Source organism: Anguilla rostrata, chromosome 6 (assembly GCF_018555375.3).
Source record: "Anguilla rostrata isolate EN2019 chromosome 6, ASM1855537v3, whole genome shotgun sequence".
NCBI classification, from domain to species: Eukaryota; Metazoa; Chordata; class Actinopteri; order Anguilliformes; family Anguillidae; genus Anguilla; species Anguilla rostrata.
In genome coordinates, this window is record NC_057938.1 from 21,902,291 (window position 1) to 22,041,882 (window position 139,592).

The following is a 139,592-nucleotide window of genomic DNA, read 5'->3' on the forward strand; positions in this document are numbered from 1 at the left end:
TTGGAGTGACAAGAAAGGAAAAATGTTTTATAAATTTAAAAAAAAAAAGGCCCTTTGGCGGACGAGGCCCCAAGCAATTGCCTACCTATGACGTATGGTAAAACCTCCTATGGCCATACTGATATCTGTGAACAAAACTATTACATTTCAGTCGAACTAATGAAGCCGTATTTATGCGGTATCAATATGCAGATATCTGACAGTCGTAGAGTGTCGATATTGTTGTTGTGACTATTGTTGTTAAGCTGTTGTCCCATTTATGACGGACGGAGTGTAGCACAATGGGTAAGGAACTGGGCTTGTAACCGAAAGGCCGCAGGTTCGATTCCCGGGTAAGGACACTGCCGTTGTACCCTTGAGCAACCGAAATTTCTTCAGCATATATCCAGCTGTATAAATGGATACTATGTAAAAGTTGTGTACGTCGCTCTGGATAAGAGCGTCTGCTAAATGCCTGTAATGTAATGTAATGTTATGACCATAAATATGATTAGGGTCCAAGGTTCTGCTGAAACTTGTATGAAATGCATAGTGGCCATTTTGGCCCATTGAGTTGTGGTCATAATATAAAGCATTGCTTTCTCAAAAAGTGTGAAGGTGGAATATGACATTGACATTGATGAAGAATACATACGTATCAGCTAACAAAGACAAACTCAGACCTGCCAACTTGCACGCATTTTGTGTACCAACCACGCAATTCTCGGTCATAATACGCAGGTACGAAATGCCAGCTGAAACTACGCAAAAAAATGTTTTATTATTGTAATTTAATTACAGAAAACAATCAATTAATACAAAACAATACCGTACATTTATTAACTACATCCCTCGGATTGGACCAGATGCAACCTTGTGCTTGTGGTTCTGTAACCCCTCCCCGACCCACTCAACATCCACTGATACGCAGCGGTACTTTATTATCCACCGAGGCATAACGCTGCATAGCTGAGGTAAAATGGGAAGTGGGGAGTAATAATCAAGCACAAAAATGTGACCGTACTGTTAACATATAAAACGTTAAAACATGTTCGGTAACATTACGAAATGATGCATTTCAAGGGGTATATCCTAATGAGATAAATTTGTGTATAGTTAGCCGTAGTAATAGCTCGCATACGATTTAGCCTCGTTACGAGACGTGTGAATAACTGATGGAGTAATTTAGCTGCAGTAACTGGAACGCTACGGAGACTCCCTGTTCAAACTTTGAATTGCGCACGCTCTGTTGGAGCAAAGTGACCATTGCAAAGGTGTTTGACTATAGACTGCTAACATAGCAAATAATTCCTATTATTGCAGCCAGTCACCCGACCAGCCTTGCAGTTAGAAAATAATCATGATGTCAGATGACGAGGATACTAACAAGAGAGAGAGCAGCAGACCTACTAAAAAGAACCGAGTCCATGCCCCCCAGAAGTTCCTCGAAAAATATCAGTAGCAATGGCTGTGCCTCCGCCCCTCAAAACTTCCGCACCATGCATTTTGCACATTGTGCAATTATGATTTCGACATTAGCCACCAAGGAGCTTCAGGTAATAATTTAGCTAAACCTCTAGTTACAAAAGCCTACATTCCTAGATAATTTTTCAATTGAATACTTTTTTTTTCATTAGGCCTTTATGATGTGTGCCTATATAAGTTGATTCAATTATTTAATTATTAAATAAAAATGGAAATCATGAACAGAAACTTGGTTTTATTAATAATTGACAGTGTTTTACATCGCAACATAAGTTTTTTTTTTTTTTAACATTACAACATAGGTTTCTGTAAATACTTGAAAATGAAAACATGTTATACAAAAAATTTCCATTTATTAAATAATTGAATGTAATTCACTTATGGTTATCAGTTTGTATAAGCACACATATCATATAATTAAATATTAATCATGAAAAAAATTGTTTTAAGCAGGTGTACTCAAACTTTTGACTTTCAAGTATATCATAATGTAGCCCACTGCATGTGATATTTTAGAATCAGGTCAAATTATACAATTTTGCCTGATCACTTCAACAGTCAAAGCTAGAATTATGATGAAAGGTTTGTGTGCATGTGTGCATGTGTGCGTGCAAAGTGGTGCGAAAGCATGCAAACTAAGCGTTACACTGACTATTGTGGTACTCAAAATATTTTCCTAAGGTTGGCAGGTCTGCAAATTGTTTTGATGGAATTTAGCAAAACAATGGGGGAGAGGCGAATCATTTTTTTGCATTCTAGGATTAGCATTGATACTTATGGCTCTGTGGCTTTTGCCTTGCCCCCTATTTGTCACCATTATTTTTCTAACAATAAAATGAACCAATAATGTTTTTTTTATAACAGATACATAGTAATTCATTTCTCTGTTCTGCCAGCATATAATGTGCATGTTCAACACATAGCTTTTTAAATATCTATGATATTTGTGAATGTAATACCAAAGTCTGAAAGGTCTCAAAATGTTTACAATTCATTTCAATCAACAAATGTGACAGCTTAACGAGTTTATCTTCACCATTAACATGAAATTCATTTTGCCTCACACAGTACGGTTCTCTATGTTCAAGTCATATAAATCATTTTTAACTAGCCTAAATTGTGTAAAATCAATGTAATCACAACAAAGACTATACTTTCTGACTTTACATTACAGAACATGATGAACCACAACTGGAGCTGAAAACTTATGCAAATGTTGCTCATTTTCGTCTTATTTCCGCATCGTAAATACCAAAATGAAAATGCCACTTGTAACGCCTATGCTTAAGTGTGCACCCGGGGCTGCTGTTTTTCAGAATTTAGTCAATTTGTCGATTTGGGTGATAGAGATATTGATGTGAACCCCCTTTAAATGTTGTATACTTCTGTTTTATAATTGACGTCACCTATGTCTTATAGAACGGAATTAACGTTCACACTTTCCTTCTGTGTGTGTGGGTGGGGACAAGCTAACTGAATGCAACTCAGTATGGACTAAGCATTTCAGAGTTCAACAGATGCATATCTCGAGTGAGGATCTCTATGCGCATCTCTGATTAGCATAAATCTCCCAAGTCAGAATTTGGCCCTTGTTATTTAATTACTCACGTTATGTGAGACACTGTGAAATAAAGATACCAGAAAAGTCAAATATCCATGTTAGATACAGTTGTGAGGAAATTTCTTGTGAGCATGTTTTCTAAAACCAATTTTTTATTTTTTTTGGAAAACCCAGAAAACTGACACGGTACAGTTTGGTGCGTGGTTCGACAAATGGCATTCGGAGATGTTTTATTGGAAATGGTAACACCTAAGTGGTTTATTTACATAGCTCGCCTCAGAAAGTAAGCGGGTGTTTCGCTAAGAGAGTTTCGTTATGAGACAGCATACAGCGGAAAAAACTTTCTGAAGCCGTGACATATCCCACAACTCAAAACAACTGCCCGCATATCAGCCCCTGTCCAATGTACAGTAGCTCAACTCTTGCAGTGTACACGGTTATACCTTGCAAGTGGAAAATTCTACATGGATTTTTAATCACCCAAAAAGTTTTCATGAACTTGCCTGACTAATTATTTGACATGAAAATCTTATGTGCTCTGTGCCCCGTATACAGACATATGGCTAACTGCCATCTTAAATATAAATGCATATAAAGATATGTTTCCAAACCCATATCCCCTAATGGAATTGGCAGAATTAGAAATTGTGGGAGAAAAGTGATAAAAGTAAATATCAACAGAGCTGGGGAAAGAAGTGATCAAATGGAAACACCATCTAGTGTTCAAAATCTATGGCCTTGGTCTAATCTGAGGTCGCCATAACATTTATTCCATAAATAATTAGCGAGAAATTTGTTCCTTATCCAAAGTTACATAATTAAAGACTTATTTTCGATTCACACACAGCAAAATGTTCTGCATTAAAAAAACTCACAGTACATTTTGATAAGCGTAAAAGTGATCCCTGTTGTCACATGCATTCTGTTAGAGCTGAATTAACACTGAACATTTTACTATGCATGCATACTAAGCACAAGTGTAAATCCCATTGTACATGGGAACAACAAAGGACTTCCAGAATTTGAGTTGTCCATCTTGCGTCTATGCATACTTTTCATTATTATTATTATTATTATTATTATTATTATTATTATTATTATTATTACTACTACTACTACTACTACTACTACTTTATTATTACACTGCTGCAGATTCAAAATTCAAATTTTTTTTTCATGTGTTTGTATTACTTTCCCTTTCGATTCCGCGGCAATTTGAGTTGCTGGCACTGCAAATCATGGTTGCAAATACCCCAGTTACAACTATAGGTTGCTATAGGCCTCCCTCTGCCATCAGTGAAACACTTTCAAGCTTAACTGAAGTTCTATCCAATTTATGTAAATCTGAAACTATCCTAATAGGTGATCTTAACTGGGACTGACTTGGTGCTAAATCAGAGAGTTTTAGGTTGGTTTGTGACTCTTTAAATTTGGTTCAACTCATTAGCAGTTCAACTAGAATCAACCCATCTAAGCTAGACAGTGATACTCTAGACTTAATTCTGACTAATATGGCACACAATTATGTAGCAGTTGGTGTTTTTGCAAATGGCATAAGTGACCACTGTACCATTGCATGTGTAAGAAACACTAAATTACCTAAATCAAATGGGTTGATAGTTTTAAGGCGTTGTTTTTCAGACCAGACCTTTTTACATGACTTATCTAGATTAAATGGGATAGACTTAAACTGATTCCCACTGTTGATGATGCTGTTGAATTTTTTCCAACATCACTTTTTAGCCGTTGCTAACAGACGTGCCCTGATTAGAAAAATCAGATGTAAGAATAGAGATAATCCCTGGTACACCAAAGAGCTGACAGAGCTTATCTATGCTAGAAATAAGCAGTGGGCCCTAGCCAGGAAATCCAAAAGTGAGGTAGACTGGCAGCTCTTTAGAAACGTGAGGAATAGGTGTACATCTGCAATCAAATCATCTAAGTCCAGCTACTACCTGGCACAAACACCTGACAATCACAAAATTTTGGTAAACTATTAAATCATTACAAAACAAGAAAGTCTCTGGGCTCCCTCAACAGTTAAACACTGGTAACATCTCCATTACTGACAAAACTGACATGCTAAATGCTTTTAACCATCACTTTCAGAGAGCAGGACATATTTTTGAAGAGCAATACATAGACCTTCCACTTAATGACTCAAGAGGAAACTGGGATGTGCCACATAGGCCCCTCTCCTCATTTCCCTGCTTTGAATTAGAGTCTTTTCATGTTCTAGAAGTGGTGAATGCTCTACAATCAATTGACCCCAAAAAACCTGCCGGTCCTGATGGACTAGATCGATTTTTATTAAAAACTGCAGCATTGGTCATAGCTGAGCCTATCACTTACATTTTTAATTTGTCAATTGCACTAAATGTGGTACCAGTTGCTTGGAAGAAAGCTTATGTCACACCGTTGCTAAAAGCTGATGATCCATCTGACATGAATAATTACAGACCAATCTCAAATCTTACAGTTTTAGCCAAAATCATGGAGTCTTTATTTGTATCTTAATTGAAACATCATTTGGCTTCATACAACATACTATCTGATATGCAATTTGGTTTCAGAGCTAAGCACAGTACAGTAATTGCAACTCTCAAGGTTTTGGATGATATAAAGACCGCCATTGACCGTAAATCCACCTGTGTAGCTCTGTTTATTGATCTCAGTAAGGCTTTTGATACTGTTGACTGTTGACTCATTACTCATTGGCACATTACTTAAGGCTGGTGTTGGTGGTGGTGCAGTGGTGTGGTTCCGGAGTTATCTTTCTGATCGAAACTGTAAAACACAGCAATATCATATCAGATTCAGTCAGCTTAGACATAGGTGTTCCACAAGGATCAATTCTTGGTCCGTTGCCTTTTCTCATTTATATAAATAAGATTTGTGACCAGATTGAACATTGTAATTATCATTTGTATGCCGACGATACAGTCCTCTACTCATGTGCTCCTTCTGATGAGATGGCTTTCACTAACCTACAGTCAGATTTTAACTCTTTGCAACATGCACTAGCAAATCTCAAACTATTGTTGAACGCTAACAAAACGAAGGCCATGGTCTTCTCCTCTGGAGGCGCAAAGGCCCAGTCCTTTTCCATTAGTACTCTAAACGGCATTTACATTGAATTCGTCGACAGCTATGAATATTCAGGAATCTGGTTGGACAAAAAACTAAATTTTAAACATCACATTGAAAGTCTAGCTAAGAAACTGAAATTCACACTCAGCTTCTTGTACAGGTTGAAGTCTTGTTTCTAGATGTCTTCAAGGAAAACTTTAGTTGCCGGACTTTTCCTGCCACAACTTGACGATGGTGGTACTGTTTATAGATTTGCCTGTCCCTCTACTTTGGCTAAGCTCGACCCCCTGTAACATTCAGCCTTGAGATACATTACAAATTCTAATTATAGGACCCATCACTGTGTCTTGTACAACCTAGTTGGCTGACCATCCCTTGCAATGCGTAGGATGCAGCACTGGTATATTTTTATCTATAAAGCTATCCTTTGTAAACTGCCCAGGTACATAAACTCCAAGTTTTTATTCCTGTAAGGTAGTCACAACATAAGATCTCAAAAGTGGTTGCACTGTATGGTACCTGCTGTCCGAACTGAGGTGGGCAAGATGAGCTTGTTCTATCAAGGCCCATGATCCTGGAACGAGTTGCAGGCTAAACTCAAACTTGATTATCTCATCTCGTTACCAGATTTTAAAAAACAGATAATTGATATCTTGTCTGTGACCTGTTCTTGTTTTAAACCCTGAAGTTATTTAACACTGTTTTAGTTTATGTATTTTATCATGTTGGTTGTTTTATTCTGTGTGCTACTGTTGTCATTGTTGTTGTTTTGTATGCTGTTGTATGCTAGGTCTCACTTGTAAAAGAGGTTTTAATCTCAATGTGACTTCATAGTCAAATAAAGGTTTATATATAAAAAAAAGCATTCATAATTCACTGGAGCAGTGTGTGATATGTAGTCCTGCATACTTGGGTGAAAAAAACTGCCATCATAACCTTAACTCTGGCCCCATTGGGGACATTATATCCAGACGATAACTACCTCAATGTCCTTTGGATGGTATGGGCAATAGAGGGTACACTTTCAGAGTATGTTCAGACAAACCTTTTTTTTCCATAGTCATAAACCCACAGTATACTGTATGTCTGTGAATAAATCATTTAATCCACCATATAATGTCTTGTAGACATTTTATGTAGAAAAGGAACATTTCATCACTACTGTTCATGTTTGCAAAGACTGACAGATTTGAGTGAGTATTCTACACAATCACAACAGCAAGAAGCCAAGTGCACTGTGGAGTCTCATGGCATTTGTGTGTGGTTGTCCTGGACATAACAATTTCATAAGCAACTGGGCAATGAATCATGCAAAATTTCATTATTTTATTGTGAAAGCTGATGATTTGCCTGAAGATATAATATGAAAATGTTGAACTGAAACCTCTGTTCATTCTCAAACACATTTCCTCCTTCACTGGTCAAAGTCATGTACATGTACATAGTGTGCGATTAGTGGAAAAAACTGGGGGGGGGGGGGCAGACATTTCAGATAACGTTTTTTTCCAGCGAAACTGCTCACGCCTTCACACTGCAAAACAGTTTATTAGACTTTTACTAATGAAGAAGATTTGGCTTAATATAAACTGAATTTATTCAGATAATGTTATGAAGCAGTGTGTCAAATGTACCTCGTTTTTATATTTATCAAGGAAATAGGAGTAACAGACAATTTTAAACTGTATTTCAAATGAGTGCTAGGGCATGCGTCCTTACAATGCTGAAATTTTTGAACCCCTTTCCTTGTGATACATAAGTCACACTCCTAAACTATAAATATACTGTAGATGAATGGTCCATTGCAAACAAAAAATATTTTGTATAATTATTTTAAAAACGTAAATTTAGCAGGGCATGGTGTACTTTGGCTACCTTAATAAAGATAAAAGCCAGGAATTAGTATTCGTGCTATGATGCCGTTGTCTCAATATTAAGTTTAGATTTGATTTGGGTAGATTGAATGTGTTCTGTAAATAAAAATGTAGGACATATTGTAAACAATATATGAGTTCATTTCCAATTTCAGATGGAATCTCACGATTGTGTATATCTGTACAGTGACAGTTCTGTGATCTGGTATCAATTGTTATCATCTTCCCTGTCTTAGAAAGCCCACCACAATGAAACAAAACAGATTTTTGTGGTCTGACTGTGGGTAGGCTGTGAACTGGCTTCAGGGGGAACAAGACGGTGGTCGGTCGCTTCAAACCACTGCTGGATCTCACAGCCCCTATACAGATCTGCTCTGTTTCATTGTGGTGGGCTTTCTAAGATTTGTGCTGTACTCACTGCTCCCACACACCCCTCTGACAAGACCCCCAGTGCTGAATAAGAGCAGTTTCACTCTTTGAGTGCCTTAGATTGTGTTAAAGATTAGCTGGTGACTACAAGGGTCAAACAATTAATGGAAAGTGGTTTGTGAAGTGCAAGGAGGGGTGTGCCCGATCTTTACATCATCAGCAAAAGCACCAAACAGCCAAAAAAGTGATATCCTCAGGCCAAGTTTGACAAGTATAATTGCGGTTGTGTTGATTTTTTCATATCAAGACCTGAAAATTGCAGGGTTTTATCTGCCATTTCTACACTTCTGAGATAATGAGTTTTAAAGTTCTTGTCAGTTCATTGATTTTATCTCTTAGAACTTCCTAAAAAATGGAATTGCGTCCAGCTTTTAAACTTCTTCCATTTTTAACAACCCACACATGTGAACAATGATAAATACCGCATGCATTTGTATATAACTCATTTTCGACAAAAATGTTACTTAGAACCCTGTCATTCACAATATGGTTTTTCAAACATTTACTAACAATTTATATAACGGTCCAATTAACCATTCAATGAAATAAATCAAACAGGTATTGATTAATTACTGTATATTTGTGCCTGCTTTAATACTTAAATTAATAGCTCATATAGAGGCAAAATCTCACATTTAACTCTAATTGAACTCATTTTTGAAAGAAGAGCAAATTCATTCTTAAAATCAAGATTTAGGCCAATCGATCTAACTGCTAGTAGCATGGCTCCCTGAACATCTGTAACGTGTGTGCATATGACAGCGGTTGTGAGGAACAACGTGGCAGTTGAGCAACAAGTTCCTGTGTCAGCCACCCGCCCCCCCCCTCCCCAACCCTCCCACATGCACCGATACACCCTACCAGATTGCTTGATAATGTAGAATCCACCGAGAGTACGACAGAGAGAGACTGTATAGCAATATAGAAAAGGGCTCGAAAACACCAACAGCCATCAAAGTTCCAGTCCTCTGGGATCATGGGCCGTTCTGTCAAGCTGTCCATGCTACTGTCACTCTTGTTCTTTTTTACAGGTAAGTCACAGATCATTCTCTTTGTCTCAATGGTAGTACAACCAAGATATCTGGACTAGAACATAAATGGTGTTTCAAATGGTGACTTCATTGATGTTGTTTCAAATGCTGACTGAATCACCCCGAACACCTGAACGATCATTTGAAATGACAAATCTGGGAGGTATTTCATGACGTTAGCTGGCTAGCTTTCATAAATATTTGTAAATGTAAATTAAGTGTTTTGTTCAATAAGATTTAATGTTGAAAATTGTTCTTCAAGTTAGCTAGTTAAATTCTCAGTTGCACTTTGTTAAATAGCCCCCAGGTGACATACACCTTAAACTTCTGTATTTATTGTTTCTTAGAGAATATTAATCTTATACTAGCTGTACTTAAACATCTGCATTTACAGGCTGTTTGTCTCAAAACGATCTCCTGACACACTTTGTCTGTCTCTTACTCGTTCCTCTTTCCTCAGTTTAGTCCCTTGTATCAGTGTGCTTGGATTAAAGCCATGAGCCCAGCTAAACAAGATATTTTAAGCCTTCGTAAATGTCGCACTATAAAGTCAGAAACATATTGTTAACATATCAACATTTCAAGACGTTGCAGTGAATTCTCCCTGCATTTTACCAATGGAAAAGAGCATATTATGAAATACACTATTATGTAGCTGTGTGGGCTGGGGAGGGAAAATTGCATAAACCCACAGATTTACATTGTCATGTTGTGCTCTTGTGCTTTACTTGTGGAAAATGTGACACAGAAATATTTTAGGGGATTTTTTTTCCCCTTGCTAGTCATGAATATTCATAGACTTTTTCTGTGTATAAGGTTCCTTATTTACTGCCATTTGGCAAACACATTTATCCAGAGCAATTTACCGTGCAAACACAAGTGCAAAGACCAGATCAATGTGCCAAAATTCCCTAGTGGGGGGGCGGGAGGGAGGAGCGGGGTATAGTGCCAAGTGTGACAGCAAGTGCAATAAGTGCACTAATTTATACAAACAAGAACATAAGTACCCTAATGAGCACTAATCCATATTAAACAGACAGCAACCACCAAAAGGTTGCAAAAAAGACATAGGCGCATCTACTATAGCTATGTAAGCAACAGTGAAACACTCCCAAATCAGCAAGTGTAAGTATAACAAATAGACCACTATAATAAACCACTACAGGTACGCTAACCTTTACCATCCTAGAACCAAAATATCTTAATACACTATCCACATGGTAATACACCCGCAATGGATTCCAAAAATAGACTCCCATGCCTTAGTCCTACTGAGTTTTGACTCTCACATATAGACTCCCTTGTCTTAGTCCAGCTGAGTCAAAATACAGTATATTGGAGCATTATATTAGAGAAGTATATTTACTTTAAGTAGCATGTGTCGTGCACCACCTTTACTGAGTCACAGATACTTTACAGAAGTGCAATTTGCCATGCCATGTGGACAAATAGACTCAGTTAAACTCAGTCAAACCTAGGATGAGCTAAAAACACCCAAAATGTTGTATATTCAGTGAAATCCAGAGAGGGTCCAATACCAAAGAATACATTTCAGTTTAAATTACAACCAATTCAACCTATGTCTACTGAGCTCAGCTACGAAGAGGAATGTTGAATCTTAACTAATGTTTAGTCTCGGAAAACAGTGCCTTTTCAAACCCCTTGTTGATTTTTTAAAAATGTTTAGTTTTTATTGTGAAACCTACAGAAGATAAGAGGTGGGAGAAGGAGTTTCCAGGTTTTTTTGATTGACTTTGCTGATGCAAGATGTGTTAGTCATAGAGTAATTGAGTAGTAGGGAATCACAGATTTTATGTTTATGCTACATTTATGCTGTTGTGCAATTTAAGAACCATTAGCCGCTTTATTATTATTTTTTGAGATATTAACTCTTATTTTATGTGGTAGTGGTCTTACTGAGCACCTCGGCAATGTAAGTTTTTGGGTGCCGACAGAGTCCATTGAAGGGTGATGTTTGAAACTATTTAGCCAGATATCTTTTCATATTTACTTATTTACAAATTATACATATTGCTAGAGTGCATACACACACAAATTATTTTTTTAACAGCCAATGAGCTTAATTTTTTGTGACTCCAACAAAGTGTGAGTCTAGCTCTTTAAAACAAGTAATTAATTACATTATGTATTATTCTCCAAATTCTACCTTATTTCTGCAACTTGCGTATACCTATGGCTTTGTATATTTTTTAACAATGCACAGCCAATCATGGTTAATGCACACCTGTGCATTTACACACATGTACAGCACCCACACACACACACACACACATTCAATGTTACTTTGCAGCGTTCCCTCAAAATTTCTATTTTCTGGACAGTGTCATTAAAAATTGAAATGTGAATTTTTTTCACAACACGCACCCACTAAATAATGTGATACTTATTTAGCCACATGATTGCAAGAATATGAAATCTGTTTTAACTGTTTAGTTTATTTTTTCAGGACATGGAAAATGGAAAGCAAACTGTTTACGGAGAATCTTGCTTGTATAGCCATTTCCAAACCTAAATGGAGCAATAACTAATATTAACAGTCATTTTTTCCACATCAGCACATGCTATCATTTACCACGGTGAGAAACACCACATCCGCCCATATACAGGTAGTTCCATGTTTGGAACAAATAAAAATATTTTTTCTTTATTAATCTCTGTAGGCCAACATTTTAGATTTGTAATCAAACAATTCACTTGAAGTGCACCTTCTCAGCTTTTATTTAAGGTTATTTTTAAGCATGTGAAGATTACAGAACTTTTTATACATCATCCCCATTTCAGGGCACCATACTGTTTTTGTGACATATTTAATGTATGAACCACATTCTGTTGGATTACCTCCGGGTACTCCAGTTTCCTCCCACAGGTTGATTGGAGAGTTTAAACTGTCCCTAGGTATGAGTGTGTGAGTGAATGGTGTGTGTGTGTGTCCTGCAATGAACTGGCAGCCTGTCCAGAGTACATTTCTGCCTCTCGCCCAAAGCAATTTTTTTGGATCTTGGGCAGTTCCTTTTGGCCAACATACTTTTCTGTTGCCATATCTCCAGTACAAGTGAATATTCATCTCATCTGCCCACAAAACCTTTTTTCAGAACTCTGGAAAAGGTGCTTAGAAAACTTTAACCTGGTCATCCTTTTTTTGTGGCTAACTAGTGGTTTTCATCTTGCAGTATAGCCTCTGTAGTTCTGTTAGTAAAGATTTTTTTGGACAGCAGTCACTGACACATCTAAGTCTGCCCCTGAAGAGTATTTCTGATCTGCCGGACAGTTGTTTGAGTGTTTTTCTTCATTATGGTGAGAATTCTTTGGTCATCAATTGTGTCTTCCTTAGCCTACCAGGCCCTTTGCGATTACTGAGTTCAGCGGTGCCCTCTTTCTTCTTAATGATGTTCCAAACAGATTTTGGTAAGCCTAAGGCTTGGCTTATGTCTCAGACTTTTTGTATCTTTTTTCAGCCTCATAGAGGCTTTCTTAATTTTCATTGGCCTAACTCTGGTCCTCATGTTAATGCCAGTAACAGACTGCAGAGGCAATCAAAAGCCTATAAATCCAGACTAGATACCGAAAGCTCTCTTATACCTGAACAAAGAAAACAATTTAACACAACTGACTAATTAGAAGGCCATTTGTCCCAGAAATTATGTTGTCTCTGATATGGGGGGGGGGGTTAGGGTTTATTAAAAGCTGAGAATCTGAACCTTTACCGCACATCAATTGTTTGATTACAAATCTAAAATAGTGGAGTACAGAGCCAAATCAAGAAAATTTAAAATAAAAAGTCTTTGTCCCAAACCTTATGGAGCTAACGGTATGTTCATTGCGGGAATCGAAGAACAGTACCTGGAAATGTTCCAGTCTATCTCTAGTGTTTGTCTACAATGAGGGGAAAAGCTGTGTGATGTCAGACTAACCACAGGTGTGATGTCAGTTCTGTACAGGAACCATGTGACAGGAAGCATTGTGAGATGGGGTTAAAATTCACAGAGCACTGCAGTGCATCCAGACATTAGTTACCATCCGCATTTTGGAATGCCTTGTTGTGTTGTAAGCTCAGCTTGTTGCTGCGTCCCCTCTGCCAGGAAGAATGCTTACAAGAATATGCTTTAGCTCAAAAGGTGACATTAGGCCCTCATTCTTGTCACTGTGCATTTCCCCATTTAGGCCCACACAGACAAGTGGGAGGAGGAAACGTTGGGTCTTAATTTCACGGGCAAGGCGCAATTATCACACTCACGGTGATGGCGAACAAAGGCACATCCAATTCAATTTCTATAATTTTGTGAATAAAAACAGCAGTGAGACTGAGGCACAGTTATAAAAATGGTTGGTTTAAGAGGAGTAAATTATCTGTAGGTGTGGTGGGGCATTTGGTTTCTTGATGTGGGCAATCAAAACAGCTGCTTTATTTTCCACTTAGAATAAAGACCATAGAGAACTACCAAGTCAAGTAAGCTTCTCCAGCCAAATGATGGGGTCAAGATAACCTACCAAATGAAGAAAGGCATGTCATGCTTTAGCATGAGTTGCTAACATATAAACCTAAAATATTGCTTTATTATTTTTGTATTTTTCTTTATTTTAAAAATTTGTATTATTATCATTATTATAAAATAATTATTTTAATAATTTGTCATACAAATATTTATTTATCTAGTATTTCTGATATGATAATATACAACCATGTGACATTGATGATTTTGCAATGCTCCACAGCCAACGGGTTCACAGCATTCAACCGAACCCACGAGAAACATGAAGTAGCACCAGCGATTATGTCTTATCAATATCAAGCTCTAACTTAAATGAAATCCAGCGTTAAATGAAATCCAGTGACTTTGAGAAATGTAAATACTATCCTCATTAGTCAAAGGGGTATGTCTCAGTACTATTGCTAAAGAATGCAATTTGGAAAGGTTGATATAAAGTGTCTGATATAAAGGATGTTCCAAATGGTGAGCTATAGTGACATATAAGATGCACTCAAAAAACCTATATGCAAAGGAAGAAAAATATATGAGCACTTATTATTGAAAAAAATTGTATATTAGTATAGTAGCACCCACCTAGCACTGTTACACAGTAGATGTGATCATTTGCACACTATTGAAAAAAACTACAGAAATGAATAACTAGATGTCAATGAACACAAAACAGGGTAAAGGAAACATTTACCATTTGCAGGTGAGTCATTTTGCCTGACAAAGATCTGCCGAAGAATGCTTTGCTGCTACTCTGTTTTATATTTTTATACTAATTTTGGACATTTTGCACATTCAGAAATGTCACTGGATAATCCTGTTAGGTACTTTAAGGCTGGGCTCTACTAATAAACTGCACATCTTTCTGATATAAAGAAAACCAGAATAAGGCCAAACAGTTCCCAAGCAAAACCAAACAAATTCCATTAATGACCATGTAAGTGGTCTCAGAATCACCACAATGTAATACAGTAATATCAATTTGTTATAATGTCCAAATAATCCCATGTCACATTTATTTATAAATTCTTGTCCATTGTAATACCATGAAGCAGACATATGTTACGTGAGTTCCACTTAAGGGCAGGGTAGTGGGTAATGTTTTTTGGCACAACTATTTCAATTAGAACTGCCGTTGCTTTCCATACAGTTCATGACATAAAATCTACCTGCATGATGCTAACATACAGTCTGTTGAAGCTTTAATACAAAATGCATTCTTTCCTTCTGGATAGATTACCTCCAGGCTGAAGAAATCGAAGGGACAGAGGGCAAGAATATCACTATCCGGTTCACATTTAAAGGAAATCTCAACAACAATTTTACTTTCACGTATGCCAATCTGCATAAGAATTGGGCAAAGATAGAAGAGTCTAACAAAATGCCAGAGGACAACAGGCGTAACTTCAGCCTCATTTCCCGTGAACCCATTCTCTATGGCCTGAGGATCTCCAACCTGAGTACTACTGATGCAGGAGAGTACTATGTCTCTCTGTTCTACAAAGAACCAGCTGTGAAGCTTATTGAAAGCAAGAAAACAATTCTTAGGGTCCACGTTGAAGAGCACATCACAGGTATTGCATCTGCAACCCGCTTCACTAGCAGACTTAGGTTAATTTATTCGTCAGGTAGATTCACCGATATCTCAGACACATTCTTAAATACAGAATGAAAACCTATCTATTAAAAATAGATGGCCAAGGATAGAGATGTGTTCTTACAAGGAAGTTTTGTATGTAAAGGGATAGACTACCAATGTCTTGGCACAATGTGACAAAGATCCAGATCTCTCACGTTTACTTATTCTTCCTTCCAGTGACTCCTCCCACTTCTAATCACACAGAGAGTGCCCCTTCCGAACGCACTTCATCTGGATCCCTTGTATACATCATCACTGGGATTGTGGTCATCATGATGATTCTGTCCTCTGTGTTGCTAGGGTGGCAATATTTGATGCATAATAAAAGCACAGGTGAGTATGGTTTGTTGCAAGGGTGGGGATTGGTGGGAGGGGTTTGAGTACGAGGATAAAAGGAGGTTCAGTTCTCACTGTCAACTTTTCAAACCGGGGTCAAATTATTATTTGAAATAGTTTTAACTTTCTTGATTCAGTAAAATATCTGTGGATTACTGGCGATTTTAAAATGAACTACTTTTCAGTAATATTCAGTACAAAATTATTCTTTCATAATGTAAATTTTGGTTTGTAACATGTTTAATTGAAAATTCTTAGGGTTCTGTGGAGCATTTTAAAATCTTGCATTGAAAGATTTCAATTTCAAATAATTATTTAACATTGGTGTGCAGTGTTGATAATGTCTCATCAATCATCCAAATAAATGTAGCTAGAATCTGCCACTGCCTACTGAACCAAATGATGGAGAAAATGTGTCATGGACAACAGCAGTTTTCAGGCCATATGACAGTTCATATATCACACCAATATCATATTTAGTACACATTAGCATTGCAGGTTATTCTATTTAGAGGTCCATTGAAATTTCAGTGCAGGTGTTTATGGCAAAGGGTTCAGTGATTGCAAAAGTTCCGGTTTCCCATTCTCATAAGTTCTATCACGAGTCGAACATCGAAGTGGAACTTTGAGACCTTATTTCCGATGACTCTCAGCACCCAGGGTTATAGCACTCTTGATAGAATGGTTAAGCATGCTGCTTCTTTTTTATCACCAAATGTGGCATGGAAATATTTACAACTAATTTCCGACCACTTCTCCTGTACATGCATTCACAGCAAGGGCACAACCTAGAAGGGAAGTGCAACAATAAATGTAGCTTTCAATTTATTTTTGCTTGATCAAGAAACATGTCCATTATGAGAATGATTTGATGGGAAGTATCACAAAGTTTGTTCTTAACTGTCTCCTGCTGTAGCATTTTCTTTCTTCTGAAGTGAGGGGATATAGTAAGCTACAAGGAATGGAATGTCAGTTTGAACATTGGTTTCACAAGTATTGGTTTCACTTCATCATGGCCAAAAACTTGAGGACTGTCTTAGAATATGCACGAAGCTAGCAAACAGATGCAGTTGCGTGTTTGTGATATGCAGAAATGATTCATTTGAATCATCAAAATACCTTGATTTGGACATGAATAACACAAATTAATTTATTTGTTCAAAAAAAGATCTGTGGAGTAAAGTAAATGTTGCACTGTGTGTGGTATTAAGAAAGCTGCTATTGTATAGCTTAGCACAACATCACCAGTAAATTAGAAGATGAAAGAAAGCTTCATTGGCAGCAAGTTAGAAACACACTATGATCGTTCGGTAATATATAAAAGTATGCCTGATCTCTCATTCCCTACCTTTGGACATAGCGTTGAAAATTCTCATCAAATGTGCAACAGAGGTTTCTTTATTGACTATAAGATGTTTTTCAGAATGTGTCATAGCTAGATCCCACATAAGTTTTTTGTTTGTTCATTAACCTTTTCAATGTGTAAATAAATGTTTCATATTAATTTAATTACTAGAAATTCATTTTTATTGAGAGTCGAGATAAGCAGATTAGTTATACGGTGGCTCTGAATCTGCACCTCAGGGCCGAAAGTTTTTGTTTTTGCGTTTTCTTTTTGTTTTTGTGTTTTGCACTTCAGAGCCACCATATAGTTAAGATCAATTAATAGATGCAATTTGTCTAAACACTCTTGAAATTACTTCTTGAGGGAAGGGAATGAGGACGTTTCAATTTCAGTCACTTTAAATAGACCCCTCATCCTCCCTTCACTGACCCAAATACACAGGGTGCTCCAGTGTCTGGGCTAACAGTGAATATGCTTACGCAAATCCTTCATGATCTTTAAGTATGCAGTCACCAACAAATTTTGATCAACACACAGCCGTTACTTGGGGGAGTACAAAGGAAGAACAGAATGGTAAGAAACCACTACAGCCCCCCATTTTGGCAGACTTGACAAAAACAGTCACGGAAGGATGTCACAAATAGCAGACTGACCCAAAATGCATATCATCTGTGCTGAGGCTGAGAAAAAAACTGTTCCAGGAAGAGCCACACGAAACAGACCTCAAACCAACAACGCATGTTCTTTCACAGTGGTTTAAAGCAGGGTTGGGTTAATTCTGTTTCTGAACATGAAGTGAAAATGGTTATAATGCTTCTTTTTTTTTTTTTTTTAATTTGAAGATTTTCAATATCTCTGTCCATAGTTTGAGGCAAATAATCATATTCTGGTGCCACTAAAACAAGCTCTTTGAGACTGAGCAAAACACTCTTTTGCCATAGAGAATCGCATTATCTGCTTTATCAATAGGGATTTGTAATAGTTAGCTGTAGTTATTTTGCTATTTCCACTCTTAATGCCTCTCCCAATCTTATCCCTCTCCCAGTCTCCCTCATTTTCCAACCTGCTCTTTCTCCCGCCTTCTACATCCCTTTGTGGAGGTGCTACTTAGCTGGCTGGTTAACTATGCTAGTTGTATTACCTCTAGAGCTAGATTTTTTGTTATGATTATTTCCCTTCATTTCATTATAAAGCCTCCATTTGTATTGCAAGCATGCTGAATTTGCCCCCTTGATGTACAAACACAGAGGACAAGGTTGAGGGTAACATTATGGTTTCATTTTTTTCTAAGAATGATGCAAACTTTCAGAATTATAGCTAACCAGAGTCTTCTTGGCTTGTCCAAATTCCTTAAATTTGTTGCTGGGTCTCTTTCCTCTTTACCCCCTGTCTGGGATCGTCCTCTTGATTCCCTAACAACATTAGTGGTCATAGTCAAGCAGTATGAGCAGGGGAGTCGTAGTGAGGGGAAAAGTGGGACTGACTACCCACGGCCCGAATGGGGGGAGGGCCCTTGAGAAGCCTGGAATGATGTGTGAGAGACATGGATCAAGAGAGGAAGGGGGCCCACAGAGACTGCTTATGTATAGGGCCCAGAATTTTGTGCTACACCCCTGAGTATGAGCCTACTGAAACATGCAAGTTATTCAGCTAACAAACCAGAAGCTGGCTATAGCCTGGACTGCTATTTTACTGAATCTGGTAGGCCTGTATTTTTTGTTAAATATCTTTTCAACAAGTAATAGATTAGACTGATGGTGTAATACAGTAGAATTCGCTTAATTGCATTTGTCAGCAAATTTTATGTGATTATCTGGCTAAGGGGAGTCGAGGGGAATCAAATCCCAGCAGTGCCTGTGCTGTGGCTGGTAGCCCCGCATAATTGGCAATAGCATCAGCCGGGTGTTCGGGAGGATTCATTTGGGTGCGATCCGTGTCTCATCGCTCTGCGGTAAATGCTAGTCGATCAGGCTGCGCAAGTGTCTTCCCGTGACTCAGACAGTGGTTTAGGGTTTCATTTGGCGCAGCCGCCTCGCAAGATGTTCCCGGCAAAGTCAAATTAGCATATATTTGTTTTTTCACAGAAACTACTTGTTCACAAAAACCACTACCAAGTGGCAAATGTGAGCGCTCAGATCCACAGCTGACTGTTAACACTTTGACCACAAGACTCATAACCAGGAACAGTGGCTTCCAGGCAAAAACATTATAGTGATGGCTGTAAATGGGGACAGGCTTTTCATGTTAGCCATAACATTTTGGTGTGTATTTGATTCAAATTTACATATATCAATGGTTATTTATTGACCTCTGTGGTCGTCAGACCGTTACCATAGTTTCTTCTAGGTGTGTTCAAATATAATACTGGAAAATTGTTCATTATTTTGAATTTATTAGTCGTGTCATGTCTCTCCTGCAAAAATCAGCAGCCACTGGCAACATCACGTGCTCCGGAGGAGTGCGTGTGCTGGTGTACACTCCCGCATCAGCATGGGGGATCACAGCACGTGCCCGGATGTAGCCTACGTGATTGGCCGTTTTAAATTTGCGAAGACAATGCGAGAAAGTGTAAAAATGGAGTTCTAACTACAAGTATCATTATTTCCTTTCACAGCTAATTTTCACGTGGAGCCAAACTCACAAGCTGTTTGACTGGCTTGGGCAATGGGTCTTAATAGTAATAATGCAGATATTGAAAAGCCAAGTAACATAATACACCTACATCTGCTCTTGCACAGCGCACCCACCCATCTGTCTGTGGGATGTTACACATTCAAATGCAATGGAGGTCATGCTGCTGAGAGGATCACTGAGTCTAAATCGCTAACTAGTGTCACTCTCTCCAGATTGTCAGCTTCCACACCAAGAGCAATGTACGCAGGGCACCGGTGCCAAGTGTCAGGTGAGAGCTAGTCTTAATTTCCTTCTTCCAGGAAGTCTTCCTCGTTTACAGGCTTTACTGAGAATCACAGCATCATGAGCAAGAGTGATCCCACATCACAAGCACACAAATGAGGAAGTGCATAAATTTCATTTTTAGAGAACATAAAATCATGAAAAATAACAGGTGGTGCCTTTCATTTTGGAAAATATATGGCAAATACACAGTAATTATATTGCAAATGTATTATATGTATTGGTGTTGTATGAGATTATGACATATGCTTACTATTATACATTAAGCACTTATATACAATATATTTCCTAAAAAAACTGTAAATGCGTTCTGTTATAAGAAATAAGTTCTTATGATGGAACTATAATTACATTTATGGGATAAAACACCTCTGCACCAGACTTCTGAGCAGCTTGTTTGAATGGCGTATTATTGTACAGCATATTATTGAATGGCTTAATATAGTAATTATGACTGGGGTGGCCACAGAGTATTTTATTCATTATTACATTGTTATTACAAAGGAGACTCGCTTCATACACCAGCTACCCTGCAGCTCTTTGGGACAAGGGTTGGCCACCCCTGAATGGTCTTGCTAATCATGTTGATGAAGACTGTTATAATAATAATAATTATTATTATTATTATTATATGAAACGACTGTATGTCAGGTTAGGTAGACTCCTGCCATTGCCCTAGACCAAGGCACTGGCCTCAGAACTGGAGTTGCACTGCACTGTGCCTGCTCACTGCTCCTAAGTAGCTAGGTTTGGGCCAAATGCAGATGAATAATTACCCCACAGGGTCAGTATGTAGTATGACTTACCTTAATTTCACTCTGGCAGGTAGAGCAGGAGGGATCCAGCTCTGTAGAATACAATGTTCTGGATTTTCACAGAAGGCCTGGGGGGAAGGAAGGAGACAGGAGGAGCTCTCCACCACCACAGCCCCAGGACAGCGTGGAGTACTCCACCATCACCTTCTTCCAGGGGCCACACAGAACAGGGCCCGCAGCGCACCCAGCAAGGGGGCAGTAGCGCAGGCCACCAACATCGGAAACTGCCATAGAATGACGTCCGCAGAGCCGGGCCGAATGGCGAGGAACCCGAACACCGTGGAGCTGAACACTAACACCAAGCTCAGTGCGGCCAGTGCAGTGCACTTCACCCCATCGGGGTTCCCTGCACGGCTGTCACCCTCATTTATCTCCATATAAGGGTCACCTGTGCACGCTCAGGCTCAACACTATCCATCATCAGAGAAACAGAGTTATAAAATTGACACTGTACAGCTGGCCCAATGGTTCTTTCAAGATGATCCAGCTCCTTTTCTGGACAAATTTTACAAGAAAAAAAAAAGGCTTCCTTGGCTCAGAGAAGCTTTGTGCACTCAGACCCTTGCTTTTTAAAGTCTCCCTTCATTTTTCTCCCCCACTCAATTTTTGACACATTGCTGAAGAAACATTGCACATTGTGTAACTGAACACTGGCAGGGTGGACAAGGAGGCACCCTAATTTACACCCTCAGCATGCTGGCAGATGTTGGCAAAAGGGTGCAATGCTTTGATTAGGAGTGCTCACATGAATGTACAGCCACTGAGAGCAGCACACACATTGAGTTCAACCTTACAGTAAAACGCTCAGGCCAATGTTACAACCAAATACAGCTAAAACATGCCACAAGTAAATCTCTTTCTTCATAGTTACAGTGCCCTCTTGAGTAGAGAGAATGTATTACTACGTTGACTAAAAGGTCCAGAAAGCTGAAATCCGAATTCTTTGTTAATGTGTTGTTTTAATGTTTTTTTTTTCTTTCACAAATGACCGAGAAATTTTTGTTTTAAAATGATTAATGAAAAAAAATGTAGAAAAGCCAGGCCTGAAATTGGCTTGTTTTCCCTCTTGGCTAAACATCAAGTGTTCAATAGCCGGATTTAACCGGATACAATGTATGTCACTAAAACGTGTGAAATCCTTTCTAACATCCTTTCTTCCTTGTAACATGTCAATGATGCTCTTACCACTCTTACCACCGCAGGCAAGCTAAGTTGAAAATGCCTAAGCATCGTGCCTTCACTGGACACAGGAAAACCAATATGCTTTTTTCTCTTCCAAAAAATGAAGTTAATAATTGTACTGCAAATTTTCCTGAGGAGGACTTCACCAACTATCTACAAAAAATGTAGCTTTGCTAAAAAGCTAGTGCATGGTGCAGTGCCTTCTCTCCCTCCCTCCCTGTTGTTGCTAGTGTGACATTCATCTCCTAGTGGTCGCAGAACAGACACGTGATGGATCGGTAAGTAGGCCTACCATTAGCTAGCAATAATGAAATAGCTTTCAAGCTTAGATATATGGAATTAAAGCCTTTCTTTATTCGGGTGTAATGCCCGGAGTTTGAGACTGCTTTCAAAACTAATGTTAGTGTACACTAACATTAGTTTTGAAAGCAGTCTCAAACTCCGTATTACAGCGCTATTACATACTGAATGACCTGCAGGTTTAAATATACGATGGTGAAGCCTAGCTTATGTTGATTTCTTTCGTGTTGTCGGGTAGTCTGTTACAGCACTGCTCAACCTGCTCAATGCAGTAATAAATTAGCTGGGTATTATGCAATGTATCACTGCCTTAAATGACGATAAGTATTACTGTAACACGTTGTTTTATTATATTTATTCATAAAAACGAGTACAAATAAATATTGTATCCTTCTTCAATGCATGACGTTTGCTTATTTACCAGGGAGGGGGAGTTCAAGAAAGGCTGAGTCATCAGATAGCAGGCATTTCCATGACAGATTTCCACTTCTAGTTCTAACTTTTTTCTACAAAGGGGAAAATAACGCACAAACGAGTGATAAACGTTCAACTAATGGGTAGCTTGACACGAAAAAACTTTCTCCTGCGGTGAGAGACTTTGGTTTCTTGTGGTTCCTCTCAGGTCTCACCACGCAAAGCAGATGCTCTAAGCCGATGCTCTCGGCTTGACAAAAATGGAAAAAACTAAAGCGCGGAAGGAGAATAACGGCTGGCTATGGCATGAAGCACCGGAAACATTTCGCTCATCTAGCTTCACTGCCCCATCCAGATTTTCTCAGAAGTATCCTCAGCATGGTTTTGCATTTAGTTTGTTAAATTTAGTTCTCAATGTGAAATTGCTTCAAAAATCTTTTTAATGAAAGAGGTCTACCATGATAAAAACCGAGCGCACTGCAGATGTTTTTATGCCATGGGATCTGTAGTGCATTACAGAAACAGCTGGTATTGAGAATTGAATTATCATCTAGACTTACATTATAAAGACCTATTATTATTGCACAGAGCGGCAGTGTCGCAATGAGGCCACTAATTAACATTAAGAGTTGACACTAGTTTACATTGCAATTTTTTTGGGTGTGGGTGGGGGGTTGCTCAGTCTTTATTTTGAGCATCAGTCTGCCCCAAAGGTCTGTCACAGCCTAGAAAAAATTAGCTCAGCTATACTCCTTTGAGTCAGTTCACGTTTTCTCGAGCTGGAAGTGACCTCATTTCATTAGTACATACCACTGTAGCTATACGTATTATTGGCAGTTTGACCTTTTTAAAACTGAAACAAAACAGGAAATGGAAAAGACACAGCAGTGGACCAATCAAACGAGCATCACGGCGCAGCACCGCAGTGACGCAGGTAGCTCCGAGATTATCTGAATGTGGACAGACGGCTGTAGCGATTCTCCACCGACACGGTCACAGCCTTTTAGGACAGTACTGCTTCTCAAACTGTGCCACGTCAAACTTGCGAGTGCAGCCGGCGTAGTTCATGTAGCGCACCTTCCCAAATATTGGCCTCTCCTTCCAGCCCTGGTCATGGATTCCACAAATGGACCACATGCATCCTGCACACAGTGAGAAGGAGAAACAAAGGGAGAATTTAGACAGAATCTAGAAGGCCATTTTCCTTCCGGAACATACTTATCTCCTCCATGTTCTCACACCAAGCAATTTCCCAAATTCAATTAAATTTCGCAATAAAACATTTCATAATTAAAAGTCCTGTTTAATTACAGCCCATCAAAGAAAATAAGGTGTGCGCTTTAAACATGACAATGGAACCACCAAAATAATGCAAAATAATGAAGCTCTAAGCAATAAAGTTGAAACCAGTCAACAAAGTGTCCCAACAAACATGCATTTCCTGGAGTTACTAGTAGTATTTCGAACCAACAACACAAAACTTTTAACGGCAGAACAAAGGACAAAATGCGATGGCTATACCTATACTTGAAACGCAAGAAGTAAACAACCGTTCTGGGTTTTCCACATCAGTATGATAATTTCCAAGTAATGGAAAGTTGCACAACCAATCGATGGGACTGTATAAGGATCCACCACCACTTTGCTTGGATCAATTTTTCAAATGTGGAATCTGATTAGGGCCAAAGCTGTACTATTTTGCCCGACTGAGCCCGCCCTCTTTCTTGTAGCTGTGTGGCTATTAGATCGACCTTATCTTTTTGCGTGGAAGGGTTGACCTCCTCTAAACTTTCAATCTGGCTAGAAGGAATTCGTTTAGAATGTTTCATTGCTTCAACACCATCACCATTCTTGCATGGGATATAATGGCGTTTTTATTGTGCTATTAAGACACAGTTGTGCACAATGTCATGGTCAAGTCATACCTTTCTAGGAGCATTTGATCTGCAGGTGTAAAATTCTCTAAAATTGGTTTGGTTGTATAGCCCCCTGCCACCCATAACTCACCTCCTTTTTTTTCACCCTTGCTTACCTACGTATCCATTGGGGTCCCGCCCATCCAGCTCATAGCGATCATTCAGGTAGATGGCAATGGACAGCGCCTCCTCTGGTGAGGAGGTCCACTCCAGTATTTTCTTGGCCCAGTACATCCGCATGAACCCATGCATCTTGCCCTCTGTAACCATCTGGTACTGAGACAGGAGAGAAACAGCTGAAAGCGTGCAGTTTCTTCTAGTTCTTGTCCAAAGACTTGTAGGAAAGACATGAACTAAGGGGGGGGCAATTACTTTTTCACACAGGTGATCTGGCTGTTTGATAACTTTTTGCATTAAAAAAATGAAATAATTTAAAAAATGTGTTTTGTGTTTTTACTCAGGTTCCCTTTGTTTAATGTCACATTTTGTCTAAATCTGAATCTGAAACCATTCAGTGTGACAGGTATGCAATAATAGAGGAAATCAGGCACTGTATTTGCTCAAACCATGCAGTACACCACCTAATATCAGTAATTATTTTATCTCCTTGGTTCAGGAAGTAAGCTCATAGGACCCAGAAATGAGAGCCCTAGTACAGACTATGAGTAAGGCTTCTGAGATGTCAAGGGTGTGTGTGTGTGCATGTGTGTATGTGTGTGTGTGTGCGTGTGTGTGAGTATGTATGTGTGTGCGCGAGCGAGAGAGAGCTTGGGCTAGCATGCTATTTATATGCATCTTGTTTCAGACTTTTAAAAGCTATTGACTTGGTGTCTTTCTGGTGATTTCAGACAGACACTTTCCCGGGGAGTAATTTTCAGAGTGTTTAATTATATTTTTAATTATATAAAACCTACTGAATTTATTTTCCCCGTAAGCACACGCTTATAAGCGTACGTAGGCGTGTGTATATGTGTAAGTCTGTGCATGGTAGTTGAACCTAAGAAGCATAAGTCCATTAGTTCCAGATGCCTATACCTGGGCAGCGTTCCAGAGATTGTCATTAGTCTGGGCTTTCTCCAGCTCCTCGCGGGTGTAAACATATGGGCGGGGGTCCCCGGCGTGATCCTGCAGTGTCTTCCGTGCCCAATCATACGCACCTGCGCAGACAAAACGACCAATCATCTTCATTTCAGAACGTTCTCAAATGCAACTATAAATCAGTCCTTTTTTATAGCATTTATAAACACAACTCTTCACAATGTACATTTTTCAAGAGTCAATATTAAGCTGAATTTCTAGGAAACGACAGGATGCAGGTCCATAAACAAAAATACTGAAAAACATAGGCCAGTGCTATTAAGGGTGACAGCCAAATCTAGTCCTAAGATGGAAACATTATTTTTAAAAATTATGAAAATTGCTATTCAGGGATGTAATAAGAATACAGTTAAGTTAGTAAGGCCAACACTCATTTTAGGACATTAAATACACTCTGGAATACATTCAATACTTGTAACAAATTCTGCATAAATTTACTAAACTATTTCCAACACAGAGTTCCAGGAGGATTATATCATAACACTGTATTAAGGCAGCTGTCCTTCACTAACCATAGATGGATAAACTGTGTTAAGTTGTTGACAAATACATGATTTATGATAAAATGTGCCCAATATAGTTAAGGTCTCTTGTATTCATTTAATTTCTATATTATTTTCTCTATTATACTACCATTTCATCTCCACGAGTTTAGTATTGCACTCTCTGGTTTGTTTGGGGGATTTACATCATTTTAGCTTTGGAAATCCATGACCTTTATTTTTATATTACTTAGTTTAAATTTTATCTTCAGTTTCACTTATTAGTTTCAGTTTCCAGGGGAAAATGTATGTTTTTTTTTTTTTAATTTAGACACTTGGAAATTTGGTTTTACAGCATTTGTAAACAACACTGGGCTTGGTTTCATATCTACCAATGTCTGATCACGTTTTTTCAAAAGGGTTAGAGTGATGATAAGCACAAGGCAGCAAAGCAACACAGGTACCAATTACTGGCTGCAACTACCCAGAAGCCTGAAAAGCAGGTCGCTTGCCTTTTATCCTCTTTTGCATGTTTAATTTTAAACCGAAATGATTTTTTTTTTTTAATGACAAATGTTTTTATTGGCTAGTTTTTGTTTTACTTTCAGTGCTCTTTTTCAAAAATAACCTTAGTCCCCATCACATGCCTCTAATACTGGATGCCCATCTTGAGCGTCCAAAGTGAGACCTTACTGTGGTCCTCCATGAATGGTCCCCTAAGACTATAGTCCAATCGTGACGACTCTCCCATTCACTCACCCTCCACCTGGTCGTACTTCTTGTTGTAGTAGCAAAAGTTGTCGGCGAGCTCCCTGCGCACCACCATCTCCTCCACGAAGGCCGGCACCGACTGCGCCCTGCTTGCCCCGCTACGCTGCACCTGCAGGACCACCCGCTGGGCTGAGAGGTGGCCTAAAAAATGGAACACGGTTCTGGAATCAATGCAAGCAAAATGGCCCCCAACAGCCGCTAAATGTCATGACGCAATGTATCAAAAGCTGCCAGTCATTCAGGGAAATGAAAATCAAATGCACGTGTCGGTGTGTCATCACAAACCAACAGCAACCGCATCTTTTCCAGGACCAAACATACTCTACACAGGATGAACAAACAGGTATTTAATGCAATGTTTCCACGGCAAGTGTAGGTAAATATACATCAATAACAATAACCCCTTTGTTGCATGAGATTAATTTTAAGAATCAGCGAAATGTAATTGTGTTCGATTCAGATTTTAAGTAAAAAGATCAGCCATTGGTTCAGTAGTGATATGACACAACAAAAAGACTTGACAGAACTGATAAGGATGACTGATGGACTCCATTTTCTTGTGTCAGAAAAAAAATTGTTTTGGAATCAATTATATTTTTCTCTGTAAAGACAGTTGTCGCAAAATTAATTACTAGCCTGTGCAGACTAAATGTTTGACTTTGAAATACAGTGGATTGCGAAAGTCCTCACCTCTGAATTTTTTTTAATTTACTGTGCCATGGAAAGATTTCAAAATGCATTTTTTGAAATTAGTTTTTATTTAAGATGTATTTTAAAAATCCTCTATTCTATCGCAGCTAGAACTCGGATTGATTAAACGACATTAAATCATTTAAGTTATTTTATAATACGTATGTAACCAGAAAATGTAAATTGCAAAAAGTATTTACCCCCATGACTCTGAAGGGAGAGGACCACAGTTTGACAGTATGCTTGACTTTTTATCCAACCTGTGCCAAAACTCCAATTGAAGTATATTGAAAGGACCTGATATCAGCTTTGTTAATAAATATGCAACATTCGCCCACAAATACTGCTCCACATCCATTGCATCAGCCTCAACATGAGATCTGGTCATTATATGTTAAAAAAAATGTGGAAATGAGCCTCAGCGTTGCTCACGCTGTAAAGATGCTCCGTCTGAAAGCACAGCGTGAGCCTGCGATGTTCCAGCTGTCTCACTGCGAGGTTTGGATGGGTGGGACAACAACTGGGCCCAGCCTCACCGGGAAATGATAGGTTGCAAGCCAGGGAAGTTTTGTTGATCTCTAGCGGCCACTCCTGGTCAGGCCAGGCACCTGCAGATGCGCAAACCCAGAAAATGCAGACCTCGCAATTCTCCTCTAAAGTATGTGATTGGTGGTGGGTCTGTAGTGTGAAAGGAAGCAAGATTGGTCGTCTTGTGAATAGGAGTCACGTGCCTATGGCTCTATCCTCCTGAAGCTAGCAGAAGGGTCGCCAGGAGATCAACAAGTTCAGCTGAGGTCGGGTTAGAATAAAAAGTTAACCCTTTTTTGCCCCTGAAGTAGTCTATCCCTTTCGAAACAAGGGAGGTGAATACTTTTGCCCTTCACATTTTCTGGCTATGTTATCTTATTTATTTATTCTACACCTTAAATAAAAATAAATCCCTAATAAATGCATTCTGAAAATGCATTCAAAAATTATTTTTGTGGCATAGTAAAATGTAACACTTTTTCAATGCACTGTAGCTGCTTCTGTTTTGAAATTCCAAAGACCACTCAAAGAAGTACAAGTGGGATTCTGCAGACACCCTTATACAAACTATAAATACAGAAACGCACTTAGACAAAAAATGAAAACACACAGAACCAGAAATAAAAACAGGAGTTAGCCTCAGACTTCACTACACTACGGTCACCGTGGAGACAGCCAAAACGACCTTCCCATTGGCCAACGCGCGCAAAGGCGGGTGAACTGACCGAAGTGGACCCAGGGGGAGAGCTGGCTGAGGGCCTCGGAGTTGGGGTTGTTGCGCAGGGGGGCGTAGAGGCGCAGGCGCTCGTCGATGAAGGACTCCAGCATGGCCGTCCCGGCGGCCGTCCCGGGCCGCGCCCACTCCACCTCCCCAACGCTGCGGTCCAGCTCCAGGCTGGACAGGGTCTGCGCCCAGTCCACCGGCTGGAGGGGTGGGGGGAGGAGGAGAGGAGATCAGGCCAAGCGACTCTTAAAAACACTGCAATTGCACTGGAGCTTCTAATATTGCTCAAGTCCCAACAAAAAAATAATATTCAGCTTAACCCTCTGTTATGTGCGTCAAATTTACCTTTAAGTTGAAAATCTAGGAAATACTTAAAATTATTTTCAGTATGAACTTCTCATGCAATAGTGTAATCAACATTTATGAAAATGGTTCATCCAGATTTCAAACCCTGATATTGGAACTTTTTGCTGTACCTAAATGAACAACGAGTTAGTTACTAGCACCAAGCACCATATCAGAAAAGTTTATTTCCTGAATACTCATTGTTTAACTGCACCAAGAATGGAATATTCCAGATACAGCAATAGGAATTATATAAAGATGTTCTTCTGACAGAATATTGAAATTCAGCATATTTAGGGAGAGTGTGAAAGGTTACCTCAAGAGGATTGCTTGACTGGTCACATACTCACATGCATGTGTGTGTGTGTGTGTGTGTGTGTACACGAGTGCGCATTTGCACAAGTGCGTACACTGGCAAACACATATATGTGCATGTACACATACACACAAATCCTCGCTATCATACTACCCAGGGACTGCAACTTATACAGCTGGGTCTCTGGCAGACATCTGGGCCTACAGTGCCCGACAGGGATCTGCTGCTTTGATTTTTTGCAATAAAATAATCATTAAAAAGTTATGAAACACATTACAAATACGCACACCTATGCAAAACTCCACCAACCCACATACAGCTACATACATACACATATATGTACCCATAGGCACAACCACCCCCCCTCTCCCCACCCCCAAAAGAAGAGAAAGGAAGATGGGGGGTGGGGGTGAAGGGCTGGAAATTATAGCAAAATACCTCAACAGATTTTAAAACCCAGAGACAGGGGCTTTAGAGGACAGTAACGTACCACAAGTACAGTATGTACACGATCAATACATGTATAAACCACTTCATTTTATCACATTGGCTGACACCCAGCAAACAATGCCTTCGCTCGCTAGGTGTCCCAAACCCCCAGAGGAAGTAAGTCAGGGTGTGAACACCATTTAATCAAACACACATCAGTCTCAACAAGAAATCATCCTTGTATAAGGCATGTTCAGGCAGAAATGCCAGTCATAGCAAATGTTACACTGTCCTTAATTCCATTCCATCAACTTTACTTCATAGCAGGCACACAATAGGGCATAGTGGGAAATTTACACCTAATATTTTATGTAAAATATCTGCTGTGTCACCCCAGAATCTTCTTACCACTGGGCAATGCAATGAGGGTACCGCTCCACCACAAACACGCCAACAGAGGTCTGAAACATTGTGGCTCATTTTCTCGAAACAACATGAATACACAATCTAAACAAAGCCTTCAACGGTATAACTTCATATCTCACACAATTTGAAAGATTGTTTTAGTATAGTATAGCGTCTTAGTATAGCCTCCCACTGGTCTGTGCCCATATCCCTCTCCCGCTTAACAGTTTAATATGCTGTTTTTAGAAATGGCCGGTAATCCCCGTTGAATCCCTACCTTTGCAAGCCTTGCGGCGCAATGTGGGTGCTTGTCCACCAGAGGGAACTGTGTGAGGAACTCGGGCAGCAGCTTCGTGATCTTGCCCCGGATGGTCCTGGCAGCGTATTCTTGCTTGTCTGAGGCAACCCAGCAGGGCACAACATTGTGGGCATCCACCTGGCAGCGGAGTCACAGAGTGAATAAAATTTTTTTTTTTTTAAATAATACTAAAACTTTGTCCCTAGTTAGTGCTGGAAACAGTTTTGTTTTCCATTTTGTACAATTTAAGTTACAGCTAAAGGTAAGTTCAGTGTGTTGTCAGTCTGTTATGTTAATGGTTCTATAAAGTTTCTCTGTCTTCACCAGTGCAGGTTCTATAAAGTATCTCTGTCTTCACCAGTGTAGTACTACATCGGTTACCTATTGTTTATTCATTTAAGTTTTTGCTTTGCACTATTCCTGGCTGTCGTCCTCCAGTTTTGGAAACTTTGACCTTGTGTCTGTTAACGTCATTTCAGATCAATGATTCGCAACGAGACAAAACGGTTTTAGAATATTGCAGAGAAAATTGCAGCGGTGTGAACTGGTTAGATGCAGAGCGTCTGAAGCCGTTTCCTTGGGGTCTCAAAAGGCCCACCTTGTCAAATCGCCAAGTGCAGTTCTAGAACGTTTACAATCAGACCTCTTGGAATTTTGCAAGTTGCATCCCGTCTCGTTGCAAATCATTGATCTGAACTGGCCTTTAGGAACAAGCCCAGCAAAGGGAGAATATAAGGACAAAACAGAATGCCGGGGTATACAGAAAGGCCTGACTAGAGAGGTCCAGCGCGGACAGACCTGTACAAAGGGGACATCAGGCGGGAGTCCCTCCTTCACGTCCTCCGCCCACTGCAGAGGGGTCCTGAGGGGGGAGAAGTCGGTCACCACGGCCCCCAGGCCCCATTCCTTGACGAAGCTGGGCAGCATCACCCCAGCCGAGCCGCGCAGCAGGTGGAACTGCACCCCGAGGGCACCGCACTCCTGAGGAAGAGGGGCCAGTCAGCGGCAGCACAATGTAAAGAAGTGACCGCAATGCTGTGGGCTCAGACCAGCAGCTAGGTGCCACCGCTTCCCACTCGCTTCTCACCATTTGCCAGGACGATTCAGCAAATAGCCTGAATTATTAAGACGATGGTGAAAAAAATGAAGCTCTTTCGATGAGGACATCATCTATGTAAGCATATAATGCTCAAAACCAATCTCCCTGTGCCCTGGCGGACGCTTAAACAAGTTTGCTCTTGGTTTGTCTATATGCACACCAGCATTCATTCTGTGTAAAAAATGCATATCTGTCTTTACAAATATGCTTTCAATCAGAAATGACAAAGTTTCATCACTCTTTAAAGTAGGAGTGTCAGACACTAGTGCTGGACGGCCTCATTGGCTGCTGCTTTCTTGGCCCGTTTCAGAACTCAACCTGATGTTTCAATTACGACATCGATTCGCTAAACAATCCACACACCTTCAGTCTAAATGGGCTGCTGAGTGAAACTGTGGACACCCTGGCCCCCCATGGCAGGAGTTTGACACCCCTGCTGCAGGCAGTCGATTGCACATGGAGTGAAACGGCGTAATGAGGAACCGATCGGCTCTACCTCGGCGACCTCCTCGAGTCCCTTCAGCAGGAAGCTGTATTCGCGGAGAGTGGCGCCTGGGCCCTCTAGCTCCAGGAAGAAACACACGTGCAGGGGCAGCTGTGCCTCCAGGGCGAGGTTCTGGGCGTAGATCAGGGCCCAGTTATCTGCAGGAGGTGGACAGAGTCTTCAGACAAGGGCCTGGTCCTCAGACAGAGATTCAGGTTCTCAGAGAATTGCAGGCATATACAGGACATTATGAGGTACAACATTTAGAACTCCGGACAGGGTCTGAGAGTTGGTGGCTTGAATCACACGTGGGACAATGCAAGTGTGTTCTTTAGAAGATACTTCACCTCAGCCACACCAGAGATAGTCCATACGCCAACCAAGTTTGCCACTTTTGAGAGTTTCCAACAGAAATAACTAGGATCACAGACTCTTTGTCCTCACTAATATTAAGCTTTGTGTCTACTTATGTAAACACACAGTATGCAATTTCCGATAAACAAGTCCCAACCCTGGGTTAGTTCGTAGAAATGTATATGCAATAAAAGTAGAAAGAGAAACAAATGCATTTCATACAATTAGCATAACTGAGCAGCTGAAGCTTACATTGTTAAGTGTGTGCTGTACATTTCTCTGAAGGAAAGCATTACTTTAAACTACACAGGTCAGTGTGTCCCATGATATGAAATTTAACTTTCTTTTGCATTCAGACCAGAGCAGTGAAGTGGGTAAAGAAAATGGGTAAGCACGCAGTACTTCCAGACACACATGGCACTCTACGCGTTTGTAATTCGACATATATTACCTTGCACCCTTTGGTCCCGGTACATCCAGTACAGCACCCCCTCCGCCCCCTCATTGATCTTCTGGGCCTGGGACAAAAAGCGAACGCGCCTCTCGTTGAACTTGACGCAGCGAGCCGACCTCCGTTCCTCTGCGATCTTCTCCGCCAACCAGCCCTCCTTCTGAGGCATGGCTTTCGCGCGCTTTCCGCCGTCCCCTTCCACGGGTTCTCCTCTGCGCTTGCCGGACACCTTCCGGCCCTCGCTGTTTTCGGGCTCCGCCACCGCGGACCCCGTCTCCGCCTTCTTACCGGCCTGCATGCTGGAACAGCTGAAACTCACCCTTAGCTGAATCAGAGAGCAGAGGCTCCTAGGGGCTCGATTTGGTCGGGTTGGTGAGACACGCTGCGGGAGGCCTCCACACACTGGATACAATAAGGACCTGGGCAAACACATCAGAGAGTAGCAGGGTTTGCAGATCCATTTGAATACTAAAACAGAAACTTTATTTTAAAAATTCTTGTTTTATTACAAGAAATTACAAGGGAGTAAACTATTGAAGAGCTAAACTGAAGGGGTTAAATTATTAACTGCCAGCGATGTGCAGTTATTGCGCAGATTTGCTAAATGCTGGCTGACTGGCAACTACCACGGCCGACAGCCTAGCGTAGTGTTTCTCAAATGAGGGTTACGTGTACCCCTAGTGGTACTTTGGGCTACTTCTCAAAAAATGTTCTTGTTTTTTTTTTGGATATGAACAACTCTAAAATAATCCCATGTAATTAAAATCAGTTAAACCTGGATACCAACATACAACTTTGATAAATATTTTCTATGCTACATATTTTCAGTATATCCTTTATTATTTCAAAAAGCAATGAGCATATCACTTTCACGCCAATGTAAACCGCCAGTGAAAAACAAGGAGACTTCGGTCCATCTTTTTTTCACCCTGAGAGTCTCTGTACCATTCCGAAAGCCAAACAAAAGAAAATGGATAATTGGTTGAAGAGTAAAACTGAAAACAAGGAGAAAGAAGAATAATCTGCGAAAATGAAAGCAAAGACCAACCCTCATTGTAATTTTTTTTGCGAGGAGAAATTAGCCAGCAGTCACATGAACCAAGCCCACCTCCAAAGAAATCTTGGCACAAAACATCAGTGTAATGCCGGTAAGCCACCAGAGTTTTTTTTTTAAGAGAAGACTTTCAGACATCAGAATGATCATACCAAAAAGTGATGCGAAAGGCCTCCACAACATCCGTCAAAGCGCTTGAGTGTTTTTGTCAAATGACAGCCGCACAATAGATATGACGGGCACAGACATTGTTGGTCAAGTAGAGGGAAAACTCGGCAAATCATTTTCACTCCAGCTTGATGAGTCAACTGATGTCACTGGACAGGCAGTGCTTATTGCTTTTGTAAGATAGGGCAATACTGATGACATTTGTGAACATATGCTTTCTGCAAGAGTTTGGAGGGAAAAACAACTGGAGAGGATATTGTAAATATTGTTAATGCATTCTTCCGTGACAACAGTCTGAACTGGAAATCCTGCCACAGCGATGACAGGTCATGTCAAAGGGCTGGTAGTGCCAGTTAGAGAGAAGAACTCTGATGTGCAGTGGAATCACTGCATCACACACAAGGAAGCACTGGCATCCAACAAAATCAGTCCTGTGTTAAATTAAGTTTCGAATGACGCTGTCAAGGTAATTAACATAATTAAGTCAAGGCCATTTAATGCGCAGCTGTGTTCATAGCCTTTGAGAAAACACAGGAGCTCAGGACACACAACTGTTAGTACACACAGAATTGCACTGGCTTTCCCGAGGGCAAACTCTCAGCAGGCTGTTTTTAATTACATCCTGAAGTGCACACCTTTCTGTCAGACCTTGAATCTTCCCTTGTCATCGTGTTTCAGGACGTGTACTGGCTAGCAGAGCTAACCTATCTTGCAGATATAGGCCCTGTTCAGCAGACTAAACGCACTGAATGTGTCTCTGCACGGCAAGGACACAAACATTCTGAACCTATATGACAAGGTGGGTGGTTTTCTCAATAAAGTAGGGCTGCAAAATGGGCATGTGCAGAAGGATATTTCCCCTGCTTTCCTAAGGTCGGTTTCCTCTCCAATGAGGACATGGAGAGGGCTCTAGTGAAGTCAATAATAGAGGCACAATCGGCCAACTTGACTTGTGGTTTTAATTTTTACTGCCCTGATACTGAAGAGAAATCTGCAGCACAGCTGGACTGGGAGAGAAACCCAAATCTCTTGTCTGAAAGCAAGACAAGCAAGCTTCTTGTCAGTCTTCAGTAAAAACTCTTGGATGTGTCATGACCTACAGACGTTTGAGAGATCCACTCTGGTACAGTTTCTGATGTGTGTGAAGAAGGAAGACGGTGAGCTGGGAATGAAAGCTTTGGAACAGCTACTACCCTTCAGATCCATTAATTTGCGTGAAACCAAAGAAACAAACTATGGCAGGAAAAGAGCCTGATCGCTGCAGTTGCCTCCCTTACACCCAGAATGACAAAAATCACAAGTGAAGCACAAGCATGTTTCTCACTAAATTGTAAGTATTTGCACCACTCTTTTACTCTTCATGTTTATACTGCCAAATAACATGCTCATACATTATTAGTGTGGTCTTACATACTTATTATTCTCATTCTTATTTTTATTAGGGGGCCAAGCACCACAGGTGCTCGAACCCTATTGCTTTTGTTCAGGTTTTTAGGGGTACAAGCACAAAGTGTTGGAACCCTATTGTTTTTGTTCAGATTTCTAAAAATATTATTTCTGCCTTAAAAGTGTTTGCACAGCAAAAGGTAGGTTCCCATTCCCGCCCGCCAAGATTGGTGATGGTGGCACTATAGGAAGAAGATTGTTTTCAGCTATGAATTTTGAACCGTTTAGCCTATTGTCAAAATTCTTTTCCCCACAGATTCCCTGGCTCACTGCAAACAAATATACCTCAAGGACCCATAAAGTATGACACATTGGATTTTTTTTTAATCCTTAAAATGCTTCTTCTACTAGAAAAGGTGATTTAAATTCACAAAAAAATTGGTGTGCAGCCTCCTAGATTACAATAAATACACATGCGCATAATACGGGGCTATTTTAAAATGAAGGAGTGCGTGCATAATTTCTCACCCATAAATTTTCCCCGGGAAAGTATCTCCCCTCTCATATACAGTAGTCCCCATCTCATATATAGTACTAATAATAACTTCGCGTGGGACAACGTTTCAGCCATGAGATAATTTTTTCCCTTTCCCAGGGAGTCAAAACTAAAAATTATGCGCGTTCACGATTAGGTGTGTGGAAAAGCAGGAAGGGAGCGTGTCTGTGTGCTAGGTGTTACGATTTTCAAAATGCTTTCACAACATTGCTACCGTTGCCAACTGCAAACTTCTTTTCTTTCTGCCTAGGTTTTTGCATAGTACTCCTAGCCTACAGCTTTTAAGATAGACATGCCATTCCAGATGTATAATATTAATCTCGGTTTAGAGTAAATTGCTTATTGTATGGCTTTATTTTGAGTGGTCTGCCATTTATGTACACATCAGTGGCTGAAAATATTCAACACTTAATTTGGGTGTTTTTTCCGCATGTTTAGAAGTGGTAACAACGGAAAATTTGTGACAAAGTGCTACAAAAATTTTGATACAAAACCCCATTAGGTTGTAATGGTCATAAGGATACAATGGTAAAGTTTTAAGATGCTACGGCTCTCTAATCTTTTCATCGGATAATACCTATAAACAATTGAAGCAAAATATAATAGGCTACCAGTTATTTATTCTACCTCGCTGGCTAGTTAAAATTACACAGATAGACACAAAGAAACGGTCAGAATCTGCAAGAAAGAAAGTATGCAATCTTACCTGCAATAATGAATATAATGCCGTCCACAATTTAACTTCATAAAGACAATCGACTGTTAGTTTGGAGTTAGTCAATCCACACACGAATGTGTTGTGTAAAACCGGAACAGCGCCCACGTTACGAAACGGTATAATATCGAGACACAATTCTGCGCAAAACTCGCGCAGTGTCACTGATATTTAAAATCACACGCGAGCCATTCAGTTTAATTTACTTACATTATTTAAGTGAAAATTAATCTGTGAAAAATGTTAATTATGACACCATAAAATGTTACCGTCTGTCTGGGTTCGAAGTTTGTCGCTGATACTCGCCACAGGAAATGTTTAAACCTGCGCAGAATTGATCCATGATTTCGCATTCATAATTTCTCATGGCTTTGACATTTGCTCGCGGTTGCCATTACGCCGTGTACGTCTATAGACCCTTTCATCGGACGCACGCGCGCTGCCAAGGTTATGCGCTTGGCCCTAAATTAACTTCCGGTCTGTGTTTGTTTATTATTGGGTTTGTGTTTACTGGCTAATATGGCACCGATTACAAACGGAGTGAAAGTTAAACTGATGAGCAGACTGACGTTGGGCTCAGGTTGTTGTGCTGTGGGGTGCAACTTAGAACAAATGCCATTTCGAAAATTCGTAAAATACATTATTTCACTTTGTAACCCCACTAGTGAAACGAATTGCTTGAATCCCTGCGATTATTATAGCCGGTGCTTGCCCATTGTTACTTCGTATTTTTGAGAAATAACTGCACACAAACTGTATAAATAAATAAACCAACATCTCTACACCAATTTATTTTCTCTCTACTATTTTTGAGCAGTGTGTGTTGGTGTTATTGTCTGTTGCAGTGATTTATAATGGGTAGTATGGTATGACTAGTGTGTGTTGATGTTATTGTGTGTTGCAGTGATTAACAGGTTGTATGGTATGAGCAGTGGGTGTTGGTGTTATTGTGTGTTGCAGTGATTAATGGGCTCTATGGTATGAGCAATGTGTTTGTGTTATTGTCTGTTCCAGTGATGGGTAATGACACAAATCCACAGAAAAAATGGCAAATCTACATGGCAGCGCAATTCTTTATTGTCAATATTATTATTACAATTCAAAGAAATAATTTACAGAAATATTCAGGATGGTTCCTCGGTAGTGCACTTCATTTCAACACAAAAAGGCAGCTTAGTATATAAAGACAAATTTGAATTCACACAAGGCTGAGGGGAAATTCAGCAGGACAGAACAGAGAACTGATAGCCACTGATTTAAACAGTACGTACAGTATTTCTTAAGCAGCTATAGCATGGGGCGAAACCCACTCCTAAATAACAGAGTTGAACAGATTGGTTTAGCCCGCCTCTGTCCCTTTAAAGAAATCAGTGCTTTATGGTCGTTAAGGATTTGACGAGCACCTGCGCTCGACTCAATCAGCCTGTACTCGGATACGAGCAGGAAAGGGCTGTTTGGAGTCTTTGCATAAACCACCGAGCAGAGGTGCTACATCAAAACAATAATTCTACACACAAATAGAATAAAATGCGCAACACTTGCGGTAAAATGTTTACTTCATTGCTGACCCATGACATTTCAACCAAACGATGACCAATGCCTCCAAAACACGCCTTTAATCATGGAGTAAACATACTGTCCTAAAAGCAAGTGTCACTCCTTGTAGTCTACCTATATGAAGCGCAGAGCATGATGGGAAAGGTTAAAGGTCGCAGGAAAATTCCTTCCCACTGTATCCTCACCCTATGGGACAAAGAAGGTATCATACATGCACACGCACGCAGACACACACACACACACACACACACACACCACCACAGCATCTTTTGCCATTCTCACGCCAGCTCCCCTTGCTCTCTCCACAAACCAAACAGTCATGACCCATCAAAAGAATCTCATTCACTGTACAAGGATAACAGTTTGGTATTTTCCTATGCATATAAAGTACTCCATTAAAATGGCCAACAGAGACTTTAATATTGGTGCTTCACTGCTAGCAAGGAATGAGATCATCATGTGAAAGCACACACTTATATATCCTGGTAATATCCCTGTCAATGACAGTCAGTCAAGAGGCTGAAATTAGTATAAAACAGGCTATATAATAGGAATGATTTTAATACATCAGACAAATATATGCTTCATGAAACAAAGAGGTGGCGATCGGTGAAAGAATGTCTCGTAGTTGGGCAAATGCCCACCTCTATTGGAACCAACAAGTTAGAACAATCAAGCACTGTTAATGTATCCCCACCACCACCGAAACAAAATAGATCATCGGTCGCCCACAGAACCGTTAAAGGGATAGTTCATCATTAAAATGAATGCTACCCATTCATTTTCTTACCTCAAGAAATGCATTCTGACTAGACAATGACAGCTTTCTGCAGTGTCTGTTTTTGTTGTTGCAGATCTTACAGTCCGCCAAAATGGTTCCATGTGGTTTCACATAAAAATGAATAGAAGTCTAGTGGTAAGAAAGGCCCAGCGAAAGCAATTATTTAAAAGATCTATGAAATAACCAAATAGATTTTTAAAAAGCAATAATTTGCAAAAAAAAAAGGATGCAAATGGGATGCAAACACATGGAGGATGATATGAACAGTTACAGCCTTATGCATTGCATATATAACCTCTCAAATGATCTTATTTCATCAGTCTTGCTAACAACCTAAGTGACTAACCAGCTGCGTACGCTACATTATTTGATCCTGGGGAAAGAATTCTTTTAAATTGTAGTACAACTGCAGATTATGTATTTGCATATTAGCGAGGCAAGATTTACTGTTAAAGGTACTACAAACAGTCACTGATTACATAGAAAGCTGGAAACTATTTTATTTGAAGGCTGAAGGCTGCTAGGTAATCAGTCACTATGTGGTACTTTTCAGTGTATTGCCTGATTTGTGCAGAAGAACACAATCTATGGAACAGTTGTACTATGGTATTCAAAAGTAAAATGTAGAATGTGCATCTGTTCAGTTTTTACTATTTTTTGCATCTCAAAGCAGATCTTTGACTAGATCCTCCTTGTTAATAGACTTCCGTTCATATGAGGCTTTGGGGAACCTTTCTGACTGACTCCAAAAAAGTCCACTGCAGATGGCTGTTACTGTTGGGTCAATGAGAAAAGTGAGGAAAAGGAGAATGAGCAGAATTCATTTTTTGGGTGAGCTATCCCCTTAACGTCTACGTCTGCACAAGCAATGCGGCGTTTCTGACCCCTCGTAGTCTCAGCCAGTGCAATGGAAATAAATAAAATGCAGCAACACAGCATTTTTCAAAAAAAAAAAAAAAAAAAAGAAGAAACTCCGAAAGAATCAAAAGTGCACCTGCACGCCGAACATTCAAGCATCGATGCGGTCTGGCCAGGACGGACGCAGACGCAAACAGGAAGAGAATCTCCAGGAATCTCCGTAAGTGCACTTCTCTCTCTTTCTCTCTCTCTCTCTCTCTTGCATACTCGCCCTCTCCCTCCCTCCCTTTTTACACGCACACTCCACCGGTCTTTCTAGGTTAGCCGCATAGCAATCCCGTAGTGCAGTGCAGCCTTTTGCCTTCTTTGCCACTCCTATGAGCTGCACAGCAACAGGGCGGAGGAGCGGGACAAGCATTAGGGAGCTTAAAAGGGCTTATGTAGGCTTGGGGTTGAAATATTACGTCTTTAGTCTTTAGCATCTACGAAAAAGAACTAGTTGTCTCCGTGATTCAGCAGGCCAAATGTAGTGTTACTATGCAGCAGATTTATTTTATGCGCATTTTTTTTTTGTTTGTTATTTTTTCTTGCCGTGATAAAAAGAAAGTGAATCCATTTTCATACTAACAACCTAATTATAAAAAAGAACAGTTCACACCCCACCAGATCAGCAACAAAAACACAAATCTAAATAGGCAGGTCTAATTACAACCTTTGAGATTCGGGATACTAAAGCGTAGCGACCATACCTCACATAAAGCATGTAATATTTCTACCGCAGCCGACCTTAAGCCCTTGAAGCCGGCGAATCCGATGCGTGTCCACTAGGGGGCGCACTTCCCAGTGTCCGGGGTCGGGAGGGAAACGAGGAGAGCGGCGGAGGGCTGAGGAGAGGGCCTGACTGTGCTGCCCTCCCCCCCCCGTCCTCCGTCTCTCCTTCCCTACGAGCTCCCCCCGCCCTCGTCCTCCGCGTCGTCCTCCTGCTCGTCCATGATCTTCCGCGCCAGCCTCTCCCGCCGCTCCGCCAGCCGCTGGCAGCGCGGGCACTCCTTGCCGCTTTTGAAGCAGCCTCTGTGGTAGCACGCCTTGCAGTCTGAAAGACGCCCAGAGAAGGAGCTCAATGTCGCTTAGCGTCAAGTGCTCTAATTCATAAACACATGGTGTTTGAATGTACTTGGTAACACTATTAGAAATGCATTTTAGGTATCTGAAATGTTAGAAATGTGCCATTTGCATGTATTTCATTTCCTGGAGGCATTTGCAAATACTCTAATGTGCTGAGTGCCTTTATTTGGAATTTCAACCAACGCAACATTGATTGTTCTTAGTTCTTGTTTGTATTGCATCAGGTGCACCTGGTAGTGAATAAACCCTAAATTGTGCCCATTTCTGAACAATGTTTCACCTCAGCTTTTATTGTACATTGGCAAATAAGCAGACATTTATCCAACTGATATCTTCTCATTTATATCTTCTAAAATAAATCTAAAAATGTAATCTTTCAAAGGTAGATGGGTCACACCTTAAATATAACTTACAGTATGTTAAAATGCTAATTGAATTATAAATATTTAAGTGCTGGTGGTATTATTTGCTGCACATAGGACACAACAACAACAGCAGGGTGTATGTGCTACCCCGGCCTCCAGTCAGTAGAGGGAGCTCACCTTCACAACGCTGGCATTTGTTAAGCTCAAAGGGGAAGATGATGTCCTTGTCATTGCTACAGAACTCACAAACAAATCCCTTTGCTTGGCAGAGCTGTTGAAGACATATAGTGCAGAAGGTAAGGTGCGTGTGCATGCATGCATGTGTGTGTGTGAGTGTGTGTGTAGTATCTTGCCTGTATTGGTATGCATGCATGTCTATGTCTACGTGTCTATGTACGAGTGTATGTGGTATCTTGAGCGCAATGGTGTCTGTGTGTCTGTTTGTGGTGTGTGGGATGTGTGTGGTGCGTGGTGTGTGTGTGTGTGGGGCGTGTGGTATCTTGTGTGCGACAGCATGCGCGTGCTTTGAGTCTCCTCACCACACAGCCATCAACGTGCACGGAACCCAAATTCAGCAGCTGTCGCAGCCGGGGGGCGAGCTCGCCGCGGCGCACAGCACCGAGGTCGTTAAGGGAGCAGAGGTGCAGGTCTTCAGTCAGGTGACCTGGAATACTGTCAAACTCGTCGAGCACCCTGACAGCAAAGCAGAGGAAAGGGTCAGAGAGGGGAGGCTACCCCAATAGCACACCATTCAGAGAGAGTGCAATGAAGTCCTTACTCTTTAGCCAGACGACAAGTCTTGAACAGGTTCTTCATGTGATATAGCTGCACCCTCAGGAGCTGAGACAGAGAGAGAGGGTTCAGTTGAACGAAATAATGAATCCTGCATTTGAAATGGACATTGCATTTAAATTTTAAAATGATCACATAAAGTGTGTGCATCAACTTGAAAATGAAATGGCAGAGTGGGCTTTTCCATTATCATTTGAATTATGGTTTTCACGCACATCGAATGAAAATGAAATGCAATTTGCCGATTTTCATTTGCTGGGGTAAGGGCTTCCAAAGTCTGAACTGTGAATGCAGGGTGGCAACCAGTCTGGAGAGCACAGGGTCTGCTGGCTTTTGTTTTACTGCACTTAATGATCAATTAAAGCAGTGATTACACAGTTACTCACCCACTCGTTATTGTCTAAGTGGTTGTTGTATTTAAGGTGAAAACAAAAACCCGCAGACCCTGCGGCTCCCCAGCACCGGGGTTGGCCACTCCTGGTGTAATGCAATGGCGGCGTTAGCCATACCCGCACAGTCTCCAGCGCCTTGACCTTCTTGTAGAGGGCGTTGTTGATATCACTGAGGTTGAAGAGGGGATCTCCGGCGATCTTGCCCAGCAGGTCTCGGGCGAAGTTGCTGACGGGGTACTTGCTGAAGTCCCACTTCCTGAGTACCCGGCCGGGCACCACGGCCTGGGCGTTCTCGTGGCAGCACTGGCAGAAGTACCGGCCCAGGTACTCGCAGTAGCGCAGTCTCTTTATGTAGTCTGTATGTGGGGGGGATATAAAGATGGGATATGTATGCGATTCAAATAGAGACGCATACAAACTTTCCCACACGTACACACGCGTACAAACCATAGAGCGTACACAGGAACTGGAGAGGGTTGGAGGGGCCAGGCGGTAAGCCTAGGAAGTAACGTGAAACAACCTCTACTGCGCATGTTTGAGGTCAAAAGACCTAGCTGCCAACTGAATTCAATGTCGAAATCCACGGTGATTTAACAACCAAAGAAAACATAATCGGTCCATTTTTTGTGATTATAAATTTCATTATGTGCAGCAGTTTCTGAAACAATGGTTGTTTTGGTCCAGAAGTCTTGGGAAAATATTTATTAAAATGTGCATATTTTATTACATAATGCATATTTTTCAATTTGCTTTTCATATGAAACGTAACGTAAATGCGAGTTTCAAAAACCATTCAGAACATTTCATTTTGCCTAAAAAGTCTAATGTTTCCAATGTTTCACCCTCAACACACGTAGTACAGGCCTACTTTCAGGATTTCACGAGCTTAGACACGCCAGTCTAGTTAAATATGCACGTCTATGGTACAAACATCCCCCCCCCCTCACCTGGGTCGACCCGGATCCCGCAGCCAGCGCACCGGTAGTTCTGCTTGGCCACAATCACCTTTCTCCTAAAGTGGGAGAGAGAAGGAGCAGGCCAGAGGGAGTGAGACACCAAATATCAGCCACCAATCAAGTATGAGGGGCGTAAGGGCTGCTGGGTGGCACATTCTGTTCAGGCGCTGTTCTACTGTATGAATGGGCTCCACGGTCCAGGATCATGTGTGTGTGTGTGCGTGCGTGCGTGTGTGTGTGCGCGTGTGTGTGTATGTGTGTGTAGTACTGTGCAAAGGTCAGTGACCACACTTCAGTTTATTCAATTTCCAGTAAAAGCAAATCATTTTTTCCAGTTAAACAATAATGCAGGAAACATATTAATCCCAACAAAAGTTGTTACCAAAAGTGTCAATTACATTATGTCAAAACCAAGTCAACACTAACATTCAAACAACTATCCAAAAACACCTTAGCTGCCTTGCAAATTTCTTTGTCATGTGCAACTAAAATGGCTAAAGGAGATGTTTGTGACAATACTGGATTTTAGATAATTCAACTGCATAAGGAAAGTGAAAGTCAAAAGAAAAAACAGGAGTTTCCAAAAGTAGAAAAGGAGTTTCCAAACTCCAAAAGAAGTTCCCTAACAACAGTGTCAAGAACTGGTAGACCACCGAAACTATCACCATCACAAAGACAGTACTTGAAGATTTTATCATTGGGGGGGGGGGGGGGGAAATCCAGATGCTTCAGATCTGAAGAAATCCACTGGTGTTTCTGTTGAGCCGCTATGAAAAGACAGCTCAATGCTATGGGTCTGAAAGGATGTGTAGCTGTCAAAAAGCCACTACTGAGAAAAATAAATAAATTGCAGCAGGAAATTTGTACTAGTAAACTGAAACTGGACCCCCGAGATGTGGAGTAAGGTTTTATGGACACAATGAGTCTAAATTTGAGATTTCTGGAAGTAAGAGAAGGTAATATGTATGCCGCCAAACCATGTCCACAACCATCAGTCAAGCATAATGGAGAAAGAGAGCAAGTTTGGGGTTGCAAAACAACATCTGGAGGTGGTGATTTGGTTTTGATTGAAGGCCTCATGAATGCTGCTAAACACAAATAAATCATAGAATACCATGCAATGCCCTCTGGAAAATGCTTACTTGGGAGCAATGTCATTCTACAGGAAGATAATGACCCTAAGCACACTGCTAGGAAGATCAAGCTGCTGGCGTTCTCAGAACAATGTCCTGGCCACCCCAAGGGCCAGACCTCAGCTTCACTGAATGCGTTTGGGATTACGTTGATCGAGAGAAGCAGAAAATGTAACCAACCTCTAAGGACTTGAATTTTGGAGATGTTTACAAGAAGCATGGAAATATATCCCAGCAAATTTCTTTGAAAAACAAGCTTCCAGAAAAGACTAGAAGCTGTAATATAGACAAAAAGGGGATGGACTAAATTCTGAAAGATTTGATATCGTTAGGTTTTTGTCATTTTGTGTTAAATATACGTCTTCTGCATTATTTTCTGACGCTGAACAATAAATAACCCGTACTTCGCCGCTGTTTTCACTGGAAAGTAAACAAAAAAAGGTGGTCTCTGACTTTTGCACAGTACTCTATGTACAGTATGTCCCATAACGATTTAGGACAAAGTCTTTTTTTCTTTTCTTTTCTTGATTTGGCTCTGTACTCCACAATTTTAGACTTATTTATTAAAGGGTTTTTATACATACAAATTTTTCTATACGTTTCGGTTTCACCGTGTACAAATCTGTCCCAAACTTTATGGAGCTCACTGTATGCATGTATGCATATACACAGAAATTTGGGAGTGAGAATGAAAGATCCCCAAACTGACCGCCCCTCCCCTCACCTCCCCTCCCATGACTCACTTGGGGGCCGGGTGGATGTTGAAGATGATCTGAGGTCGGGGTGGGGCCCACTCCAGGTTTCCTCGAACCCGGATCCGCAGCTTGTAGATATCAGCGTGCTCACCATCGTCAGGGGAGATGGGTAGCGAGTCTGGGATTGGAAGGAGCTGTAGGTGGGTGGAATAAACAGACCTACCATTAGCTGCATTATATGTCTTTGTGTGCAAAGAACAGTCGCAAGGTGAGTATTTTATTCTAATGACCTTGGGTGCTAGTTCTCAATTGTTTTGTTGTTTGAGTGGGAGGGCATTCTGCTTATAAAATACAATATTACTTGCAATAAATGCATCCCTCCAGTTTAATTTTGAGCCAGGAGAGTACAAACATTTCGAAACAGCGTACAAGCAGATCCACAATTACAAAATACATTCAATATACACATACAACATTCACATTCAGTATGCAACTACGGCCTATCTCTTTGAGCACGGCCTATACACACCTACGATTGGATTAAACAACAAACATCATATGTCTGAGTCACTCATAATCAACCAATCATTCACATGCGAGAAAAGTGACAAGCTCTTCTCTGGCAACAGCGCCCCCCCTACCTTCTGGGGAGCATCCTGCTCCGGGACCAGCCAGTCCAGCTCGGAGGCGGCCGGCAGCTGCATGCCCTCGAACTGCCGCAGCAGCCCCATGGCCACCGACTCGGCCGAGTTGGACTGCAGGAAGGAGTGGGAGCTGCAGGAGGGAGGAGAGCGGTCACGCCCGTCAGAGGGGGAGGGGAACTCTCCCAAACTCAGAATGTACCACTTTCGGTCAATAACATGGGAACTACCTAACACACCGGGGTCAAGTACATATCCCTGAGGATTGTCAATGAAACATCTTACCAACCAAAATCTACGTGTATATGAAAATAATTTTGTTCATAATACTGTCGAAAATAAATTCCTATTTTAGAGCAGTAATCTGTAGGAATTCCACCAGTGTACCTCAGCCTGCTACCCAGTAAGCGCTGTTTCCGGACTGTAACAAGAGGCCTAAGTTTCTAAGTCTCCTTGCTGTTGAGGCCGACCTCCCACTTTTAGTGGATTCTCACTAAACTCTGAGGTGCGAGACCTGGAACAGCGTAGCGGCTACAGACACTGTTTACTGCAGTACAGCGCCGCAGACCCCCGCGGTGAAGAAAAAGGAGACGACAGAAGAAAAGGAGCAGGGGAGTGTCTCGCGAGCCGAGAACCCGCGGGAGAGGCGCCGACGGACTCACACGGACTCCGAGCTCAGGAACGACCTGCTGGTGCTGGCGCACGTCACGCTGCGCTTGATGTCGGCGTCTGGGAGGAGGCAGAGAGAGAGAGAGAGAGAGAGAGAGAAAGAACGGGGAGATGTGGTGGAAAAGGGTGAAACAAACGGTGGAAAGGTCAAATTCTGAGGGTCGTGGGTGACGTCGCTTTGCGCGAGACGCGCTAGCATGTCGCTTCAGCGGCGCAGCGTGTTTGAGCGGCGAGGCCAGCGGCGTGACTGATTTATCGGAGTGGGGAAAAAAAGCGTTAGGACGCCAAGCGGAGGCTGATGCGGAATTAAGAAAAGAGTGAAAGGGTTAGTTTGTGAGTGGAAGACTGAATGAAACCCAAAGTTACACACTGCTGGGACTACCCGACTGCAAACTCTGCACAGGCATTCAAGCACACACACACACACACATGCAAACCCCCTCCCGCCCAGAGGTGGAAAGTCCAGGTTCAGAAAATAAAAGTTCTCCCCAGTATTTCGTTCCAGTCACCTACTTAGCACAATTCTTCAGCGCGGGGGAGAAGACTATTTAGTGAAATCAGCTGCCTGAATTCATGGGTGGAAGAAACACATGGCAGGACTTTTACTTTCCAACCCCCTGGACGTTCCACCTCTGAAATCCACACACAAACAAAACGTTCTACGGAGCACCACATCCCCTACACCCCTTGCTCTTTGTACCGCAACCTCTAACACGCCCGCTCAGAAAAGCCGTTAACATGAGCACATTGTCAGGGACAGACCAACCAACACTCTAGGAGCTAGAACACGGCACGAGCCCAAACACCAACCCCCCAAACCCTTCCCACGACTCTTCCTTAGATACCTGAGAAAAGGGAGGCGAGTGACAGAGACAGCCCGTTCCGAGACATCACCATCAGGGACCCACCCTCACTGTCATCTGAAGGACAAAGACACTGCTAAGGACACACAGCAGGCCACGCCCGCGCCCCAGCTTATTGGACAGGTGCCGAGGACAGGCTCACCAGCCACACCCGCGCCCAGCCTTCTTGGGCAGGTGCTGAGACAACGTTGACATGCCCACACCCGACCCCATTGGGCAGAGTGCACACTACACTGGAAGGTTAGATTAACATTTGAACAGAAGGCCTGGAGTCAACTTGCTGCTCACGCCCAGCAACTCCAATTTGGACACATATACACAGACAGCAAAAAATCTCATCTCAACCACTGGTACAACCTAGTGAAATTAACCTATATCATGGCAGCTCCAGACCTGGCATACTTGACCACCTTTACACAGACATCGCCAGGTACCAGACACAAAACGGGCTCCCATTTCCAGAGTATGCTATTATAAGGTTCTATCAACAGAATTTTTGAGTCCCATTGGAAAGCATTGATTTGTATTGCATCCACGTTAGTTTTAAGTTTTAGTCTTCTGGGTAAAACATTTTGCATGTTTAATCAGTTTTAAAGCAAAAAGCCAAAGCATGGAGCATTCCCTTGATAATTAAGTCCAAGAAAGCCTTATAATTAGAGGCTCTTGATTTTTATAAAACTACAATTGGAACTTCTTTGGAACGAGAGTATATATTATTAGTCCATTTGCTAGTATTTATAGAGTGCAGCACCTGAGATTTCTGACCACCAATCTATGCTCACTCAACATCTCACTTCCCAAAATGAACCACAACCTCTCAGCTGTTGATGAAAATAATTACTGCAGATACACTTTCACCCTCTCCCTCCCCCTCTTCCCAAGCCCTATGGAGAGAATGAACGGGCAAAAGGTCAACAGTCCATTTAACACATCTCACAGGGATCATGGCATGGATTTGCGAATAATGCATGCGATGGACAGACTGCTGTACACAAACGCACTGAACAATATGGAGGACATGGTTTTAAATTGTCAACCGCAGGTAGTGCCCCTCCCCCTCGTGAATTCCCCTGGCGAGCCCTGCCCTTTAGATACCTTTCAGCTCACACTCTTCCACTTCCTCGGCCGAGCCGGAGTCCGACAGGTGCAGGGAATTCTGGGAGCTCCGGCCAGACTCGCCGCTGTCGGTGGAGTGGAAAACTGAAAAGAGAAAGAAATTGCACTCCTGACATTGTCGTCAAGAAAACAGCCAGATAAAAGGCAGAGAAAGCATTGTGTGGGGAGGTCATGGAAGGGGTTGAGGCCAAAAATTACTAAAAATAAATGTATTGCTACATATCTCACATATTCCACTGACATTCACTCCAGTCAAATCATACAATGTTACACACACTGTAATGGTTACAGTGTATATGCAGTAGAACTATCCAATGTTGTAAATATTATCACAATGGAATTAGCCATGAAAACTGTGACTTTTCTGTTACTTTAGAGTCTTTTTTGTGTGTCGAGTCTCTTTGCATACGGCTGCGCAACAGTTCACACGTCCTTGAGGTACACCATGCCTGTTGAGCAAGGACACCAGGAAGAGCCAAGCTGAGAGCAACAGCGACTTTGAGCAAAGCGTAGCCACACGACAGATTAAAAAACAACTGGATGCACCTCTCCCTCTGAAACCGCACGTTGGGGCCATTTAAAACCAGTGAGTTGGGAGCAACGTTCAGACGGTGCGGCATAATCAAACAAAAATCGCGATACCTTACAGCGTACAATAAAACACGACCTTTAATGCCTTTTCTCCACATATCGACAGATGAATTTATTCATTAACAGCGCTAGAACCAGTCTGTGCAAGTCAGAAGCAGCCTGGGCCTTCACACCCATGCTGCCTTTTCAATGTTTCCTCACTGATGCAATGTTATTTATGAAACTGCCAGAACGGTCTCTAAGCTTGCTTTCAACTTGCAGCTCACCCCTTGTGTGTGTTTCTGCACTGTTCCTGGTCAACAGCTTTCAGTTCCTCTATAGCTGACACACTTTGGCACTTTTATGACCTGTACTTGCAGCCTGCAATGTTTCCCTTTTTAAGAATGCAACGAAAGCAGAATTTTCTGCAAGCAGTTGTCAACTACAGACATCGTACAGCTATTTCTGCTGAATTATTAATGCTGCAGCTTATCATGCTGCTTCTTTTAGAAAGAAGAATGTTGAAAAATCTCATTTCTCTTTTTTTTTTTTGCTTAAAGTTTGTTTTATTATTGGTTAACTGTAGAGAATTCTATAGCTACAATGTGAGGAGGTCCAAATTACTCACATTCCTGAAGCGTTCCTATCTTGGGTTCAATTGTATTTGTACAGCTATTGATTTAATCAATGAATGCTGGCTTGTTGGTTCCATTTAAGATAATAAATAATTCAAGCCATTAGTGAACTCTTGATTCCTTCTGGCTTTATTTGTCATGTCTTATACTGAGTCCAAAGCTGAAAGTCCTCCTCAAGTTTTACCTACAGAATTACGCAATGTATACTCGGATAATTATTCTTCCGTACCAAAATTTACAATTTATCGCTTTAACAATTTTAGGCCATAGCACTCAATCATGGAGTCGGCCTACGTCGTTTTAAAATGCATACAAAATACGCCCTTTTATAAATTAATAGATTTAATGCTACAATTTAACAAAGGGTGGGTCACAGAGAATGTATTAGTTCCCTTAGGGGGGTAATGGGGCTCCGAAAGTTTGGCAGCCCATGGTGCTGGCAGAGCCGAACGGCGTGCGGGTGAGGGGAGGGGGAGGGGGGGGGGGGTTTGGGGAAGGAGCCGCTCGCTCACCGCGCTGCGGAAGCCCTCCGGGCTGCAGCCGCACGTTGCGGATCTGCTGCCTGCGCAGCCGGATCTTCTGCTTCAGCTGCTGGATCTCGCAGTCGCTGTCGTCGTCCTCCTCCTCCTCCCGTCGGCGCAGGTTGCACTTCATCAGCTCGATGGCGGCGATGAGCGACTCGGATATGCTGAAGTGGGCGTTCTCCTGCCGGGGGGGGGGGAGCTGTGAGTCTTGGATTTCGGCAGACCTATCATTTAACGATTAAAGCTTGAACGCTAAAGCAGGGATACTCAAATCTGGCCTTCAAGGTCAGTAGTACTACTAATGTTCTCTTCTGCCTGGTAGGCCCATAGTCCAATAATGCCACCGATTGGCCTAAGATCACACACACCTGGTGCATCAGGTATAAATCAGTCCTTGATTAGAGGGGAGGAATGAAAACCAGCAGTACTACTGGCCCCGGCGGCCAGATTGAAGTTACCCGTAGTAGAGGCAGAAACTCTGGGGATTTTAAAGACTAGGCTTGACACAGTGTTAGATACTATCTAGTCTGTAGGTAATCAGAGCACTAATTTAGTTAGGAAAATGGCGAACATTCACTCGTCAGTATATTATGTTATCGTAACCCGCCGTTAAAGGGGAAGTGTAGCATAATGGGTAATGAACTGGAATTGTGCCCTGCCGTTGTACCCTTGAGCAAGGTACTTAACCCGCATTGCTTCAGTATGTATCCAGCTGCATAAATGGATGCAATGCAAATGCCTTGCAGAATGCTGTGCAAGTCACTCTGGATGAGAGCGTCCGCTGAAAGCCTGTAATGCAATTTAAAGGCCCGAGGTCGCCCCGCGAGCCGATCCCGGCGCACGCGCTCGCGCACGCCCACCTTCTCCAGGTCCGCACAGCTGCCGAAGTCCTGCTCCGAGAGGTAGCTGATGAGGCTCTGCCCCTTCGACGGCCTTCGGAACAAGCCGTCGGACATGCTGCCCTGGCAGCCATCTGGGGGAGAGACACACACACACACACACACACACACACACACACACACACACACACACACAAAACACACACACACACACACACACACACACACACACACACACACACACACACACACACACACACACACACACACACACACACACACACACACACACACACACACACACACACACACACACACACACACACACACGAGGGAACAATTACTGAGGGTAATATGATACAAGATCAGGGTCTCACTTAACAAAGCGCTCATTGGATCTAAATGACAGAAACGGCCCATCTCCTAATGAAGTGGAGCAGGATAAGGGACATAGAGAAGAATGGCATGCTTCAGTGGGCTGAAGGCGAGTCCTCACCTGACTCCATGTACAGAGAACTGGCTGTGCTGCTGTCGCTGCTCAGCGGAGAGAAAGCCCCGTATTCCTTCACCCTACAAACTTCACCAGCCGACTCTGAGACACACACACACACAATTTGGGTCAATTACTGATGTTGAGTAAATGCTGTCTTAACACACAACGAGGAAAAATCCTTGTATGAAGTATGCTCATGTTAAAGGAATGGCCCCTAACATGTTTTGTAATCAGATGTCTTGGGTGAACACCTAAACAACAAAATGCGACACCACCATTACTGGATGAGGAATACGTCAAGGGAGAAAAACATCAAAAATTAAATAAATAAAGTCATTCACAAATGAACAAAACTATGGATCTGGAGGGAATGACAAACTTGCTCGGCCAAGGAGCGTGCCTTCACTTGCTGAAGTCCCCTCCCCCTTCTCTGTAAGTCGCCGACTCCCCACCCAGGCCCCAAAGCCAATCAACTTAAAGCTAAAAACGTAACCATGACAACAACATTCCAATGCATTATCTGAGAGTGAACACGTAGGGATTAAAAAAAGCTGATGGAGGGAAGTCATGCAGGGTATGGAGGGAGAGGAGTAAATGCAGGGCACCAGGGCACTGCCAACCTGCTACAGGATCCTCTATTATTACGCTGATTTTCCTGTGATTCCCTCCTTCATAAACGAGAGAGGCGGAGAGGGAGAAGGAGAGAGAGAAATAGAGAGAGAGGTTACAGACAGAGGTTGGGGTTAGAGGTCAAGGTGTTTAAGGAAGAGAGAAGGGTAGCAGTACTAGCAAAAGGAAGAGTCCATTGTAGCAGACACAAGCTAGCTAGCTCAATTACTCACTCAATCTCTCACTCAATCAATCATTCACACAGACTCACTCACTCACTCACTTACTCACTCACACACTTGCTCGCTCCCTCACACACTCACTTACTCATTCACCCGCACACTCGCTCACTCACTCACTCGATCAGATTCACTCGTTCCCTCACTCACTCACACAGGCTTATCACAGAGTCGTTTGCTCACTCACCTTGGTTGTGCTTGTTGTGGGTGACGCCCGTGACGTCCGTGTCAGACAGTGACCGTGCGTGACCCCTGCAGCCCCGGCCGGGTCCCCCCTGGCCTTCGGAGAAGGAGGAGCTGCGAGGTGTTGTGGGCGGAGCCATTAATCCCTGCCTTGCCGCAGGCCCCTCCCCCGGTTCACTGGAGGTGGAGCTGGAGGAGACGCGGCGACTCCGCTGTCCCAGGTTCCCGATGGCCAGGTACTCCGGCCCGTCGTCGAAATCCCCGTCCCCCCCCGGCTCCCCCCCGGACACCGGCTCCGCCTGTGGGCTCGCCTGGACCCCCTGAGAGGCGCTGGAGTCCGTCGGCCCCGAATCTCCGACCACACACACCCAGGGGAGCCCAAGAGAACTTCCTGAGAGAGGGGCACCTGAGGAGGTCGGGATTAGCCAATCAGAACTCATCCAACACAACAGTCTCACTACAGACTCTTTCAGGACAGTTGACTGCATGTGGTCTAGCACATCACATCACATCAGGGCTCTACGCTAACATTCCTTTCCAAGGAGCACACGTTCCTCAGCTGAAAAACCCAGGAGCACACTAATGTGTCCTAGTAAGTAGACGTGCCCCCAAATTCTTTTTCTAGTCAGCACACATCAATTTTCAGGAGCAAATGGTCCTAAAATGGGAGCACCGTAGAGCCCTAGAGATTAAGTTTATGAAAGAGAACCCAATCATTTGTGTTTCTCATTACATCTGAACGAGCACACTCACACAGCGAGCACACTTACTGCTCAGTCGCAGCACTGCAGGGGAGAGAGGGGAACAACAGTACGAGAGCTCGAAATCATGATTCCATCTGACACGTTTATTATGGGAACGCTCTTTGTCGCATTCTTTCTCTATAAAATGCATCAAAGCCCTGAAATGACTATTTAAGATACCTGGAAGACCATCTCTAAGGGAGGCCTGGGATGAGGTGAGCCGGCAGTGCAGGTTGCTATGGGCCCCCGGCAGCACATTCAAGCTCTGGCTCTTCAGCAGGCCAAAAGGAGGCTCCTTCAGGTGGGACAACTGGGGTGGGGAGGAAAGAAGGATCTGTCGTCACGGCGACGGGAGCCACCAAGGAGCAGGGCATTATGACATCAGCATTCCCACTGCTGGTGTCAAAATGCCTTGCTTGCTGATGAGCCACTAACGGGCAAGGCATTATAACATTAGCAGTGAGAATGATTGACAGAAGGAAAGGCCAGAAGAATAAAGAAGAAGAAAAGGGCCACAGAAAAAACATGGAGGCAGAACACGCAAAAGAGATGAATGGCAGGCACAGTCAGGAAGAGCGGCAGATAGAAAAAGGGATATTGAGACTGACCCTGCACGTGTCAATGAGGGCCAGCAGACGTGGGTTATTCTGCTCCACAGCCTCCAGACACTGGAACATGGCCGAAACGTGGGGTTCGCTCAGAATAAAGGCCTCATCTGAGAGAGAGAGAGAGAAAGAGAGAGAGAGAGAAGGAGAGAGTCAGACTAAACACACCCTCCACACATGGCAGGGACACAAAGGCTATTGAGAGGCACCGCCTATTAATGGGTGAAGGAAGTGTTGAGCATTCTCATTAAATCCTGCAGAACTTGTAGGGCAAAAAAAAGGAGCAACCAACACACTAAATCCTGTAAGGAAAGGAACACCCACTAATTTACCCAAGTAAGAGCAAATGTAGTATTTTTCCTCAAAATATTCCCAAATTTTGTGCCACGTCAAACAAGCAACCGGCACACAGGGCATCAAAGTGCCACAAATACTGGTATCCTCCCTCTCAATTATCAACACAGCAGCGCCTACATCACTCTGACTTCGTGGAATCCACCAGTGTCCCTGTTATAAACAGTGTCTTTATTGTTATATTGAAGTGTCTTTATTGTTATATACACAGGACGTCTCCATGCAAAGCCTCTTACCGTTGTAGTGCTTGCGCACGAGAGCCTGATGTTCCAGCAGGGGTCTGAGCTGGACGGACAGACAGTGGATCTGCAGACTGTGCAGCAGCCAGCGCTCTGCCTTGTACCCCTCCCCCGCACTCTGCACCCTACCGGTGACCACTGGCTCCAGCTTGTTGAACTGTGGTCCGAACAAACACACACACACAGCCAAGTCATTAGCCGCTGAGCTACATTAGCTCTTAAATGACTCGGTTTAGCGGTCGTGCTATGTGAAACTAACAGGTCGCGCATGGTTAAGGTTAACAGGGAAAAAGTCCCTTTTAATAGAATTGATAAGCGTTTGTTGTACAGTACCTGCTCGACATGCGGCGCCAGATGGGGGCTGACGTGGCGCACGCACCACACGAAGGGCCAGTAGTCCTTCTGTTTGCAGAACACCTGAAACGGAGAAGAGCTCTGTCACATGCCGCAATGCTAAATAACACAGCTACCCGCTATAGCATTGCAGGCTACAGTCAAATACAACAACACTGCAGGCTAGTCGCATACTGCTGCGCTAAAGGTCACCGTTGCACACTGCAGCACTGCAGGTACTCGACACGCCGCGACGCTACAGGTTGAAAGTGGAGCGGCCCCAGCCGTGGGCTCTCCGGCACCCTCTGTACCTGCTCGTGCCTCAGACCGTGGCTCAGGATGTTGTTCATGTCTTTGTGGAGCCGCTGCAGGCCCCCGTAGCGCGACCACACGTTGGGGTTGTTGGTGGAAAGAAGCCCCTCCACCGTGGTCTTCAGGCTTGAGAGCAGCTTCCAGTGCTCCCGCCTGGGAAAGAGAGAGGGAGGGCTCAGGGGTCAGAGGTCGCAAGTCACATGCAGCAGCCTTCCATGTTTCCCCGTCACTAAAAAATGCAGGGCCTGGTAGTTTGGCTTTCCATGTAAAACGAAGGAACATTTTTTTTCCTGCCATTTAAACAATTGCATCTTTCAGTCACGAAGGACACCACAGTTACCAGTGGCATCACAATCCTGGAACTAAAGCCAGTATTCAGCATAGAGGACAAACATCTGTTTGTCTCACTGCAGAAACTAAATCTTTTAATGTGTTGACAATATTGCATTCATGAGGTCAGTACACTCTTTCAGTCTGCTAAAATGCCTGCGCCACTTGCTTTGCTGTCATGAGTTCCCATTCAGTTCAAATCAAATCACAGTCAGAGCGAACACAGGGCTTAAACATGACAAAAACACATCATCTTTATGGGCACATTCTGGAGGAGCAGAGTGGCCATCAATCTGGGAACAAAAAATACACTCTCCTGAAATCAGCGGTGCAAGGTACCGCTTGAGATGAACAAGCTCCAGGTATCTAGTCTAGATACTGAAATCTGGCCATGAAATCTAAATACGACCCGGGTTTTCTTTTCTCCAAGATAATTAACTGAACAATTAATGCTGCTGATTGGCCAGACTGTCTGTGACATCTACCATGATTTGAGTAACGGAGCTCAATTAACGCTGGATAAACAAATATACCAAGTGCTGCCCTGTGCCTGCTGACATTTGTTATGCTTATGACAGATCATCAAAAAGAGGCCCAGGGGTGTAATGCATGCATGTTATACTGATGCAGCACAACTGCTTTTGCATTTAGCTTCCCCCAAGAATGACCTAACATTAGCATTATATTCCACTTGAGAACCTGGCAGACTAGAAACCGCGACTGGTAAACAAGAACCCGTTTGTCAAAAAGCAGATATGGATCTAACTCTGTAACAAGTAAAGTTAGCTGAAAAACTAATCTGGTTAGGTTACTTGTGGTAGCAAGCTAGAAAACAACTTTAACTAACAAGCAGATGTTAGCTAGACCAGGGTTTTCAAATTTCGATGCTGATGACTCACTGTGTGCTGGTTTTCATTCCTACCATAATTGCAACGGTAATGAGCTGTTACTTGCTCTTAATAAGATAAATCGTTTTTACAGAAGGATCACTACCCACCCCCAGAAGTCACATTATGTCTGAAATAGCTATACTTGTTGCTTTAGTTTTTTGTAACATGCTTTATCTCTATGAATATATACATACATACATACATACATATCTACATATATATATGTGTGTGTGTGTGTGTGTGCGTGCGTGCGTGTGTGTGTGTGTGTGAACGGTTCTATGACAGAGCATAGGGAAATGAGCAAAACCTGCATTACGTTGAAATAAGTGAAAGAAACTAGAAAATTGTTAGAACGTAGAACTAAATACATATTTTCAACACCCGTAATTGATCAAGATATTCGGTGCAACAAAAACCAGCATAGCCAAAGAGTTTGACGACCACTGAGCTAACTGCTACAAAGCTAGTCATCAGGATAGCACTTCGGTAATAATGCTAGAACAACATAAATTAGCAAAATAATCTAACGTTAGAAATGTTATTATATAATGCAAACATTCTTAGCTGGCTAGCTAACGTCACATATCCTCACACACAAAAAACTGGCTAACGACGTTAATCAGATAACGGTAGTGTTACTAAAATGCACTTTGATATTAGATAACGTTAGCTTGCTAACTAACAACCGGTCCATAAATCATCGTTGGTTGAGGACCACACCTTCTATCTAATTTAGCTAGATAACGTTAGATCGTTTAACCACTGCACAAATGAGGTTGAGTGTTCTACTGTTGTATTGTATACCTATTTAACCTATTTGGTTAACACAGCTAGCTGAAATAACAGTAGTAACGCCACAGAATAGTTGCCGGCGTTAGTAGGTAAGTTCGTCTAGAGAATTTAGCTAGCCAATTTAGCTAACTAGTAGTTAGCCATTTCTGTCATCACGTGAATTAAAACATGCATTAGTTAAAATTAAGAGAAATTCGATCTATAGTCAGCTAGCTGACGAAACCACCCCACTAGAGTAAGCTTCTTAACATTAACAGGCTTGAAAAAAGGCGTAAACCGACGCTGATCGAGTCACCTGCGCTCCCCGGCCTCTGTCTCGGTAATCTCCATGACTGGCGATCTCCCGATAGCGCAACAAATTAAAGTGGAAACCGAATTTCAGCTCCCCCTTCACAACAGAGTCCAGTCACCGTAGCACAGCTGCCAGCATTGTTAAGTCAGCTGAGCTAACTATCTAACAGTAATCTACTTCACCCCTTCGATTGCGTCTGTCTCTAGCTTTCGTATAGTGACCAGTTTCCTTGCCGTTTTCCTATCGAGCTGTCACAGAGTGCACCACCGCCAACCACAACATCACAAATACCCACTCCTTCCTTCTTCCGCTTCTTTGATAAGACTACATAACCCATATCTCATAACGCTAGCTGAAGCAACCGGAAGCAGTGAAAGAAACGTTTGCGTTCGCGCCAGCCAAGCACGTGATCTGCACACCAGGAATGGAAATCATGTGATCTCAATTACTTAGGAAACGAGTTCGTTTTTTAAAGAGAAGGAAGTAGCGGCTAACTGCTTTGTTTGGCTCGTGTGTGTGTGTTTTTTTTAAATAAACGACTGTTAAAACGTAAAAATTATATTAGTAAGATGTTGCCACTTGTACGCCTGTCATTTATGATTGTATAATGGTGGATAATTATTTACTCCCTACGTTGATGAAGCATGATAGCAATGCCGGCGTTATGGGTTTTAATGTATTACTATTATTTTTCAGTTGCATTCAAGCTTATTGAATGTACCCCCACTTGTTGTCTAAAAGGAGATAACACTGCAGGCCACAGGCCATTTTCTCCATTCAAAATTCGAGTCAACTGTGGACACATCCCAGATATAGTTGTACATGACAAAATTTGCATGGGCTTAATAAAGTGAGGCAAAAACCATTTCATTATTCTTTATTCAAGCGTCCAAAAAATAGATAATCAAAAAAATTGTTTGATTTTATAATAAGCTTTTAATGGTAAACACGTGATTCCTCTGGCCATTTATATAAATGCAGTCCAATGGCAAATTCTGCCTGATATTGGCTGACACTCCTTCCTTTCCAGGGTCCTGATGATTACCTTTAAAACAGCAAAGACAAGTCACTGGTCACGTTTACATATCTAGTATTGTTTATCATGTAACCATTACCAATTAAAAATAACTCAAAAATAGCGTTCACGTCTTACCTCTTTAAGTATCACATCAAAGAGGTAGTCCATGTTCAACTCACTTCTGTCAATTTGTGTTGCACATCTGTAGCAGGCTATGACTATCATGAGCTTGACAGTCTTTTGGGAATCAGTGATAAAGATCTGGCAGATGTACATATTTAAACTATTCATGAGAACTTGTTTTGGATTGCACTTTCCAAAAACACAGTTACAAAGTGCTTCACATTTAGATATAACAAGATTAAAGAGACTGTTGAAAGTTTAGCTTAATAAGAACAGAGTGAAACAAATCTGATTAATTAACCTTGTTCGCATTAACATGAAGCATATTTGTTTTAGATTTAATGGTGCTGTGGGTTTCTCCCACAGATACATCCTGCTGGACCTTGTGCTCCCACTTTTTAATCCCTTGTGCAAGTTCTGGGATCAAAGTGAAAATTACATTTATATCAATCACAATCAAAACACAATATAACAATGATAAAGGAACTTCCTTTGGCGTGACAATTAATGACAATACAGGTGGTACAGTGTATTCTGCACACATAGTACATATAGTGCAGGGCACACCAGGCATATATTGGACAGAGACTAAACACAGACTTGACAGTACAGAAAGAAATCATCAAAAATTGGTAGCATGGTCTATGTCTATGACACGGTTGTCAGGTAGCCAGGATCAGATAGCATATTAGTCCATTGTTCCAGGGGTAATTATGAGGTTACCAGGTAAAATGCAAAGGCAGTGTAGTGAAATTATACAATGCAGTGTGTGTGTGTGTGTGTGTCTAGAAGAAAAGACCGACGGGTCAAGCAAGATTGGGAAAATGCAGATGCACTTCCCTTTAGACCAGCAGATCATAGTTGCCATTTCACTGTATTCAGGGAAACTGGTTTCTTTCTAGTGGCATTGAGTTCTTCCTGTGGTTTTGGTACAGTTTTGTGATAGAGTCTTTTGCTTGAGAACACAGGATACTTGCCTTCTGCCTCTTGCTCTTCCCAGTCTTCTTCTGTTAACATTACTCCCCATCAGCGAGACCCTTCTGAGAGTGTACTGAACACTGCAGCTGGAAATATCAAGCCTCTTTGCAATTTTACACAGAGAATAACCTTGCCACAATATGTTTACTTACCTCCACACATCTAAGCCAATCTCCTTCTTTGCCATATTTCATGCAACGTTAGTGCCTATTTTCCTTACAGTACAGCCCAATGATGTTAGGCTACCAGTGGTTTTTAAAAAACTTAAGATAGATAAGATTTCAGTCAACTATCCCTTCACCTCGCTCCTACCCCTCCACCTCCAATAATTTGTTTAATTGTAATGAAAGCCAAAGGAGGCTATTTTGAGGACAGTTGTGTCTAAGATTATTTTTAAGTAAAACTCAATTTTTGTGTTATTGTTATATAGAAATTTAAAAAGTTTGTTCTCTAGTTTGTTATTCAATAAATGCACATAAATTAACTGAATTGTTCTCTACCAGGTAGCCAAAATGTTCATCTGTACTGTATGTTCACCTGTCACAGGTGTTTTTAACTTCATCCCCACAACAGAATGTTGCATCCCTCAGGTGAGGAAGAAAAGGTCCAGCACTGTGAAAAGCCTCCCCTTGCCTTTGCAGCATTGCACCCATTCAAAAGTGCACATCTGTATACAGCAGCTGTATCACAGTTTCAATTCCCAGGTTGGACACTGCCATTGTACCGTTGAGCAAAGTACTTAACCTGCATTTCTTCAGTATATATCCAGCTGTATAAATGCATGCAATGTACATGCTATAGTGTAAATGCTATATAAAAAATTAAGTAAGGCACTCTCGATATGAGTGTCTGCTAAATGTAATGTAATGTAAAAACACAAAAACTCATTACATTTACATGCATACTATCAGTATAAGGAAAGTAAAAAATGAAGACTTTGTACCTGGTGATCAATATAAGCTCATTTTTTACATTGGCAGTAGGCCATAAAGACATTGGTGAGGAGATGGGCAGAGACAGTGGTGAAGGAGAGGGCAGGGGAAGATGGATGGGGTGCAGTTGTGGTGGGGCCCATAGGGTTTTTTATTTTTTCTGGGAGTGGGGGAGGTATCTATTCTGACAAGAGTATTGTCAATAGCCAGTACCTCTTGGCATTAATTTATTCTATGATAATTTTGTGTTTATACAAGATCCTGTCACAAGAACCAATCACCAGTTCAGAACCAGCATCCATTGTCAACTTCATAGACACATTGCCTCAGATTTAACTGAAAATGATTGCCTTACTTCCAACAAAAATGAAATGAAAGCAAAGGAAGAGTAGGAAGCAAAATATGAAGATAAAGATTAATAAAAAACAGATTTAATAAACAGTTTAACCTTCCAAATATAAATCAAAATTATTTATCCACCCAGATATAACTTTTGATTAACAATGTTGTACATTTTAGGCTTTCTCCTTGGTGTCATTTGAAATGGACATGTGGATTTAACAGATGCATACCTTTCAAATGCAGTGCATTTTTCACATGAGCATCCACATGCCTCTGAATATTGGCCCTCTTCACTGGTTTGGAGGTGGGACACAGTGGAATAATAATAATAATAATAATAATAGAGGTGGGACACCAGTGGAAGAATTGTGAGAGAAAAATATAAAATGTACTTTGTATTTGTGTTTAATCAAACTTTGTATTCTGTCAATATGTTTTTGCAAGGTGTTTTTGTGCTTGCTGGCAGAAAGTGGTTGCTCAAGGTAGCTTGAGGTGAGAGGGGGAGGAAGCATCTATCTAACTGAAGTCTTCTGACTCTTCATTTACAAGAAGGACTTCGGCCTTAAGAGAAAGGAAATAATGTACTCCCCACTCCCTCATCCTGTGTGTGTGAGAAAAGAGCTGTAAGAAAAAAGGATGGAAAAGTACAACAGATCGCCTCAGATTATATCTTCATAAGCAAAGGTTGTTTGCCCAAAGTATACAAGCCAGCTGAATCTCAGCCTAGCTGAGATAACTTCAAAGGATCCTGTGAGAATGTTTTGAACTGTTATCTGCTATTTGATAAAATATATTAAAGAAGTTATTCCGTGTGATTAACATGAAGATATAGTCTCTCTTCCTTTTTGACTTTACATGTGATTTCCACGACACAAATACCGTAGGCTATGTAATATTCGGCCATTTAAACTAATAAAATTAAAAGAAATAAAACTTTGAGTTGTGGTTTGTTTACTTTAGAGAACTTGTTTCCTAGTAGTTTGGGTTGTGTGAGTTTTGTTCCATGTGATGGAGGTCACATGCTTCCAGCCCCAGTGTGTAGGTCCTCCTGTTGTTCCCCAGCGTGCTGTAGCCAGACCCTTCTCAACAAGGGATGATGTATGGCCTCTTCCACGTTAGTTTTACAATTGCTGTACTGTAATATTCTTTTGGAAAGATTTTAGTTTTTATGTATCTTGCTCCTTGAAATATGATATATTGCTTATAATAAGAGATATCCATATGTTACTTTGTTAACAGTGATAAAACTATAAACGTTTTTTATTATTATTTCATTCATAAACAGATGCACCTGCACTATCCCCCAAATTCCATGTTTTTAAAACAGAGCTGATCTTTCTCTTAAATGAAATGAAGTTAACTGATAATAATAATAATAATAATAATAATAATAATAATAATAATAATAATAATAATAATAATAATGTCTATAAACGTTTGAACAATAAAATAATATGAAACTAAACATTATATGAAAATCTTTGAATAAAACTACGCATCCCACAATCCACTCAATTGGAGTCACAGCGCACGCGTGCGTATAACATTGGTAGTATATGGTGGTTAACCAGTGAATGGAGTGAACGCTGCGCTAGGATTATTTTGCCTCTGAAATTCACCAACAAGACTAACATAGAAAACATGAGCAATATCGACTTCAAATCTGGTGGTGGACCAGGATTAAGGAAAGACCTTGGTGGGGGGGAAAGCGCTGAGGGACTCGATAAAATCGACATGTCCTTAGGTAAGGCCGCACGGTGCACGGAGTGTTCTGTTGGGTTGCTCTGTGTAATAATAGCACCTCGCAGTTCGCACTGTGTAAAACACAGCTTCAGAGGACTACGGGTAACTAACATCGTTAGATAACCATTGTCTCCTCTATAGGTAGGTAGCCAGCTATAAGTATTATAATACTGATTAATGCAGTTGCTAGCTCGTGTCTTGATGCAAGCAGCTCCACATATGTTTGCGTTCATTTACGTCCACATATACCCTGTTGGCTAACTGGCGAAGTTTGGGTGTAACTTCGCTTGGGTACGCAGACATCAGCCAAATTGTGTTTTTTTCCCGAAAGGTAACCGCTAAAATCACACCGCAAATTCAACAAGCTAATGTAGTCCTGACAGCCGCGCCTGCCTTTACGCTGCATTGCAATTTTTTTCAGATGACATAATACGTTTGAACAGAAGAGAGCAGCATACACAGAGGTCTGGCACGGGAAATCGCAGGACACTCGTGAATGGCCGTTTCTCACAGGGAAGGAGGGTTGGATCGTGGGCTAGTGGCCCGTCACAAAGAGGTATTGGCAAATTGTGCAATACTCTTATGTGGAAAAAGAGCATGATGTACACGAAAACCTCACGTCAAATAATTACTCTTTGCTCAGAAAATTGCGTGGAGTCTTTTGAAATATGCTTCTGGGAGAGGATACCTACCTGCACCTTTAATGCAAGAGCTAAAACGCGTACATGCATTTTGTTCTGTTAGGTAGACCGCTTATACCTTGGCCTCATTTTTAGGTGGGGGTGTAGCGAGACTGGGTGGCCGTGGCCGAAGGATGCTGCCTGTAGTGGGTCGTCGACGGGGTCAGGGGGTCATTACAGGTCTGGCAGCCCGTCGGTCAGCCGCTCTATGGAAGGGAATCAGCCCATTGAACCGGCCCACTGTAACTCAGGTACAGAGGCAATGAAAATACATGAAATAACATATTTCACCTTGTTATGATCTTTAGCATATAGGCTACATTCAGACCATCAGATGAGTTAGTTCATTGACAAATTAGCTGTGCTTGTCTCCATTTTTAAAAATACTTACACTATGAGAAATGTATGGGAAGCTGTTACTTTATATATTTACTAGTATGATACCCTCACTTGTCAGCTTGAAAACCTTGTGGCACTATGTGTATGACCTGTTTGACAAAGATGTGAGATCAGTCTTTCACTTCTTCCTCATTCATATAGTCACCTGTCATTTTATTTTTGATTATTTAAAAAGGAAATCCACTGTGCAGTGATGGCTATTTCTAAATGTGCTTTTTTCTATGAATGTTTGTATGTGAATATGTGAGACTCTGTACATGCAAAACAAGCTCCTGTAGGAGGCAAAATAAATTCACTCATTCATTCATTTCTGATGTCTTCCTCACTCCCACCATTCTCCCTTTTCCTTGCCGTCCCCCTCTCTTTCTTACTCTGTCGCTTCTTGCCCCCTCTTCCAGAAACCACGGCCTCTTATGCAGAGGAGGCCGGCGCAGCCCACACAGACAGACATACAGCGACGGCAGCACAGACTAGCAGGAGCACAGAGGGGCCAGGACGCAGCCGCGCACAGACCCGTCCAGCTGCACAGACAGTGAGTGACGGCCACACGCTGCCCTCTGCTGGCGGGCTCGCACACATGCTGCCAACACTGCTCTGATTGCTGTGACTGATTTCTAAATGCAGGGCAAAAGCTGTTGTGCCCACACCGATGACTCCTTTTTGTGTTTAAGTAGGCCTGGGCGATAGGACAGTGCAGTCGAGTATTCTAGATAGTGGACGTACATCGCCACTTTGAATTCTTGGCCAGCGATCATTGTCCTAGAATGCGAGGAAAGTACTTGACGCGAAGCCAGTTCATCTCTGCGATATATAGGCTAGCTGCCATAATGGCACTTGGGTCCCATTGGGCAAGCTATTGGGAAAGCTCAAAGGTGCTGCTTCATAGGCTACTGACACCAGACTTTTCACACAAAACAAAACAAAACAGTGGCACTTTTTATGACTGATCAATGCACATTTCCCAGCCCTGGTATTCAAGCTCTTTACTGTTCTACCAAGTGTCTAACAAAAAACAGATCCAAGGAAAATACATGGCCTGTGCAACAAGATGATTTTGTCAATGTATTGTGTTCGATGTTTCCTATATGTGCCTTTGTTCCTCATAAATAAGCCGTTAATTGAATGTGAAAGTAGGTTATTTCTGACCGTTTGTGAGTTTGAACAATATTACTGCCACCGGTGGCACGGTGTGCAGTCCTCAACTGGTGAACAGCTGAACTATGAATTAGAAAGTCATTTACCTGATTTGCCCTGATGGTGAATTATCCGGCACATGAGACAACCGGCTTTATGTAGAATAAAATGGGTCCCCCTAAGCCTACAAAATAATTTAAATCTTCATCTCAGGTGAGTGTAACCTTCATGTTCCAAACCATAGTAAAGAAAATTAATCATTTTTAAGTGTCTACTTATATTTGTTCTAAAATATTTCTTAGTGCACCTTAAATTTTTGTACCAAAGGATGTAGTTCAGTGTTGGGGGGGTATTTAGTGCTAGCATCATATCATTTTTAGAGATATCGCCCAGCCCTATGTTTAAGTAACCTCGTTTGTACAAAGTATTGCTATTGCGAGGAGGCAGTGGTTACTTTTTTTTTTCCTCAATGTTATTTCTGTGTTTTTGGCCTATTAGCTCTGAGGAAAGAGATTTCTTCTCATTTTCAGCACTTTGTTTTTCACCCCTTTCCATTCCCTAAAAACCGATTGACATTTCTGACATCTACGACGTGTAAATGGAAGCAATGCAAATGTTATGTAAAAGTTGTGTAAGTCGCTGTGGTTAACAGCGCCTGCTGAAATGCCTGTAATACATCTGTTGTTTGTCACATTTTCCTGGTTTCCATGAAGAGGCAGGGAGGGGGGAGCACTGTGCATGTGTAGCACATGGTGATTGGTTATTTGATTTTCAAATGCGTAGAGCCATAAGAGCCCTCAGAATGTCTTGAAACTTTCTGGTCTCCAGCTGTTTGTTTTGGCTATAATGGATGGATTACCCCCCACCTCCCCTCTGGTGAGGCTTGCAATGTTCCGGTACCATGAACCTGACTGGGTTGATGGTGATGTGAGATAAGTCTGCCCGATTGCATAGGATGTGCTTTGCCAACAAAGCAGTGGTCAGTTTGTTCTTGTGTGGAGTTATACATCGGGTTGTTGGGGCTTCGGTTGTTGGTGGCGACTCCAGTCAAATTCATGGCTGGCTAGACCTTGCTGGGACCAGTCAGACTGGTTATGCTAAACATCTTGAGCTGTTGCTTCCCTATCCAAATGATGGAGCGTCTCAGGTAGGGTGGGGTACCGAAACCCAGCACCATCACTATAACATCAGTTCCCATGCAACTGGTACCTACAGGACCCAATCACAACTCAGATTTGTATGCCTCATCTCAGTGCCGCGCGCCTAGCTAATGTTACACTTGCTGTCGTATCTGTCAGTGACGGCAGGTACCGTTAGCAAGCTAGCTAACGTTAAAATGCCTAAACCTATTATTAAATTAAACGATTAGATACCATCAGATCGTAGTTGCTGTTTCACTGTAGTCAGAGGAACTGGTTTCTGTCTGGCTGCATTGAGTTCTTCCTGTAGTTGTGGTGCAGTTTTACAACAGTTTTTCTGACTAGGCAGTAGGCAACACAAGATATTCGTCTTCTCCCTCTTGATCTTCCTGGTCTTCTCCTGTTAACATTATTGCCCATCAGCTGGAACCTTCTGGGTGTGTACTGAACCTGGAAATCTTAAGCTTCTTTGCAATTTCTCAGTGGGGATAACCATTGTGTCACTGTGTTTACCTGGCCCCACACTTCTAAGCCTAAGGGCTTTTCCTGTGGCATATTTGTTTGCAACTTTAGTGCCTATTTTACTTTCATTACATGCTAAATGTATTAGTCTACTGGGGTTTTAAAAACTTTATGGTATATAAGATTTCACTCAATTTAATTAGCCTATCCCTCCACCTCCCACTTTGCAAAATGATTGGATAGACTTCCAGTAATTGAATTTTAATTGAAGCCAAAGAAAACTATTTCGAGGAGAGACTATTTTCAAGTAAAAGTTAACTTTTTGTGTTTTTGCAGGTAGAAACTGAAAAAAGAATATTTGTACTCCGGTTTGTTATTCAATAAATGTGCATATATTATCCAAATTCTTCTTTACCTAAAGTTTTTTTTTTTAAACTACAGGTGGCCTAGTACTTCTGACCTGTACCGTATAATGATGAGTTGCATTTATATTCAGTGAAGGCACTTCCATGTCCTGTGAATGCACTTCCATGTCCACTTCCATGTCCACCAAGCGGCCATCTTCTCAATCGGCACCTCTCTCTCCAACCCATGTTTTCTGTGTAGGAATGCGCCCCCCATTCAGCAGATCCAGAAGGAAGCTCGACAAGCAACTTTTCTCTTCCGCAGGGGCCTCAAGGTACAGTCCATCTTTCCTTTCCCCCTTGCACTCTACACCTGGATGTGCGGAGGTCGTAAATTTGAGTAGGTACAGGCTTGAATGCGTCCTACTTCTAGAACATCTAAAAATGGCCCTTTCCCATTCGTCTGTCCACGCCACAGGTCCAGGCCCAAGTGAACAGCCCAGCGCCACCCCCGGCAGCACACCCGTAAGTCTGGCCCTGAACGCGCGGGGGGGTGGCGGCTACCTGGGAGGGGACATTCTCTAATTCGGCTAGCACCCGCCACGGCTAATTCAGCGGTCTCCCATACTGCTCAGCGCAACGGCCTTCTTTGTGTGGGGGCCAACCTTATAGCAAACGTGCGTGGCAGCTGTGTTCCTCTCCTCTCCCCTAGGTGGCGCACTTCGACAACAAGCAGCGGAATCCTGACCGTTTCCATTGACAATCCGACCGCAAGGACACAGCCAGAGTGAGCCCATGCACAATTTATCCATTCAGCAGACGCTTTTAGCCAAAGAGATTTGTATTACATTACATTACATGACATTACAGGCATTTAGCTCTTATCCAGAGCGACTTACACAACTTTTACATATTATTTACATTGCATCCATTTATACAGCTGGATATATGCTGAAGCAATTCAGGTTAAGTACCTTGCTCAAGGGTTCAACAGCAATGTCCTACCCAAGAATTGAACCTGTGACCTTTAGGTTACAAGACCAGCTTCTTTGCCATTATACTACACTGAGTAGCAATGCATTTATAAAAGTGCATTTCGGCATATTAAGCAAACACCAGAAGCACTGGAGATGTGCAGTTTGTCATATAAATGCCACTGCTGAGGTACAGGCATCGAGACCTACGAGATGAAGGGGCCTTGTTTGTTCACACACATGCATGCACACACATTAATGGACCAAAGGAAGACAGCTGTGTAATGTCCAGGTTAAGTACTGTGTCCTTGCTGTTTCAAGTGCAGGCTGCAGTTGTATAACCAGTTGCTCTAGATTCTGAGGGGGAAAACTAAGTGGCAAGGTGCAGGTAGAATTGATGCTCGGCTGGTATGCAGGAAGCCCCCAATGTTGGTGTCCCACCCTCTTGTTCTCTTCAGGCCCCCCCGAGCCTGGACGCTGCACCCGCCCGTTACGCCCCCACTGGCCGTGAAGCAGGAAGAGGAGGAAAGGAAGCCGCCGCCCAAAGGGGTGCCCCTGCAGTTTGACATCAACAGCGTGGGCAAACAGGTGACTCCCCTCTGCTCTAGGACTGTACCATTCTCACTGCCTGTGCGTTCGTGCTCTAGGACTGTACCATTCTCCCTGCCTGTGCGTTCGTGCTCTAGGACTGTACCATTCTCCCTGCCTGTGCGTTCATGCTCTAGGACTGTACCATTCTCACTGCCTGTATGTTCATGCTCTAGGACTGTACCATTCTCACTGCCTGTGCGTTCATGCTCTAGGACTGTACCATTCTCACTGCCTGTGCATTCGTGCTCTAGGACTGTATAATTCTCCCTGCCTGTGCGTTCATGCTCTAGGACTGTACCATTCTCGATTGCCTGTGCGTTCATGCTTAAGGACCTTACTATTCTCGCTGCCTTCGCGTTTGTGATTAAGAATTGTACCATTCTCACTTCTGTGTCCCTGTTCTGGGACTGTGTTCTCATCACTCCGTAGGACTGGATTGAACTATTTCCTCTTACACTTGATGACTTGTCCTTTGGCCTACTGCTTGACTCCTACATTCAAAGCTGGAAATTTGGTTCTTTCTGTGTATCTGTCTGTCTGCTCATGCGTGTGAGAATGTGAATTTGTGTCGACAGCATCGGCACGCCTGCGTTGCAGACACGTACTCACCACAAGTGGGTTTTCCTTTTCTGCTTTAGCAGCAGAGAATACTCTGAAGAGCCTCACCCAGACTCCTCACACTCATTTTTCTAGAATGACTTGTGTGTATTTTATTTTAGAGAATTCTAGAATATTCTAGAATGTATATTACCCTGGGATGTTGAAGGAATGTGCTTTTCTTCTCTCTCTCTCCCTCTCCTCTCCTCTCTCTCTCTCTCTCTCTGCCCCCTATCTCTCTCTATATCTCTTTCTCCTGTCCTCTCTCTCTTTCTCTCTCTCCCTTTCTCCCCCCTCTCCTGCCTCTCCCCCTCCCTCCCTCCCTCTCCAGACCGCCATGACGCTGAACGAGCGGTTCCGCATCCTGAAAGACCGGCGCGTGGCGGCCGCTCAGAGCGGCAAGGCCGGCCGCTTCGTGACCGTGGGCTGACCGCGGCGCGGGTCCGACCGCGTCCCGACCGACGGGAGACCAGGCAGACCCGGGCGTACCGCGGAGGAGAGGGGGGGGGGGGGGCAGCCAAAACAAGCCGGGAACCCAGCACAGTCATTTCCACGCAAGACCCGTCTAATTCTAATTCTCTTGGGGGAACAATAGGAATCCAGCGAGCCCAGAAAGAGACTGCGCTACACAAACTTCAGAGGATTTAGGGGAGCATTAATCTCGGAAGGAGGTCACCTGTCTTTAAAAAAAACAACAAAAAAACAAAAAACATTTTTTCTTATTTTTACTGTTAATAATGACCAGAATTGATTCCGCGTTCAGGCATTGTGTTCAGGAGTGCCTTTTCCAGGGCAAATTCGACTTGTTCCCGATGAGGTCGATGCCAAGCCCAGAACAGAGAGCCAAGTGTTATGTGAACAAGAATGGTTTAAGTTATTTAGGGGTTTTTTTTTTTTTTTTTTTTTTTTTTTTTTTTTAAATAGAAATTAGTTTTTATAAAGAAAAGTTGTGTTTGTTTTATAAAAACGTTTCAAATAAACATTGATGTGGCAGATTGTAATCTTGGTTGTTTACGAATGTTTCTTTTATGTCCTGTACAAGTCGGGAGTTATGAGAGCGGTCGAGTAGAGCCGTTTTATTTGTGTAATTTGAGGAGTGTTCGGATCCTGGCGCGTTCCTGTTAAAACGCTGGCACAAGTGACGCTTTCCACATCAGCCTACAGGGCGAATATAATTGCAGCCGTATGTTTTTACTGGTGCCAAGTATGAAGGAGGCTTGTCAATACTTGATCTTGATACGCGCTGCGAAACGCGCGTCGATTGCGCTGCACACATCTGGTTTCTGGCCCCCTGGGACCCTGGGTAATGTGGGGCGTGTAGACCGGTTGGTAAGAGCGCACACACTGTGGGAGGAAAGTAGGCTTCAGAAGGTCGGGTTTGCGATCAGTAAGCGCAGCCGCTTTGCTTCTGAATGGTCGGCTTTGTCTAACGCCTAAAACTTGTGCAACTACCTGGAGGCTCGCTCGTGGAAATGTTAAGATGACTTAGTGTGGGCTCCTGGCAGCCATCTTTGTTGTGAATTTTGGCAGCGGCAACATAGCCGGCTTGTTTTACGTGTTACATAATGTATAATAGCCCGCCCTGTTGTGCCCGACTTCCAATATCAGAATCTATGCAGATGGGCTCTCTTACACCCGTGGACTTCACCTCCCATAAACCCTGCTGCAGAGCGGCACACGGAGTTCTCTGTTCCGCTTGGCAGCTGTTTCCAGAACGGCCTTCTCTCTCGAGTGTAATACTTCACAGCGGTGCGAACGGGAGGTGAAGTTCAGAGCCCACTGTCGTGGAGTAGTTTAGGACCAACTCTGGACCTCACATCCTTTCGGGCTCTCTGGGGAATGCAGTGTTTTGTCAGGTTGAGTGCACCCCTTTTGTAAAAAAGGCAATGTAATTGAGTATGTTAGACATACCTTTGCTCAAAATACAATGCAACTACATCAGGATTGATGAGTGACCGGGATAATATTTGGCCGGAATGTTCTCTAGTGTCATTTTCTGGTGCCATGAAAGAAAACAATATGTAAATTGTCCACTGGGGGGTGATATATCTTTTTCTGAGCGTTCTCCTTTAAAATGTCAGTTCAATAGGGCTGTTTTTTAGGGATTTCTTGCGATACCGGTTTTCTGAGCGAGTGAAAAGGCAATTGAGTGTTTTGGCTGTCTGACAGCTGGCATGTATTGCTATGCATGACTAAGTCAATTTCCCTATAACAAATCTTTTGCATTGACAATGAACTGGTTTTAACTTGCCCCTGACCATTCATAGTCATGCAAAGTGACACATTATTATGTTTGAACTCTGGCCAAGGAAAATAATCTCTTTATAGTAAAGTTGTTTAGCAATACTCTACTCAAGAAGGTTATTATGTGTTACGTGTATTAATTGAATGGCATGAATATCTGGCTCTTTATAATGGTGTTGGCTTTTAAATATGGTTCCATCTTTCTGAGGTATCTGCCTCGCTAGTTTTCTATTGCAGGGCACCAGTTGATGAATTGGCATTCACCCCCTGTTGATTGGTTCCAAATTTACTGTGTTGCTAAGCCAAATTTGAATATTTTTAAATGGGATTTTTGGCTGGACTGCAACAGCAGGGCCAGCCCTATAAACGCGAATTTCTGTGACTGAGTGATGAAGTTACACCATTGGTCGGCCGAGTTATGAAGTTACACCATTGGTCGGCCGGTCCAGCCATATACTAGGTTTTGACCTGGTCCTGTTTTTTCCTGCTTTTATATAAGTAGCTCTCTAGAATTGAAACTGAAATTATTGCAAAATGCTGTAAATTAATGTCTTTGGAATTATATTACAAATTAAAACCTGAAAATGGTGTAATTGGTATTTACCAGTTTATATTAATCTAAATTTGGCAGGTTTATTGAGAGATCTCATTTTTTTGAGAGATCACCCCAAGTGTGTTAACAAGGTCCACCTCTGCTGAGTTCCTGTGTTTAATTGTATTATTGCAGAATATGACTAACTTTGTGAGGTCTCACTACTGAAATGGCAAATCAGAGCAGTCAGGCTGTCATTAAGACCAAAGAACTGCCCATGAATTTTTGGATGAAGTTCTTAGGAGTCAAAAAACTGTAGAAGGTTAGGAAAACCATTTCAAAGATTTGAGTCTTACTAAGAGCACTGTTAGTCCACAGTAATAAAATGTTTCCATTTTTTAAAAAACTGTTCAGGAGGTACCTAGTTCAGGCCACCCTACCAAACTGAACAATTGGAAGAGAGGGACAGTTTTCAGAGAAGTGACCAAGAATACAGCTATGACACTGACAGTCCCTGAGCTCATTGGCTGACTCTCCAGAGATCAACTATCTCTTCTGCACTTCACAGATGTGGTCTCTGGGAGAGTGTGGCTAGACAGAAGTGGCTAGCATTAAGACTTGCCTGTAGTTTGCCAGAAGCCATGTGATACCCAGGACCTTCTGGAAGTGAGTTTTGTGGTCTGATGAGACCCAATGAGGAGTTGAGTTGAGTTCTTTGGCCTGAAAACAAAACACTATGATACAGACAAAACACCCATCACCCAGGTAACACCATACTTAGCATTAGCATAGATGATCGTTAGTAATTAGTTTCTTTATAAAAAAGAGTTGTGTTTCTTTAATAAAAAAATTCTCAAATAAACGGTGATGTGATGCACTAATCTCGGTTGTTCGCGAATGTTTGTTTAATAACCTTTAAAATGAGAAATTATAAAAAGCATTTTGATTGAGCCAAGTAAACGTGAACCTTTGAGGAGAACCTGTTGCAATCTGAAAAAGAAATGTGTTTAGGGCAAAGATTTATATTCCAGCAGGACAATGACCAAGAAAACATTGCAAAAACTATACAGGAATGGCTTAAAACAAGAAGGTCAGTATTCCAGAATGGCCTAGCCAAAGTCCTGATATAAACCCCATTGAAGGTCTGTGGTGTGACCTGAAAATTGCTGTTCACTGACACTCCATCTATATTGGCAGAGATGGAGTGAATTTGCATGGAGGAATGAGCAAATATTCTAAATTCTAAATGTAATTGCTGGCAAAGGCCTGTCTGTGGAGTACAGACATTTAGTGAAAACATTTATAAATGAAAACTTTTTTAAATGTTTAAAATCTATGTTGTTGGGGTGAACGGATAAAATATTTCAATGCACTAACAGGAAAAAAATATGAAAAAAGTGGATACTTTCTGAATGTATATAAAGCATGAAAGAGTCTTGGGGAAAGCACTGGGCTATTCTTTGGTAAAACTGTTCATTAGTAACTTAGAGCAGGTCTTATCTCAAGGGTTAGGCCTAGTTTCTTCAGGGCCTAGGTTCTGAGATGTCTCAAGAAAGGAACAGGAGGGTAGAAATGTACCTGCTACCATAGCCAGTAATGACTAGCACAATTTGGACAGGAAGTATTGATACCACATACAATTTGTAATGAATCTCATACAACAGTTTGGGTTGTGGTTCCGTCTTTCCAGTTCCTGAAGCGGACTTATATGCCAAGTGTGCTTTACATGATTGTAGAAAATTTAATGTTCCCTTTTTTATAGGATTTCCCAATAAGTTAAATATGAAAATACATTTAACCAAAGGCCTTAAATGAAAATGAGCAAAAGATGGAAGTTGCTCTTTTGAATGTCTAGCTTCAGTCAAATACCCATCAACGAATTACCATTAAAGTAAATATCTGTGCTGTAAATAATGGTGGATTTGGCGCATGCATTGAAGTTCTGGAACTTGGTCACAGTGTGAGGACAAGGGGTTTGTTGAGTTTATTACCTCTCAGGTCTAATACATTTGCCTGAGATCAGATGTTACATAAATGCACAAACAGGCAACTAAAATGACCATTAGAAAATGAGGATTTTCTGCAGACCCATGGACTAAATGGTGCCATCAGCCAATCACCTTGTCCAGTCTTGTCATTTAACATTGGAGCAGGGAAGGTCAGTTAAATCTTAAAGTTTCACTTTATTTACCGAGTGATTGTACTGACATACATTACTTTCGTTTAAGAGACTGTAGTCCGTGAACCAGCCAAGAGGATGGCACGTAAGCCTATCTCAAACTCTGTGTGATACGTGCTGTTTGACATGTATGGAATGCGTTGAATCACCCAGGCTGGTTTTGACATTGCTGCATTTTTATGGGAATTTCTGAGAGCAAAATGAGCTCATCAGACGTGTGTAACGTGATGGTGTCTCATGTTTCTCAAATTTTTTCTTAATAATAATCTTAATAAATAAATCATTGAAATCTCAAATCAGGCGTACTGCGGTGTCATTCAAACAACTCACCTCTTTTACATTACATTACAGGCAGACGCTATTATCCAGAGCAAATAACTTTTTACATGGAAAGTTCTTCCCCACAGCTCAGGCTTTTTCTCAATCTAAGAAAGCAAGGTATGAAATAAGGTGTAGGTATTTTCAGGAACGCCTTACAAGATGAAGATTGTGCTTGTTTATCAAATTTCTAATGGACAGCTCACTGTTTTCCCATGTAATGCTCCTTTGTTGATTTCAAGAGAATCTGTACAGACAAAGAAGATACTTGTTTACTCATGTACTGCTCTGTTGTTGATTTTAAGAGAATCAGTTCAGACAAAGAAGATAATTGTAACATCCATTAAAGAGATAACCAGCTTTTCTCACGATAAAGAACTAATACACAATTCTGAGAAAATAATTTTATCCGATTTGTATGGGATGCATTTGGAATGCATTGCGATTAAAATAACGCATTTAATTCCTCACACTAGCAAGACAACTTTCTGTTCCATTCCATGACAGAAATATTCAATAGACTTGCACTAGCATGTTTCTAGTGCAGTTGTGTTTTTCAGTACTAACCCTAAGGACAGTGTGTTGTGAGACCCTTGTTGCTTAGTCTCAATAGTTAAACACATGTATGACAGCCTTGATTATTATCTGCAATAAGTTTTGTTGGAACTATAGTTTATGTGATATAAAGGCAAGCCATCTGATTAAAAAATTAATTGGTGGTCTTCCATAAGATATTGTACAATTAGTATCAAAGTTGCCAATAAAAAGGTCTTGGTTTATTTGCCACTAACTTTAGCATGTGTAGTGAGTTTGGAGGACCAGCATTGATAAACAAGTGTTTGGCTAATTATTTGAGTTGCTCAGTACACCTTTACTGTATGATACACACACATTATCCACTGTTAATCCAGAGGGAGCTTTGGACAGAGGATTTAAAATTGAATCATTGAATCTTTATTTAAAAAACAGGCAATTTACACCAAATCAGGTGACTCACAATAACCTCACTTCATCTTTCATATTGCTTTTACCAGGAATCCCCCCCCCCTTCCCCTCTCCTGCTATCACCTCCATGACAAGAAACTATCTACCTGCTTACATGGGTCTGAACACGTTTCATCGAAGTGCATTTCACACAAGCACGCACACATGCATCTAAATGTGTGTGCGCGCGCGCATATGTGTTTATTTGTATGGATATTTATTATAAAGTGCTTTTTCTGCTTTTGCTTTTTTTAAAGGATTTTATTTATTTATTTTTGCACCAATAAGAAGCAGTTAACAATAGCCTTGGCATATAGAAGCGTTAGAAACCTGTTCCCATCATTTATAACAGGGGGTTATGGATTGGAACACTAAATGACCAATTCATTATTATTCAATGGCATGATAGCGGTCCTAATTTCAGGAAACATTTTTAGGAAAAGGGTCACTGACTGAGGAAGCTGATGCTTACACAGTAGCATTCACTGGCAAGAGGTTGCTTTAACTTTGACAAAAAAGGAATGCAAAAAATGTTTTGTCAAAACATGTGGTGAGCATCTTCAGGAGTCACAGCACATTGAAGCTTTGTTCAAGGTAAATTCAAATTCAAGGGAAATGTAGAATGCGGGCAGCGGGGGGGGGTTTCAGCACGTTGAAAAAACTAACATTACAACATACTTTCAAGTATACAGTATATCGGCCTCTACAAGAAAATGGGACACAAGAAATGTTCACAACTGGCCATTTCAGCCCTCCACAATGCACAGATTTGGGGGAAACGCTGGTAATTGTGGAGTTTTTTTTTTTTAAAGATAACTTGCAAAACATGATGCTTTATTTACAGTTGACCAGTACATGAATAAATGTTGAAAACAAGCTGCAAGTTATAAGGTACGTGTGTGCGCGTTAAGTGTTTAAAGATACAAACGTTTATGCTGTATTTTTTGGCACGTGCTGCGTAGACTGACTGTGACACTATCCTTCCGAAGGGCTGAAGGTGTGTCATCGCTCAAGGTGAGAGAGAGTGACACATACTGGCATGGAAACTGCACTGTTTTGCTAACAGGCATTTTGCGCATTCTCTCGCATTCACCCTGCACAGAAACTTGCGCTGGTTGGAGCCCCGGTTTGCAGGCTTTTTTAGCCAAGCACAGGAAGGATGAATCTTAGGGATTAGTGTCTCCCCCTCGGCTGTTCTATTGTGGTGAGCTGGTGCATACCTTTGTGGCTGATGCAGGAGCTTCATTTGGATATTGAGCGGTTTACAAGTCTGGAGGTCGCACCTTTTGATGTTCCATCCACCGGAGCACAGGGCTTGCCAAGAGAGTAGTTCATCCGGTTTGGTTTGTGGAGTTAGCCTTGTCCTTACTTTGGTTTGTTTTTTGCACGCACAAATAACACACAGTGCTATTTGGCTCTATCTCTTTGGTAGCTTTGACCATTAGTACACACATCCTGGGGTCTAATGGGACATCCCAAGAACACACACAGAGGGCCACAGAACCGGTGGAAACCAGGCCTCTCCACACAGAGCAGGCTACGGCGAACCGTGCATTTTGCGGGGGAAAAAGGGAAAAAAGCGTGCCAACAAGCGTTTTGTTTTGGAATCTGAACGTTGCATTTATTAAATACATTAAAATTTGCAAAGTAACAAAAACGTTTTTTTTATCTGCATATGAAATTCAAAAACACCATTTTTTAAAGGAACAGAAAGATGGCTCACTTCATTTTCTCTGCCCGCGGCGCGCGTGCGCGGCCCTCGCCGTGCGCACAGGCGCCGGGACTACTTTTCTCCGACTCACGGCCAGCTCTTTGTTCTGCTCATCCTCCCTACGGACATTTTTTCACAGACTACTTTATGATACAATAAGAGGGCTGAAATAAAAAATAAAAAAAAACAAAAAAAACAAAACAAAAAAAAAAAAAACATGAGGTAAGAGAGTGGCTTGAAGATTACAGATCATGCAAAACATGCTAACAGCAAAAAAAAAAAAAAAAAACATTTGTGAAGGAGAGTAACAAAAAAAAAAAAACAAATTAAAATACATATAGAGTGCGCATTACAAAATAATAAATGAATTACACAGCTTTGCATCTTTGGTTACAAAGTAGGTTGAACAAATTCACAGCTTTTTTTTTCCTCCCGCCACCCCCACCCCAACCCACCCCCCCTCAAAAAAATATAAAAATAAGCACAAGATTTTTGTTTTTCTTTCTATTTAAAGTTGGGTGGGGGGGGGGGGAGCAAGTATGGCAATTACCTCTCCGCTCTCAGACAAAGAAACGAGTGACAGAAGCAAACAGTTTTCTTCATCAAAATATCCCACCAAATATTCATTTAAGATTTCATATCACAAGAACTGATGCTTACCTGTACAAACTTTCGATGCTCTTAATACTTTACACTCTATACAACTGTACATTCAAAACTGGAACTGAACTACTGTTTGTAAATAAACAATCCCAAAGTAAAATTGCCATTAGTGTTAGAACTACACCAAAATTTGTCTTTATTATTGCCTACATCGTTAACTAGTTTTTGCAATACTCCACCCCATCCATTGCATGACCAATTACATATTTCAAAGGTTTCAAAAACAATAAGTATTCGCATTAAACTGATTCTGGAACACTGTTCATTTACATTATGAAAATAGCAGCCCTGTAATAAATAAACGCAAACAGTGAAACTGAACTGGTGTGTGACGGATTGGACGCATGTCAAAAGTGCGGTGGCTCTACTGACAGACTGGCACTTCCAACAGCGTGAAACAGCAAGGCCCCAGTCCTCCTCATCCTCCTCCTCCTCCGCAAGATAGTCTCCCCCCACCCCCTCCGCTGTGATTCTTTCCGCTCTTCTCCCGTGCGAGGCGCACCCCCCCCCACCCGCCCGTCGCCCAGCTCGAAGGCTTGGGGGGGGGGGGTGGTTGGGGCGAGGTGGGGGTGACGGCGAGGAGCGGATCCCGAAACGGATCCCCCTCGCTGATCCCGTGAGCTCTCCTCCCGGTCCGCCGGGCCCCGCCCCAGATCCCGCCCCCTCGCCCGAGGAGCGCCAACGCGAGGGGGAGCCCATGGAAGGCGCCCCCCCCCGCGGGACGATCGCCCGGGTCCTCGCGGAAGGCCGGGCGGCGCGCGGACACACACACACACACACACACACACTGAAGCGGCGGATCTTCACATTTTTTTTTTTCGAAGCGGGCGGCAGACAAGATACAGACGGATCTATTTTAGTTTGAGATTTTTTTTCTTTTGTTTTTTTTTTTCCTTTTTGTTTTTTAACGGTTCGAGTCTGAGGGCGGTGGCCTCTTTTCGTCGCCGTCGTCGTCGTCGGTAACGGCTGTCCCCTCGCCTGCGCGCGGGCCGAAGGGTCGCCTTCACGCCGAGGAGACGTTGGGCTGGGGGGGCGGGGCCTCCGGCTGCTGCTGCGGGGGAGGCGTGGCTCCGGCGGGGTTGCCGGGCTGCAGGGAGAGCTGGGAGAGCTGGTCGCTGTTGGCCAGGGACTTGAGCACGGCGTTCTCCCGCTCCAGCACAGAGTTCCTCTCGTAAAGTTCTTTGATCTGCTCCTTCAGGACCTCCACCTCCTCCCGCACCGCATACATCAGGTGGCTCTTCACTAGATCCTGCAGACAAGGCCAGAGACCCCCGATTAACTGAGCGCCAAGGGCAACGCTGCAAAAATCACTCTTTTTCACTCTCACTAGGTGTGCAAACTCCTAGAAAATGATTTGCAAAAAAAATCCACACGATAAAGAATCCACCTGTGGAAGCCGGGCAAAGAATACGCATATTCAAAATGTATTTAACCAAGACAGCAGCTGGTAGCTGGAAGTAACAGTGCAATCCACATTTGAGGACGTACCTGGAAATAAGGTTAACACAGCAATTTCTCAAGCAAACTTATCAGCATTCCCTCAAAAGAAATAATAAAAGATGAATAAAAGAAACACAAGAAATATTAAAGAAATCCATCACCTACCATTGCTTGTTCTATTTTGTTGTCAATGGCAACAACACTTGCTCCAGATGCCCTAGAGAGAGGAGAAAAAAGACATTATTAAAACAGGGAAAGTAAACATATCCTGGCAAGGCATCCACTTGCCATTCCAGGGAACTGTATATTTTTAGTTTCCAGTGGTTTATCTTCTTTTTTTAGACGCTCAAGTTTTAACTTGAAAAAGAAGCCATCACGTCGTAGGAATTTCTGAAGTAAGATGGTAATCGTCCATATAGATTCCCTTCCAAAGAAACACTTCCGCATGCCCTTATTTCCGTCTCCACGACCCCGTAGCAAGTAAATTAGAATCGAAATGTGCGTGAATCAAGCGATAGAACTAAATTCCTCGCAAATTCCAGTCTGTTTTGAAATTTGTTCATGAGAATACCTGTTCTGCGATGGCAGCAATAGCCGTTGGGAAAAGCAATTACATTTTTTTTTTTTGTTTTTTGCATACGTTTGGGTTGTCTAATTTAAAAGTACCACCCACTGCCCTAATTCTGGAAGGTTTCTTGAAAACAAGGCATGCAAATTTAGCTCCCAGCATTCTCTGAGCCGCAGCATTGTTCCGCTGGTAGCTGCACCATCTGAAGCTCGTTGTAAAGTTCGTGGGGGTTCAAAGGATAACGCGTTCTATTCCCCCAAGAGACCCTTCACTCGATACACGAGGTGTGCCAAAACAAAATATGGCAGTCTCATATTTTTCTTCTCCAGAAATAAACCATGCTCCAACTACTTTCTTGATAGAATTACTTTACGTGACATTTCACATCCCACATCTAAGCAAAACACAACCACTAAATAAAACAGTATTACATTCAAAAGCTGCCACAGCAGGTTTCGGCTTTCCCTCGTAAATATTAAGCAAGGCACTGCCACAAAGCGTACACGATTTTATATGACAAAAAATCTACAGAACATCAACAATCGATCAACATAAGCGGCTTTAAGATAAAAAAATAAGTTAAGAGCTACAACCATAACTACATTTTACACAGACGAATGTTTTATTTCCTACTTTAATTCCGCGCAACCTATTATAAAGGCAATAACAAGACGTTATAAACTGCTCAGCTGTTACATAGGACTCTCAGTTCGCAGCACGCGATATTGAATAATGAGCCGCGAGAAAAACATCCCGAATGCAACGGACAGTATAAACTATCTAGAATTTTTAACCACGTGTGCATATTTCTACAATTTACAGAAAACAACTTACACATTAGGCAAAGTATTATATTCCAAAATAAAGTTTAAATGCAAAAATCGAGGTTACCTGCAGCGTCTTCCGTAGGATATCAAATGACCCGAATATGTGGGTGACGACCCAGGTGAACAGGGCAGTATATAGGCCACTTTGCCACGCATTTTAAGGAAAACACTTCTTCCAATGCCTTTAAATCTTAAATCCTGCTCTACTACAAGCTCACCTGAACATAAAAAATCTTGTACTGAAGACTGTAACCCGAGAAGCTATTTTATACAAGCCAAAAGCCTCCGCTAACAGAAGAGGTGGGGTTAGGTTTAGCCACCCCCTCCACTTCGAATGTCGACTGGCTGAATTTATCAGATTTAGTCTGCCAAAGGCTGTTTACTTTCAGCCGTGTCTCGTAGTGTTGATCGAATAATACCTTTGAAATACAATCATGTTTAAGAGTCAATAACTTGATTAAATTACATAATACAGAATTTCGGCCGTTTACAAAGATATCCTATTGCAATTTCTTTAATCGTATTTCGCGTCGGTTGTTTTAAATAGGCGGTTCTTTTCCAAACAAGACAACTGTACTTCAGCAGTGTTTTATTCCAAATTATATGTCAATATAAATTCACAAGCATAATCTTCCGTCATGACTAAATTCCTTCAAAAAGAACAGGCACTCCCGATTATATTAACTGCGCTCTACAAGTAGTTCTCAAATAATACCGATCAAAAGTAGGCTATACAGGCCCAAATAATGCCCTGTATTTTCGCAACAATAATTTTTAAAAAAACCTAGATGTACAATTGCGCATAACTGACATGGTCATTTTCATAAACGATGTTTAGAACCTTTTCTAATCAGTAAACTTAAAGCCGCTACTTTTAACAGTTCTGTGATATCAATTAAAACGTCATTAAAGGCACACTTAAAATCTGAGTGCTATAGTTCCCAGTTACCACCAAAAAAAGGTAGGCCTACATATGTAGTGAAAATGGGGCAGGCAATAATAAACTGACTAAGGTTATTCCCTGATGGTATCTGGACCATTAATATCGTAACCCGATCGTTTTAATTACATAATGACCGGAGTGGGGGGCGGGAAACGCAGAGGAAAAGAGTGTACAACATGTCCAATCTTTCCCCTGACTGCAAGATCTATATAAACAGACAGAAGACAAGACACTCCATCCTCTGACCGTTCGACCAGGACTTATATGCATCCAGAATTATGGAGATTAGGTGCTGGCTCGTGTCCTTTACCCGTGGTGACAGCATTAGTATCCGGGGAACTTTTCCGCATTTTCTCCTGCATTATCGAAGGAGGGGGAAAATGTGACGAAGTCAGGGGAGTGCAGACACACTGTTCAATGTTTCTCGTGAACGACTCCCAGTTCAAAACTAACAACAGTCAACATGTGGCCCTCCAGACCACCTCATGTGGAGTTACATAAGCACTTATCCCCCGCAAAACAGCTTTCTCTAACCCCCACCCACCCGAAGACAGCCCCTTCAGACTCAACACAAATATAGTAAAGCCATGCACGGAGGCTCTACCAGGGCATTCGGACATTTACAAGCAATTTTGCGCTAAAAAGTCAAGTGTGTAATTAACGACGGCGATTGGCACAGAGCGTACCTCTCTTATACTGTCGCGAACCCTTTCCCGTTCTGAAGCTTTACAGCGCACCGCACGTCGATGGCAAACGTTCCTCAATCACAAAAGGACTGCAGACACACCGCATCCTACACGCCACAATCAAGGGAGGCGACTGATTGGTACTCAATCACCGTCAGCCAGACAGCAACATCTGCCTGCCCTCCTTTACACAGCGGGGGTGAAGATATAACACATTTTCTTTATTCTGTTCTGGATGAAAGCAGAACAGCTTCTGTACGACAGGCAACGTAACAATAACGCGAACCACACGCCTTTTCGCAATGTTCTTCAGCACAATAAGTAGAGCAGATGCTGATAAAAATAGGCTTAATATGACTTTAAATGATGGTGAAAGCACCGTGAATATTGACAGACCTCGGAAGATGTACCACTGTTCAGAGGCTGAATATTAAAACAACGGAAATGCGGATAGTTACAATCAAATATTGGTATTAGGCTAATTTACCTAACAAAAAAAGGAAATGGTGGGAATTAGTTGATGAAAAATTGCATTCAGACCCAGCTTGTTCTGCCAGTTACCCCTCCACCCGGCAAGCCAATACAAACAGGCACATGGAAAAACTTCACAAAAATAAGCTGTTAATTAATTCCAGAGAATGTCGCCTCCTGCTGGCAGACTTGTATACTGAGTTTGACAAATCCTGAGTAACAGTGAACAAGGTTTCCTTACAAAAAGGAACACGAAAAAGGTACTGGCTAACAACTTTAGTCAAGCGTCATAAATTGCAACGCGATAACTGAACTAAGATAATTTAATTATGTAATGGCATTTTCCAGCAATATGGGCACCAATGCTGAGAAGCAGTGAGCTAAAGCAGAAAAGGGCTGAATTCTAGATGGGAATCGATACAGTACCCACAATGCTCTGAACTTTAACCACTCAAATAAATGTAAATTTATACATGCCCCGCCAGGGCGTAACTTGGATGGCACATCTGCCATCCAATTTTATTAGGATGTTCAGAACTTAACGTGACAGGCCCTGAGCCAGTTTCTTCCATCTTCAGCTCATGTGAATCACAACAATTTCTTTGTTCCCCACTTTGGATTGGCAATTATTTTAGGCCCGCTGCCTGGCTAAAACTGGTTTCCTCAGACCGGGAGGACGCACACAAATACGGCACCCGCAGCAGCCCCGCCGGCCGAGCAGCGCATTTACCGCGCCTGGGGACGGCGCATGCCAGGACGCAGCGGAGCGCAGCGGCGCCCGACCGGCCGCGGCAGTCGCCGCGCCGACCGAACACCCTCCCTCCTCCAGCGATGCCACATCGTGGGCAACCCTACGGGGCTGCTGGGCCGGTCGACGCTGGCAGGGTCAATATTTAAACTTTAAACTGGACACATAACGCTGTACTTTAGAGAGCCAGGGCTTTAGCCGGGACAAAGATCTTATTGCGACCGGTGAGTGAAAAATCACCGTTACCGACCCAGTAACCAGCCAAAATTCCATTGGACTGACGACGAGCGTTCCCCTAACCCCTCGCCCCACACCCCTGGTCAGGGAAAGTTGTCCTTGGACAAGCGCACAAACAACACTTTTGTGTGCAGGAATATCCCGGCGCGGTTCCGCAAAACAAAGCTGAGCATAGGTCGGCCCTAAATAAAGTGCTGGAGGGGCGTTGGGGTCGCTGGACTTTCCCCCACCTCGCCTGTCTAGACGGCGTCGTGCGGCTCTCGCCGTCTGCCTTAGCGACCGCGTCGTTCCCAAAAGCCGTACCCCGTTCCAGGGGGGGCGAGAGAGCCCCGGCTGAGAAGGCCTCGAACGAGTTCACTCCACAAACACGGAGGGACACAGGAAACCGTTGTCCAGGAAAATGAAGACCTGGCCTAACGATGGACCGAGATGGTCAGCGGCCGCGGCCCAGGCCGATCGGTCTATTTCAGAGCGGGCGGGTGGGGTTCGGGTTTGGGGGGGGGGGGGGGGCTTGGGGGTGGCATGCTGGAGCGCGGTTTTACGACCGAGGCCGGACCACAGGGAGAGATGGAGACCAGCAGTCTGGTTGAGTCCAACAATCCTGTGAATCGGTTTCTTTGTTTCCTTTCGCTCGTAGTCTTAGTGCTTCTCGTTTCTCCGCGAGTCTTTCTCATGAGCCACGGTAAAAAGGCGCCCTCGCTTACATTATGATTAAACTGACATCTTTAAAAAAAAAAAAAAAGGACTGCCATGTTAATGCTCTCCTTTTGGTGAGCTTTGTTTTTTTAAACGTCATTACCCCCTTTTTCTCCCCAGTACGGAAGGGCCAATTCAGCAGTGCTCACTGCCGTATCTTTGATTGATTTGGGAGAGGAAAGTCGATCATGTGCTCGCCTCAGAAAGTTTGTCACGTCAGCTGCCTCTTCCAGTCGAAGTTCTTCAAGTTGGACTTGCAGGCACCCAATCGACCAGCAGGGGTCGCTGGTGTGCGATGAGCACTTGCAGGCTAATCCTAACGCACTGAAACTCTCCCTATCATGGGAATTTGATGCTTGGGTCAGCTGTGCATCCCTCTGCAGTGCTGATGACCAGTCAGCCCTGACACAGCAAGGATTCGATACCTGACTGCGGGGCCCATCTGTACACTAGATGTCCACTGGTGAGGGGGGTGGGGTGAGGTGGGGGTGATGTCCTTTGTCTGGGGGACTGGCCAGGAGAGGAGAATGCTGCGATAGTCAGGATCATCACTAGAGCTGGCGCGCTTCCCAGATAAAGCAGGGGACAGGGAGGGGTCAGCGAGTCGCCAGCTGACCCCGTACGATACCTGGGGTCAGAGGTCAGAGGTCAAAGAGCCCGTGCGCAATGCAAGCGCTTCTCTCACAGGACGGCTGTCGGGTCCTGAAGACGGATCACTCGAAATTCAGAAAGGACAGGAAAACGAACCAGGTCTGCTCAGGACAACAAACGGAGCAGGAAAGAGGAGCAGAGACAATGAACAGCAGGAGAGCCGTATGCCCGTACCTACAAGACAAAGTGATTCCATATGGTGACCACTGCAGTTACGAAATCTATAAAGGAGTCTCAGTAAAGCAACAATAGCCCATCACAGAGGCATTATGGTTCAGGCTGTGCTCCCCCTCAGTGGGCTTGCGTTGCATAATATTTTTGTTTTGTAGAAATCCATAGCCATGGCAACCTGTATAACTTGCGTATGCAGCTGGGGACACCCGAGACCGGCTTAAATGCGCTGCTCAAGGTAACGACGGTAGCGCTCCACCTGGGAACTGCACCTGCGACCTTCTGGCTGCTAGCCAGTCCCCCCCCCACACACGTCGACCCCACCCAGGGAAGGGTTCATTCGAGGGAGAGTTCCGAAGAGGTCCTCGGGGTAGCCCCCCCCCTGACTGAGCAGCCCCGTTTTACCGCCGCAGCAGTTAAACGGCGGGAGGGGGCGTGTCTGAAGCGTGGGCCGGGCTCGGCCGCCGTGGGGGCGCGGGATCCGGCGACGTCGCGACCGCGCAGAGGACGCCGTGGTCGCCCTTGTCCTCGGCGACAGCTCTGCTCTCCGCTTTCGGCCTCACCTGTCCAGATAACGGGCGTTCTTGTGATTCAGGCAGGCGCCATTTTGCAATCCTAAACCACGCTGTTATGTTCTCTCAGGAAAAGGGGTTTTTCTCCTGGATGCCTTTCCATGAAAGCCACGCTTGTTCAGTTCTTTCCTTAATGGCGGAGTCATGAACTCTTAACATTTAGCGTGTTGACAGAGGCCTGCAGACCCCCGGATGTAGTGTTTTGGCTCTTTACAATTTCTTGGGAGCCTCACACGACCTGATCTCGAAGTGAATTTGCTGGGACGCCCACTCCTGGATAGACTGACTACTGTACCGAATGCTCTCCATTTGTAAAGAATCTCTCTCACTGTGGAATGATGGACTTCATATTATTTGGAATAGCCTTCGCAGGGCGATGAGCAGCAACAACTGCTCCTCTGAGATCATCACAGATCATTTTTGTCCTCTGCATGCTATTAAAACAAACCTGAATGCTCCAGACCAAAGTGTCAGCTGCTGCATTTATATACAAGTAGTAGTACTTCCTAATAATCAATTAATCATATGTACTTGATTGGTAGGCAGCTGGCTCTAATTGACTTCTTAATGGATATTAAACCAGTAAGGATGCTCTTACTTTCTGCCACACATCTTCTGCACGTTGGCTTTTTTGGTTGAATAAATAATGATAAAGTAAAAAGTGTGTGTGTTCTGAGTCGAATGAGGTTAGATTTATCTATCGTTAGGACTTGGCGAACACTTGACTAGGGTTAATGTCCTCATGTAAAACCACAGAACTGAAAGAGGGTTTACACTCTTTGTACATCACTGTACAGAATCTATACAGTGACAGCCTACAACCTGTTGGCCTATTCACTGAAAGGTTAGACGAATGTCTGTTTTTAATTGTCCAGTGTATGGAAATTTACGTATGAAAAATAGTATTATATAACGCACCCAGTAAAATCAAATATTTAAGGAAAAAGCAAGCCTTTTCAAAAAGATTTTCTCTAATTCTTTTTTTTTCATATTCATGCCCTGAAATGACATTAGCTGTTGCACTCATTTAAATTTCTACCGGTTACGCCCTGGCAGGGAATGTACAAATTTACATTTATTTGAGCGCTCCACCGGTCAGTCGACTCAATCCGCACCCCTTCTCGGGTGCACATACTCACCTTCACATGAAGGACTGGTGACTTCACTGACCGAGGCACAGACACGGGCTGGGTACTGACCTTCACATGAAGGACCGGTGCACTGACCGAGGCACAGACACGGGCTGGGTACTGACCTTCGCAAGAAGGACCCCGCGCTCGCGCCGGCGTCTTCCTCGATCGCGGCCGTTTGTATCGCGAGCCATTTTTCCCCTCTGATGTAAAGGGGTGACCGCACGGTTGTGTAACGGTCGTGACCACACGGTTGTGTAACGGTCGTGACCGCACGGTTGTGTAACGGTCGTGACCACACGGTTGTGTAACGGTCGGCTTAATTAGTTTCAGCCGTGGGCTCGCAGCGATGGCCGAGTGGAACGCACGCAGACTGCAGTGCTTTTCTCCAGCTGTTCCAGAAGAGAAAGGACCTGCTCTAGAACAGCTCCGAACAGTTTGAGAGCTCAGAATTACTGGGGTCTACCTGCAGATGCTATAGCTTGAGACACCAGCCTCTAAACTTTTTTTTGAAGAAGTTACAATGTATCCTAGATGTAACGCGTTAAAGTACTTGCAGGTGTTCATGAAGGAGCTATATAGCAGAAAGACTAATCGCATTTCCGTGTTAATTTGACTAATTCTTAGCAAAAATGTCGGCCCTGCAATATGAAGCTTTCAACGTGTAAGATGCATTGAAGTACCATGGCTGAGGGCCTACAATTATCAAATTGTAAAATGTCAGAGAGTTCGAGCACAGAACAACAAATCTGAGACGCGGGGGTATGGCAACTTAAGAAAGATTTACTGCAGTTCCTTTTCAAGCTCTGCGTAGATAGCAGATACAAAACAACTAAAACCCAAATACCCTGCGTTCCTATTTTTAGAGCGGTTCCCTGTTTCGACCAATTCTGCGGGTCAACAATGCTGGTCATTCACTACCAAACTTGGAACTCTAACTTGGAAACTTCAGAAGATGCTCTAATATCATAAAGTCATCAAGTTAAGTAATCGACCCTTAATCGACCTTCCAGGAGGAGTCCTCGATGGTCAAAAACAAAGTAAAAGAGGTAAAGTAAGGCCATGGCTAACAGCAAAGAGACCCATTATAAGCCAATTCAATCGCATTCATTGTGTAACAAAACTGTAATCTCTTAAACACTTGCATGGCTCTCTTTGAGGGAGGGCAAGGCCTACAGTGGAGGGTGACTCAGAGGGCATGACTGCTTCTGCTCCGGAAATCTTGCACTGGGCCATTTTCACTGTGGTTTAGCAAAAAACAAATACCAGCCGATTTCCTTTTGTGCCCGGCGATGTGTGCCGCCTTACCCGCGTATATCTGTTCCCTCACCTCACAGAATCACCCCCGGTTTCCACCGGGTGCGGGTCTGTGACGCGGTTTTGTTCCATCCTCCGCACGGCTTCGTACCGCACCGGGAGTGTTTCAGAAGCAGAGCGTTTTGTCTGCCCGATTTTGTTGACTTTCCTGATTTGGGTCATTTTTCCTTGATTTTTGTGCTTCTGCCATGGGTGAGTAGGCTACGTAGGTAAATTGTTTCTTTTTTTTGTCTGTTTTAATTGTGTTTATTGTTATTTCCTACTTTGTTGTGCTGTAGCCTACAGACAAAGTTAATACAGCTAAGTCCAGTTATGAACGACATGTGGATCAAAGATTTGTGGCTGTTTTAGTTGTTAAAAATACATTCATCCTCGTAATCACTACATTACATTACATTCATTTAGCAGACGCTTTTATCCAAAGCGACGTACAAAAGTGCATTTTCATGATCGTAGACAACTGCTGAACACGGGTTCAGTAAGGTACAATTACTTATTTTGTAAAGCTATTTCTAGCCGAGAACAAAGAACACTATCCTGGTCTAACATCTGCAAAGCCAAACTAGGCAGAAGAATAAGCTAGAGTATTAGGACAAATACAATTTACCAAGAAGTGCAGGGATGGGGCAACATGTAACAAGTGACAGGAAAGGGTTTTTTTTTATTTATTTTTTTTTTTTTTTTTTTAAATATATATATATATATATATACACGGCGTGGTGGTGGTTATTCTAGGTATAGTCTGAAGAGATGAGTCTTCAGGCCACGGCGGAAGATGGATAGTGAGGGGGAGGTTCGGAGAGGGACGGGGAGTTCGTTCCACCACTGGGGAGCTAGGGTGGAGAAGCTCTGTGATCCCTTTGGGCGGGTGGGAGGGGTTGCAAGACGCCCTGCTGCCGCAGAGCGGAGTGGTCGAGCAGGCACATAGAATTGAGTCATGTCCTGCAAGTAGATAGGGGCTGTCCTGTTGGCGGCAGTGTAGGCAAGGGTCAGGGCTTTGAATCGGATCCTGGCAGCGACCGGTAGCCAGTGAAGTGATCGCAGCAGGGGAGTGACGTGGGAGAATTTGGGGAGGTTGTAGATGAGTCGGGCAGCGGCATTCTGAATCATCTGTAGTGGCTGTATGGCACAAGCTGGCAGGTTTGCAAGGAGAGAGTTGCAATAATCAAGGCGAGAGGTCACCGTAGCCTGGACGAGCAGCTGGGTGGAGTGCGTCGTCAGGTATGGTCGAATCCTCCTGATGTTGTATAGGAGGAATCTGCAGGACCGTGATGTTGCCTTGATGTGCTCCTTGAGGTCCAGCTGGTCATCCAGGACCACCCCCAGGCTCTTTGCAGAGTGAGAGGCAGTCACTGTGGTGCCATCAACCGTGATTGAGAGTTCACGAAGCAAGGAGGTCTTGTACGGGAAGAAGAGCAGCTCAGTTTTGTTGAGGTTGAGCTTCAGATGGTGGCTGGCCATCCAAGTGGAGATGTCAGCCAGGCAGGAAGAGATCTTATCATTGATCTGTGTGGCCGAGGGGGGGAAAGAAAAGTAGAGTTGTGTGTCATCTGCATAATCATTTCGTATCTATATTTCACATGCAGTGCGTGTTAGCAGGAGGAGAACACTTGCATTTCTTCTCCTAAATCGAAGCGTCCCAGAAGCGGCTTCCATCGAAAACAGACGAGGCGCGTGTTTTTAGCGGAGCGGGGCGGAGAGCCGCTCCCGGGACGCTTCCGAAACGCGCGGCGGCGCGTCGATCAGCGTCGCAGCCGGAACGCGACGCAGACGCACCCGGTGGAAACCGGGGGGTCAGTTACCTTACCTGGTTGTATCGGTTGCCTTACCCGACGATAACCGGTGGCAATGCGATTTCTGCTTGACCACTGACCGGCCCACAGACTCGATACGGTCATCCACTCAAGGAGAGGAAATGACGCGTTCAGTGGGCATTAATCGTGACGGGACGCCGATTCGCCCTGTCGCTGCGGACAAGTCCGGTCATGCTGCACACTTGCCTTTTCCAGTAAACTCGCTTCGGCTCGGCCCTGGTTAAATTAGGTTAGTTTCGGTGCGCCGTTTACAGTTAACAAGCCTGGGGGGGAGAGGGGTGTCACCACAGATCACACAGGGGCCGAGTGGAAGGCATGCAGACTGCGATGCCTTTCTCCAGCTGTTCCAGAAGAGAAAGGACCTGCTCTAGAACAGCTCCGAACAGTTTGAGAGCTCAGAATTACTGGGGTCTACCTGCAGATGCTATAGCTTGAGACATCAGGCTCCAAACTTTTTTTGAAGAAGTTAAAATGTATCCTAGATGTAACGTGTTAAAGTACTTGCAGGTGTTCATGAAGGAGCTACATAGCAGAAAGACTAATCGCATTTTCATGTTAATTTGACTAATCCTTAGCAAAAATGTCCTTACCTGGTTGTATCGGTTGCCTTACCTGACGATAACCGGTGGCAATGCGATTTCTGCTTGACCACTGACCGGCCCACAGACTCGATACGCCTTGTAACCCCTCCCACCCGCCCAAAAGGGATCACAGAGCTTCTCCACCCTAGCTCCCCAGTGGTGGAACGAACTCCCCGTCTCTCTCCGAACCTCCCCCTCACTACCCATCTTCCGCCGTGGCCTGAAGACTCATCTCTTCAGACTATACCTAGACTAACCACCACGCTGTATATTTCACTCTTTTATAACCCCCCCCCCTTCATGACACTTGTTACATCCCAGCACTTTTTTGGTAATTTGTATTTGTCCTAACACTGTAGCTTATTCTTCTGCCTAGTTGGCTTTGCAGAGGTTAGGTCAGAATAGTGTTCACTGTGTGAACTAAACTGTGTTCTTGGCTAGAAATAGCTGTACAAAATAAGTATTGTACCTTACTGAACCCGTGTTTAGCAGTTGTCCATGACCATGAAATGCACTTTTTGTACGTCGCTTTGGATAAAAGCGTCTGCCAAGTAAAATGTAATGTAATGATACGTCATCCACTGGGCATTAATCGTGACGGGACGCCGAGTCACCCTGTCACTGGGGACAAGTCCGGTCACGCTGCAGTCTTGCCTTTTCCAGTAAACCTGCTTCGGCTCGGCCTTGGTTAAACGAGGTTAGTTTCGGTGCGCCGTTTACAGTTAACGAGCCTGGGGTGGGGTGGGGGGGGGTCACCACAGATCACACAGGGGCCGTCGGTAGGGAAGTTTCAGCGGCGAAACGTGGAACGGGCCCAGGCTTAGAGACTCATTTATAAGTTTCATAGAAAGAACCGGGTTACTGCTGTGGCTATGAAGCAAGCAGGAAACACAACTTCAGAAACTGTGAGACAGTTGAAGAAAATTAAATGTTGAAAACAAGAGCTCACCTTGAGGCGAAGCAACAGAAGAAAAGAAAAACCCACGAAAGTGGAATGTCTGTCATATCTCGCCCGAGGCCTGCAGCTGAAGGGCTCAGCCAAGTCGGGAATTTTCAACGCGGACTTGTCAGGCAACACGAGCAGCAGAGCGTCGGCGTTAGGGGCCGAGTCTGACCTCACGCTGCTGCTATTTTCTCAAGTGACTCCCATACTTCAGCAAAACCAGCAGACGTACAACCCAGAATTATAGGTTTCAATCTACTGACAGAATCAAGAAGTAGCCCCATGCAGTAACACTGTTTTTGCAAAGCATCTGTAAATTTGAACAGCCATTTCGGGTGCTAAGCAGGTTTTACTGCAAGCAGACATGACAAAGACCACTCCCCTGTTTACTTTCTGGTAACTTTGAAATGAAATGAAATGTTAACTGTAATTCTAACCTCTGAAAATATCTTGATGTGATAATTAACTAATTATCGACATATCAGATCCATAAAAGAGTTACTTGAAGAGTGCTTCTCGCTTTAAACCACACAAATTGCCTCGTTCCACAGGCCATGATAAAGCCTGCAGGTCTTCAGAAACGTATGGTTCTAAAATATCCTTCATCACACACAAAAACTGTCTAGGCCAATCGAGGACGTTACACTAAAACCGACACAATATCCAGAAATTCATAAAGTGAACGGCCCCTTTAAGATCCTCAAGTACTGGACAGTAAAGCTAACAAAAGTTCTTCTCATACTGTGCTGGGCCATTTGGGGAAAAAAGCAAAGCAGTCCTCGTAAAGGTACAGAACAAGTAGCGCTAATAACGCAATAACAGGCCCGGAACCTGAAAAAGGAGTATCCTCCAGATCCTACGGTGCGTCACCGGGCCAGGCCAGGCCGACGGGCTCCTGAGGGACGGCCTCAGGTGCGAAACCAGACCATCGGGTGCGAAACGCAGGATTCGAAGGTGCGGGCCGTCCTCAGCACCAACGCTAACCGCCGAGGAAGAGGGCTTCCGGACGAGGCCCTTTTTTAATAAGCGCAGCCCGTCGCAGGGAGAGCCCGGTCACACAGAGCCTGCCGGATGTTTTTAACTCCTCTGGGCATTAGGGAGGAAGGCACGGTCTCGATGACCAGCTTCCGCTCCCCGAGTGAGCAGCAAGGGACGGGACATTACATTACATTACAGGCATTTAGCAGACGCTCTTATCCAGAGCGACTTGCATAGCATTTTTTTTACATAGCATTTTTTACATTGTATCCATTTATACAGCTGGATATATACTGAAGCAATGCAGGTTAAGTACCTTGCTCAAGGGTACAACGGCAGTGTCCTTACCCGGGAATCGAACCTGCGACCTTTCGGTTACAAGCCCAGTTCCTTACCCACTGTGCTACACTCTGTCCACGTACCCACCCACTGTTCTACACTCTGTCCATCTCCCCAAAGGTCAAACCCGCCGCAGAGGAGCTTCGGCCAATCGATGACGCCCCGGCGTGCGATGTAAACACGCGCAGAGGACGACGAGAATCAAACCAGCAACAAGCTGCTACGATACGGGTGCGGGTCCTGCTTAAAGGAAATGACGTCCCAGCATGCACAGGGCCGTGTGCAAAAATGCTGGACGGGCCTGGCGGCTGGTAATTACAGCACGGCTGCAAGAGGAAGCCTGCCTGACGTTGAAAGAGGAGTGGACTGAGCATGTGCAGCGAGATCTTGTGTGACCATGAAGTATTTTTCTGATGTTTTTTTTTCTTCTTTTTTAATCGTTTAAATTAAATTAACATTTTATCCCAGATTTCCACAACCCGGACAACTTAACTTGTTGACCTCCTGCTGGAACCCCTCCTGCCGACGTCAGGGGGGAGAAGCCAGACAAGCGACTCCTCCAAGTCATATGACGCCTATTCTCGCTTCTATTCGCACTGCAGACGCACCACCAATTAAACGCTGCCTGTGCCATCGGAGGACAACGAGCTCAGACTGTCTGCGTGCCCGCAGACACCTGGGTCTGACCAGGAGTGGTCGCTAGAGAGCAATGACAACAACAGACTAGCACTGCCCCCCAATCATTCTCCGACCAACTGTTGCCATAGCGGTGCTGACATGGGCTACAGGAAACCGCGGCGCAGAGAGGGAGCCCCGAGACCAGGGTGCAGTGCGGCTGCACGCGTCCGACGCAGCGCCGCGACCGATGCGACTGAGGCCCCACCGCACCGATCCAGAGGCTCCGCGCAGGCAGCCGATCAAAGAGAACAGGCTTTGCTTTGCAAACCCGTAATACCAGTCGCTACAGCTACACCAAACCACAGCCGCTGCTCTTAGCGCTGCAGCGTCCTACCACGCTTTTTATATCCACGGAGCAGTCTGACTCTTTAAAAATAAACAACAAGCAGCCAACATAGCCTAGCGAAAGCTAGCCTACACATTACAGGGTAGAAATAAGAACAATATCTTTCTCATAAGAGCGCTTTTGTACTGGCTAACCTATGCAATAGTCTGTTGCATGGCAACCTGAACATGTAGCAATTTTTCATAAACCTGTACATTAATGCTGATGAGCATTCATGCCTGAGCATTGGTTAGCTCACGTTAGAAAAATTGGACAGTGAATACACCTTGTGATTTTGAGAGCAGTCTGAATTCTTAATTGAACTGGGAATTGCTAAATTGAATTACAGCAGAAAAAGGTTGCAGGACCTAGACAATGAATCTGAATTAGGCCTAAGTGAAATTCAAACATCCAATTCATTTAATGTATCACTATAGGCAATGTCTACTTTGATATCAATGACACATGGGTTGTCTAAGCAGGATTGCAACATTTGGCAATTTCCTAAAATACACAAAATTAAAATGAATTCAAGAACAGTTGTTGGCCAGTACTAAAACATATGCATGCAGCACACGATTTCCACTTTACTAAATATTTGAAAAATACATTGCCTATAATGCATCACTTAAAGGAAGAAGGAATAAACATTCAGATGTCTTCACAACACTTTTGCACATCTGACATCTCAGGTAGCATTTTAACTACACTAGAAGTCAATGTTTGGGAGAGGTGCATCTTTCAAAAACGACAAACGAGGTCACCGTGTTCCATAAATGACTAGAATTTATTTGAATGTCATTTCGTTAAATTTTTCTTCCAAGAATTCCAATGCAAATGCTGCATCCTGGAGGACCGCTTCGATTCCAAAAACGATTTCACGAACGGAACTGGAATTGAATCCAAAAAACGACAACCACCGCTAGAGGGGGGGGGAGACCCCTCAGGGCGGGCGTACATTATACTGTTTTCCCACGGGTTACGGCGTCAGGAGATCGGATGCCCTCTCGCACTCAGGTTCGAGAGGTTCAGATTGTGACGACCGTTCAGACGACAGCACAGACTATACGAGCTCTCCACCAGATCGGACGACGTTGGCTGTCGGCAAAGCACAGCGGGCAAAACACCGTAAACCGGACTGGTCAGAACGCAAGCCGTTCGGAAACGCAGAACTGGCCTCTCGCGACCTCTCACACCTGACAAATTCAAGACGACTGCACCCGAATGTTTTCGACGTGTCAAAAAAAAAACATTCGGGAGCCCGTAAGCCTGCAGGATCGGTTGGGAATAGTATCTCATACCTTGTGGTTCGAGACGTTACGACCGAACACTTTTCTAAAGTTTAAATTACAATTTGCTTAAAGGACGGAATAAAAGCAGGGACAAAGTGGCAGGCTTGTTTTGTGTACTAGCCCCCTCAGGCTTACCGCAGCGAGGCCCCTGGGTGGCTCACCTTGTTAAGGCACCGCACAGACGGGGCCCCAGGGTCTGGCACCGAATGTGGGAGGCCCCGCAGGGCCACACATAACTGGCTCCAACGGCGCCAGGGACCGAGGACAGGCGGGGGTTTCCGTCGTGTGCGTTTAGCATGTCTCGCAGTTCTACAGCGACCCCTGCTGGTCGTGCCGTTGCCTGCGCATTTTTTTACAGAGCCGTGCGTGAAGCACCTGTGTCTGCGAGAGCCAGACTAGCAGCTCCACAGTTCCAATGGCGAGGTTTCCTGGAGAAATTCACCAGTGGACCGGGAAAGGGGGACTACGATTACAGTGGACCGGGGGAAATTATTCAATTTTTGGGTGTGCCAATCAAAAACCGGGGGTGCTTGGGACACCCAGGAAACAGCGTGCCGCCACCGCTGGTCCATTGGAAGAAAGCGTCCACGCTCTCCCGAAAAAAACCAGGCATTCTTAACTGGGGAAGAAACTCTCTGCCGCCCCCTTCAGGCGACCTGTGCAAATCTCTGCGGCGACTGAAAAGTGTCGGCTTGGGCACGCTGCCTGTGCCTCTGCACTATTCTGCAGGCTTGCATTTCCCCCACCCCCCCCCCCCCTCCAGTTTCACTTCCTGCGAGCGCTTTTCGTTCTTCATTCAGAGGCGCTAACGTTCGGTCCCCTTTCGCTTTTCACAAGTGCCGCGAAGGACGTTCTGCATTTTGAAACAACTTCCGTTTAGAGACCAGATATTTATTTAAATCTCGGAAAAATAAAGAAATTACGTGCGACGGCGCCTCGGGCCTCAAAGCTGTAAATCGGCCGCATGACACGGCGTCAGCTGCTCTGGCCGCGGCCCCCGTGCCCCCGCGACACTTCCAGAACATTCTGCAAGCTTAGCTCGGTTACGTTTGATTCTGCCGGAAACTTTCTCAGACGTCTCTTCTGTTTGTGGCGATTGCCCAGGGTTGGGGCAAGGCTTACCTAAGAACCCTGTGACCTGTGGATTACTGTGGTAAAAAAAAAAAAAAAGTTGTTTTGCGAGAGAAATTTTATGGCCGAAAGAGTGATTCAGACTTTCATACCCTGAACATCACAGGGTGATTTCTGACTGTCATACCCTGAACACCAGAGTAATTCTGACTGTCATACCCTGAACATCACAGGGTGATTTCTGACTCTCATACCCTGAACACCACAGAGTAATTCTGACTGTCATACCCTGAACACCACAGAGTGATTCTGACTCTCATGCCCTGAACACCACAGAGTAATTCTGACTGTCATACCCTGAACACCACAGAGTAATTCTGACTGTCATACCCTGAACACCACAGAGTAATTCTGACTGTCATACCCTGAACATGAAAGAGAGGTTCTGGACTCCCACACCCTGAACATCACAGAGTAAATCTGACTGTCATACCCTGAACATCACAGAGTAATTCTGACTCCCATAACATGACTGAGGAGATAGAGATGGAAAGAAAGACTGAGAGTGAATGACAGTTGTAGAGAGAGAGACATAAACAGTGTGTGTATAAGAGAGAGAGGAAGCGAGGGATAGAGAAACAAAGACAGAGTAACAGAGTAAAAGAGAGAGTGTGTGTGGGTATGTGCGCCTGCATGCATGTGTGTGTGCATGTGCATGTGCCTGTGTGTGTGTGTGCGTGGGAGGGAGGGTCTTTTTCAGTGTGAGAGAGGGGGGAAGGAAGAAAGAGAGAGGGGAGCAGATGTTACACAATCTCTAATAAACAGAGTGGCTGGTAACTAAGACAGTGTGTCTCTGTTGGGGCAGTGCTGTGGAAGGCCTGAATGTTTCAGCGAACAGAACTATACCCCCAACTCTATACTCACAATCTCCATTACGTTCACCAGGCAACCAGGCAACCCGTATGTACGCAAACAGTTTTCCTCAACCGTTCAGCTGGACTTCAAAATAACACTCTCACTGCAACTCATTTTCACTGTAAGCAGCAAATTAAAAGCCTTTTTTCCCTTGTCAAATTCTTTTTTTTTTTTTCGGTATCTTGCATCCCCGCTTAAGTGTCTCCTAATTTGCGGGGAGGCGGGGACTTTTCGTGTGCCGCCCCCAGCCGCCTGTCCCGCATGCCGCAGCGCGTTAGCGGCGAAGGCGCTCCTCCGCGCGGTCGGCGTTACCTCGCGCGACACGGCTTGCCCCCGACGGCGGGGGCCTCCGGAGCGGGTACAGAGTGTTCGGCGCGGGGGGCCGGAGCGCGGGCGAGCGACAGGAAAAGCGCCGCCCCTCTCAGGCCCGCGCCGCGCGCAGCGGGGGTCACGGGGGGCTCCGCTCGCCCGGTTGATTTATCGCGCGCTCCGACGTCTTAACTCGAAGCAGACCGCCTTTTTCCTCGAGTTCCTGGCAAGGCATGCGATTACCTCACAGCCAGACGCAGCGCGGGGCTGTGCATTTTTTCTCCCCCCCGCCCCCACCCACCCCCCCCCCCGACCCCCCCTCCACTGAACCTTTCGCGGTTCTTGGAAAATACCAGATATTGCGCAACCGAGCAAAGCTGCCTTCATTAACCCCCCCACCCACCCCACCCAAAAAAAGCGAGGCTAACAAACGCGCAGGAGGACGCTAACAGTTTCCTCGAGAGAAGCTTTGGAGAGTAAGCTGCTGTTTTTACATCAGTTTTTACGGTCAATGCAAAAGGTGGCCAGAAAGGGAGGGACCCACCCGGAGACCCTCTCCACTTTTGAGCGAGGGCTCGAGCGTACGAGCCCCAGGGCCGCCGAGAGACGCGACGACCCGCTCCGCTTTCCGGAACGTTCCGGGGCCTCTGCGGCGCGCGCCCCGAATTTAAAATCTCAAAGCGAGCTTCGGCGGCCTACGGACCCACGAAGAGGCGGGAACGGGCGTCGAACAACGACGACGGCGCCGCGCTCCAGCTGGCCGGCCGCCCGACCGGCTCTCTCTCTCTCTCTCTCTCTCTCTCTCTCTCAGAGGGCCCCGTTCTCAGAAACGCGGATCGCGAGTCCCCGAGTCCTGCCAAAAAACCTAAATGCGTTCCGTCTGCCTCTCTGCAAAATCGTAAACGGCGAAGGGTCGAGTGCGAAATGCGTAAGCTCGTAAGCTCCCTCCGATCCAGGGCGTCTCCCGCACATGAGGTCACTCGGGAATGAGAAGTCGGGGGGAAGAGGCAAAATCGTGCCGACAGCTGTCTTCAGTTCTGTTTTTATTATGAATTCATATAAACCTGCCATGCGGCATACGCGGCATACTGTTGACATGCGCGCACTGTTGGGCTGCGTGCATTGAGCTGTTATGCCGCGCGGAACGCTTAGTTACATTTCTGACAATTCATTATTTTCCTTTTTCCCCTGCTTCCTCATTTTCCCTGACTGCAATGCGTGATTTCTGCACTCTCGCATGCAAGAGAAATGAGTAACAGGAAGTCGCCGAGGGAAAGATCTTCATTCATTTCAGCTCGAATAATTGTGAAACAAACGCATATTTGAAAATGGCCTTTGCGCCACACCACTCGCAAAGGACAGTCTGTTTAAGAACCGAACGTGGGGAGGATTCTCTCTACCCGAAGGTGGGGAAAGCGAACAGTTGTGGGTCGGGAACTGAAACTCCAGGCCCCCCCGACGGTCCTGCACAGAAGCCCTCGGGGCTCAGGGGCGATCCCAGCCGCAAAAAAACCAGACTGCGTCATCCGGCCCCCGTTCATCACTCGCCTCCGCAGCCCGAAAAATAGGTCGAGGAATGTGCCTCCCGGCGGCGGGTCACCTGCGAGCGCGCCGCGGCGGAGAGGGGAGAGCCCCTTCACGGGGACGTGCGGCGGCTTGCCTTCCACTCAGGATTTCGCTGCGGGGGGGGTGAGGGGGTGGGGGGTTCTGGGGGACACCGTGAACGTTGAATCCCAGAACGGTCAAAAAAAACGCAGTCACGGAAAACAAATGCTTCAATTTTGAAGCTTTCGAGTTCAAAACGTACCTTTCTACTAAAAGCTTAACCGAGCCCTGAAAGGGGTGTGAAAGTGCGTCCAGCGTGAGCGAAGGTTTCGTGTTCAGCCAGCGACAGGGAACCCTTAAATTCACCTGGTAGTCTACGGGCTGCCTGGCGAAGACCTGGAGGGTAAGCACGCCTCTCTCTCATGGCGATAAAAGCTTTTCGCCATCAGACAAATGTGGGCGGGGAGCGAAGCTAGGGGGCGGGGGCAGGGGCTCGGCCAATTGCGGGACAGGATTGAGCCCGCGACTAAGCACGAGGGGTCAAACGCGACCCGTCCCGTGCGGTCAGGCTCGTGACCTTACGGCACCGCGAAGCCTGCGCTTTTCCTGAGTGAGATAAGGCGGCCCAAATTCTGAAGGTTCATGCGCTTTGCTCATAAACCAGCGGTCAGTTAGCCCATTAGCCTGCTTCTTATGATAAACCAGCGGTCCAGTTAGCCCGTTAGCCTGCTTCTTATGATAAACCAGCGGTCCAGTTAGCCCGTTAGCCTGCTTCTTATGATAAACCAGCGGTCCAGTTAGCCCGTTAGCCTGCTTCTTATGATAAACCAGCGGTCCAGTTAGCCCGTTAGCCTGCTTCTTATGATAAACCAGCGGTCCAGTTAGCCCGTTAGCCTGCTTCTTATGATAAACCAGCGGTCCAGTTAGCCCGTTAGCCTGCTTCTTATGATGAATTACGATGGCGGTGCTCTTTACGGAAGCGGCAATGACTTGAGAGATAATGCTGGCAATGCACGCTTTCCGGACACTGCAGGGGCGGCGCCTGGGATCCAGACCAAACGGTACCACCCACAGGAAGTGAGGTCAGAATTCAAAACCTGAAGACCCCGGACCTCCAGGATCGCGCCGTTTTCCTTCGGAGCCGGACGGCACGCGGTCGCCGGGCGCGGAAGCGAACCCGCCCGGCAATGATCAGAGGGGGTGGAGGGGGGGGGGGTGACCGGCGCCGTCCGCTCCTTGGGACGCAGCGGGCGCCCACCTTCCGCCGAAGAGGGGCGGAGGGGCGGCGAAGGGGCCGCACGCGCTCAGTCCGCGCGTCTGCTGCTGCTGCTGCTGCTGCTTCTTCAGTTGAGGCCCGGGAAGCGAAAGCAGGCCTCAGATCTGTGCCCTCCTCCGGCAGACAGGAAGTCGCTCTACCTCGAGTTTTGAGCGCTTCGCACATCCGCCCCTCATGTTTTAGTCCGTTAGCAGGCCGTGGCGTCCGCAGCGACGGCAAGCACGCAGAAAGGACGGGGGGGGGGGGGGTTGTTACAGTCGCGACTGACAGCAGGAACCATTGCGCAAAGCGAGAACGAAGCGTTCGTGTCACTGCAAGGACAAGGGGGAGTTTGAGGATGTAGTGTCGTAAGCAGCCTGAGGGCTTTAAGGTCAGCTTCAGTAAGCATAGGGGTGCTCAACCCAGAAGGTGCTTGGTGTTAAGAGTTTCTTAAGCAGAGGTGCGGTTTAAGACTGTGGCCTTTTCAGTCGAAGGTAGAAGATGGACAGTGACTCAAACCCTGACAACAAAACACCTCTGTGGATATGGGCCTACACACACACACACACACACACACACACGCGCACGTACGTACATTCCCCATGATAAGATTTACACACCTCTTCCTAAAATGTGCTGCATGTACCAAGTATAAGTCATTCACAGAAGAACTATATAATCTATTTTCTGCACACTTGTCATATCTCAAACTTCCCTGGTGTTCAACTTTAAGTGTTTTTTTTTTGCTTATCTAGAACAAAAATATACGCTTTAATCTGATGAGCAAAAAGGAGCAGTATTCAGTGAGTCATCGCTAATTATGGCAGTGGGCCCATTTTACCTAATATAATAAAATAAGGGGTTTCCATTTTAGGAATATATTTTTTACATACAGTACATTTGAACACTAAATTTTACTGATTGACTCTTTCTGCTGATTGGACAGAGACTGGCCACTCACCTGGTGTCCCAGGTTAAAATCAGTCCTGATTGGAGGGGAAGAATGAAAACTGGCCGTACTATTGGCCTCCATTGGGTCTTAAGGGTATTAGAGCCCGGGTAGCCTACAGTGCAGGCATCCTCTCTTTCTTCACAGAACCCTCTCCAGCCGCCCCTGAATCAGAGGCGTCGGGACCTGAATAATAAGCGAATCAGGGGATTATTTCAACCGGCCATGGAAACGCAGAAGCGCCGGGAGTGCGTTTCGAGCCCCGCCCCCGCCACCTCCCGTCAGGCCGAGCAGCAAAACAGGATGTGACAACACGCACCGGGGGTCAGAGGTCACCGGCGATAGCCCCGACGGGCCGGGGCGCTTGAGAAAACATCAAAACGAGACTCTGTGGCGCTCGACTGGTGACAGATGCTCCGACAGGAAAGGGGAGGGACGGGGACGGGGGGGACGGGGCTGGGGGAGCAGGGTGGTAAGTTTGTGCGCATGAGTCACAAACGACTCCAGTGCAAGAGTGAGCAAGCCACAACAACTGCCTGTCAAAAAGCCATTCTCCAGCACATCTCATCTTAGCACATATCCTTTACCCAACAGCATGAATGACAGGTACATGACACCATTTTGGCTCAGAGTACGCAACCCCTTATTTCACAATTTTGTGAGTTTTTCCGGCTCTGACTCGGCAGCCGTTGAGTCATTACGGGCAATCGACAGCGCTTACCGGAACCTCCGAGGCCATTTTCAGAAATCGCCAAATCCGCACTCCGCGTTTAAAAAAAAAAAAAAGAGGAAAGATAGCCCGCGAGCATAATAATGCGACTGAAGAAAAACCAGCGACTGTAAACCACAAACGCGTCGAATAAACTATCGCCCGCGAGTCGCCTGCAGGCGCTCCCTCCTTTTCGCGACCTTTTCGTGGCACCGGCGCTTACTTACGCAGGCGCACACACCGCCAGCCCTCATATTCGGCTTTACATTACATTACATTGCAGGCATTTAGCAGACGCTCTTATTCAGAGCGACTTACACAACTTTTTTCACATAGCATTTACATTGCATCCATTTATACAGCTGGATATATACTGAAGCAATGCAGGTTAAGTACCTTGCTCAAGGGTACAACGGCAGTGTCCTTACCCGGGAATCGAACCTGCGACCTTTCGGTTACAAGCCCAGTTCCTTCCCCAACTGTGCTACACTCCGTCCTTTAACGGCCTTATCAGTCCCACAGTCACTGCAGCGCGTGCCCCCCTGAACTCTTCTTACATAACAGGGGTCCTGAATACCAAAACACCAGCACACAGAAAGGGAGCATGATGTCACTACTAGCACTACAAGGAAACGCGGTTATAAGAAACACACTTACGCACCTTCGTCATTGCGTAAACGATTTGGAAAAAAAAACGAGAGCACTTGTTGCTAAAAGTCAATATTCCAATCCTTGTTAAAGTGTTTCATCATTTGAGAAAGTTTAAGACCCTGCATTAAAACTATACATTTACATTAGTAAGCTCGCCGTCTGAAGGTGTGAATGAATGTAACCTCTCGACAGTGAGGCATTATTTGAACAATGAGTTTGACGTTTTTTCGGTGTGAGGGGTCTGTTTTCCAAACCCCGTAAATCTCAACAGTCACAAAATACATGAATAAAATACACGTGCCCAAAACATTTTAAAATAAACATTAAAATGTTCCTTAAAAACAAAGTTCATTTAAGAATTCAAAAATGGTCCTCGAAGGTTTAGACTAGCACTGGGTATAGTACACCTTGGGTTCATGATCACTATCAACTGTCAAAATCACAGGAAGAGAACTGCTCCTGACATTATCTCCGAAATGGAAAAAATTTCTCAGAAATTCCAGCTACCCTAAACTGAACCGGGCGATGGCTTCCTTCCCACCGCCAGGCCCACTGAGCGGGGGTGTGTGAGTGTTTTCAGAAACTATTCAGGGCTGATTAGTTTGCATCTACTTCATGCAGTCGGAAAGCACTAGCTGACTTGGTATAAGAACAAGCTTTCAGGTCTCAATTACAGTAATGGGGAAGATGCTACTCAGGCCTTCCAATTGGCCTGGCCTAAAATTAACTCCCCCTGTACCGCATTAGCCAGTCCCACATCTATAAACTTTTATAAGCAGGCGTTTGGGGGGGTGGGATTTGTAAGAGGGATCCAAGCTGCACTCCTCACCAAGCGTCCTGTAAATTCTGCTTCGGAGGGTTGCCAGATTCAGTGTCTTTCCCAATTAGCTCCGAACGGCCAGACCACTTACCAGCTAGCCTTGCCACTGCCCTGCACTGCACTGTGGGGTCACTCCTAAGATAAAAAGGCTGCAAAAGATAGTGGTAAATGCCCAGGGGCTTTCACCAAATGAGGCCCCTCAGTTTGTTCAAAGCTGAAGAGAGAGCACCCTCTGGACAGAAACTTCACAGAACGTCCGCCCCCCCAAGTCATTCTGTCAGGCAGGACTCTCGCGTAAACTCTTTCCATTCGCGCCTGTCCCACACTGACCAAGCGAAAGGTCGCTCGGAAGGGAGAGCCTCCGCTCGCCCGTCAGAGCTGCCGGACCGCCGCCGTAGCACGCCCAGCGCTCGGAGTCGGCTGATTGGACGGCGGGAAACATCGCGCCACCGAGCTCCCTCCGTTTCTTCCTCTGGAACTGAAAGCAGGAAACGTGCTCCGACACCTCCCACCCCCCCACCCCCCCTCCAAAAAAAAAAAAGACCAGGGCCCCTCTAAAAGCCGAGTTTGCCTTCTCTGGGAGTTCAGCTCGAGCGGGACCGAGCTCAGGCATTCCGCTGCCAGATGTACGCGACTATTATTCCGCAATTACAGGATCCAAAGGGCCCGTCGATAAAACAAAGCAAAGAAGGCTCCCGAAAAAAAAAAGGCTTTCGTTCGATGCCTGCGACCGTAACCGGCGGCAGCCGAACGCTTCGAAAGGCGAACGGAATCCGCTCAACCTTGACCGAATGACCTCGGGATGCGCGACGAACGACAAACCTGAGAGTTCGAAGTCGTCCAGCTCGTTTGGCTGTCGTTTCTTTTCTTTGTTTTTTTTTTTAACAAATTGTTAGCATTGTTACACGTCAATCATTAACGAAGCGACGACAGCCATTTAAGGCACCGGTGACAGGGCGAACTTGAACTCAGGCCGATCAGATTGCACCGATGTAAACGTACGTCATTTCATGCAGCGACGTTCAATAGCAGCCACCAGGTCTCCTCCTTGCCATCACAATCACATGACTTTCCAGAGCAAAAAGAAAAATATATATATAACCAACAGTGAAAATACTACAGTTGAGAAATATGACTGCAGTTTTATTTAATGTACGAGAAAGGTCCCATGGAACCAAAAAAAAAACAAAAACAAAAGATTTTTTAGGCATGGAAAAAAAAAAAAAAAAAAAAAAAAAAAAAAAAACCAAAGGTTGCCCCGGTGACCCAGAGAGAAGCAGGGAGAAGCACTTTCTTTATGGCCTAGCTTCGGTCACGTCGCGGAGACGGATCTCTCACCTGGGACCAATTCCCGTTTGTTCCAACCGAGCGCTTTGTGCTCGGCGGCCATTTTTTATGCCAAGTCAGGACTCCGGGAGGAGCGCCCGGGAGGGAACACGCCAAACGCGCCGTCGACAGATGTGATGTTTTTTTTCCCCCCCCCAAAGTGAAACCGGAGAGAGGCCTATGCCTCCCGGAACGGCGCGTTATGCAATACGGAAATTAATTGAATTTGCATGGCTCAACTCAAAACAAGGCCGCTTGTTTGTTCCCCCCCCGATATGTAACATCGGGACCGCTGAAAAAAAAAAAAAAGAGGTTCGCTTTTGGCCTTCTCGGTTGGAAAACGAGGCGGCCGACGTACGTAGATAGACGACAGCGTAGGACCGGGCTTTCAAGGATGCGGGTTCAAGCTGGGCCAGCGCCATTGTAACCTTGAACAACCTGACTTGCTTAAGTAAAGTCTGTGTACAAATGTACATTGTGTACAAATGTACTATATGTAAGATAAAATGAATGAATGAAGCTTTGTAAGTCGCTCTGGATGGTATACATTTCCAACATTCCTGAAAGGTAAAGAGGGTGAACTCCAAAAGCATTCAACCTGGATATTCCACCTCTGGCCCAGTCAGGAGACAAGGCCGGGGGGCTGGGGGGGGGCCGGGGAGGGGGGGGGTAACAACAATAAACCTGTTAAATACCAAATGTAATGCGTGACCGAAAGGAGAATATTATGGTATGCTTACTCCTGGATGAATTGTCTTCTACAGCCATCAACTGAACTCTTTTAGAAAAACTAAAGTTATAAACTATAATTGAGTGTAGCTCTCCATTATAACTTTAACTTTGCAAATAGATAATATAAATTGCATTTAACATGCCTATTTTCATACTTCCTGCAGATGCTTTTGATACCATAACCATGACTGTGCTACAGCATTGTAGCACTCGACAGAGATCTATTCATTTTCTCAGTGCAGTTTACCAACAGCTCAGACTACCCCCCCCAAAGTTTTCTGGGCTCTCTGATCAGATTCCCCCTTAGACTGTGACGAAAAAGGAAGACTTTGGCGGCTCTTAAATCTTCACTGCGCTTTTCCCTCCGTGTGGACATCGATGCGCTGGGCGAGGGCTCAGAAGCGGCCTCAGCCCTGTAATCATCTGGCCGTACGAGAGGGGTTATCGGCTGCGTGATATCCCTATAGAAGGGGAGGGGGGTGAGTTTGGGGGGTGGGCTATGACAGAGCTCCCTGTGATGGAGCGCAGGGGAGGGACGTCTGACAATCGCAGCCATTCAGAGCGCCCCCCCCAGCCGCCCGCGTTCTGCCTGCCGCGCGTACCGCGGGGCTCCCCCACCCCTCGGGGGGCACGGGCAGCGGCCCGCCCGCAGCCTACAGCCGCCAAAACGGCCTGCCCGCAGCCTACGCGGGGTCTGCCACCCCGCCCTGCGGGCTTCACCATGGAGAAACACATACCCACACACACAGAGACAGGCACACACACACACACAGGCACATAGACAGACACACACACACACACACACACACACACCACACACACACACACACACACACACACACATACACACAGACAGGCACACACACACACAGACACACACAGAGAGACAGGCGCACACACACACACACACAGACAGGCACATAGACAGACACACACATAGGCAGACACACAGAGACATGTGCGCACAAACAGACATGCACACACACAGACACACACACACACACAGACAGTCACACACACAGACAGGCACATAGACAGACACACACACAGACAGGCACACACACAGACACACACACACACACACACACACACACACACACACACACACACACACACACACAGACACGCACACAGGCACACAGACAGGCACATAGACAGTCGCACACACAGACATGTGCACACAAACAGACATAAGGATGTGAGGACAAAAACAGTCCATTTCTTGGAAAGAAAAAAATTCCAAACTCTATATCCAGGCAACTGTCCAAAACTGTAACATGTTCAAGAACTGTTCAGGAAATTGGGCAGACACTGCTAGGACAAATAACTTATGGTCTTGAAATATAGTGTAGGCTGAAAAATGAGGGGAAATGTTGAAATGAACTGGTATGACAATTAGGCTTTGGTCTTGACATACAAATAAATGTAGACCCATATATTCACAAGCAGAACAATAATAGCATTAATAATATTCACAAGAAAAATACTGGAAAGTTAGGGTGTTATCCAGCAGTAACCTGCAGTGGTAAATCCAGGCTTACCATGCATACCTTACAGATGGTAAATTCCCTGGCTTGAAAAAGACTTCCGCATACAAAACCCTGGTCCACAAACTCCCCGCAGTGAAAAAGCTGTGCTTAGGACAGGCACAGACCGCACAAACTCCCCGCAGTGATAAAGCTGTGCTTAAGACAGGCACAGACCGCACAGGCTCCCCGCAGTGATAAAGCTGTGCTTAAGACAGGCACAGACCGCACAGGCTCCCCGCAGTGATAAAGCTGTGCTTAGGACAGGCACAGACCGCACAAACTCCCCGCAGTGATAAAGCTGTGCTTAGGACAGGCACAGGCTGCAGAATCCCTGCAGTGATAAAGCTGTGCTTACGACAGGCACAGGCTGCAGAATCCCTGCAGTGATAAAGCTGTGCTTAGGACAGGCACAAACTCCCCGCAGTGATAAAGCTGTGCTTAGGACAGGCACAGGCTGCACAGACTCTCTGCAGTGATAAAGCTGTGCTTAGGACAGGCACAGACCGCACAAACTCCCCGCAGTGATAAAGCTGTGCTTAGGACAGGCACAGACCGCACAGGCTCCCCGCAGTGATAAAGCTGTGCTTAGGACAGGCACACGCCACACAGACTCTCTGCAGTGATAAAGCTGTGCTTAGGACAGGCACAGACTCCCTGCAGTGATAAAGCTGTGCTTAGGACAGGCACAGACCGCACAGACTCCCCGCAGACTGTGTGAGAGCGAGTCGGTGGACTGATGACACACGCCCGCGTTCACGCTGCCCCTCTCAAACGCACGCGGATTGCCGAAATGCGGCCCGTCGAGCAGAAAGGCCCGTCCGGGTCCCGCGATATCGACGAAGGAGCAGAGCCCGGAAGTCCGCATCACCATGGAGACGCTCCGTTCTGAGGCCTTTGCAACACATTCAAAACTTCACGCTCCATTCTGTTTGTGCACCTGTGAAAACCGCACCTTCGCATTCCAGCAGATTGATTTACTTCACCTAAAAGTTGTGCAGGGTGGTAACTGGATTCCTAAAAGTGGTACAGAGTGGCAACAGGATTCCCGAAAGTGGTACAGAGTGGTAAAACAGGATTCCTAAAAGTGGTACAGAGTGGCAACAGGATTCCTGAAAGTGGTACAGAGTGGTAAAACAGGATTCCTAAAAGTGGTACAGAGTGGCAATAAGATTCCTGAAAGTGGTACAGAGTGGTAAAACAGGAGTCCTGAAAGTGGTACAGAGTGGTAATAGGATACCTGAAAGTGGTACAGAGTGGTAAAACAGGAGTCCTGAAAGTGGTACAGAGTGGTAATAGGATACCTGAAAGTGGTACAGAGTGGTAATATGATACCTGAAAGTGGTACAGAGTGGTAATAGGATTCCTGAAAGTGGTACAGGGTGGCAATAGGATTCCTGAAAGTGGTACAGAGTGGCAACAGGATTCCTGAAAGTGGTACAGAGTGGCAACAGGATTCCTAAAAGTGGTACAGAGTGGCAACAGGATTCCTAAAAGTGGTACAGAGTGGCAACAGGATTCCTAAAAGTGGTACAGAGTGGTAACAGGATTCCTAAAAGTGGTACAGAGTGGCAACAGGATTCCTAAAAGTGGTACAGAGTGGCAACAGGATTCCTAAAAGTGGTACAGATTAGTAATACGATTCCTAAAAGTGGTACAGAGTGGCAACAGGATTCCTAAAAGTGGTACAGAGTGGCAACAGGATTCCTGAAAGTGGTACAGAGTGGCAACAGGATTCCTAAAAGTGGTACAGAGTGGCAACAGGATTCCTAAAAGTGGTACAGAGTGGCAACAGGATTCCTGAAAGTGGTACAGAGTAGTAATAGGATTCCTGAAAGTGGTACAGAGTAGTAATAGGATTCCTGAAAGTGGTACAGAGTGGTAACAGGATTCCTAACAGTGGTACAGAGTGGTAACAGGATTCCTAACAGTGGTACAGAGTAGTAATAGGATTCCTGAAAGTGGTACAGAGTAGTAATAGGATTCCTGAAAGTGGTACAGAGTGGTAACAGGATTCCTGAAAGTGGTACAGAGTGGCAACAGGATTCCTAACAGTGGTACAGAGTAGTAATAGGATTCCTGAAAGTGGTACAGAGTGGTAACAGGATTCCTAACAGTGGTACAGAGTAGTAATAGGATTCCTAACAGTGGTACAGAGTAGTAATAGGATTCCTGAAAGTGGTACAGAGTAGTAATAGGATTCCTGAAAGTGGTACAGGGTAAAGCTGGGCGCTGCAGTGGCTGCTCTGCGTCGGCGCTGAGGGCTGGAAGGCAGCGGCCTCGTCGCAATGGAGAACAGGCGAGGGGGAGGCGGCGTGATTTACCGGCCGTGTCATTTCCTGTCCCGCGTGCCAGCGACTCGCGAGGCAGGAACTGAAAGTCCCGCTCTGACACGGCAGAGCCGAGCGGCAAACCGGATCTGGGTCACGGCGACACGCCGGTCGCTCGGATCCAGGAGGAGAGCGCTCACCGCAAACAGACGATCCGACGAAAACGGAGCCAAGGGCCCTCTTACACAACTTTGTTTGGACACATTCCCCTGCGCGTTAAGACCTTTCTGTGCGTCTGTGTCAGAATTCCCTCTTCAGACAATGTTTTGATTTACATCAGTACAGATTTATTCATTAATATAATAAAGTATAATATACCATAATTAGTATAATAAATCAGCATAAATTTATGTTAGTCGTTCTAGTACTTCAAATTCATGAAAGTTCTTGTGAAGGAACTTGTACATTTGAAGCTGGGCCGCACGGTAAGTGATATCGATCCGTTGGCCAGCGCTGTGCAGTAGATCAAGCTGCAGGCCGGTGACGCAGTTCCCAGCGTGCGTCTCGCCAAAGGGACGCGGCCATAGCTGCGGAGCTCGTGGCCGTGCGACACCCGAGCGCGCTCGACGTTACGCTCCGTGCCACAGAGCTGCGCGGCTTCAGATGGGACCGCATCGCTGACATCACCGAGAGCGACTGCTCCCCACGCCCTCCAAAATCACGAACGCCCACGACTTCACAGAGCTGGAACGCCCGCGACTTCACAGAGCTGAAACGACCCGACTTCACAGAGCTGAAACGCCCGCGACTTCACAGAGCTGAAACGCCGTGACTTCACAGAGCTGAACCCTGGACTTCACAGACGAAGCGCTTCAGAGCTGAACGCGGACTTCACAGAGCTGGAACGCCCGCGACTTCACAGAGCTGGAACGCCCGCGACTTCACAGAGCTGGAACGTCCGCGACTTCACAGAGCTGAAACGTCCGTGACTTCACAGAGCTGGAACGACCGTGACTTCACAGAGCTGAAACGCCCGTGACTTCACAGAGCTGAAACGCCCGTGACTTCACAGAGCTGAAACGTCCGCGACTTCACAGAGCTGAAACGCTCGTGACTTCACAGAGCTGAAACGTCTGTGACTTCACAGAGCTGAAACGTCTGTGACTTCACAGAGCTGAAACGTCCGTGACTTCACAGAGCTGAAACGCCCGTGACTTCAGAGCTGAAACGCCCGCAACTTCACAGAGCTGAAACGCCTGTGACTTCACAGAGCTGGAACGACCGTGACTTCACAGAGCTGGAACAGGCCCCGGGACCCAGATGCGGCGGGAGACCGCGTTCATAAAGCGCCTTGCAGCGAGAGAGCGAGCCCATTAAGCCCATAATGGATAAGGTTCACGTCCGTACGCTGGCCTCACCAATTACCCGCTAAAAGGCTAAACCCATCCCGGGTCGGCACCCCAGAGACCCCGGAGATTTATGACGGGTGCGAGCCTGAGGGAAGCTCTTAACCGGCCTCGCTCTCTCCGCTCCGGGGACGGGGGGCGCCCGCCCCCCCCGAAGGGGGAAGACGGCCTTACGGATCCGCAAAGCGCTTTGCTTTCTACCGACAGGACTGGACGGCCCTCCAGTGTGCGCTACAGACGATGGTCGAAATCACAGAGGGCCGTATTACAAATGCCGCAAAACACAGAATAACACACATCACATGCAGGGCAGCCGGCACTCCACACAGAGGTGCAAGAACTTGACCGTCCACACGAAGAACCCCTTGTCTGTAGAGCACAATAAAACCTGCATGAAGAAGGCTGACAATATTAGATATCATAATTAAGTTTTTTTTTTTGTCCCACCTGACTCACATCAGTCATAAAAATGCACTGAAGCCGTTAGAATGCAAGCATGCATTTTGTGTGCAGTTCTGTTGAGAGAACTAATTCTGCAGAACAACACTTTAAATTTCCTTTCGAAAAAAAGTGCACATCAAAGAGGATCCATCCGTAGCAAACGCGTGCGTTTTTATCTTTACACCTAGGCAGCGCACATCGAATGTGTCACTACCTGCGCACGAACTGAAACCGAGCGCTTCCTTCACTCTCGTTTGCGTCGACATTCTGGCGCTCTCAAACGAGAGCACCTCATAAGACTAAACTTTTAAAACACGATCCATTTACACAAACGCTGTATTTTCACCGAGGCAATTCAGGTTAAAGAGTCTCGCTCCAGGGCGCAGCGAGGAAGTGAACCCCGCGACCTCCGAGCGACGGGCCCGGTTCCCTAACGACGGCGCCACGCGCGTCCGAGTCACCGCTGCTCTGCTCTGCCCCGCCCACGCGCTGAAGTGCGTGCGCTCCTCTCACTTACTCATAAATCAGTGACCTTTACCACACATCACAGTCACTGTTCTGTGAAGGAGAAGCCCGTATCCTGGCCATCAACATTTCATTAATGCTTTCTTCAGTGATACATTTGTACAGCACTTGTTTGAGCTGCATTTTCATGTATGAAACATGCTTTATAAATAAGGTTTATCATCATTATTATTGTTAGTAGTAGTAGTGGTATTAATAATAACTGGTAAGCTGCAGTTCCCCAGTAGGCAGCAAGGGGGCACTGCCGCAACAGCTCGTGGAAGCCTGGCCTCTGTCTACCGACGCTGTGCAGGTCAGGCAAAACCAACAGTGTCCTGTGGTCAGCCACGACATACAACGACCCACACACGCGCAACATTTCCCCAGAATTACAAGCTTCTATTTGCAGATGCACTTTCGAGAAAGCAAGTTTTATCATTTCAAGTCTCACACAGCACAGTGTTGTTTTGTATTGCATGTTGGTTTTAACACTGCAAGAAACTGTTTCTCAGGTGTGAAGCTGTTGTGCTCTAAAAGGAACAGATCAACGCCTGAGAAACGGTCATAAATATATAATATTTATAACTATTTATATTTATAATACAAGATACAAATTCATTTCTGGAGTCAGACAGAAGCCTGTCATTTTAAGACCCGAATACAACATTAGGGAGAATGAATGATGACGACTGCAATTAGAAAACAGAGGAAAGCAAAAAAAAAACATGTAAAAAAAGAGAGTAATGTAGGGCAGGGGACCGAAATGCAACAAAGAACCCATTATGGAAGACTTATCTAGAAAGCTCAACCCCAGAAGGGATGTGAAGTTTCTGCTGGGAGGAGGAGAGCGATGCTGGGGGAGGAGGATATGGATGTTTTCTCGACGAGGGCCACGGTTCCAGCAATTTTTTTGAAGTGGTAATGAGAAACGCCAAACGCTATATTTCCTTCCTGAGTGCCAGCGATGGCCGACCGTGGGCCCCCCGCCCCCTTCCCCTTTCAAGCCAGAGCACGGGAGAAACGTCGAGGAGGCCGGGGGGCCTTTCTCTTCAGAAAAAAAACTACGCTACCATAACACCCCCCACTCAAGGAAAGGGGATTTAGTTGTTTACCTGTTCTCGGTTCAGAAATTTTAAAAAAACAGCCTTACCCTTACCTTACCTTGAGGCACGGCTCTTTCACTTGAAAAGCAAACAGTGCTAAAACGCGCTGTGCTGTGGGAACGCTAATTGCTTAAAGTACGGAGACACGCCCCGCTCATAAAGGGGGGCCCCTTTAACCTGCTTAGGTTCCTCTTACAATGTAATGCATGTCGAGATGGCAGAACAGCCTAAAGGAGCCAGGATATGTAGTCCCCTTACCCACAAATGGAGGCCCTCTTGAACTAATCTTCAGTTTAGGCTGAGTAAAGTATTCAAACCCCTTACAGACGTATGAACATAATTTTAAAAAAGAAAAGATAAATGAATATGAAATTGACTTATTACAGCAAGCCAGCTATACACCTTGCTCAGTTAAAACAGCTTATATGATTACCAGATCTAGCAGCCAGTAAATTAACATTAGCGACCAAGGCTGGTAGCCTGTGGTTTTCCTGCTGGCAGAATCATATTCTAAGAGCTAGTTTTAAGGTTTCATTTGTCAAGACAAATCTTGTGGTGAAGTACACCTTTTAACTCACAAGCTTAGGTCTTCCTAAATATAACTTTACAGCCAGAAGAGAAAGCAATATAAATGAACATGCTTTATGTTCTTAAGTATAATTATAAATCAGGTAACCAATGCTTAGAATGTCTAGCCCATGGTACAACTTTCTCTATACCCACCAGGTAGTGACTACAGTCACCGTTATAATATCTTTCTGTATACCACTTTTCTTGTAGTGCAGTTCAAAATGCTTTAAACAGAAACAATGTAACATCCATTCACACTCACACAGAAGTCCCATTGTTTGCGAAAGTGAATGTGTGTTAAAAGTACAAACAACGCTGCACAAGTAGAAACTATTTTTACAGTAACCAAACATTTTTACAAGTGTAAACAAACTGATGTATGAAGGCCTTTGGCAAGACACCAGCTCATACCACGTAACTGCGCTCTTAAATTGACATCTCTGTCAACAGCCCACTTCTGTTCGGATCTGCTTCAAACAGGTTGCAAAAATAACAAGGCTAATTTCCAAATAAACCTAAAACAGGGGACGTCACTTTCAGAAAATTGTGAGACTGAGATATCAGCAAAGGGACAACTTACCGGGACAGTCAATATTGCAAATGTAAACTAATAAAGATTAATAGAAATAAATGTCATAAATTTCAGAAAACGGCTAAGACTGCCTTCCTGTGACAGTCCCTCCTATTTGCGGAGAGGGGTACTGGAAGTGCATAAGTATGAGGATGGGGGTGTGAAGATATGTTCATACTGGTAAGTTTACAGTGTATGCTACTGATGCCAGATTCTTAGTTTAATTTGTTTCCATTAAGGAGCACACTGATAAGTGTTTTCAGGAATGCTTTTACATGCTACAATCCAGGCTCAAATACACATGGCATCTATTAGTAAAAGTGCGTACTTTAGCCCAATCCAAACTAAATTAACAGATAAACAGACAGACGAAAGCACAGCCTTACCCATCCTCGTCCCCGTCGATGTTGATGGGTATTCCAAACAGGCTGTTCACGGTAGGTGTGCCAAGCGCAAGGCCTTCTGGGATTAGCGGTTTGATCAGGTCCTTCCCGGAGACGGCGAGGGGCTGAGGCGGCGTGTCCGACTTCCTGCGAGCGTTCTCTCCCTGGCCGAGGCCGGTCGCGACACCCGGCGGCCCAGGGGCCACAACGGCGCGGGGCCCCTGGGACTGGCTCAGCGGGGACTGCGCCGCAGGAGCGGGGACGTGGTTCGGCACGCCCGCCTGAGCGCCGGGCCCGCCTGCAGACGCCCCCGCGCTCTGGACGCCAGAGACCGCCGCGTGGGGCCCCCCCGCGGACGCCCCCGGGGGCTGATACAGAGCGGACGCCATCCCGCTGCCCCCGGGCTGCTGCAGGAGACCCTGGGGGGCGGGGAGCCCCGACCCGTCCCCGGGCTGGGGCCCGAGGCCTGGGGCCACCCCGGTGGCGGGTGTCATGACCGGAGACGGGCCCTGGCTGACCGGCTGCCCCACGGAGAGGGTCTGGGCGGGCAGGTGCTGCGGCCTGTACTCCGCCTGTCCTGGGGGAGCCAGCGAGGGTTGGCCCAGCAGCTGACCAGAGAGAAACTGCTGGTGCTGCTGCTGCTGGGCCGAATACCCAAACTGCTGGGCCTGACCGGCAGAAGGCATGCTGGGAGATTTCTGCACGTGCTGCAGGGAAAGGCTCGGGTGCACGCCATTGGTCCCGGGGGGAACGAGGCTCTGAGGCGCCATTGGCTGAACGGCGCCTTGGGCCTGAATGGTCACCGCTATACTGCTGGGGACGGCGGGGTAGCCGGCCGGCTGGAAGGCTCCGGCGTGGGCCTGAGGCCCCGCGCAGTAACTCTGCGGCAGGGGCTCCGGGTGCAGGTGAGGGCCGCTGGCGTAGGCGCAGTCCGAGGCAGCGGGGTCGGGCCCCGGTCCGGAGAGCGTGGTGGGGGCTGCCACCGAGCCTCCCGTCGCTCCGAGCCCGCTGTCCCTGTCCGCGCTGTGGTCCAAGGCGTTGGCGTGTCGAATGCTATCCACAGTCCTGGTGATGACGGAGCCTTCAGAGTCTCGCTCGTAGAACTCCATGCAAGTCCACCTGCCCCTTCTGAAGGGCTCCCCTGTACCGTGATCAAGTTTGATGACCCTGAAACGTGAACTGCAACTGGTGGTAGAGGTCGTTGTTGAACTGACCGAGCTGACGGCTGCGGTGGGCTGGGCCGCGGTCACTGACGCATTACTGACACCACCAGAGGCGACCGGTGCAGGGTGCTGTGTAACTCCGGCTACGGTGGTAGGGAGCTGGCCCGTTGGACCTGAGGCGCCCACAACATGCTGATTGACAAGAGCTACACCTGCCACCCCTACATTTCTATAAGCAAAACCCCCGTTCGGAGGACCCGATACTGTCGGTAGCTGCCCATCTTGAGGTATATGCGTCTCCGTCTCCACTACGTTATTTAAGGTTTCTTCTGATGAACTAATGTCACACATCTCCGGTTCATAATCGGCCCGGGATACATCGAATATTTCCGATGACACGTCCTCGGTCCGTGATTCGTCTGGATCGTCCAGACTCTCGGTGTCGTCAGTGATGCTGCTTGCCGCTACCTGAGCCTGTGTCACGCTAGTGATTTGGAAACAGCTCTTCTTTTTCGCCGGCATTTTAGACATTTTGAAAACCTATGGAATATATCCTCTGTAATAAGCGGACAGACTTCTCCAAGTTGTACAAAAATGCTGACGTAAAATATATGGTAACAATTTCACAGTTTTTAACTGTTAGCGAGAAGATTGTAGCTACGTCATCTCCTTCCCTCTTCTCTCCTGTTGCATTTTCTGACTTAGCAAAAAATATATTTAAAAAAAATACAAGACCAAACCTTGCGAACTCGGGAGATCCAGTTCCTTCCAAACTGATCCGTTTCCTCCTGACAGCTTTTTCCCTTTCCTCTGATCCGTCAAAGCCGGCCTGCTCTGCCAGATTGTGTCCCGGCTCCGGAGTTGCCAGCAGGCCGCTGTCGCAGATAACAGGCTACCTAGCTAGCTACAGCTCCGCAGTTGCTACAGCTAGCTACTTCAGCTGGCGGGCCCGCTCTCCACCACTCTTCGGTATTAGCCTGCTAGCTAGCTACCACTTTTTCTGTCTGAGAACATGCATATAAGACATCCTGAAAGACACGTATATCTTAAGCCTTTACTCCTTGTATATCCTCTAACTCCCGTTATGATACGAAAGATAGGGAATCTGTGTGGTTCAGCTTTCCAAGACTGGTTCTCTTCTTTTTCACAGACTCCCAGGGAACTGAAATTCACAAACTGCTTCCCTCCCTCTCTCACTCGACAAGATGGCTAGCTATGTAGAAACGCACAGCACTCTGGGATGTTTGCGCACTGGTGTACGTAGCGTAGTGGATAGAGAATTTAAAACACCACGCTCATAGCGGATGTCGTGCGAATTTATTTATTTATAACGAATGCTGACGTGACATGGTAATGTCATTATCGCAGTTATCTATAACAATGAGTCAATAGTCACTTAAAAAAATAAGTAGGGGAGAAAGAGAGAGTGAGAGAGAGAGAGAGAGAGAGAGAGAGAGAGAGATATTTTATTGCATATAAATTTAGATTTCTGTCTTTTATGCTAGGGAAATATGTTGTTAATAATAACATGTTGTGTCTGTATAAAGCCAGAACAACTAACTGACCGTGCATTCCTGATTTATGTTCATAAATGTTTTGAATTTACATTTTTCTTTTGTTGAATTTAACAGTCAATTATAAAACCAATTATTTAGCCTACTGGTGAATTATTGAACACTGCATTATTTGTACACACCAATCAGTCAGTCATTTTTGATAGATGCCGATGGTTTGTCAATAAACATTTTGCTTTGCCAGTTTGGAGTTGTTCCTATCTGGCTTTTGATAGAGGGAGACTCAAACGGAAACTCAAGACGCACCTCTTCTCTGTGTACCTCTCTCCTCTTCCCTAAACCCCCTCCCATAACTATAAAAAAAAAAAAAAAAATTTTGTTCAGACTATCTTGTTTCTCCTTATTGTATGCATCATAGTAAAGGCTTTTTATCTACATGTTGTTCAATGGACTTAAGCGGACTTGATCCTGAGTTTGGTTACTCTGTTGTAAGTCGCTCTGGATAAGAGCGTCAGCTAAATACCTATAATGTAATATAATGTAAATGTAATGGAGAGACTATGATATTTTGCTTCTGCTATTCCTGTTTTGGGAGAATATTACAAAAAATATCATGAGGCCAAATGATGAAATGGTGCCAATTGCATGCAGATCCAATGAATCCACAGCTCAGGAAATGAAGCATTTGTTAATTTTCCAGCGTCAACTTTCAATGATATCTGAACAAGACAGTGACCTACGGAAGAGGATTAGGGCCACATGTGAAATTTTTTTTTGAGTTCTGACAGTCAGAATTTTGACTTTTATCTCAGAATTCTGACTTTAAAGTCAGAATTCTGACTTTATTCTCAAAATTCTGACTTTAAAGTCAGAACTCAAAAAAAAATTTCACGTGGCCCTAATCCTCATCCGTAGTAACCTCTTCTGTAGCCATGATAAAACAGATATTATAGTGTGGTGCACAGGGTAAAAATAAAGGTTTTCTTCAACCTTCCTGACCTAGCTTTGGAGCTAGTGGGGTACTGTCATGCCTGGAGTGGGCTGGGACTGTCAACACAGTTTAAGTACCTGCGACTGGGGCAGACTGACTGGTCAACCCATATGCAATTCCCCCACACAGCCAGGGGTTTAATTCCCTACCATGGTCATTTCTGTGCAGTGATTCCATCTCTGTGTTTATCACTCTGCTTTCCCCTTGTCCCTATAAAGTGAAAAAAGTCATAAATACATAAGGAGGGAAACTGTCCACTGGCCTTTTAAAATAGCTTTGATTCAAGTATAGTGGATCTACAGTTGGTCTGTGTATACATGACTAAAGAAGATCTACAAGACAGGTTAAGATGGTAACATCTAAGCCTACCTCTGAAAAATAGTTTCATTTGCTTCTGGGACATGGCAAATAGTAGTTGGCCTACATACTTTCTCAAAGGTTCAATATTTACTAAGGGCTACACAACCTCTACCAGGTCAAAAACAGTCTATCTGGGAACTTGCTTAAAAGAAGAGCTGTCAAAGCAAGTCAAGAGTCTGACTGCTACATGAACATACAGAGTAGCCTACTCTGGCTTCCACTCCACTAATGAACTGAAAGTCCTGTGAACTCTTCCAAGCACATAGTCACCTCAAGATATCTCCCCTGTCTTCAGAAAATCCACCCATTTACATCTGCTTTCAGACTTAAAGAAAAATCCAACTATTTAAGACTCCTTTTCAGAGAAAACAGACTTAAATTGGTGGATTAGGTGGATGCCCCCCCACACATACCCCCCTACACCCCACCACCACCACACACACCCACGCATTCTCTCACCCAACATTCCACACCTTGAATGTGTCTTTCACTCTTGTCAGTTTCTCTCTGGAATCTGTTTTAGATCTCCCACTTCCAAATGGGTTCCCGGTTCATTCCTTATGCAAATAGACTATTATTCCCTACTCGTCAGGCATTGAAAAGTCAAAAACTTTACAACTTGACCTCATGTGCGAGGTGAAAAAAACTTTAATCGCAGCAAAAAAAAAAGTTTTACATTTGTCTATTTTCAATTATCCAACTTAAATTTGGTCAGTGCCACTTTCACGATCACCTAGGACAAATATATTGGTCCTAGACGACCACCAGGAAGTTGCGCTGCTGTGTTAGTATGGCCTAATTGTCTTGCAGAGCAATATTTAAATGTTGTTCATTCTCTATAACTATAAAATTCTCAACTGCATTTTAATGAGATTTTTTTCACTCAGCCGACAGTATATTAAGTCCTTTGAATGACACCGCCCCCAGCCCACCCCACTCCACCCCTGCCCCCCAACACCCCCAGTGAGGAGGACTGGCTTTAGGACACCTCAAAGGCATTTTCAGCTGTATCAAATCCAATCAGTGTTGGATGCGAGCCAAGAATGCAGTAGTGCTCAATGAAAAGGAAAATGTATGTTGGACAAATGCATTTGCCTGCTAAAATTGGGGGGGGGGGGGTGAATCCATTCTTTGCTCATTCACATTCATTTACCCAAGTCCATTTAATTCATATCTCCTGACCAAAGCCATGCAGTTCAATGCATATTGATAAATTTAACTGTAGAGATATGTTATATTTTATAGCATAGTGTTCCATTATGATTTTAGCCATGTAATCCCTGCCCCTTTGACAGCGAAGTTGTTGGAGAGTGTGGTGGGATTTAAGTGAATATGTGTATGTGCAACCATAAGCTATTATTCTTTGATCTTCAAATCGGTATTGTTTAAAAGCTGCAATCGCATATTTAGTTTACTTAGCCTCTTTGGAGGTTTGTGATTGTCATATTGCTCTTTTTTGTAAAAAAAAAAAAAAAAAAATAGGAAATTGATTAGGCTACATATTATGTTAACTTGGTCTATATTCATCAAAAACATCACAATCCTTCATTCACATAGGAGGAGTAACAATTGCAGAGAGAGAAATGATGGGCAATACGGGACCCTCCTGACCCCTATGGGCTTCCAGGGGTCTTTGTGTGAGCCCCTTCACGCTTCTAACGTAATATATGCTAATCTTAACATATTATATCGATTGAAGAGAGTTCGTCTTTAGGGGGATTCCAAATGGCAATGGCAAATTCAGCTTCTTGAGTACGCGAAGTCATTAACCCTTTGTGTCGTATGAGCCTGTTTGCAAAGTTCTCAGTTTATGCCCGAATTTCGAGTTTAGTACGCTCTTAAATGTAGCCAAATCAACGAAGCGTTGTACAAGCGCATGGGCGGTGTTTTAGGTTATTGTAAATATTTCGAGTTCGGATGAAAGTCGCCGCACTCTTTCTGAGTCTCTAAATAGCCTATTTTAAGTGTTTCAAAAAATGTGTTTGTCGACACTCGGAACGCATGTGGAATGCTTAAATTACGTAACCCTAAGGCTAAATGTAGCTACTTGCTATCAATGACCTCACTTTTGTGTTAAACTTGATCAGCCAGCTACAGTGGGTCTATAATTTTAAACAATTCATTTTCAGATGCTTTTGAAATATTGTAATGTTTAGGCTCATTTGTACCTTGTCCTTTGTACGATGAAATCGCAGTTATACCGAAGATAATTACAATAATTACGCAGCTAAAACAAAACTAGATTATAAACTTGCATTTAAAATAAAGTAAACACATATTTTACACATTAAATACGAGTAAGAAATCATATTTAATATTTAATCAATTCAGCACTGATTAAAAGTAATCTGGAGTCAGGAGCAATATTGGACTTGTTGAGTTGAATTATTAGTTGCGATATATATTCCCCTGTGGAAAACAGTAACAGTAAGTATTAATGAATTAATCAGCCTGAATTAATGAATTAATAAGCCCGCAAATAGTATAAAAAGTATGTTACCCAAGATAGATGCAAAGCATGCAAACAGCATGCAAAGATATTATGGAAATAATGTTTAACATTAAATATTTTTATTATTGCTTTTTGAATACTTTCTGTCATTGTATCTATCCAATTGCAGACCTTACGGTTGTAGACCTAATAACTGGATTGTCATACAACAGAGTTTTGATTTCATGGTTTTTTGGTCATGTTAGATTTAATGAGCTCTAGTTGAATAAACTGTATTTGATTATAAGTCCTGAATACACAATCTTGTGTTGCATTTAAAAAATTTAAATAACATTAAAAAATGGCTGCCTGAAACCAGCCAGTTGAGGTATAAACCAAATTAAAGCCAAGCTGGGCCTTTTATAGATGAGTGGATGTTTCAGGGAGAACACAGTCCGTTTCAATATGTAAACTGCACATTTTTAATGGTTCACATTCTTGCCTTCACAATTCCAAAGATAGCCTTTGTGCATGCAATCACAAAATCCACAGGGGGCGGAGCATGCATTCTGTGGTGGCCTCCTTTTATAACCTTGTTACCATGTCTGGCTCAGATAGGCAACACGGAAAATGGCTCCCTTCAGGAACTCAGGAGAGAGCCAGTAATGTTAAATGAACTCTGTAAGTTACTGCAAACAAATGCTTGAAGGCACACCACTGGATTTCTTTTCCACGTGTCTGAAATATCTGAGGCATGGCATCACACCAGTGAAGTCATTGTTAGCACAAGAGCAGGGAGCTGAAGGAGTAGGTCTTTCACCAGTTAAATCTGTGAATGGATGATGAACTAAATGTCTCAGCCTAACCTTTCGATAAACACCAAAATCAGATTACTCTACCCAGCCATCATTCTCCTAAACTTTGACTGACAAATTCAAGGGGTTGTTTTTTCCTTCAAAAACCCAGTTTGGAAAGTTGAGGAATAGCCAATATTGTTAGTGAGGGGAAAAAAACAAACACTTCATTTTATTTGTATGTCAAAGTAAAGCACAGGTGTTGATTCAATCCTGGCCTGTTTCTTCTTTAGTCAGTACAGAGAGTTGCAAGCTTGGAGTCAAATGCTAAGTAAGATTCAAATGGATGCTCTGATAGGGAGAGTCAGAGCAGTGAGGACTTCTCTGTGCATTTGCCTTCTGTCTCCCATAGTTTAATTCTACATCTTCACTGAACCTTCTGCTCAGCTGAAGGACTTGCTTCAGTCACAAATTTTTTATTATACATTTGTTTCTTGTATCCATTTTGTTTTCTGTTTAATCAATAATTTAAGCAGTGTTATTCATGCAGAGTTTACATGGAAACAGTCTGCAGTAATGTAACCTGTACCACAGGATGAGTGCAATGCTAACATAAGTTGTGTAGTCCTACACTGGAGCAGCTATGCCTCTCAGCTGCTGCATCACAACATAAAATTCAACTGTAGTTTAACCCCTAGACTGCCAGATATTTTAGACTAAAGTCACCCTAATGTCTGATGTAGAACAGACAAGAAAAACAGTGAAAAATAAAGAAGAAATATTTCAAGGGAAAGAACAACAAAAAATATATATATTAAAAAGGAGGTAACAACATAATGCATAAAAGTAAAGGAAATTAAGTTTGGGTTTGAAAATGAGAGAAAACTGGCATTACAGAATCATAATAAATGGCATTTACTTACATTAACAGCAATTAATTGTGTTCTTTCTTCCATTCAGTGATTATTTTAGAAAGTATTCTACTATTCTAGTAAAAATAGCATGATTCCACCAGATGGTGCTGGAGAGCACAAGAGAAGAGCTGAAGACTCCTCCCTCTTTTTCTTTCAAGGAAGGCTGTACGGGCTATACATTCCTTTGACATATGCACATAAGGATTCAATTTAATAGCAATGCTGTTGAGATTATTCACATAATTACATTTGAAAGAGTCAGCTCAAAGGTATTTTAGTTTGAAAGTTCTGGATCCTCTTGCATGGCCTACCCAATATCTTGTAGCCTCATATAAAATGTTTAGCTAAACACTGACTGTTTAGATGAATGTACAGTTGTACCTCCTTGCCCGCAAACACACACAGACACACACACAGAGGCAGACTGCTGATGTTTAATCGCTCCAATTGCCAAAGGGCAAACTGTTCTTTTTCTCTCAAACCCAGATCTCTGTGTGCATCAAGGTCCTCACACTGAGAGCTGGAAGTAACTGAGGACACCACTTATCCTTAACCTTGCCGAATCGGCTCTCACAGGTTTTGTCTGACTGCACACCTCTCTAGTGCTGTGGTGAAAAAATGAGACCGAGCCGTGCTTTCACAGCTCATTAAACTGGCACACATCCACCCAGTCTACAGCACTGGACCTCACCTCAGCCGCACTGGGCTGTATTTATAGCTGGTTTTGTTTGAGGAAGGTTTGACACGGAGAACTGGAGAATAAGTTTCTGTTTCAACCTGTCAACCCTGGTGGGACGTTCAGTGTTTCTCCATCCTGTGTAAATAAAATTAAGTTCCTCAAGCAGCACTTCTGGTCTCTGACCCACCATTTTCCCAAAGTCTTCCCGGTTTCTTCGAATTTTGTTCTGAATGGATTAAGTTGTCATTTGAGAGGAAGAACAAATATGTCTAGGCCACAGACCTTTAGACCTATCAAATATCATTCCACCTGGGGCCTGAACATGGGCATTTCAGCCCAAATTGTCAAGAATTTATTGACATGTATATAATAATTTTATTTCCAGTGGGAATGTGACACGATCAATAAGGTACCAGCTAATCAAATGGAGTTAAACCACAGGTATACTGAATGACTATTGGAATATTTTTCTGTCATTTTATGATTGTAACCAATGTTATAATTCTGGAGGAGCATTATACCAACCATAATAACTTAGGATAAATAGTTTCACACTTTTGAGAAAAAGGCATGTATGACAAAAAGTACTTGTGAAACATACCGGTTAAGTTAACTCAAGTTTACTGTGAATTAATTGTGTTAGAGAGATTTTAGCTCAGTTTATATGAGACTGATATAACTGCAATGCAAATATCTCACATATGACTAACACCTTTGGCAAAAACCCAACATTCAAATTCATGGGACCTAAGTTGAATGAATTGATCACAAATTCACTAATCTGGTGAATCACCCAGTCAGGAAGATGACACATTTTGATAAAACCTGAACAAGGTGAATAAATTATTCAGAAACAATGCCAAGATTTGAAAGCCTTGGCATTAATATAGATCTTCCCCATGTCTTACCCCAAAGGGCATGTATGAACAGTTTATTTGTTTTTAAATTATTATGTAATTTTTCAATAGTTCACGAGTGTGACCATTTAACAAGAGCCACCCACCCAATGTTGTCACAAGGCAGATTATGTGTTAAATGACTGAAAAGCAAACCATTTCCATTCAAACTTTTCATAGAATAAGACCATGCACGATTATAGCTTATTTTATGTGAATGACCCATGTTCATTCAGAATTGTAGAACCATTCAGTTTGTAAAATATTGTTTTTATTTTGTTAATTCCATGTGATAGTACGTACAGTACAGTGGGTCTTGCGTTTTTTCAGTTTGAGAGCACTGTGCTACCTCTGTGATGACATTACCTCTTCTTTCCGCTTTGTCATGAGCTAGGGTACCTGGAAGATAATCCAGAAAGCTTAGCTCAGCTGAATGAATGACTGTCAGAGGATATCAATGTCAGTTTATTTTGCTTGCAGATTTCCAGTGTATGAGCAGCTGCACTGAGACACTGGGTGACTCTTTGGTCAACATGAAGACAAAGGCAAGTGGAGCCTGATAGAAATCAATGCTTGACTGGGGGAGAACAGCGCAGCCCTGCTTTTCAGACCAGCTCCACAGCTGTATGCACTTCACTACTTATCTTCGCAAGTTATTTCCCTGCCAATGCTGTGAAACAGATCATTTCTTCCAACTGGTGATATTCAAATAAACACGAAAGCTGAAATAATAAACATTTTATATTTCTTATTTCTGAGTTACTATATTGCCAAAGTATGTGTGTAATTACAAAGCAAACATTCAAACATGCACACATACACTCACACAGGAATGTTAACATCATTATGTTACCTATTTTGAGTTATACCAATGGCCACTTTAATTCACTGTCTGTGGGCTGGTAACCAGAAGGTTGTGGGTTTCCAATCCCATGCTGGGCACCGCTGTTGCAAGTCATCTGTCCTGAATAGCTTCTGTAAAAATATCCAACATTAAATATGGATAACATTTTAGCTTTGTACAACACTCTGGACAAGGATGACTCAGCAAATGAATGGAATAATGCAGCATAATGTAATGTACGTTATGCAGTGCTATTCCATGCATGATTAACGTATTTCACCTGAATACTTTAATGAATCTTCTGGCATGTAGTTGAATAATATGTTTTTAACATTAACATAATAACTTAAGTTTTCAAAATGACATTGAACTGCTTACTAAATGTGTGCTTATTCATAGCCTGAAACAGACAAGTTCAGAAAAAATTATTTGCCGAGGTTTAGTCTAACCCAAGACCTCTACTGTGGTATTTTGATATAAATGTAACATTCAGTTTAGACACCCAGGAAGAGCCCTGGCATAAGCAACTTTGGATTCTGGGAAGTGAACAGTATGTATAATACAAATGTTTGATCTGGTTGGTATGCCTTTTTAAAAATAATTTTCAGAAATTGCTACAGAAAAACAGAACTGTTTTGTCAGCGAAGGATGGTGATGCACTCTGGAAACAGGTAAAAATGAACCCTGTGCCCCCTTCAACCCCACTCCAGAACCACTGTAATCCCTCAGACCCTTACCCTCCAGCGGGTGGATCTGGGACAAACAACAGTGAACTACTTCATTCCAGTTCTGATCCCTTTCAGCCCTCCCCCCCCCCCCCCCCAAACAAAGTAGCCATATTCTAATAGTTTTCCCTTCTACCAGTTATGCATTGCGGGATGTAGAGCTAGGCCTTGGTAACCTTACCTTTAAATAGACCAATTGTGTGTGCTCACATTTTTTTTTTGTGATATAAAATTGTATAACATTTCTGATTTTTGATTGTTTGGAAAATGTAAAATACATAAATGAAAATACCAATGTAAAGACACAGGGTATTGTTCCAGGGCCACCACAGTTTTTCATTAAATGCCCAACGTTTAAATTTACAGACATTGTGACCCTGGGGTATTCACTTTTACCTGTTGTTGCTCTTTGCTGATGATACCTTACCCTCAGAGTTTCATGCTGACATCACTTTAGACCTTATTGCTCACGGAACAACAAGTTAAACTCTCTGGTTGCTCAATGCGCTCCCCAACAAATCAACCATTTTTAGAAGTCACAGAGGCATCACCTAGGATTTTCTGTAAAAAAAAATGGGATCCGTTAATACCCTATTTACAAAAATGGAAAAGATTAGATATGTTTAGTTCTTTGCAGTTGTCCCCCCTCATTATATACCACACAAAATGCCATGAATTTCATTAAATTATAATGAATATATAATTACCATGAATACCATATCATTCTTTATTGTGTTTTTACACACACACACACGTATATATGAATATATATGTTAAAATATTCCAAGTCTATACCATGCCACCATTGTTTTAAATCAATCCCATGTCATCTCAATCTTGTTTTTTTGTGCAGGCAGGCTGGGTTGGGGGTGGGAGAGGGGGATTTGAAAAGAAAATTCTGGCACACAAATGACACAAATAATAAAATGAACAACTGACCAATAAGAATGCTGGTCATTCCATGCCAGCGTGTTCTTTCTTTTACTTGGGCGTATGAAGATTATGAACTGTGGCATGTGGTTTAAGGTAAAATTCTCTTGATGCCAGACACACTGTCTGTCTAAAGCACCAGGAAAGGGAAGCTATGGTTTATGAGACTAGTTTTGCGCTATCTGATTGTTTCTGGGTTTCAGCTGGCGTTATTCTATAGGTCAATGGTTAAGGATGTCTGGAGCCAAGGTCATAACAAGAACTAACTGATCGTAGTTTCCTTTTTTTGTTTAGCATAGCACACCCCTGGAATTTGAGAGGCGTTTTAACATCTGATTGTCGAAAAGGCTCACAGTAACGTGAGGTTATGTGCCTGACAAACGAGCAGCATGTGTGAACGAGCCTGCCCCTGGTCATTTGGGGGCCCTAAGCAGTGGGGGGAATGGAGGGGGGATTGTGACCAATAACAGGGGGGGGGGCGGGGTTCTAACTGTGGACTTTCAACCATAAAAAAAACTTCAGGGCTTAGAAGTGGGGAACAGCACCACCATCATTGGACGCAAGCAGTCATCGTAGGCCCTCTAAATTTTGGGGGGAAAAAATAGATGACATCATGGAAAGAAGTGAAAAAGAAAAGGTTAGATAATAGAATAATAACAGAGATAATAATCGAGATAATAGAACTTGAATAAGAGACAAATAATACAAAAATCGTCTTCGACCTAAAAGTAAATTATGTGTAAACTAGACTAAATGTAACTGATGACTGCATCCTTAACAGAATGTTTCCTAATGTTATTGTAAAGCTGATGTGTTGGTATGCAAAAAAGAATTATGTAAAACTACTTGGTACGTCATACCATAATAAATTCATACACTCTCATAGAAACACACGTGGATCTCTGGGATTCTGCTAAATCTAATCTGCTCAGTGTAACGTCAGACAGAGGCCGTTTATCTTCTAACCTTCTCATTACACTGCTAATCTCAGATGACTTAATTCCTTAATTGAGTTTAGGGCGATCATTACATCTTAAAACTAATTTGTGTATTGAGCCGTAATAATTCACACTGGTGAAAAAAAGCTGTCTGTCTGTCCCAGATGTGCACACTGCTGATAAATGCAATGGCAAGGAGCTAGATTTGTAACCAGAATGTTGCCAGTTTGAATCTTACACGGGACACTGCAGTCTTAATCTTGAGTGGACTGGCTGACCTGAGGTGCCCTGGTGCAAATATTCAGCCGTATACGTAGATAAAATGTGTGATTTATGTCATGTGAGCCACCCTGGATGAAGACGTGTGCAATCCATATAAATAATGGAAGGTCAGCACTGTGTTCCATTTTAAAATGACTGTACCCAAGAGGCCATTAGTGAAGCCCTTCCACTACAAATCACAGGAGGAGCAAGCTGAGGCCTAACCAGCAGCACATGTGTTAGAAAGATTTACCCCAAGACTGAGCAGGAAGCAGCAGAACAAGGCCAGACTGTGACTGAATGGAGTATCTCCACATTTTCAATGGGAGCCTGTGCAGCACCACATCACTTGCACAAAAGGCGCGTTTCCACCGCAGGAACTTTACCCCGGAACTAGGAACCTTTTGAGGAACTCAGTGCGTTTCCACCGCAGGAACTAGGGTCTAAATTTAGTTCCGGGGGCTTTATTTTACCCCCCAAAAAGTTCCTGCTCGGGGGTAGTACTTTCCGAAAGTACAGGAACCTTTTGGGTGGAGCTTGCAGCGCTGAACATTTCTGATTGGTCGAGCACTCGCAGCTTAAGTGGCACAAGTCATCCTGGCACAGACTGCCAGTAGTAGTGAACTACTAGTTAAGCAGACCCCTAGTTAGGCATGAGCAAGAAAATGGATTAGTTATATATACTGCACACTGTCATATAAGTAGGTTGCTAACATATATAGAGAAAAGCAGTGTTGGCTAAGTCTAGTCAATCATAAAGTAGTGGATTGTAGGAACTTTGTTATAACTGCTTTCTCAGTGTTATGAACTCAAGTCTAAGGTTAGGAGAAAAGTCGTTCCCCAAGTTATATTTCAAATGCACATACTTTATAACCTTTTATGACCAACTTTTAGACATGCAATGTATGCAAATTAAATATATTCAGGAAAATTCTACCAGAATCCTCCTAAAAGTCTACAACCATAATTACTTCAATACTGCTTCCTGAGCAATGATTTTTAAAATTATGTTTTCCCCAACACTTGGGTTTACCAATCATGCACATGCTGCAAAGCTCCGAGCATTCTCTGTTGCTAATTCAGGACAGAACAGGGAAGCTCCGAAGCACATTATGTTAGTCAGCATTACTTATCACGCCACATTTACCAAGTCATGCTTACACAGACATGAGTTAGAGGGAGACACTTCATGGTCAACAAACTGGATCAACGGAAGTGGTCAGTGGTTAGTGGTGAGACGATGCCATCCTGGCTGACTGAAACCCCATTATCGCCCCGCTGGGCTTTCGGTAATAGACAGCACTGGCATGGTGCAAATTCGAGAGAAGACCATGGCATCCATCCGTGCACCATAACAGCGAAGGCAACCCAGAAGGCAACTTTCTCTTAGAAATGTTGACATAAATGAAAATGATTACCCCCCCCCCCCCCCCCAAGCACGTGAGAAGAAATTCCTCAAGGTTTAACACTGTTTTTTGACAACTTTACAGGGAACCATTGTTCATTTTTTCAGGTTACCAGCTCTCAGAAATATGATGCAGTAACCATATTTGTCCACTAAGTGTCTTCAAAGGGCTCCAGGTTAGGACACAGTTATATTCCCTAGGGTCCTGAAGCATTTTGCAAACATGAGGGGCCTTCGGAGCTGCCATGCTGCACATTCATATTGTTCAATGACTATTGAACAATCTTCCAGATAGTGTATAACAAAATCATAAAAATCAGGCATAATGGACAATTTATTGATAGCAACTTAGGAAGAATTAACTTAGAATTGAATGTCTACCATTTATGATTTTGTTATACACTCTCTGGAAGACTGCTCAATAGTCATTGAACGATATTAAATGTGCAGCTTGGCAGAATGTTTCACTGACAAAGCCTCAATCTATATCACATGAATGTGCTGTGTCACCCATTCAGATTTATACAGTGCACTTAAAGTACATTCAGAAACAAGGTGGAAATGCAAATACGGGCAAAAATAAATCAATACATTTTTATGAAGCTATACAGACCAACACTGGCAGTAGTGCACATCTGTGGGTTTTTGTATAATGTGTAGGTATACAATGGCACATGTGTGTGTGTGTGTGTGTTTGTGTGTGTGTGTGTGGGGGGGGGGGTTATGATGAATGTTTTGCTAAATGTTTTACTAAACACTGCTTGCCCAACAGAAGGTAGCCTGATCAGAAGCATGTCACTCACAGAGTTGATAGAGATAAAAAGGTCCAAATACATTTCAGGAGAAAGAGATTTGGAGATGTTGGATAGATCTAATGCTGAAAAATTGCTGCTTTCACCAAATGTAAAAATAAGTCTAGTCTGAAAGCAATAGTGTAGTGTGCAAGTGTAGCTAATAAGACTAATCTGATATTAATGTGTATTTATATTCAATATTATCCAAAATAAATAAGAAAAACTGATTTATTTCAGTAAAAATACAAACGATTACGTAAATTTGACAATGTAACAAACAATTCATTACTATTCAACCTTTTCAGTACCTCAGCATCATTTTACAATTGAAAAGACTTTTTTCTGTTTCCCAATATGGGATGGCCAATCACCAGAGCCATCTGGTGGCTACTCTTATCCTGCTAGAGAGTACTCAAAAGTCATCAGGACTCTTAAGTACCAGATAAGGTAGAGCAACTCGTATGACAGAAACGGCTTTATGCCCAGCTCTTAATCTTGCTCATACTTAGGACAACTGCACTGCAACCTCCAGTTTCACAGGAGGACAAGCTGTTATGCAATGCAGCTGCCAGACAATATTTACAGAACTGTCTCCAGTTCTGGCCCCCACGCTATAAGAAAAGTAGAGAGGCTCCTGAAAAACTCTGTTCATTAAAGTATGTCTGCACATGGAGACAAGCAGAATCAGCACTCCCTCTGGAGGTGTAAACCACAAGTCTGAATTACAGGCTTCTGTGGGTTTCCCCTTTATCCTCGAGTCCCCCTGCCTTCCACATGCAGCTCATTCTGTCTTATCTGCACTAATGTGTATGATGACTCCAGGCCTCTCTTGAAAGCTTGAAGAATTATGGTTTCCCCTAAGTCCATTCCCTAACTCCAGCACCATGAGTGTATATGTGTCACCCCAGAGAACCATAAAACTAGAAAATATGTTTGCCCAACAGAAAGGAAAAGATTTATATAAATTATTTAAACATATAAAGGAACTATACTTACATCTAAAAGTTATATCGATACATATATGTCAGATACATTTGTGATTTATGTATTTATTTAGAGAATTGCAAAAATATAAGTACCTTCATTGATAACTAATTTTGAACATTCAATATTTCTGAGATGTAAATGCAGCTACTTTTTACATTGTATATTTGAGATATTTTGCTGTTAAAGTCAGACCTCTCTCACATTTACCTTAGATATATTGATTCTTTATTGTCAAAATGCTGTTATGTTCAGGGTACGGGAAGTGAATATAACACAGGCACAGCATAAATTCCTCTCCAAAGAAGCTATTCCATCCAGATAACATGGGCGACGAGTAAATATGTGTCAATAGACATTAATCTGGCACAGACAACAGCTGCATGGCATAAGTACCTCTCTACAAAAGATAATCTGAAAGGATAACACAGGCATAGCATAAATGCCTCTCCAAATAATGTAACCTGTACAGACAACGCAGACACAGCACAAATGCCTCTCCATAGATGCTAATCTGGCACAAATATATAGCACAGGTACAGAATAAATGCCTGTCCACAGAAGATAATCTGAAAGGATAACACAGGCACAGCATAAATGCCTCTCCTTAGATTCTAATCTGGCACAGATAGTACAGCATAAATGCCTCACCATAGAACCTAATCTGAAAGGATAACACAGGCATAGCATAAATGCCTCTCCATAGAAACTCATATGAATGGATAACACAGACAGAAAGTAAGGTTAAGAAAGGCAGAGTAAATGAGGCTTATATTTTCCATGGCTCAGAGTGAATCTGACAGGTGGATGCTGTGTATGGGTTTCCCAGCCAGCATCTTGAACCCTGTGCCTGGGAAGATGCACTTCTGTGGAGTCACTGGGTCCATTTTGGCATCAGTCTCCGGCAGGCTTGCAATTCCCATTGCCCCTATTTGTGAGAGCAATGTGTGTTCAGATGTGTGTTCTCTCAATAGCCATATTGATCCACTTGGTGGGAGAGAAACCATGCGCACAGGGGAAAGGCTAATTAATAGCTTCCATTGCTTGTGTGGATTCTTCGATGACCACGGTTTTCAAGGCACATTAAAAAATGTATGTCTAGTTCCTGTCTTACAGTACATTCAGTCTGGGGCCATTGCTTTGAAGCCCCTGCAGTCTGCGAGTAACATTTTCAAGGTGTATGTACTTGGAAGACAGGAAATTATTGATCTTATCGACATAAAGGTGGACAGGATAAGTTAAGTCATATCTGGATGCTGTTAATTGCTGTTGATGTTTTCTTGGTTGTCGTCCTGTAAATATGTGCTAAGTGCTTATTATTTCTCCTGAACAAAAAAGTATATTGCAGAGACAAAGCACATTTAATCCCTCGGTTTGATGCTGGATCTCAGATACATTTCTCAGAATGCAACCTATTAGGCAGCCGGTTCCTATTATCGTTTAAGGATCAATGTAGAAACATATTCGCAGCAAGCAGTTAGCGCTCTATTGATTATGGACAGGATTTGTGGCTCAGTGAGGCAAACCAAGGCAGCCAGAAGGAGCAGATGCTTAGGTAAGGACTTTAGCAGCCTTGGTGAATGCTGCATTACGGTCTCAGCATCACCTAAACCTGCATTTTTAATGCACTGCACCCAAATGGAGGGGGGGCAGGGATGGGCAAATGACCAACATTTCTCAAGCGCGGAGCAAACAGACCTAGAGGCAGAATACAGGGTACTGATCACTTAAATGCTGTTCCATCTGAAGGAACAGTCCTGCCCCTTTACTGATCAGCTGCATATCAAACTAATTTGGTAAGTGAAATTTAAAGGCACCTTACCAGTGTTTGTATAGCTGCTCTCCTAGCCCGTTCTAATTAAAGTGCAGTCAGTGCCCAGGATTTGTTTTACTGAGAAATGTGAAGCTAATACAAGCTCCTGCTCATTAATAATGTGACAACAGAACAAATGGGCTCATGAATGGTAGCATTGCTGATCAGCTCACTAGCATTCACTCGGGCCATGTGTTATGAGGGACTAACAACATCAGTCCTATGTGCTTTGTTGTGAGTATTCACAGTGCTGTGAAAAAGTATTCGCCCCATCCTGATTTCCTCTATTATTGAACATTTTTTCGGTTTCAGATATTCAGACAAAATGTAATATTACACTGGAAACTGTATCAATGCAAAATACATTTTTTAAATTATTATTTCATTTATCCATATGAAAAAGTAATTCTCCCCTAGCTACTCAATCAAGCAATTAACCAAATTTAATTCATAATTAGATTCAGCTGATTGAACACCAGCCAGGCTGAATTGCAGCCAGCCCTGGTGAATCTAAACCTCAGAGTTACCATGTAGAAATTACAGCACTTTTTGTACATACCCCCACCCAATTCAGGGCACCATAATGCTTGCGACAAATGGCCACACAGACGTTTCTGATTGGTCCGGTGTATTCAATTGCTTCCTTAGTGCAGGTACCAGAGCCTTCAGTATCTTCCAGAGGCTGCTTTGCAACTGAGGACAGACTATTGTTACACGCTATACGCTTCAGCACTCAGCAGTCCCGTTCTGTGAGCTTGTACAGCCTACTGCTTCACGGCTGTGGTGTTGTTGCTCCTAGTCGTTTCCACTTCACAACAACTGCATTTACAGTTGACTGGGGCAGCTCTAGTAGGGCAGAAATTTGACTTGTTGGAAAGGTAGCATTCTATGACAGTGCCATGTTGAAAGTCACTGAGCACTTCAGTAAGACCCATTCTACTGCCAATGTACAGTGAGCACCATAATTCATTGGACAGTGACACATTTTTTGTTATTTTGGTTCTGTATTCTAGCACTTTGAGTTTGAAATGATACAATGAGGTTTAAGTGCAGACTGTCAGGTTTAATTTGAGGGTATTTTCATCCATATCGGATGAACCGTTTAGAAATGACTGCACCTTTTGTACATGGTCCCCCCATTTTCGGGCATCAAAAATATTGGACAGTTTAACATTATGTAGAATAAAGTAATTTTTAATATTTGGTAGCATATCCTTTGCATGCAATGACTGCTTGAAGTCTGCACTCACTGTATGTCTATGGAGACTGCATGGCTGTATGCTTTGTTTTTATGCACCTGTTAGCAATGGGTGCAGCTGAAGTAGCCAAACACACTAAATAGAAGGGGTATTCACATACTTTTGGCCATGTAGTCATTAGAATCAATTCTTTTTTCTTTTTTTCCCATCTTCTCCCATTTTCTCCCCAATTTAGTTGTTATACCAATTCCCTGTATGTATCGCAGTCCAGGTCGATGCGCTTCTGTTGGTCTGGGGAGGGTGTAGACTACCACATGCCTCCTCCGAAACATGTGGAGTTGCCAGCCGCTTCTTTTCACCTGACAGCGAGGAGTTTCACTGGGAGAGCATAGCGCATGGAGGTTCACGCTATCTCCCCCAGATCCCCTCCCTGCTGAACAGGCGCCCCGACCAAACAGTAGGAGTTGCTAATGCAACAATCAGGATCCATACCCTCACCGGCTTCCCACCTGCGAACACAGCCAATTGTGTTCGTAGGAACGTCTGACCAAGCCGAAAGTACCGCTGCCGGGGATTGAACCCGGGTCTCTGCAGTGGTAGGCAAGTGCTTATATATTAGAATCAATTCTAAAGCTAAGGTATTTTCACACAAAAAAACAAAAGCAGGAAGGCAATAGACATGGTAGAGAACAACCACAACTGGATGAAGCTGTTCATGAGTGATGCATCCTCCATCCCTCGTGTTAGAAATGCTTTCTTGCTGCCCCATTATGAAGAGGAAGAAGTATGACAAGCTGCAAGAAGTCCACTTCCTGTTACATAAGAATACCAGGAGTGCTTCCCTGGCTCACTGAACTGTGGAAAAGACTGCGCCCAAAAAATGTGTTGTAAAGAGTAGAACAGGACCCTGACTTGGTAGTATGTACAGGATAAGACATTAACATTCCTTTCTGACATATGGTAGCTCTTGTTGAGAAATTTTTCTTCTTTTCTTTTGTACAAAGATAGTCTGTAATACAAGCATATTGATCCACGAAGCAAGTAATAATTGAATCAAAGAGAGTTTTAAAAGAAAACTCATTACACTGAATAGAAAGTCTTCATTAAAAGTCTGCATTAAAAGTTTAATCCACTTTTAAGTCATACACTGTCATACAAGCAAGCAATTGTACAAAGGTTAATAGTTCAGTTAGCCTAATTTTGAACTTGTAATGAGAACAATCACTCACACACAAACACGCACACACGTGTACGGACACACACACACACACAATCCAGCATGATCTTAATGCCCATGGATAGTAAACACAATAAATCCTTATATCCATTATAACAATTTGGCAGGTTATCTTAGCTTTCTAAGTGCAGGTCTGTAATCAGAATTTCTCAGTTTGTAGTTTCACGGAATCAAAAACAGCATGTACCTGCACTCATTCATGCAATCCCTTCATGCTGGCTGGTGCATCGGGCATCAGGAAGGGTTCTTGTCCTTTGATGATGTTTCTGTGGCATGTCCTGTTTCATAACACAGGGTTGCTAGCCTCGAGAACAAATTAATTCACGTTTTTGGGTTTGGGGTTGGGGTTGGAGTTGAGGTTCATTTGTTAGTCCTCTTCCGCATTCTTATTGTTCTTCAGGTAACAGACTGGCTTTAGGTTGTGTATAAGCTGGCACGACACATCCAGTCCAATCAACTCCAGTTATCCTGTAGTGAAGGCCTAGTTGGGTTAACCATAAAAGCCAGTCTGGGTAGGTCTTTCATACCAGAAACACAAGACAGACCTGCACAGTACTTTTGAAAAGATTAAGGCCCAGAATGCTTTCAATATTTCCACTTCTTTGATCTTTCAGGTGCATGACATCATGCACTTGAACTCAGCTTTGAAATCTAAAACAAAAAACAGAGGGCAGCTGGCCATGCAAGATTTATCGTGTATGGATACAGCAGGATGAAGAAGGAAGGGCAATTTACTTTGGACTGCCCCTGGAACAAAACCTATCATCATTTGCAAACTGCAAAATGAGTGTAATGCATTTACTAACCCCTGTTTTATTTTATGAACTTGTTTGTTCCCATTAGAATATCAATCAACATATTACTATGCCACCAGAGTCAAGAGCATAGATACACAAATCTTGCCCTTGAATCCAAATCCGGCCCTGGTTTTCTTTTATCCCAGGGAATTATTGCTACTGATTGGCCACTGTCTTCACACCTGACTCCCAGGTAAAAGAAGGGCGGAAAACCAGCAGTTCTTGCCCCTCAAGGATTGTGATTATAGTAACGGAGTCTAGAGATAAACTCACAAGCTGCTTTGAACCATGAATAGGTAAATACTGTTAGTATTTATACTAAGGGTATTTTGTAGAAGGGAAGGTGCTCTCAGTTGTTATGGGTTATGTTCTATTATTCTGGGAAGAAAGCACACAGTATCCTACAATCCACAAGAGGCATCTCAGACACATTTAGCCATATTTCTTTAGATCTTGGAAATGCATCTGATTTTGCACCAGCATTAATGCTCTTGAGCTAGACAGACTAGAACACAGCAGGAAGTGCTAGTCTTACATACATAATTTACAGGCTATAATTCATCTTAATAATCCCTTGTGTGTAAGCTGTAAAAAAAAGGATAGCACACAGTGAATGTGTTTCATCAGTTCCCATTTTGAGATTTGCATTTTATACAACTGTTACATTTGTTTGTATGAATCCGAATCTTGAAATTGAAAGCAAACACATTGCTACACAAGAGAAAGGAGAGCGGTTGAGCATTCAATCCTGTTGTGATGCATTTAATTTTTAAATTAGACAATAACAAAGTTAGGGAAGCATTGTTCCTCTTCTTCTCAAGAGAACTATTTATTAATTTCAGAGACAGTCAAGCTTGGTTTTCTGAGAAGGCCTTCCTTGTCACATGGACCGTTCATACTGTCCTTCTAATTATTTAATTTGAAGGGGTGAGCAAATCAAGAGCATGGACATTGAAAGGTTAACTGTGAAAGACATAAGCACAGAATTGAATGCACTTGTACACTTTAATCAGCCTAAATTCACACATTTATGCCATTTGTGGATGCCCTCAATTCAAATCACTCACACTGGCATGTAAAGCTGTGAACTGTGCTGCCCCTTCCTATATATTCAGACAATGATAACACAATATACTCTAACCAGATCTCTCCATTCAGACTCCTCTTTTGCCAGCTGGCTGTCCGATTTCTCCCATTACCAGGTAGCCACTCCTCACAGCCATGGCCTTTCTCTGCCCTTATCGCCCAATGGTGGAATGACTTACCCCAGTCTGTCAAGAAGACAGATTCCCCAGGCCTTTTCTCACAAATGTCTAAAAACACTTATTTTCAGACCACATCTCTATCTCCATTCAATAATAAAAACCTAACCTTTCTCTGCCTCTGTCTCGCAGGTCTTGAGGCATGCACCTTGACAGTGGCACTTTGGTGGCATTTCACATTGCCTATCTCTAGCTCTAGTGGTGTTTGCTGGTCATGGTAAATACACTTCTGCACATTATTTGTGCATTTACTGAATATTTAAATTGAAAGCTGTATAAATGTTCTCAAAGAACTTTTTATGCTTTTTATTTAAATGGATCTTCATTAGGTAGTGAATCTTTGCCAGAAATTATATATATGTATATATATATATATATATATATATATATATATATATATATATATATATATATATAGTCCTCCATAATGTTTGGGACAATGACATATTTTTTCTTGATATGGCTCCATTCTGTACAATTTTGGATTTGTAATCAAACAATTAACATGTTACACTGCATGACCTAAGCTTTTATTAAAGGCTATTTTCATACATCTTGGGCTCACCATGTAGAAATTACAGCACTTTTTATACATAGTCCCCATTTCAGGCCACCATAATGTTTGGGACAAATGGCTTCATGTGTTTCAGATTAGTTGGGTGTGTTCAATTGCTTCGTTAGGGCAGTTATAAGAGAGCTTTCAGTAGCTAGCCTGGATTCTAGGCTTCTGATTGCCTTTGGCATCTGTTATTGCCGTTTGTCAACATGAGGACCAGGGATGTGCCAGTGAAAGACAAGGAAGCCGTTATGAGGCTGAGAAATAAGACAAAAAGTCATAGACATAAGCCAAACCTTAGGCTTACCAAAACCAACTGTATAGAATAATTAAGAAGAAAGAGAGCATTGGTGAGCTCAGTAATTGCAAAGGGCCTGGTAGGCTGAGAAAAACCTCTACAGTTGATGATTGAATAATTCTATAATGGAGAAAAACCTCCAAACACCTGTCTGACAAATCAAAAATACTCCTGAGGAGGCAGACATGGACGTGACTACTGTCTGCGGAAGACTTCACGACCAGAACTATACAGGCTACACTGCAAGTTACAAACCAATGGTAAGCCGCAAAAACAGGATATCCAGGTTACAGTTTGCTCAGACGTACAGTACTTAAAAGAGCCATCAGACTTATGGAAAAGGGTCTTGTGGACAAATGAGACCAAGATTCACTTTTATGAGAGTGGTGGCAAGAGAAAAGTGTGAAGGGCAAAAGGAACCGCCCAAAATCAAAAGCATACTACCTCATCAATGAAACATGGTTGTGTGGGAGTTATGGTTTGGGCATGTATGGCTGCCAGAGGTACTGGCGCACTTGTCTTTATTGATGATGTAACTGCTGATAGCAGCAGCAGAATGAATTCTGAAGAGTACCGAAACATCTTATCTGCTTAGGTTCAAGCAAATGGCTCCAAACTCATTGAACAGCGCTTCATCCTACAGCAACACAGTGATCCCAAACACACTACTGAAGCAACAAAGAATTTTTTTCTAATTCTTGACAGTCACCTCATCTGAAACCAACTGAACATGCGTTTTATATGGTGAAGAGAAAACTTAAGGTAACGAGCCTCCGAAACAAGCATATGTCCCAAGCATTATGGTTCCCTGAAATGGGGTCTGTATAAAATGTCCAAAACATTATGGAAGGCGCTGTATATATGTAGCCAATTTCTCTTTTTTCTCAAATCTTAAACACTATCTGGCTTAATCAGATCATGCAACACTAGCCATCAATCGCTGAAAGTGAAAAAAAAAAGACTAACAAGGTGAATGTTGGCCCATCTAAAATGAAGTGGTCGCAATGTCGCAAAAAAAAAAAAAACTGGGCATCAAACTCCTTTACAGCACAGATGACTTACACTGGTCTTAGAAGTGTTGGTGGCTCTTTGGACTTGAACGTAATTAGAATTAATACTGATAAAGAAACAGCTACTTTATTTTTGGAATGTGTACCCTAATTATTATACT

The 139,592-nt window shown here is 43.6% G+C and overlaps 5 protein-coding genes across 11 annotated transcripts; 2 read left to right on the forward strand and 3 right to left on the reverse strand.

Moving 5' to 3' along the window:
- Positions 1 to 9,277: 9,277 nt before the first annotated feature.
- Positions 9,278 to 22,877, forward strand: LOC135256819 (uncharacterized). Of its 3 annotated transcripts, none has more exons than XM_064338998.1 (5): positions 9,278 to 9,446; positions 15,181 to 15,519; positions 15,762 to 15,917; positions 20,112 to 20,167; positions 21,007 to 22,877. In XM_064338998.1, exons 1-5 carry the CDS (start codon positions 9,392 to 9,394, stop codon positions 21,196 to 21,198), a joined length of 798 nt encoding a protein of 265 aa, XP_064195068.1. In that variant the 5' UTR covers positions 9,278 to 9,391; the 3' UTR covers positions 21,199 to 22,877. The 3 variants fall into 3 exon arrangements, with proteins under 3 accessions (XP_064195068.1, XP_064195066.1, XP_064195067.1); XM_064338996.1 differs by having other exon boundaries at positions 21,060 to 22,877; XM_064338997.1 differs by having other exon boundaries at positions 21,063 to 22,877.
- cpdp (CPD photolyase) lies at positions 22,819 to 37,765 on the reverse strand. 3 transcript variants are annotated; one of them, XM_064338993.1, is made up of 10 exons: positions 37,431 to 37,765; positions 33,283 to 33,701; positions 32,490 to 32,635; positions 31,693 to 31,875; positions 30,874 to 31,032; positions 29,103 to 29,301; positions 27,148 to 27,300; positions 25,844 to 25,965; positions 24,925 to 25,084; positions 22,819 to 24,034 (listed from the first exon to the last, which is right to left on the reverse strand). In XM_064338993.1, exons 1-10 carry the CDS (start codon positions 37,526 to 37,528, stop codon positions 23,886 to 23,888), a joined length of 1,788 nt encoding a protein of 595 aa, XP_064195063.1. In that variant the 5' UTR covers positions 37,529 to 37,765; the 3' UTR covers positions 22,819 to 23,885. The 3 variants fall into 3 exon arrangements, with proteins under 3 accessions (XP_064195063.1, XP_064195064.1, XP_064195065.1); XM_064338994.1 differs by lacking the exon at positions 37,431 to 37,765 and adding an exon at positions 37,153 to 37,311; XM_064338995.1 differs by lacking the exon at positions 37,431 to 37,765 and adding an exon at positions 37,153 to 37,301 and having other exon boundaries at positions 33,283 to 33,607.
- Positions 37,766 to 38,216: 451 nt separating this feature from the next.
- Positions 38,217 to 58,391, reverse strand: LOC135256820 (run domain Beclin-1-interacting and cysteine-rich domain-containing protein-like). 3 transcript variants are annotated; one of them, XM_064338999.1, is made up of 22 exons: positions 58,090 to 58,390; positions 55,782 to 55,935; positions 55,471 to 55,554; positions 55,135 to 55,294; positions 54,548 to 54,654; positions 54,120 to 54,249; positions 53,201 to 53,602; positions 52,786 to 52,833; positions 52,169 to 52,264; positions 51,694 to 51,806; positions 50,822 to 51,014; positions 49,084 to 49,188; positions 47,971 to 48,045; positions 47,119 to 47,185; positions 46,457 to 46,589; positions 45,864 to 46,009; positions 43,979 to 44,043; positions 43,149 to 43,387; positions 42,626 to 42,687; positions 42,387 to 42,540; positions 42,025 to 42,118; positions 38,217 to 41,450 (listed from the first exon to the last, which is right to left on the reverse strand). In XM_064338999.1, exons 1-22 carry the CDS (start codon positions 58,122 to 58,124, stop codon positions 41,299 to 41,301), a joined length of 2,814 nt encoding a protein of 937 aa, XP_064195069.1. In that variant the 5' UTR covers positions 58,125 to 58,390; the 3' UTR covers positions 38,217 to 41,298. The 3 variants fall into 3 exon arrangements, with proteins under 3 accessions (XP_064195069.1, XP_064195072.1, XP_064195070.1); XM_064339002.1 differs by lacking the exon at positions 47,971 to 48,045 and having other exon boundaries at positions 58,090 to 58,391; XM_064339000.1 differs by lacking the exon at positions 52,786 to 52,833 and having other exon boundaries at positions 58,090 to 58,389.
- A 4,617-nt stretch (positions 58,392 to 63,008) lies between these two features.
- Positions 63,009 to 70,543, forward strand: LOC135256822 (UAP56-interacting factor-like). Its single transcript, XM_064339004.1, has 8 exons — positions 63,009 to 63,223; positions 63,644 to 63,778; positions 63,999 to 64,153; positions 64,700 to 64,833; positions 67,643 to 67,759; positions 68,069 to 68,167; positions 68,813 to 68,942; positions 69,874 to 70,543. Exons 1-8 carry the CDS (start codon positions 63,121 to 63,123, stop codon positions 69,970 to 69,972), a joined length of 972 nt encoding a protein of 323 aa, XP_064195074.1. The 5' UTR covers positions 63,009 to 63,120; the 3' UTR covers positions 69,973 to 70,543.
- A 6,850-nt stretch (positions 70,544 to 77,393) lies between these two features.
- On the reverse strand, positions 77,394 to 117,042 carry LOC135256821 (TSC22 domain family protein 2-like). The gene is made up of 3 exons (XM_064339003.1): positions 114,640 to 117,042; positions 79,779 to 79,830; positions 77,394 to 79,422 (listed from the first exon to the last, which is right to left on the reverse strand). Exons 1-3 carry the CDS (start codon positions 116,328 to 116,330, stop codon positions 79,177 to 79,179), a joined length of 1,989 nt encoding a protein of 662 aa, XP_064195073.1. The 5' UTR covers positions 116,331 to 117,042; the 3' UTR covers positions 77,394 to 79,176.
- Between the last annotated feature and the right edge of the window lie 22,550 nt (positions 117,043 to 139,592).

Excerpts from the sequence above, each read along its gene's own strand:
- LOC135256819 (XM_064338996.1), top strand. The coding sequence starts at position 9,392 with ATGGGCCGTTCTGTCAAGCTGTCCATGCTACTGTCACTCTTGTTCTTT. Across the intron at positions 9,447-15,180 it reads ACTCTTGTTCTTTTTTACAG|ATTACCTCCAGGCTGAAGAA; the intron begins GTAAGTCACAGA and ends CCTTCTGGATAG. Across the intron at positions 15,520-15,761 it reads CGTTGAAGAGCACATCACAG|TGACTCCTCCCACTTCTAAT; the intron begins GTATTGCATCTG and ends TCTTCCTTCCAG.
- cpdp (XM_064338993.1), bottom strand. The coding sequence starts at position 37,528 with ATGAGAAATTATGAATGCGAAATCATGGATCAATTCTGCGCAGGTTTA. Across the intron at positions 31,876-32,489 it reads GACTCGAGGAGGTCGCCGAG|GAGTGCGGTGCCCTCGGGGT; the intron begins GTAGAGCCGATC and ends CCTCTTCCTCAG. Across the intron at positions 27,301-29,102 it reads CTCCCCCTGGGTCCACTTCG|GCCACCTCTCAGCCCAGCGG; the intron begins GTCAGTTCACCC and ends TCCATTTTTTAG.
- LOC135256820 (XM_064338999.1), bottom strand. The coding sequence starts at position 58,124 with ATGGAGATTACCGAGACAGAGGCCGGGGAGCGCAG. Across the intron at positions 51,807-52,168 it reads TTCTCTGTACATGGAGTCAG|ATGGCTGCCAGGGCAGCATG; the intron begins GTGAGGACTCGC and ends TCTCTCCCCCAG. Across the intron at positions 42,541-42,625 it reads ACTTGTCGTCTGGCTAAAGA|GGTGCTCGACGAGTTTGACA; the intron begins GTAAGGACTTCA and ends CTTTGCTGTCAG.
- LOC135256822 (XM_064339004.1), top strand. The coding sequence starts at position 63,121 with ATGAGCAATATCGACTTCAAATCTGGTGGTGGACCAGGATTAAGGAAA. Across the intron at positions 63,224-63,643 it reads TAAAATCGACATGTCCTTAG|ATGACATAATACGTTTGAAC; the intron begins GTAAGGCCGCAC and ends AATTTTTTTCAG. Across the intron at positions 64,834-67,642 it reads CCCGTCCAGCTGCACAGACA|GAATGCGCCCCCCATTCAGC; the intron begins GTGAGTGACGGC and ends TTTTCTGTGTAG.
- LOC135256821 (XM_064339003.1), bottom strand. The coding sequence starts at position 116,330 with ATGTCTAAAATGCCGGCGAAAAAGAAGAGCTGTTTCCAAATCACTAGC. Across the intron at positions 79,831-114,639 it reads ATCGACGGGGACGAGGATGG|GGCATCTGGAGCAAGTGTTG; the intron begins GTAAGGCTGTGC and ends TCCTCTCTCTAG. Across the intron at positions 79,423-79,778 it reads ACAAAATAGAACAAGCAATG|GATCTAGTGAAGAGCCACCT; the intron begins GTAGGTGATGGA and ends CCTTGTCTGCAG.